This window comes from Phocoena sinus, chromosome 7, assembly GCF_008692025.1.
Source record: "Phocoena sinus isolate mPhoSin1 chromosome 7, mPhoSin1.pri, whole genome shotgun sequence".
NCBI classification, from domain to species: Eukaryota; Metazoa; Chordata; class Mammalia; order Artiodactyla; family Phocoenidae; genus Phocoena; species Phocoena sinus.
The window spans coordinates 103,668,841-103,813,019 of record NC_045769.1 but is presented as its reverse complement, the minus strand read 5'-3'; the positions used below and the strand labels follow the sequence as shown (position 1 = coordinate 103,813,019).

Below are 144,179 nucleotides of genomic sequence, written 5' to 3'. Positions count from 1 at the left end.
ATTTCAATAACTTACTATCAGCAATAAGTAGACCATCCAGACAGAAAGCCAGCAGGGATACTTTGGAATTGAACCACACTTTAGAATAAATGAACTTAACAGATATATTTACATAACATTCCATCCCAAAGCAGCAGAATACACATTCTTCTCAAGCGCACAAGGAATATTATACAAGATTATCTTATCTATACAAGATAGATCATGTTATAGGCCACAAAACAAATCTTAGCAAATTTAAGAAGATTGAAAGCATACCAAATACCTTTTCTGATCACAATTGTATGAAACTAGAAATCAGCAAAAGAGAAGTGAGATGATGAACAAGTATGTGCAAATTAAACAAAACACTTCTAAACAAACAATGGCTCAAAGAAGAAATCAAAAGGGAAACAGAATATCTCAAAACAAATGAGAATGGAAACAACATTTCAAATCTTGTGGGATGGAACAACTGCAGTTCTGAGAGGAAGGTTTATAGCAATAATTGAATATATTAAGAAATTATAAAGATCTCAATTAAGCAGCTCAATTTCACTTCTCAAGGACATGAAAATTAAGCACAAGTTTAGCAGGAGGAAGGAAATAATAAAGATCAGAGCAGAAGGAGATAGAGACAAGAAAAACAAGAGAAGGGATCAATAGAACGAATATCTGTTTCCTCAAAAAGATAAACAAAATTAACAGTTCTTCAGCTAGACTAAGAAAAAAAGAGAGAAGACCCCAATTCAAAATGAAAGAGGAGCTATTACAATCAATACTACAGAAATATATAGGATCATAAGACATTGCTATGAACAATTTTATACCAACAAATTACACAACCTAGAAGAAATGGATACATTTCTAGAAATACACACCCTACCAACACTGAATCAGGAAGAAAGAGAAAATCTGGGCACACCAGTAATGAGTAAAAAGAATGAATCAGTATTCAAAAAACTCCTAACACAGAAGACTCCAGAACCAGATGACTTCACTGGAGAATTCTACAAAGAAGAATTAACAAGGATCCTTCTCAAACTCTTCCAAAATATTGAGGGGGAAGGAATATTTCCAAGCTAGTTCTATAAAACCAGAATTACCTGGATACCAAAACCAGATAAGGCTACCACAAGAAATGAAAACTATAGACCAATATCACTGATAAATATAGACTCAAAATTTCTCAACAAAATATTAACACACTGAATTCAAGTACACCTTAAAAGGATTGTACACATTGACAAAGTGGGATTTATCCCTGGGATACAAGAATGGTTCAACATATTCAAATCAATACATGTAATACATCTTATCAATAATGGAAGGATAAAAATCACATAATCATCACAATAAGTGAAGAAAAAGCATTTGACAAAGTACAACACCCTTTCACAATAAAATCTCTTAACAGATTAAGGAACATACCTCAACTTAATAAAGGCAACATACAGCCAACCCACAGCTAACATTATACTCATGCAGAAGAATTGAAAATGATTCCTCTAAGATTAGGAACAAAACAAATATGCCTCCTCTCATCACTTCTATTTGATATAGTACTGGAAGACCTAGCTAGAGCAATTAGGCAAGACAGAGAAATAAAAGGTATCCAAATCAGAAAGAAAGAAATAAAATTGTCCCTGTTTGCTGATGGTATGATTTTATATATAAAAAATCCCAGTGAGTTGATCAGAACACTGTTGGAATTAATCAATGATTTCAGTAAAGTGACAGGATACAAAAATTAACATACAGAAATCAGATGTATTCTTTTACACCAATGATAAAGCAGCTGCAAAAGAAATAAAAAAACACTGTCATTCACGATAACAACAAAACAAAGCAAAACAAAACATCAAATACTTAGGAATAAATTTAACCAAGGAAGTGAAAGATTTGTACAATAAAAACTACAGCCTTGCTGAGAGATACAAATAGAAAGATATTTTACGTTCATGGGTTGAGAGAATTAATATTAAAATGGCCATAATATCCATGGCAATCTACAGATTCAATGCAATCCCAATCAAGATACAAAAGGTGTCCTTCACAGAAATAAAAGAAATATTAAAAATTTTAAAAATATTTTATAGATATTTTTAATATTAAAAAATATTTTTAAAAAATTGTGTGGAACTACAAAAGACCCTGAATAACCACAGCAATCCTGAGAAATAAAGGAAGCATGGAAGTAGCATGCTTTCTGATTTCAAACTATACTATAAAGCCACAGTAATAAAAACATAAAGGTACTGGAACAAAAACAGACACATAGACCAATAGAATAGAAGAGAGAGCCCAGAATTAAATCCAGGTATACATGGTCAACTAATATTAGACAAGAAAGCCAAAAATACCCAATAGGGAAAGGCAGTGTCTTGAAAGGTGTTGGGAAAAACTAGAGGAATACACACAGAAAAGTAAAAGTGAACCCCTGTCTCACATCATTCACAAAAATGAACTCAAAATGGATCAAAGACTTAAACTTAAGAACCGATATCATACAACTTCTGGAAGAGCACATGCTAAAGAAGCTCATTTATATTGTCTTAGCAATGACTTTTTGACAAAAGCAAATAACACAAACAACAAAAGCAAAAATCTACAAATGGGACCACATCAAATTCAAAAGTTTCTGTACAGCAAAAGAACAATTAACAAAACAAAATGACAACCTACAACGTTGGAGAAAATTTTTGCAAACCATATATTTAATAAGGGGGTAATATCCAAAATATATCAAGAACTTATGCAATATAATCATAACAACAGCAATCTAATTTAAAAATGGGCAGAAGACATCAAAAAGTTTACGAATAAGAAATGCCGGCGAGGGTGTGGAGAAAAGGGAACCCTCTTACACTGTTAGTGGAAACGTAACTTGGTGCAGCCACTATGGAGAACAGTATGGAGGTTCCTTAAAAAACCAAAAATAGAGTTGCCATATGATCCAGCAATCCTACTCCTGGGAATATATCTGGAGAAAACCCTAACTAGAAAAGATACATGCACCCAATGTTCATTGCAGTACTATTTAGAATAACCAAGACATAAAAGCAACGTAAGGTCCATAAACAGATGAATGGATAAAGAAGTGATACATATATACAATGGAATATTAGCCACAAAAATAAACGAAATGATGCCATTTGCAGCAAGGATGGAGCTAGAGATTATCATATTAAGTGAAGTAAGTCAGACAGAGAAAGACAAATATCATATGATATCACTTATTTGTGGACTCTAAAGAAAAGGTACAAATGAATTTATTCACAAAACAGAAATAGACTCATAGACATAGAAAACAAACTATAACTGCAAAATTGGCCTTCAATAATCAGGGAGAGGTAAAAAAAAAAACCCCAAAAAACAGGTCCAGAATGTTTATGGATGAATTCTACAAATCATTCAAAAAAGAATTACTACTAATCTTTTTAAAATTTTCCAAAAGTCAAAAGTAGACAGAATACCACCAAACACGTTGTACAAACTTAGAATCACTCTGATTACCAAAGCCAGACAGGACACTACAAGAAAAGGGAACTACAGGCCTGTATCTCTGAGATGCATACATTCAAAAGTCCTCAGTAAAATATTAACAAAGCATGGGCTTCCCTGGTGGCGCAGTGGTTGAGAGTCCGCCTGCCGATTCAGGGGACACGGGTTCGTTACCCGGTCCGGGAAGATCCCACATGCCGCCGCTGAGTGGCTGGGCCCGTGAGCCATGGCCGCTGAGCCTGCGCGTCCGGAGCCTGTGCTCTGCAATGGGAGAGGCCACAACAGTGAGAGGCCTGCGTACCGCAAAAAAAAAAAAAAATTAGCAAAGCAAACTCAACAATATATCAAAAAGATTATATACATGATCAAGTGATATTTTTTACCTGGGACACAAAGTTTGTTGAACATAGGCAAATCAGTCAGTGTGATAAACCACATTAACAGAATGAGATAAAAACCACATGACTATCTCAATAGATGCAAGCAATTCATTTCACAAAGTTCAACATCAATTCATGATCAAAATGAATGAATGAACAAAATAGGTATAGGAGAACTACCTGAACACATTAAAGGCTCTTTATGAAATCCCAAGGTCACATTTTCAACAAGGAGAGAAAACCGGACGCTTTTCTTCTAAGTTCTAGTAGAAGGTAAGGATGCCCACTCTTCACCACTCCTATTCAAAATAGGAAGTCAAAGTCAAAGCAAATTAAGCAAGAAAAAAATAATAAAATGCAACCAAATCATAAAGGAAGAAATGAAATTGTCTCTGTCTGTAAATGAAATGATCCTATATTGTAGGAAACCCTAAAGACTCCATCCATTAAAAAAAAAAACTGTTACTACTAATAGACAAATACAATAAAGTTTCAGAATACATAATTAACACATAAAAATCAGTTGTTTTCTTACAACAAAAAAGCTCTATCCCAAAAGTAAATCAAGAAAATAATCCCTTTAACAGTAGCATTAAAAACAATAACAGACCTACTAGAGAATGGACTTGAGGACATGGGGAGGGGGAAGGGTAAGCTGGGACAAAGTGAGAGAGTGGCATGGACTTATATACACTGCCAAACGTAAGGTAGATAGCTAGTGGGAAGCAGTCGCATAGCACAGGGAGATCAGCTCCGTGCTTTGTGACCAGCTAGAAGGGTGGGATAGGGAGGGTGGGAGGGAGGGAGATGCAAGAGGGAAGAGATAAGGGAACATACGTATACGTATAACTGATTCACTTTGTTATAAAGCAGAAACTAACACACCATTGTAAAGCAATTATACTCCAATTAAAACGTTAAAAAAATAAAAATAAAATAAAAAAATAAAAACAATAACATACCTAGCAGTATATTTACCCGAGACAGTGAAAGTTCTGTACACTGAAATCTATACAACATTGATAAAATAAATTGAAGAAGATACAAATAAACGTAAAGATATTAGTTGTTCATGGTTTGGAAGAATTCATATTGTTAATGTCTACACTACTCAAAGTGATATGCAGAGCCAATGCACTCCCTGTCAAAATTCCAACGGCATTATTCAAAGAAATATAAAAAATATATATAACATTTTTATGGAACCACAAAAGACCTCAAATCATTAAAGCAATTCTGAGATAAAAGAACAAAGCAGGAGGGATCACACCTCCTGACTTCAAATTATAATAGCTATCATCATCAAAACACCATGTTACTGGCGAAAAGACAGAGAAGTGGACCAATGGAATAGAGTAGAAAGCTCAGATATATATCCAAGAATATACAGACAACTAATTTTTGACAAGGGCATCAAGAATACATAATGGGAAAAGGATAGACTCTTCAATACATAATGTTGGATAAAGTGGATATACACATGCAAGAGGAGAAATTTGGACCCTTATTTATACCACACACAAAAATCAACCCCAAATGGATTAAAGACTTAAACATAAGAACTGAAACTATGAATCCTCTAGAAGGAAACATGAAAAAAGCACCTTGACCTTGGACATAGCAACTATTTTTTGAAAGTGACACAAAAATATCTGGCAATAGAAGCAAAGAGAAACAAGTGGGACTACATCAAATGAAAAATCTTCTTCACAGCAAAAAGAAAAACAAAATAAAAAGGCAACCTATTGATTATGAGAAAATACTTGAAAATCCTATACCTGATAAGCTGTTATTATCCAAAATATATAAAGAATACCATGGAACTCAATAGTAATAAAACCAATAATCACTTCAGGCAAAAAACCTGAACAGACATTTTCCCCCAAAACACATACAAATGGCCAACAAGTATATGAAAAGGTGCCCAACATCATCATCAGGGAAATGCAGATCAATGCTGTTTAAATGGTTATTACAAAAAGATAACAGATAGCAAATGTGGAAAAAATTGAAACTCTAGTACACAGTTGGGAATGTAAGTTGGTGCAACTATATCTAAAACAGTGGTGTTTTCTCAAAAGTTAGAAATTGAACTATTGTATGATCCAACAATTCTTCTGGATATAAATCCAAAGGGAAGGAAATCAGTACTGGAAGAGATATCTTCTCTCCCATACTCTCTGCAGCAGTATTCACAGTGGCCAAGATATGGAAATAACCTAAGTGCCTGTCAATGGATGAATGGATAAGAAATTTATAACGGTATATCTATATCCACATTTATATAATATATTAAGGAATATTAATCACCCTTAAAAAAGAAGGAGGTAAGGGAATCCTACCTTTTGTGACAACATGGATGAACCTGGAGGACATTATGCTAAGTGAAATAAGCCAGAAACAGAAAGAGAAATACTGTATTTTCTCACTTATAAGTGGAATCTAACAAAGTTGAATTTGCAGAAGCAGAGAATAGAATGGTGGTTACCAAGTGCAAGGAGGTGTGGGAAATGGGGAGATGTTAGTCAAAGGGTATAAAGTTGTAACTATATAGGATGCACAATTTCAAGAAATCTAATGTACAGCATGATGGCTATAGTTAATAATACTATATCATATACTGAAACTTGCTAAATGAATAGATTTCAGCTGTTCTCATCCCCACCCCCAAGAAAGATAACTACACGAAGAGATGGATATGGTAATTAGTTTGGCCATGGTAATCATTTAGCTGTGCATGTATATCAAAATATCATGTTGTACACCTTAAATATATACAATTATATAAAAAAATAAATATACAATTTAGTGCTTTTTGGTGTACTCACTGTCTTGTGCCACCATCACCATTGTCAAGTTTCAGAACAATTTCAGCACCCCAAAAAGTAACCCAAAATCCATTAAGCAGTCATTTCCCATTGTCCCAGCTTCCAGCCCCTAGCAGTCATGAATCCACTTTCTGTCTCTATGAACTTGCCTATTCTGTATATTTCACACAAATAAAATCAAACATTATGTGACCTTTCCATTTGGCTTTTTTCATTGAGCAATGTTTTCAGTGTTCACCCATGTTGTAGCATATATCAGTACTTCATTCCTTTTTTGATGGTAGAGTATTATTCCATTGTGTGTATATGCCACATTTTGTTTATCTATTCACCCATTGATGAACATTTAAATTGTTTCCACTTTTTTGGCTATTATGAGTAGTGCTGCTATAAACATGCATATCCATGCAACACATATATAGTTGTATTTTTCATTTATGTTGGGTATATACATAGGGGTGAAACTGTTAAGCTAAAAATTAACTTTTTCTGGAACTGATAAAATGTTTTCCAAAGTGACTGCATCATTTTATAATCCACCTGGACTGGAGGGGAGGGTTGCAATTTTTCCATTCTCACTCATACTCATTATCTCTCTTCTTCAATGTAGACAACCTAGCGGGAGTGAAGTCCTATCTCTTTTCAGTTGATTTGCATTTCCCTAATGGATAAAGTTGTTGGACATCTTTTAATATACTCATTGGCTATTTGAATTATTTATTCCTATATCCTGATGTGTTATCATCACTAATAACTGAAATGTTCTCTGATAGAGTATTTTTTCTAAAGTACTCTACTGATAACATTTTTTCAAAGGTATAAAATGATTTACTCAATGAGTATGATCATCTAATTTAATTTTCATTATGTTGGTTCATATGAGTTGCTTCTTATTGGTATGTCCTCTAATTTTGAAATAAACCCTTCTCTCTCACTTTGTATATGCCCAATTCATAACTTACATTGACTTAGTTTTAAAATTTTATTATAATGTATGTAATAGCCACACAAAAGCTTTCCATGGTTTTTCCCCCCCTGCTTTATACAATATATTTGAAGGAATGCTTACATCTTAAAAATATGGGTAAAGGGTTCTTTAACACAATTAGAAATTTTGTTCAATACTTCCAAATACTAGAATTTATGTTTTTCCAATTTCCCATTCTTCTTAATTAAATTTTGGTATGCTAGATTTAGTAGATATAATGTATTCCTCTCAGTTACCAGTTTATTAGTATAAGGTTGTTTGTATTAGTCTCTACAGGTTTAAAAAAATCTCTATCAATAGTTTTACTTCCTGTTTATTCTTAATATTGTTTAAGAATATCTTTTCACATTTTTCTCAACATTGCACTAACCCCACTTTAATACTGATTTTATTTTTATTACATTACATGTAGTGCCTATTACTAATATTATACTTTATTATTACACAGTAGCTGTATTGATTTTATGCTTATTTTTTATAAATTACAGAGTTTGACATCTAGCACACATATTGTCAGACGCTTCTCTGCTGGTATAAGAATTTGTAACAATCTCTCCCCCCTAACTACTCTTGAATCAAATACTGTGCACACTTTGATACGGAACATTTCCCATGGTCATTCAGTCTAACAAAATTCTGTTTATTCATTAAAAACACTGCTCAGTTTTTAAAGTATTTAATATTTTAAAGTTCCTTAATGTACTGTTTTTTATTACTTAATGAGTAGCAAATTTAATCACTGATTAAAATATTTCATATTTGTTAAAACTTTCTTTAAAATCAACTTATTTCAATTCTTCCATACGTGCTGAAAAATGTGACATAAGTCCAGGTTCAACATATATCCATTCGGTCAAGCTTGTTCATTGTATTATGAAAATTTTTGCATCCTTAATAAATTTTATCTGCTTTATTAACAATCATCACAAAAGATCTGTTGACATTTGCCACTATATTCAAAGAATTTCTTAGTTGATTTCAAAATTTGGTCCGATTTGCTCCCTTGGATATTTCAAACAGCAGTAACTCCTCCCTCTTGAAAAAAATGAACCTTAACCTTCGCCCCTCGATGCCATTTCCTCAGGTCCTCCGTGGACAGTGAACAATTGTACCAGAGAATCATTTCCCAAAGGTATATGTGGTGCATTGTTATGCCTCTTTCTCCTCAACAGGCCAATCGGGATCATTGCTTAATACTGAATATTTTACTTTTGAAGAGTTTCCAACCCAGTTGGTTTCCTTTAAGACTCTCATATTTATTAGCTGCAAATTTAATTCTTATTAAATCCTCTTAATATACTTCTTGTGCTCACCTTGCCTCACAAAGGTCATTCTATTTTAACCTGAAAATATTTGAAATGTGCCACTCACCTGCTCACCAAAATCACATATTTCAGGGGCTAACTTTCTTCTTAGGATATAAGGCAACATGACAAAACCTGCTCCTAGACATCCTGCAGTGTCTGATGACCTTTTTTCCCTCCAGCTCCATCCCAGGCCACTTGCTGGGAGTCACTGTTTTTCCTCCTCACTTTTCTTGATCATCACGCAAGGTTTTCCATTTCATTAAACTCTTCTTACACTTCTGTACCCAGAAGTTCAATTCAAGGTCAATTTTAATTAATTGATTTAAAGTTACATACCTGTGTAAGCTTTCTATAGTGTTCAAATTATTAGAGGCCTTCTTTTTTAAATGAATTCTTCTAAATTCTCCATTGCAACATTTAATAAAATGTAAAGTAAAAAGTACTTTGCAGAACATTTTGTCTGTACCTGCTATTCCTACCACATAAGGTAGACATCAGAGACTGGATGTATCCTTCATATTCTATTATGTGACTGCTCACTGTGCTGCTTAAGACTCTGAGACGGGGTGCACGAACCTGGCTCTGGGCAGGGAAATGCACCAAGCAGAACGGCCTGACCTCTGTGAATGGCTGCACCCTTGTGAACTCAGGCCAAGACTTACTTTCCAGCAGAAGCAGAGGGGCCAGTGGGAATGTGGACAGGACTGCAGGGACATTTCAGGCTCAGGGGCCTGGCATGCTCCAGCCCAGTGCCTTGGGCAGGGCTGCAGTAGTCTCAGCAGCCCAGGGAAGCCACTCCTTCACTGGGCTGTGGGGACAGTGACATGGAAAGCCCACGCTGTGCAGTTTCCCTTCTGCATCCCCAACAGCAGCAGTGGCCCCTATGGCTTCCAGGACTCAGTCCGCAGCAGCTCCAAGGTCAGGGCAGCTGCAGGACCAACCAGCAAGAAGCACTGGTGGGCCAAGCCTTGTGATTGGATTCTTACTAGCTCACCTTATTTTTTATTTATTTTCTTTTTGCGGTGCGCGGGCCTCTCACTGTTGTGGCCTCTTCCGTTGCGAAGCACAGGCTCCGGTCGCGCAGGCTCAGCGGCCATGGCTCACTGGCCCAGCCGCTCCGCGGCACGTGGGATCTTCCCGGACCGGGGCACAAACCCGCGTCCCCTGCATCGGCAGGCGGATTCTCAACCACTGCGCCACCAGGGAAGCCCCCTAGCTCACCTTTTGGCTCAAATGTTTGGAGGATTTAAATGCCCTGTATGCTCAGAGTTTGCACCCTCAGATAAAATGGATTTGCCTCTTGTGATGTGTTTAAGAAAATCAAGGACAACCTATCACGAGGATATACTAAGTAAGGATGCAGAAGAACATGCAATATGCCTTGATGGTCTATGCATATATCATAAAGACTGCAGAGGTGAATGGTTTGAAGTAAACAGATCTTGCTCTGAGCACCCAACAGAAAAGCATCAGTTTCCTGGTTTACAGTTTTTCTTGTCTTTTCAAGATGCTTGAAAAACCAAGAGGATATGAGGATTTGTCTCTGGAGAAACAAAAACAAAAACGAAGGTATTCTCAGCCAGAAATTTGAGTTCTGTGAGACTTGGTAATGCAGAGATGCACAGAGAAGAAAAAATATCCTGCTGAAGAGAGGACCATTAACACAGAATTCAGTGTGCTGAGCGTGCATATAAAGGGCACACAGGTGTTTGAAAATGCTGTTCATCTCTTAACTGTTATCTATTGTACATTGGTAATACCGACAAACAGTTTGTATTCAGATGCCAAAATTAACTGATTTAAAAGTTCATTTACTTTTTATATGTTCAATATCACTAATTACTAGAGAAATGCAAATCAAAACTACCGTGAGGTATCACCTCACACGGGTCAGAATGGCCATCATCAAAAAATCTACCAACAATAAATGCCGGAGAGGGTGTGGAGAAAAGGGAACCCCCTTGCACTGTTGGTGGGAATGTAAATTGATACAGTCACTATGGAGAACAGTATGGAGGTTCCTTAAAAAACTAAAAATAGAACTACCATATGACCCAGCAATCCCACTCCTGGGTATATACCTGGAGTAAACCATAATTTGAAAAGATACATGCACCCCAGTGTTCACTGCAGCACAATTTACAATAGCCAGGACATGGAAACAAATGTCCGTCGACAGAGGAATTGATGAAGAAGATGTGGTGCATATATACAATGGAATATTACTCAGCCATAAAAAAGATTGAAATAATGCCATTTGCAGTAACATGGATGGACCTAGAGATTATCATACTGAGTGATGTAAGTCAGAAAGAGAAAGACAAAGATTGTATGATATTGCTTATATGTAGAATCTAACAAAATGGTACAAATGAACATTTACAAAACATAAATAGAGTTACAGGTGTAGAAAACAATCTTATGGTTACTGGGGGGGAAAGGGGAGAGGAATAAATGGGAGATTGGGATTGACATACACACTACAATATATAAAATAGATAACTAATAAGGACCTACTGTATAGCACGGGGAACTCTATTCATTACTCTGTAATGACCTATATGGGACAAGATTCTAAAAAAGACTGGATATATGTATATGTATACCTGACTCACTTTGCTGTACAACAGAAAGTAACACAACACTGTAAATCATCTGTACTCCAATAAAAATTAAAAATAAAATTCTCTAGAGCTGCACAACTGGTTGTGTTTTGACTGTTCTGGTTTTCAGTTTGGAGTCTCTTTATTACCCCCAACTTGATGTTTCTGCCTTTATCTAGTTTTTAATCAAAGACCACATAAGTTACTTCTTATAAATAAAAAAGTCTAAAATGTGAAACCAAGAAACATGATTAAGCAGTAAAACACTCTCGGAATGTAGAACATGATCTCAGATTCTTCTGCTTTTCCCCCCAAGAGTGGAAAATAAAGTTCTACATAGGTAAACTATAATATGTGCATGTTTTTAAATTAAAGGCCTAACAGTATCCGAATGCAATCCAAAAAGTAAATCAAGATACACAATACAGTTTAATCAATTAAATCTAGGATTGTCTAATGAATTGTAATTTATTAAATATACTGTTTCCTCATAAATAAAACTGCTCAACAGTTAATCAGCCGTGAATCATCTTGCAGCTATGTAGCTTAAAAAAAAAAACAATTTTAATGCTGTCAGATACAATACCTTTTTTTTAATAGTTACTTTCTTTTTGTTCTTTTCATGTAATTATTTTACTGTGCTTTGCATCTCCAGGCAGTTTTCCCACACTTGGGTAAAATGGTAAGCAGGTTGTAAACTTAAAAACTTATGAAAAGGGGGCTTCCCTGGTGGTGCAGTGGTTGAGAGTCCGCCTGCCGATGCAGGGGACACGGGTTCGTGCCCCGGTCCGGGAGGATCCCAAATGCCGCGGAACGGCTGGGTCGGTGAGCCATGGCCTCTGAGCCTGCGCGTCCGGAGCCTGTGCTCCGCGACGGGAGAAAACTTATGAAAAGGGTAAAATAAAATTTTCTTAAGTGAAACTTGGATAATTTGAGGAAACATTTGTATACTTTTAAAAGTCGGACTTTAATTGGAATGCCAGGTTCATAGCAATTTACATCTTTATTTTTCCAGATAATCTGGAGATTAGCATTCAATAAATGATTTTTAAATAAAATATGAAGATTTGTTCATTTGTAATTTATTACTGCATTATTATTGTAATTGAAAATGTATAGAGAATTTTAAATTTAGTCCTATGTGGAAAGAAATGTATTAAGCAAAATTATGTGAATAAATATTACACACACACAAACACACACGCAAAAGAAAACCTCTGAGAGGAAAGAATAAATGACTGCACATTGTAAACAATAAGACAATAAACATAAATTGTAGAGCCCTCTGACCACCTTAGGGAACCGTGTGTTTTTTCCACAACAGGCAGGGCTGAGCCTGGATATCCTTGGGTCACGACTATTGAGAACAAAGGGGCTGACTGTGGGAAAACAAGCAGTGATTAGTGCAGAGCTGATCACCAGCCACTAACTGAGATTATGAGAAATGGTCAAATACAATGGAAATATGGAGGAGAGGGCGTAAAAGGATGCAAAGCTGCTCACTAAGACAAGGATGCTTTGGGTGACTATAGGCTCAGGGGAAGATCTGGGAGAGAGGTGATTGTTTATGAGTATCCTGGACCGACTTCTTGTGCCTCCACAGGATGAAAACCGTGGAGCCACTGGCCTGGATCATGAGTCTCAAACACACAACATCATAGGATGGCAACGATGCCACATATAATGATGACATGATTATGGTAGTAACTACCCCAGAACAATATCCCAAGTCCTTTACCTTTGTGACACTTTTGCTGTTCCACATGTCAGTCACATACAAAGAAAAATAGTAGTTACCAGGCTGTTCAGGATCCAGCACAGAACGGTGGAAAGCCTGAGATATCTGGGAGCTTATAGGTTCAGCTCTGACCACTTGGAGCTCCTGGGGTTGACATCATTATGCCTGGAAGATACTGAACAGGCAGATGGTACTAATACACCCACTCTGCCCACTCTGTGAAAGTCAAAAACAAGCCTGCATCCAGTATCACTCAGGAAATGTTTCCATCCCAAAGTGGCCATTGTCTGTGGGATCCCTTTAGAGAGGATGACCAAGGAGTTGGCTACAGTCAGACACTGGAGTATCTAATCTGACCTTGATGTGCATTTGGCAGAATAAAGGAAGCTATAATGATAAAGAAGAAAGAAATTCACCCGAAGTGCAACTATGGCCTGAGATACGAAGATTATTCCTATCACCAAATTTGTGGAGGCCCTGTATCATTTACCACTGACTGATATTCCCATTCATAGGCCCGTTTTATTGTGGTAACTGAAACCCACTAGTGTCTACTGACCATTGTTTCTGACACACACACATTCCTTTTAAAACTCATTTTTTATTCTCTAGATTTTTTGCTATGAAAAGAAATAACCTGTATATCCCTAGTGTGAGAGTTTTTATTATTAGTTTTTTACATATAACTTTTAGAATTCTGTGAAGCATTTTGTTATTCCCACTTTAGAGGTGAGGAGATCTGAGGCCCGGGAAGCCTAAATGACATCTCTTTGTAAGGGGCAGGGTCAGGAGTTGACAATGTACTTAATTCACCATGATGCCTTCTCAACTTTGGACACAGTTATGTTTGTCTAGTAAACTGCATATATTCCTAGGATTTATGTGTATCTTGTCATTTTTTTATAGACGGTTGTACATTTTTGAAAAATTGTGATTATAGGAATTTTTAATTTAGATCTAATTATTTATTCTACAGGCAAATATCACCTATAATTATTCAGAGATCCAGGTAGAATATGGACACCCTGATATTAGTACAATCCTAAAAGAATAACCATATAAGACTAAATGAAATTTATTGAATTCACGAGTGTTACCAAGCTGGAATTAAAAGAGGAGACTCTTTTCATCTTAACCAAAATGGACATAAGACCAAACACCTTCCTTCTGGCATGGCACTGGGCTCAATGTGATGGTTATGACAGCCCATGAGGGTCCTCATGTCCCCACAAAACTGCCATTATCTGTTCCCCTGTAGTGTCAATGACAGTAGAGATTTGGGAAGTTGAGAACATCTTTCCAAAACTTTGTCTCAGCTACCAGTTAGCACAAACGGCCACAATTTTCTAGTGAGCATCTCCAGAGACACTGATTAGAGTATTTGGAAAAGACTTTTCTTTTCCATGGTCCCTGGAAGCAAAAAAGGGCTCAAAGGGACACAGCAGAGAATGCTGAGGTCTAAGACATGAGGACTGACAGCAAAGCACGGGCGCCTTACTGGAGTCCGTGCTTCCCTGACATGATGTTCTGCTGAAATCTAATTTCCTGTTAATCGACAGATTCCTGAACCGAGCTATCATTTAATTATGAATAGAGAAATGGAATCACACAAAAAACTTGGTTAGAGCACAGGAAGAACTGGAAGTCAAATACTGATATTAGAATATAGAGAGAAATGTATACAACTCAATGCAAATTAACGTACAAGTGCACATGATATATATCCTAGGAATGTATATTTTATCACTATTTATCCTCATGAAGATAGGGATTCTAAACAATATCTATAAATGAAACAGACATTTGTGAAGCGTTCCCTCACACACATAAAGGCACCAAGTTTTTATAGTCGAGGGAAATTCTACCAGTGAAGAGCTAATTGATAAACCAATGTTACCCAAACTATTCAAGAGTTATAAAGTAGTCAATCTTCTGAATAATTTTTAGGATGGTAAATATGTGTGATACCGGAATTTTGCCTAGATTGAGTCATAGAAAATACTGCAGACAAATAAGATATGTGAATATGAAAGTAAAAATATTAAATATTAGAAATAATTACATCAATACATTAAAGCATTATACTGGGATCAAGCACCTTGTGCAGTGAGTGGGAAAGTGTGTTTCAGTATCAATAAAATTAATTACATGGGTATTAACTAACAGGAGAGATCCATTAATACAATTAATCACATTAATAGAAATAATGAAAATGCCATGTGATTATGTTCAGAGATGTAAAAAAGAGATTGACAGAATTCTAGAGAAAATTATACTTTAAAAATCCAATCAAATGGAGTTGGGGTGAGATATTTCTGAAAACTATCAAAAAAGATCTGTACAAATCAAAAATAACATTGCTAGTTTAGGTAGGAAGATTTAACAATATCAAGAAACCAACAAGCCTTTAATCAATTTATAAATTGAGTTTGACTTCTATATTGATACCATTTGATTGTGTCGTGTAGGTAGAAATTTTATTGACAAGAAGAATAAACAAATAATATTTGCGAAAAATCTGAAAAAAGAGAGTGATGTACCCTAACATGTATTATAAGAACTGGATGGGGCTTCCCTGGTGGCGCAGTGGTTAAGAATCCGCCTGCCAATGCAGGGGGACACGGTTTTGAGCCCTGGTCCGGGAGGATCCCACATGCCGCGGAGCAACTAAGCCCGTGCGCCACAACTACTGAGGCTGTATGCCACAACTCTTGAAGCCCGCGCGCCTAGAGCCCGTGCTCCACAATAAGAGAAGCTACCACAACGAGAAGCCCGTGCACCACAACGAAGAGTAGCCCCCGCTCGCTGCAACTAAAAGAAAGCCCGCGTGCCCAATGCAGCCAAAAATAAATAGATAGATAAATTTTATTTATTTATTTATTTATTTTTTTGCGGTACGCAGGCCTCTCACCGTTGTGACCTCTCCCGCTGCGGAGCACAGGCTCCGGACGCCCAGGCTCAGCGGCCATGGCCCACGGGACCAGCCGCTCCGCGGCACGTGGGATCCTCCCGAACCGGGGCACAAACCCGTGTCCCCTACATCGGAAGGCAGACTCCCAACCACTGCGCCACCAGGGAAGCCCGATAAATTTATTTTTAAAAAAAGAACTGGAAATTAAAATAGTTTTGTGTTGATTCATGGATAGAGTGAGAGACTAATGGAATACAAAATTCAAAAGAAAAGTAAATGTATATGGAAATTTAATATAAATTAAAATACATAACTTTATGGATAATGTCAGGAGGCACACACAAAACAGCAAAAGCAGAAGACACCAACTCTTTAAAAGAAAAAAAAGCATGTAGAAATAAGAAACATCCTTGATTATGAGAAACAGACCACCTTCTTCAGAGCATATGCTAGCACAAAAACTGCTGTTGAGGAAAATAATCAATAGACAATCAGTAATAAGAATAGAAAAGAGTTTTATTTGAGCTAAACTGAGGACTAGCCCAGAAGCCAGCTTCCAGTTGCTCTGAGAAGTTGCTCCAGAGAAGCATGGTTTCCAGCACAGTTTTATACCTTGTCAGAACAAAGAACATTAACAAGTCAGGGATACATTTCTTCAAAGTAAAAAAAAACAGACCAGTATGTACACAGTGAATCAATATGGCCTTGGCACCTGGGAAGGGAGTCTTATCATTAAAGAAGTACCAGCATTGGCTTCCCAGAAAGAGAGGCATTTAATCTTTATTTTTAACATGGACATTCTTTATTTCTGGTCAGTGTGCCCTTTTCTTTAATAATTAAAGCGTATTTACAATGTATGTTTGATAGGCCACAAAGAGGCTATTTTAGTTAGCATAAAATTCAAGTGAACTCATGTATAAGCCAGAATGACTTCCCTATATCTTTTTCTCTCTCTCTCTTTTTTTTTTTTTTTTTTTTTTTTGCGGTACGCGGGCCTCTCACTGCTGTGGCCTCTCCCATTGCGGAGCACAGGCTCCGGATGCGCAGGCTCAGCGGCCATGGCTCACGGGCCCAGCCGCTCCGCGGCATGTAGGATCTTCCCGGACCGGGGCACGAACCCGTGTCCCCTAGCATCGGCAGGCGGACTCTCAACCACTGCGCCATCAGGGAAGCCCAACTACCCTATATCTTAATATGAAAAAAATTCTTTTATTACTGCCTACGCAGAAACTTTTCTTTGTGAGAAATTTTTCTCCGAGAAAGTAGAAGACCTTTCTGGCTAATGTCAAGAGGCACACACCCAAAGACAAAACCAGAACAGGGCTGAAGAAGGACAGAGCACCAGGGTCCTTGGCACCAGCATATGGCTGGGCTGACAGAAGTCCTGCAGGGGATGGAAGGGGGTGCCTGCTACACATGAGGATCCTTGAATTTCACACTTTTCTTGGGGTGTCTGTATCTTTCTGTGACCCTCTTGTCTATGATCAGACATTTCTGTTCCTCAGAGGTAGGTTGTTGGCTTCAGGTTGGGACACTCATCACTGCCTTTGCTCCAGTAGCAAGGAGTCCTGTAGTCCCAGAAATGCTCACCTCTGGGCTCTCTGGGTCTGGAGCTCCCCGTTGATGTGACTCCCCTCCCAAGTGTACAGTCCATGCCTCAGGCCATTTTTTCTCTAAGATTAGGCCAAGGGCTGTCAGGCTCTCCAAAGTTCCCCCGTCTCTACTGTGGGTGAAGGTAGTTCCATTTTAGGTGGGTTTGGACTCTGTCAGAGGATGACACTGACATGGGTTTTTACAAGAGATCCAGCTACCCTTACAAACCTCTCTGTGAGACCCCAAATCCTTTTCCTTTCTGATGTTTTTGTTGCTTCACTTTCCAGTCACATACATAGGAAAATAATGTTAAGAAACCTTTTGCCTTAAGCTCTGTCCACTTGGAGATCCTGGAGCTGATTGAGAGAGCCTGAAAAGACTTAAGAGTCAGGAGGTACAAATAGATATGACCTCTGCCTACTCTGTGGTCACAGAAATCAAGTTTGCATCCAGAAATGAGTGAAAAAACGTTTCAACCCCACATTTGTGCTTTACCAGAGGATTCCTTTAGGGAGGAGGAACAAGGAGTTGTCTAAAGTCAGATGCCTGAGAATCAAATCTGTGGGCCCTAGTGTGCATCCAGTATAATAAAAGAATATACAATAGTAAAGAACAGTGAGATTCTCCAGGGTTCCAACTGTGGTCTGGGATAAGACGCTCCTGTTTTACGTTTCTGAAGGGCATTTTGTCATTCCCAGAGATTGGTATCCAAGTTCTGAGGCAGATGATCCTTCATGGAGACATGCTTGAGCTACATTTATCATGTGAACCGACAGAAAATTCTCCAATTACCTTTGTGTGACATGTTGAGATATTTAAAGTTTTTTTCTAAGAATCTTTGAAGAGTTTTGATACCGACCAGGGGTCTTGGCTTTCCCCAGTCAATAGAAACTGACTAGAGGCCAGACAAGAAATTCAGGCAAGGCTTCACTGGGGCCCCTGAAGTGGCTGCAGGAGGGAGCGAGAACAAGTGACAGGTTCCCTTGCTCACTCGCTATGGGTGGGGGGGTCACACGAGCTGGTTCCTTATAGGGGGTGAGGGTAGGGGTGTGTCAGGGGTTGGGCGGGAGGTGGCTTAGGTAGGTTGCCCACCCCTTTGGGGTGTTGAGTGAGGATGCTGGGGGGCATGCGCAGTATGGGGCTATTGCTCCCAACACCAAGTTTTTGCTCCAGGCTCTGCAGAAATGGCAGTTGGGTTTTGTTTTTTTTTTTTGCCTTTTGTATCTTTTGGGTCCAGAATTTGCCCCCACTGGGCATGCACACAGTTATTTTTAGTCCCATGTAGTTTCTCTGTATTTTGTAGCTCCAGGAGAGGTGTGTCCAGGTGCAAGCTTTGCAGCAGGACAGCAAAGGGTCCCAGGTTCCGGGCCTGTCTCAATTTGAGTGCATAATCTGTAAAGAGCAATTACAATGCATTAATCAGTGCTATGCAGGCAATCACGTGTGTTAATTTCCTTGTCCTTCACAAATCTGTGACTCAGGCACTGCTATTTATTGCATAGTAAACACAAAGAAAATGTAGGCTTGTCTAGATTTCACCCTCTGGTTAGGAGAGGGGACTTGAACCCAACTGTTCTGGTGGGCTGGGCTGGTAATAAAGGCAGTGCAGTTAACTACTATGCTATACTAACACATGTAGTTACCTGTGTGCTTCAAATAATCCACGTCTATAATTAGATTTATTTTTATACCTAGTCATTTTATTTTATATTGAGGTATTATAAGTTTTGAGTTGTGGCAATTCTCCATTTCTGTGTAAAGAGTTATTTTGTAGGCCAATAACGATTATGAGTAAAGCTTTAGAGGTCCTAATAAAATGTAGAGGCATAGATTGTAGTATGACACTACAGGAAACTACCTCATGAAAAGTTGCATTTAATAAACACAGGAATGACTCAAGATTAGGATGGCAATAGAGAAACTCAGTTGCTTTTATGCTTGGTAATCCAGGATATTTATGGGAAGAGACAGATTATATCAAGGATTTTATAAAGACTTTGTTCTTTATCCTGAGTATCTAATATTCCAAGCATCCCACATCCAGTCTACTAGGTACCCCACGTAAAGAAATAAAATCACCATTTACACAATTTTAATGTTTCCTAATTTACATATGTATTACTTTAGAACTCTAACCAAATTACGCAAACTGAAACATTTTCAAAGCTTTACTATAGATACTATTCAGATTCTATTCCAAGTAAGGAAAAACAGGAAATCACTATTGAGGCATTCTTCAGCCAACACCATCCTACTGTTCTGTGAAAAGGATTGTAGTTGTGAAATATCCAATGGTATTTTAATAGCAGATTATAATGTAACTATCACTATAATGACTCAATGACTTTAGAACATAAGACACCTCAATTAAACTTTTCCAAAAAAGCAAATGGACTTCAAAAGCTTCTCTATATTGATACTAGATATGTTGAACTGATTATATATGTTTAAAATTATTATATCTAATGTCATGTTTTGCTGTAAACCACTTGAAATAATTCTATCTTTATTTCATGTTATATATTCAACAAATAAGGTGATTGGTTCAGTCTTTCAGTGTTCTCATTTTATTTAATTATGCACATATAAAATATTTGTGAATCTCAGCAGTCAAAATTATATTAAAATATACACTCAGAGAGTTTCTACAGTTCTGCATTATCTCTTCCCTGTGGCCGATAGGTAGACACTTGTATTCTTTTTTTTTTTAGATGTTGGGGGTAGGAGTTTATTAATTAATTTATTTTGGCTGTGTTGGGTCTTCGTTTCTGTATGAGGGCTTTCTCTAGTTGTGGCAAGCAGGGGCCACTCTTCATCGCGGTGCGCGGGCCTCTCACTATTGCAGCCTCTCTTGTTGCGGAGCACAGGCTCCAGATGCGCAGGCTCAGTAGTTGTGGCTCATGGGTCTCGTTGCTCCGCGGCATGTGGGATTCTCCCAGATCAGGTCTTGAACCCGTGTCCCCTGCATTAGCAGGCAGACTCTCAACCACTGCGCCACCAGGGAAGCCCTTATATTCTTTTTGATTTTATTTCCCATTTCTACACCAAAAAGCAGGCTATATCATATTTTCCACATACAGTGGAGATCACTCCATATTAGAATAACAGTCTTTCTCTGATGTTTTTTAGCTGTACCTTATGTAATCATGTGTTCTCCCCTCATCTCCCAGGCCCCTTTCATCAAGGCAAGTCCATATGACAAATTCTGCCTAATAGGGTAAGAGTAGAATTGATGCCTCACTTCTGGGCCAATCATGTTAGAGCCAATGTGTGACCTGCTTTCTCTCTCTTCCTTTGCAATCATGATCAGAGAGTCCCAGTTGTGGGATGGGAGTAACTGCATTCCTGAGTAACCCGTGGTAGTCAACACACCTAGAGGGTCAACCACCCAGAGCAACTGAAAGATAATAATAAGCCTTTTATGTATTAAGCCTCCTGAATTTTTGTTTTTTGGTCTCAGACACCGTAACACATGTGGAACTTCATTACATCTGTCACGGAAGCTTCTTAAAGCAAAGACTTATTATTCCACTTTAACACACCTATGAAACATCTTTCAAATATCTGTAGTTGGCCATGGAAAAATCTCAGGTAGTTGTAAAATTTATTTATCGAAGAGACCACAGTTTCCTATCACAATAGAATCAAAATAAAAGTAGTCAGATAGTAAAAGTAATACTAAAGTATAAAAAAGAGTTTAATCACTTAGAATGTGATTAAAGCAAAAGCTATATATAAATATGTAACAACTAGGGTAAACTGAAAACAAAATGGCATTAATAATTATTGTCACTATCATCAAGAAAAATGGTAAGTGATAAAATTATATGAGACCAAAGTAGTAGGTTTTAAAAAATTAGTAGAAAACAAAATTGTGTAAAAATAAATGAATTAAATGTTCAACTTTCTAAGCTAAAAGGAGTGAAACACAAACCAAAGTGAATTAGAAGGTTCAAATCACTTCAAATAAGGTAGATATTAATAAAAGTTTAAAGAAATAATGAGGAATTAACAAAATGAAGAAAGATTATTGTATCAATATTAATCGAAAAAAGCAAAATTTTACAGGGAAATAAAGAAATAAAAAAGAACACATGCAGACTTTTGATTTCTGGTTCAGCATGTGAAAAGTATAGAAGCTGTCACCCCATATAACAAGTATAAAACTGAGCAAACTGAAAATAACTCTTCTTAGATCCATAAGAGAATTGAGGTCACAGGGCAAACTGCTGCCTTCAAAATGGGAGAGACAGACAGGTGGATACAAAGAATCTCATTTACAGAGCAGAAACTCACAAGGAGAAACCTCCACAGGAACCAGGGTAGGAAAATTTAAACTGCAATCTGCAAGTTGCTAGAGGCTTATTGTGGGCAAGTCTGAGAGTTAAAAACTTGGATTGAGTACTCACTCATAGAAGGAGTCCCCCACTTTTGTGCGTCTAACCTACAGAGTTCATCCCTAACAAGTTTTCACACTGAAAATTAGAGAAAATGTGCTCCACTTTCAGCAGAAGCCGGGTGGTAGGGGTGGAGTACCAATTTTGAAATAGGCCAGAACATTCTGTTCTTTTTCGAAAGGCAAATATTCCTAGACATTAAACCTAAGTATTTCTGGAGAGGAGCTGAAAGGAAGGGGGGAAATCCAGAAAATAGAGACAAGGAGGGAGTGTCTGCAAAAGGTGGGTTCTGCTCCCATCCTGGGGGAGAAGCTCACAGGTGAGAGGCTCTGAGCAGATTTCGCTTTTGAAATGAATGGTGCTGTCCCAGGATGTCCCAAAGTACGGCCACGTGGGGAGACAGACCTTCCAGAGTCACTTTCAAAGGCAGTGGTGCTAACACGTCTTTGTGTGTAGGGGTATGAAAATCTCCAGGGTGGAATGGCACATATTTAGAAACCACATTCAAATTATAATAACTCACTTTTAGAAGAGGGAAAAAAAACCCTACCTCATTGCAACACAGCCTACAAAAGTAAGGCCTGACACAAAGCGTTCGTGAAACTGACATGAGCTTCCAAGGAGGAGGAATATGCTTCCGAGGCGGGGACGTGGTTCACGGGTTTCAATGAGGCTGGCGAGTCGAGGCTTCAGCGCGCCCTCTAGAGGCCAAGGATCCAAAGTACAGCGCGAAATCGCCCCGCCCCTAGCGGAGCCGCCAGCCTCGCAAAGGGCCAGTTCAGCAGGGAGGCTACAAGCAAAAGCACTGGGCGGGCGAGGCAGGGGTCCCTCCAAATGTGCGTGTGCCTCTTCTTGTTCTGCCTCCGGTCCGCTGAGGGTAGGAACTGAGTAATAGGGGAAGGGGAGAAGTAAGGGGTGGGAGCGGAGGAAGCATATGCTTGGTTTATGGGGACTCTTTTTTTTTTTTTTGCGGTACGCGGGCCTCTCACCGTTGCGGCCTCTCCCGCCGCGGAGCGCAGGCTCCGGACGCGCAGGCTCAGCGGCCATGGCTCACGGGCCCAGCCGCTCCGCAGGATATGGGATCCTCCCGGACCGGGGCACGAACCCGCCTTCCCTGCATCGGCAGGCGGACTCCCAACCACTGCGCCTCCAGGGAAGCCCTGGGGTAGTTTACTCTTACGGGACTTGGTCCCCTCCCTCCATATTCAGCTAGAGGAGGGAGGGGTAAGAGAAGACCCTCCGGGATCACCTCCTGTCCTTCTCTCCCTCTCCTGGAGTGAAAACACCCCTTAGGTCAAATTCTGCATCCTCTTTATATTGTAATTGACCAACAGTCTGTTCTCAGCCCCCCAAGTTTTGCTTTTGATAAGTAGTGGGAAGCTTTTGGAAATAAGAAAAACTTTTTGTCTCTGTGAAGTCAAGTTTTCAAGATTGCTGTCTTCCTAGCATTAAAAAAAGAATCATTTTGAAAGGTGAGCAATGACACGTTCAAAAGACATTTCTTCTCCGGGTCTATAACTTCAAAAATGACAGCAGAAGATTACTATTATTTTGCCTAATTCTAAGTACCCAGGTTTTGTATTCTCATATAATTCTACATTAAAGGGAGTCAGGACTCCGCTAGAAGGTAACTGATTCCATGTCCAGGGAGTAGCAAAAGGTGAGGAGGGGCCTGGTGTATCTTGCTGTTGGCCTCAAACAGCAGGATAGTTGTAGTTGTTAAGAGCAATTTTAGTGTAAAAAGACATGAGACTATAATGCTACCTAGAAAGGGAAAACTTTATGTAATGTGTACAAAAAGATAGTATTTTAAATAAACTTCAATAATACGGACGGTGTTGATAATGTATGGATCTCTTATTTCTTGAGGCTCTGTTTATAAAACTGCATCCGTCCAACATATTCTCTGTGTTTGCAAGTGGAAACAAGTGAGCACAGGCAATGTGAGCAAGGGAGAGATGAGCAGGGAGAGTAGCAAGGACCTAGCAGCACTGATGGCCACACAAAGTCACAAAGTAGAAAGAGCCCGGGAGTGTGCTGCAAGATGATGGATTAGGCAAGACTCTTTTAAGAGAAGAGAACTGCCTAGACTGCATTTCCTGAGTTCTGGGAGATAAAACCTCTAGTTGTCCTAGTTAATTAAAAATGAGTCCCCAGGGCTTCCCTGGTGGCGCAGTGGTTGAAGTCCGCCTGCCGATGCAGGGGACGCGGGTTCGTGCCCCGGTCTGGGAGGATCCCACCTGCCGATGCAGGGGACGCTGGTTCGTGCCCCGGTCCGGGAGGATCCCACCTGCCGCAGAGCGGCTGGGCCCGTGAGCCATGGCCACTGAGCCTGCGCGTCCGGAGCCTGTGCTCCGCAACGGGAGGGGCCACAACAGTGAGAGGCCCGCGTACCGCAAAAAAAAAAAAAAAAAAAAAAAGAGTCCCCATAAAGCAAGCATATGCCTCCTCCTCTCCCTCCCCTTCCTTCCCTTCTCCTTCCTTTTCAGGTCTTTTTACTGTATTCCTAGAAGTTATCAGAATAAACCCCACCATAATCCCACAAAGGTAAAAAACAGCTAAAAGGGTGATGATTATAAGATGTATCCCATGGTGTATTTGTGGATATTTTCTTTCAGTCTACATCTTTTTCTTAAAGGGCCAGATACTTAATATTTTAGGCTTTGCAGGCCATGTGGACTCTTCTGCAGCTACTCAGCTCTGCTGTTGTAGTGCAAAAGCAGCCATAGACAACCTCTGAATGAAGGGCACGGCTGGGGGCTGATAAAACTTTATTTACAAAAGCAGACGGTGAACCATAATTTGCTGACTCTTGAACGAGAGTATGTGAAGCTTCAAATAATCAGTCGTGATAAGACTCTAATTTTAGTTTAACTTGTTGAGGAAATTTATTGAATTAAGTCTGTAATCAGTGTTCAAATATTTATGAAAAACTGTTCTCTAAATGTGGTTTATTAAAATTGTGTTGTGTTTAATAAAGGCTGCATTCATTTCCATACAAGTGGTAGGAATTATTCCTCTCTAATCATAAAAGCCCTTCTGATATTAAAATAGTCTACCCACGTAAAGGGCAGAGCTGAATCTAAACTCCCTCATTTTTCAATTGGTAAAATAATGAATTCCCATTCATTCATGTGTGACAGAGACTGGTGGGCTACCAAGCAAATCCATTTCCTCTTCTCTCGGGCACACACAACCAGACCACATTTCCTGGTTCCCTTACAGTCTGGGTGCTGCCATGTGACTGAATCCTAGCCAGTGTGCTATCAGCACAAGTGATACATGTCAGTTCCAGACCTGGCCCGTAAAAACCTCCACTTTCTTTCCCAGTCTGCAGGCTGAATACAGAGAACTCCAAGGCTGTAGGGGAAGGCAGAGCCAGGGCCCTGGAAAGAGCCATCCACTGAGTGGGAAATCGGTTTTGGGCTTCCCATGAGTGAACAATTAAATTCTATTGTAAGAGTGTCTGAGATTTTTGGCGTAGCTCTTATAGCAAAAAAAATTATTGTAATTATGGTAATGGTGGATTGCAATGAAGATTTATTAATATAATTTATTGTGAAATATCTTTGAAGGGGGTAAGGTGGAGTACGGCAAGAAGTAGATGGAATTTTGACATCCAGCCACCCAACCATTTAACAAATATTTATTGAGGATTTATGTGGCTAAGCTCTGAGGATACAGAGATGGAGAAGACACATTCCCTGTCTTCAAGGACCTCACCAGGAGGGAGCAGGTAGTTGTGTTAACAAATAATTGTAATACAGCACCCAGAGTCCCAGGATAGAATTGTATCCATGGGCGTGGGTGGGATAGAGGAAGGAGTTACCAGTTGGGGGAAAGGAGGGAACAGCTTCTTTCAAGAACGCACAACAGTGCCACAGCCTGAGGTCAACTGGATCTGTAGTTGTTGGGGGAGGGGAGAAGTACCAGGAGGTAAGCCAGAGAAGCAGACACCCCTCAGGTCCCACCAGGCAGGTGGCAAGAGGCAGGCAGTGGGGTCCAGGATTGAGCTCTGCATAAAAAGCTCAGGATTCAGCAGAAGTCTGCTCTCACAGTGCTCTTTCCAGCCACCACAAGAAGAGGCTGTACAGTGAGCTAGGCAACAGGACCTGTGTAAGCTTGCTGGGACCCCTACAGTGACGGCACCATCAGAGTTCTTCCCTTGGCTTCCTACAAAGGTCTGTGCTTCCTACTAAGGTTCAGTCTCTCAGTAGGCCCTGAATGTCTACTGTGTATCCAGTACAGCTCCAATTCCATTGTCTGGTAGGTGGTGGGGACCACAGACACATAAGCAGATCATTTAAATTCCGTGAATGTGATCAGTCTGCCAAGAGACATACTTGCAGGATATCATAGGAACTCAGTGAAGGGGTTTGGCTATACGTATATAATAGGTAGGGACTTCTTGACCTCATCTTCTGGAATTTGTACACAAAGTCTTTGTTCCCTCCTCACAATAAAAACTGCTGTACTTACTGAGTAGATGCTGGGTGCCAGGCGCTTTATGCATCTGAATACATTTGATTTCATCTAGTCCTCGTAACAACCCCCCTTCCAGATGAGTAAATGGCGTCTCAGAGAGGTTAGTAATAAGTGGCAGAGCCAGGATTTGAATCCAGGCCTGCTGGCACTGAAGTGGGTCCCATACTTTAAGCACTCTGCCCTAGGGCTGACTCCCTGGGGGCTTCACACTCTGCTCATCAGGCCCTCAGGCCTTCCTTCTTCCAGACCTGGGCCCACTCCATCCAGGGAGCAATTATGCCATCTCTGCATATCCCTCTGAGAACCATAGCTGGCTCTCTCTGGACTGTCTCCAGCCCTGTTCTGTCTTCCTACATAATTGTGGGTAGGTCCCCATCCTCCTTCCAGGGCCCTGGGCTGTCAGGCCTACATGTGACAGCCCAGTCTTCTCCTACACAGATATTTCATGGCCACTGTCACCTGCACAGCTTTAGACTTGGGGTTTCTCCACCTGCAATGCCTTCTGCCTCTCACACAAATTCTACTGCCTGTGATGTCTGCCTCAAATTCTGCCTTCTCCAGGATAACTTCCTGGCACTCCAGGACCTCTGCCTTTGAATTACCTATTATTTTCATTGCTAGAACATGAACTTAATTGTTTTCCCGAGACATCTCTCTTCTATAGTACTTGTTTCTAGTATAGTTTTCACATATGTGACAGACTTTCTTTCTCTGGCAAGACTGGAAGTGTATCCAAATTTTATCAGACTTAAAATGTAAGGTGTAATTAAAATACAACTTAATTTGTGTCTCTAATGGTGCTTTTTTTGTTACTTTAAAAAACATTAATTTTACTGAGGTATAATTGAATACAATAAAATGCACTCATTTTAAATATACATTTTGATGAGTTTTGATAAATTTATATATTCATGTAGACCGCCACAATCAAGATAGAAGACATTTATATCACTCAAAAGAATTCCCTTGTATTCCTTCTCAAACAATTCTGCACTTCCATTCTGGCCCCAGGCAATCACTGATCTGGTTTTTGACACTGTAGATTAGATTTGTCTTTTCTAGAGTTTCATGTAAGTGAAATATAAAATAATGTACTCTTGTGTCTGACTTCTTTCACTCAGGCTAATGTTTTGGATATCCATTCGTGTCTCAGTAGTTCCATGTTACTGCTGAGTAGTAATTCCGTTGTATGAGTACACAACAATTTTCTTTTCCATTCTCCTGTATGGATATTGGAATTGTTTCTTGGCCATTGAGAATAAAGTTGCTATGAACATTTGGGTATTAGGTTTTGAGTGGACATGTGTTTTCATTTGTCTTTCGTCAACACTAAAGAGAGGAATTGCTCGGTCATAGGGTAAAGGTCTGTTTAACTTCATAAGAAACTACCAAACTGGGAAGTGGTACCATTTTACACCATTTTACATTCCCATTAGCAATATATAGTTGCTCCACATCTTCTTCAACACTTAGTAGTGTCAGTCTTTTTAATCTGAGACATTTTAGTGTATATGTAATGGTATCTCACTGTGGTTTTAACTTGCATCTCCCTGATGACTAATGATGCTAAGTATCTTCCCTTGGGCTTATTACCCTTTGTATACCTTCTTTTTTGAAGTGACTTAGAATCTCTTACCAATTTTTAGAAATTGGATTCTTTATCTTCTTTTTATTATTGAGTTGTAAGAACTCTTTATGTATTCTAGATACAATTTCTTTGTCAGGTAAATGTATTGCTAATATCTTTCCCCCAGTTTGGCCTTGCTCTTTCATTTTCATTTTCTTAATTACATCTTTGAAGAGTAAATGTTTTATGATGAAATGCAGTTTGTCAATTTTTTTCTTTATGGTTTGTGCTTTGTGTTTTTTGTGTCCTATCTAAGAAATCTTTGCTTACCCCAAGGTTTCAAATATTTTCTTATGTTTTCCTCTAGTAGTTTTATAGTTTTACCTTTTATATTTAGGTCTATGATCCATTTTGAGTTAATTTTTTATATACGGTATGAAAAAAGGGACAGCTTTAATTTTTTTTCCGTATGGATTACAGCTGTTTTAGCTCCATCTGTCAAAAAGTCTATCCCGTTCCCCACTGAATCATTTTGGAACCATTGTCAAAAATCAGTTGACTAATAAAGCTACAGTCATCAAGGCAGTGTGGTATTAGGTACTAGAATAGACAAGGAGAATAATGGAACAGAAAACAGTCAATTGATCTTTGACAAAGGAGCAAAGGATAGTCTTTTCAACAAATGGTGTTGGAATTACTGCATATCCACTTGTAATAAAAAATTATTCTAGACATTAACCTTACATGTTTCACAAAAATTAACTCAAAATGGGTCATAGACTTAAATGTAAAATACAAAATTATAAAACTCCTAGAAGATGAAGATAACATAAGACAAAATCTAGGAGATCTTAGATTTGGTGATGACTTTTTAGATAAAATACCAAAAGCATGATCCATGAAAGAAAATTTAAAACTTCTGCTTTTTGAGAGACACTGTGAAGAGAATGAAAAGACAAGCCACAAACTGGCGGAAAATATTTTCAAAACACATATCTGATAAATTGAAAGTTAGTAGAAGAGTAGCTCTTGCATCCTGTGATATTGCTAAACTCTGTTATTAGTTGCAGCTTTTTTGTAGACTCCTTGAGTTTTTCTTTCGATGTAATCATATTATCTCTGAATAAAGATAGGTTTACTTCTTTCTTTCCAACCTAGATATTTCTTTTTCTTACCACAGTGCCTTGTTAGACCCTCCAGTACACAGTTGAATAGAAGTGAGAGTGGTCATTTGTACTTGTCCCTAATCTTAGAGGGAAAGCATTCAGTCTTTCACCATTAGGTATGATGTTAGCTGTAGTTGTATTGTTTATACGCTTCATCAAGTTGAAAAAGGTTCCTTGTGATCTTAGTTTGTTGAGCGTTTCTGTCATGAATGGGGAGATGACGTTTGTCAAGTGCTTTTCCTCCATCTTTTGAAGTAATCATATTTTGTTTCTTTAGTCTTTTAGTATGAATTAAAGCCATTAGTTTCTGAATGTTAGGCCAAACTTGTATTGCTGAAATAAATCTCACTTTATCCTTTATATCACTGGATTTGATTTGCTAATATTTTGTTAAGCAGTTTGATATCTATGCTATCTTTTGTCTTTTTTTCACTCACTGTAATATTATGAGATTTGTCCATATTGTTGCATGAGGCTGTAGTTTGTCCAGTTATTATGCCACTGTGTGAACATTATTTATCTATACTCCTGTTGATGGGCATTTGGGTTGTTTCCAGGTTTTGGCTATTGTGAATATTGTTATGAACGTTTTTGTACATGTCTTTTTGTGAACGTGTGTATGCATCTCACTTGTGTGTATACCCAGGAATTGAATTACTGGGCCATAGGGTTATGCATGTTTAGCTTTAGTAGGTATTGCCACACAGTTGTAAAAAAAAATATTTGAGCTGAAATATTTGTGCTGATGAGAGTTCTGGTTGCTCTACATCCTTGCCAACTCTTGATTTTTTTTTCTTTCTCCTTTTTGCCATTCTGTTGGCTGTGTACTTGTCTCACATCATGGTTTTACATTTCCCTGATGACTAGTGAGACTGAGCAACTTTTCATGTGTTTTTTGGCTACTTGGATAGCCTCCTTGAGAAGTTCAAGTCTTTTATTCATTTTTCCATTGGGTTATCTGTCTTTTTGTTATTGATCTGTAAGAATTCTTTGTATATTCTGGATATAGGTATTTTGTAGGATAGACATATAGCAAGCATATTTTCCCACTCTGTGGCTTGTCTTTGTACTCTCTTAATGGTGTTTCCCACTGTGGTTTTAAATGAAATTCTATTTAACAAAAAGTTTTTCCCTCGTCTCAAATAAAAACTGGGTTTCTGGCTGGCCCTATAGTTTGATAGTTTTCTCGTACATAATAAAGTGTCCTTAGATGGAGTGAAAGAAGCCTCCCACAAAGGATACAAATGTATGATTTCACCCATATGAAGTTGCAGAACAGGCAAAACTAATTTATGGTAGAAAAAAATGAGAGCAATGTTTGCCTCTGAGAGCATGATGACAGATAGTGGCTAGGAAGGGACATGAAGGAACTTCCCGGATCGACGGTTGTGTTCTATATTTTCATAGGGATCTGGGTTGTACAGGTACATGCACTTGTTAAAACTTATCAGTTGGTACATTTAAGATTTTTGCATTTTTTGTGAATAAATTTTACCCCAAAGAAATAAAAAAACTGTAAGCAAATGTTGAACTCTACTTAATAATATATATGCTTAAGTATTCAGGGAGAAGCATACTAACGTCTGCAACTTACTTTGAACTGCATGCAATAAATCATTCAGGTCGCTGGATACAGTAGTGGATGGATTGCTATATGATAAAACAACTAGAGTAAAATGCTGTGGTAAAAATGGAGTTAGGGGATACTCGGGTGATCACTGTAAAAAAAAAAAGAGTCTTCACTTTTCTGTAGGTTTGTAACGTTTCATAACTAAATGGACAGAAATAAGTTGAAAGTCCTTAAAAAGTCCTTCAAAGTTCGGTGTGGCTAAAAGAAGGCCAGTTTTTCCTGCTCTGCATCACCTGCTTCTGCAGACCCTCCCTCAATCTGTGTGTCCCTCTGTTCTGGCCTGGGCCACCCCTGCAGGAAAGCGGCTTCCTCCCTCCCAGCCAGGAACACCATTCCTTCCGCCCATCCAAGAGCTCAGGATCCTGTGCAAGCATGTGCGTCTTGACTGTTTGCGTGGTACAGGAGGATTGCGTCCTCACATTCAGCCCGCAGAGACTCCAGGAAAGGCTAGGCGTTTGATGTCCCCCTGCCTGTGGCATCCGGCCAGCGCAGCCTAGGGGATGTGCCTCTGCCCCACGCGGTTTTCCTGGGTGCAGTCCAACTGGGAACTCCTGCCGCCTCCAGGGGCTTCCTGGTTAACCATTTAACACACGTGACCTCGGTTAATGGAAAACATCTGGCCTTATGCTCCCAGGCAGATTGAGACTTTGGAGAGAAGAGCTGGAACTGAGAAAGAAACGTCTGCTCCAAACAAACGAGCTGAAACTGTGCAAAAGATGGCAGAGAGATTGAGACAGAGGGAGGGAGAGTCTGGAGGAGCAGAGGCCACTAGAGGTAGGAACCTGGAGAAGACATCAAACCTTCTCACTTTCAAGGGAGTCTCAAACTGCAAAACACCATTTTTTACCTGCCAAATTGTAAAAACAAAATGACTTTTAAGTGATAATACTCAGTGCTGGCAAGGATGTGATAGTGAACGAGCACTTTTGTACATTACCAGTAAGAACTTTTTATGGAAATAATTTAAAAATATGTATAAAAGATCATACATTTTGAATCAATAAATTACATTCTAAGGGTGAAGAATCAACATGTTTTCAAAGACCTGGATATAAAATTGTTTAACAAAGTATTATAATAATAGCAAAATTGGATATTGTCCATCAGGGTACTAATTAAATTACAGTCCAACAATGTAATGCAAATATTATGCAGACATGTTTCACGATATGCTTTTAGAAGAGAAAAATCAGGTTACAGAATTTTATATACAGTGTGATTCCCATTATATGCTATACGATTATGAGAAGTAACTTGTTCTCTTTTTCATATTTCCGGTATTTCCCAAGTTTTCTGCAATGCATGCACATTGTTTTTCAAATCAGAGAAAATTTTTTTTTAAAAGCAGCATAGTCTGGGACTGGGGTATGAAAGTGATGTCTGTCTAGGGATTTGGGATATAATGTAAAGAAACTGTATCTTAAAAGGCTTGTTTATAAACTCGTAAAAAAATCAATTTGCAAAATCTTTTGCTCATAATATGAAGTCAGTGAAGGTTCCAGCTTGGGATCATATTGATGGAAATGTTAAATCGGTGGGTAGAAGGAACAAAGATTACAGCTTAAGAGCAGAGTTCTGTCTGTATTGGGCTGGAGCAAATGTACTACAGAATTCCTGACTGTAGTTGTAAGCACGTGATATGAACTGTTCATGGTGGTAAAGGTTACTGCTACTGCTGTCTTGCAACATAGATGGCATTAGTTGCAAATTCTCACTAGCCACAGGGGAAATGAGGAGTCACTGGAAGGGAAGGATCAGGGGGGAAGGGAACTTCCACTTACGGAGCTCCTATAGTTTGCATTGTGCTGTGAGTTTTGCAAGCATTATCAATCATCTAATCCTTAGAGCAGCCCTGTGAGATGTGCGTTATATTGTATCCAGGAAGTGACAGAAGCCCATGTCAAACTAGCTTAAGCAAAAAGAGGATGTAGTGGTTCAGTTATCTGGAAAGGACCGTTTGGTGGAGGCCACATGCAATATGCCCATAAATCTCTTGGCAGGTTATGTCTAACCCAGAATAGCTGCCACAGTGTCTCCCATCCCACAGGCCTTTCCTACATTGTGATTATGATACTCTTCACATCAAGAATGGGGTCCATGTTCTTCCTCCTTGAATTTGGGTGGGCTACGACTATGGCAGAGGTGATACCATGTGACTTTTGAGGCTAGGTTATAAAAGGCAGTACAGATTCTACCTGGGTCCCTTGGCACACTCACTCTAGGAGCTCAGCCACCATGCTGTGAGGAAGCCCAAGCCATATGGAGAACTGTGTGTAGGTGCTCTGGCTGACAGCCAGCATTAACCACTAGACATGTGAGTGAGGAAGCTCTGAGGTGACCTCATCCCCACCACCATCTAGCTGCAACCACATGAGCCATCCTGAACAAGAGCCACGCAACTGAGCCTAGTCAAGCCCAGAACCAAGAAAATGATAATGAAATTATAGTTGTTATTTTAAGCCACTAATTTGGGGGGTGGCTTGTTATACAGCAACAGATAAAGTGTCCAAATAAAATCTCAGGTGAGAGGTTTTATTGACATCATTCTTTGCTATGGCAAACAGCTTCTTCCATGCTTCTGGGAAAGATGGCAGCAAGCAGCTCCCACTTATCATGTCCCTACAAGTAGAGATTTTGGAGGATGGGCAAACTTTCCACTGAGGCCTGGCCACTTAAGGTGTTCTATGCCGCTGGCCATGAGATCATTCAAAGAGGGTCAAAAGACCCAGACAATCATTCTTCTCTAGGATTTTCATGCTGGGACCTTCAGGAAAAATGATCCCTCCTATACTCTAGGACCTTGATGGGCTAATTCCCCAGGAATAGGGGAGGGGGAATTATACCTCAAAAGCAGGGGTGCTGGTCCAAGCACACATGAGCACAAAGGATATACAGTTTAATATTGGGGAAGAGTCTTGGCTACCTCAACCAGAACCTCTCAGATCTTAAAACCATAAAAAGATTAACTCATGGGCTTCCCTGGTGGTGCAGTGGTTGAGAGTCCGCCTGCCGATGCAGGGGACGCGGGTTTGTGCCCCGGTCCTGGAAGATCCCACATGCCGCGGAGCGGCTGGGCCCGTGAGCCATGGCCACTGAACCTGCGCGTCCGGAGCCTGTGCTCCGCAATGGGAGAGGCCACAGCAGTGAGAGGCCCGCGTACCGCAAAAAAAAAAAAAAAAAAAAGATTAATTCATTCAAAACACTTTTGTTGATTAATAATAGCTATCATGTATTCATTTTTCTTTTGTGTATTAGGCATTTATTAAATCTTCACTCAATTCTGCACCATATAGATTATCCCTATTTTATAGACAAGAAAAAAAAAAATCTGAGGCTCAGAGAAAATAAGAAACTTACTCAAGGTCAGAAAGAATAAGCGTGGCCACTTTGTGATTCAAATTATATGGCCTGGTGAACTGGCAACGTTCCTCAGGGCCACACTTAGGCAAAACTGTGTGAAGGGCTGAGATAATGAGTCCCTCCAATCCCCTCCCACTTTGCAGTCTCCCCTTTCTTTTGGCAAATCTCCTACCAGATGCTCATGCCCTGGTGCCGGTGGGTGATTTCTAAGTATGGTCACCTTGGCAGCAACCTGAGCCCTAGCTTTTTCATGATTTCCACCAGAACTGTGCTCACTCCCATGCCTTTAAGGCCCCTGATTTCTAACAGAGGTGAGCCCAATCAAGTATTCACAAGAGAGCCCTCCACATAATGGTGTCTCATTTGTACTTGACCAAGACATTCAGGGTCTTCTAAAGAAGGGCTACTGGTGTAAGAGACCAGCCCATGAGCGGCCACATGGGGATCAGTGGGCATATCACTTTCCTAGGGCTCCTGTGACAAATCACATAAACTGGGTAACTAAAAAAGACCAGAAATTTATTCTCCCACAATTCTGGATGCCAGAAGTCCAGATGCAAGGTATGGGCAGGGTTGGTTCCTTCTGGGGAGTCAGAGAAAACCCATTCCACGCTTCTCTCTTGTCTCCTGGTGTTGCCGGCAGCCCTTGGCATTCCTTGGCTCCTAGATATGTAACTCCAACCTGTGTCCCCGTATTCACGTTGTCCTCCTCTTTGTGCATGTCTTGGTCTCAAATTTCCCTTTCCTTCCTCTTATAAGAACAACAGTCATTGCACTAGGACCCAGCCTTAATCCAGGATGATCTTGTCTTGAGATCCTTGTTTCAATTACAATTGCAAAGACCCTCTTTCCAAATAAGGTCACATCCACAGGTATTGGGGTGTGTGAGTGTGTGTGTGTGTGTGTGGAGTTAGGACTTGGATGTATCTCCTGGGGGAACACAATCTAACCCACTCTAACAGGGCATTTTGGGGCCCTACAAGTCACACACTTAGGCTACCCTGCACCAAGTGCAGAGTTCTGTGCTGTTTTTGATATCTCGCTGATTTCTCTGGAAAGCCTTTGTGGGGCTATCTTTACAGCTACATAAAAAGGAAAATATTTTCAGTCTAGACTTACACTAGTTCATTGATTACTTAGCAAGAATACTTATCAAAAAAATCACGGAATGGGACTTCCCTGGTGGCGCAGTGGTTAAGAATCCGCCTGCCAATGCAGGGGACACGGGTTAGAGCCCTGGTCCGGGAAGATCCCACATGCCGCAGAGCAACTAAGCCCGTGCGCCACAACTACTGGGCCTGCGCTCTAGAGCTCGTGAGCCACAACTACTGAGCCCACGTGTTACAACTACTGAAGCCCGCGCGCCTAGAGCCTGTGCTCTGCAACAAGAGAAGCCGCCGCAACGAGAAGTCCGCACACTGCAACGAAGAGTAGACCCTGCTCGACGCAACTAGAGAAAGCCCGCGCGCAGCAACGAAGACCCAATGCAGCCAAAAATAAATAAATAAAATAAATAAATTAAAAAAAATCACAAAATAAGAAAAAAGCTGTAGGTCGACTAATTCCTGGTCCTCCAAGGGTTGAGTTGTATTCAAGGCAGGTGGGTGTTGCGAAGCAAGGGGGATTCTCTGTTTGGAGGTGTACAGAGAGGGCAACCAAGGGCACTTCTGTTGCAGTTTCTGGTTTACAGCTCTTTCAGAACAAGGAGGGCATCTGAGTTATCCTTAGACCTAGGATCCTGATGGGGCTTTGCTCATTTTGGGGGTCTGTTCTTAGCTACCTCAAGCCCTTTCAAAAGAAAGGGCTATTTGTGTGTGCAATCACACAAATAAATAAATAAATAAGGGAAGAAACATTTTGACCGTCTCTTCCCTGGGAGCTGCTGAGGGCAGAGGTGCTGTCCTGTCCTGAGCCAGTGCAAAGCCACAGCCCCTTAAAGCCTGCCTCCGCTGGTTATTTCTCTGGGCTCATCCTCAACTCCGAATACCTGTAATTTATTTAATTTAACATCTTTATTCGAGTATAATTGCTTTACGATGGTGTGTTAGTTTCTGCTTTATAACAAAGTGAATCAGTTATACATACACACATGTTCCCATATTTCCTCCCTCTTGCATCTCCCTCCCTCCCACCCTCCCTATCCCACCCCTCTAGGTGGTCACAAAGCACCAAGCTGATCTCCCTGTGCTATGTGGCTGCTTCCCACCAGCTATCCACTTCACACACTTAGTGTATATATGTCCATGCCACTCTCTCACTTCGTCCCAGCTTCCCCTTCCCCCTCCCCGTGTCCTCAAGTCCATTCTCCACGTCTGCGTCTTTATTCCCGTCTTGCCCCTAGGTTCTTCAGACCACCCTTTTTCCTTTTTGTAGATTCCATATATATGTGTTGGCATACGGTATTTGTTTTTCTCTTTCTTATTTCACTCTGTATGACAGGCTCTAGGTCCATCCACCTCACTACAAATGACTCAATTTCGTTTCCTTTTATGGCTGAGTAATATTCCATTGTATACATGTGCCACACCTTCTTTATCCATTCATCTGTTGATGGACACTTAGGTTGCTTCCATGTCCTGGCTATTGTAAATAGAGCGCTGCAATGAACACTGTGGTACATGACTCTTTTTGAATTACGGTTTTCTCAGGGTATATGCCCAGTAGTGGGATTGCTGGGTCGTATGGTAGCTCTATTTTTAGTTTTTGAAGGGACGTCCATACTGTTCTCCATAGTGGCTGTATCAATTTACATTCCCACCAAGAGTGCAAGAGGGTTCCCTTTTCTCCACACCCTCTCCAGCATTTATTGTTTGTAGACTGTTTCATGATGGCCATTCTGACCCGTGTGAGGTGATACCTCATTGTAGTTTTGATTTGCATTTCTCTAACGATTAGTGATGCTGAGCATCCTTTCACGTCCAATACCTGTAATGTAATTTTACACACCTTTATTCATCTGGCTGTTTAAACCGCCCCCTCACAACTTCCCAGCCTGATTCCTGTCAAGCCGGCCATCCCTGGGGCCTTCTTGTTCCCCACCTCTGGCTCTCCTTCCTGTCTACGCTGGACACATGACCTTCTGCTCAGCCCCATTTTATTGAAGAAACTGAGGCTTACAGAGGTGACGTAACTTGCCCTATGTCCATGTGACTAGGGTAATGGCTGAGCCAAGGTCCCCAGGTGGCAATCCAGTGGCCTTTCCATGTCCCCCAAGATGCCCGGTCCCTGATCCATAGCAGCAGTTCCCAGGCTTTTGGATCTTGGAACTACTTTGGAATAGGGAGGACATCCTAGGCCATGGCTGACCCCCAATTATTGAAGCACCGCTAAGAGGGGAGCAGCAGTTTGTGTCCTCGGGCCAAGGCTTGTCCACACAGTTGGGGAGGGAAGTACTGAGGGTGAGGATAAGGGAAACCCTCCAGGCTGCTAGCAAGTTGCTGTTTGCTGGACATCATGCGAGACACTTTACCCATTTTATCGGCTCATTGTCCAGATGAAGGAAGTGTGGCTCTAAGAAGATAGCTGATTCAGCACCTGAGAGCCTGAAGTGGGATTCACATGTACGTCTGTCACCAAAGTCAGACTGGAGGTAAGATGTCCCACCCAAGTGCGGGGTGTACCTGAGGAGGGGGTGAAGACTGGTGTCCTGCCTGCTCCCCACTGCCTATCGCATTTTTTCCCCAGACCTGTGAGCCCTCCCTGGGCTGTACATAGACTCCTGCAGAGGCTACGACAGCAGGCACAGCCCCCAAGGCTACTGGTGACATGTTCTCAGAATGCCAGACCAACATTGCTTTCGGAGAAACCGGTACCACTACTTGATAGTGAGTGGGGAGGGCCTCTCCTAAACCTGGCAGAGCCTCGGAATCACCCGAGGTGCTTAAAAAGTACAGCTCGCCTGGACCCCACTGCAGCCTTGGAGAGGTGACCTGCTTTTCGAAGCCACTCTTCAGGAAGGAGCTGCCAGCGGGTGTGGGATTCTGCAGCGTCTTACGCTGGCCCAGCGAGATAGGGGTCACCACCGTCATCGGACAGACGAAGGAGGTGCAAAGGGAGGGGTAGCCAGCGGTCACGAGAGGCAACGTGATGGAAGGGGATGAGAAAGGCCTTCCCCGGCCAGGGGTCTCTGGGTTTGGATCTACTCATCACCTGAGTCTTCATTTCCTCCTTTGAATAATGGACACGGTAACCCCCATTACACAGCTAGGAGGTGTAGTCCCCACCTCAAGGCACCATGGATGACATTCAGAACTGAAGCAAAGAGACTGAGAGGGAGCCTGGCACTGCAGGTCTCCGCAAAGGACGGCCACCCATCAGAGGCCAAGCCAGTGGTGGGCAGAGGGGCCTTGGGTCTGCCTTTTCACTCCAGTGTTTCTCTGCAATCGGCATCCGCTGGAGAAGGGATACGAGTCATCACAGTACAATCTTAGCGGAGTGTAACTAACTGCAGGGGGCCGGACTGTGCTATCTTTATCAGGGCTTCCTTAAGCTCAGGCCCACTCTTCTGGGATCCTGGCTGGCAGCGAGGCAGTGACACGGAGCCTGAGCACAGGCTGCCTTTCACAAGCTGGAAATAGGGCAGGATACTAGGCAGGTGCTTTTCTTATCCACACCCTCTCCAGTGTTACCAAAGGAGTGATAATTTGCTCTTGCGCTAGGTCCCTGACTCTGATAGATATTGCAAGGGATGTTGCCAGGGACAAAAATTGGTTTGAAGGAGGGTGAGAGAGAAACTCCTGATAAAGTGCTACACACCGGGGCACCTACTGTATGCCAGGAGCTTCTCACAACCCCGGGGTGGGTGTGCTAGGCCCGACCCTGGATCAGGTCTGTTTGGACAAGCACCATACCTTGGCCTCTATGTAAGACTGTTCGTCCTTTGGTTTACTCCTGAAACAGCCAATAACCGAGCAAAGATGATCCAAATATGGGTACAGGTGAGTGGCTATGACTCCTTATTGCCTCCCTTGGGGCTCACAGATGCCCATGAGTTGGGTGGTCTTGGCAGCCTGGGTGGAGTGAAGCCAGGTGGGAGAGGACGGTGGGCTCCCTGCCTCACATGTCCTCAGTCACATCCGTGCCCAGGAACTGGCGCTGCACAAGTGACACTGCTATTCAGGATGTCACCTCCCCCGGGCCGCGTGTCTGTGTTTTCGACCTTGACCTTACTCCTTTTTTGGGGTGACCTTACCATCTACATCTGAGCTGTGGGGCTTAGAGCTTTCCTTGGGCAGCCTGGGCTGGAACAGGACGATTAGCTACTCTCAATAATTACTGATACAGTCAGACTGACCGTCTGGATGCCTTTGACCATGTCGACTCCCCAGCAGCTCCCCATCACCTACGGCCAAATTCTGTACTTTTGGGGCTTCCCTGGTGGCGCAGCGGTTGAGAGTCCGCCTGCCGATGCAGGGGACACGGGTTCGTGCCCCGGTCTGGGAGGATCCCACATGCTGCGGAGCGGCTGGGCCTGTGAGCCTGCCGTCCGCCAGCCCCACCAGATGCCTGTCCTCCCTGCTGCTCCTGTGTCTCCCATCACAATGCTGCTCAAGCCTGTGAGGCCACCTTGGATGGTACAGGTATCCGGACCAGGGAGATCTGCACCTGAACGCTGGTTCTGAGTTTCTTTACCAGCTGAGTGGCCCTGGCCAAGTCACTGTAATGCTCAGGTTTCACTGTCAAGCAAGGCTGAACTATGTCTAAAACCAGGGTACAGGCTCAGGAGGGGAGAACTAAGCTTCCTGGCCTCAGAGAGCCTCTCCTGAATTCCTTTTGGCCTTAGCATCCTCACCTGCAAAATGGAAATACGAGTGCTTCCCCTGTAGGACTGTGGAAGTGACTGACGGGGAACATGGGGCAGGGAGGGTCTGACAGCTGTCTCCTTTTCTTCCTTTTTACTATGCAACCGCCTGCATCCTCCAAAGTCAAGCTCCAGCCTTTCTTCTCTGCAACCTTAACCCCTTGCCCTTCCTAGGTCCTGATGGCCCTTCTCCCTGCTAAGCCCTCGCTTTCCCCACTTGTTTTTTGCCTGCCCAGCTGCCTGTGGCCAAGCTTCCACACGGACTCTGGGAATGCTCCCTGCAGATGCACATTTCACCCTGACTGGGGCTTCCACCCTTGCTGGTTTGCTCTGCAACCATGGACTGGTTGGACCTCAGACACTCATCAACCCTGCCTTCGTCAGAGCTTGCGGCCAGCAATGTTCCTGACAGAGGGTTGGCAGTAGCTGCAAACTGACATCTCAGCCTGCCTGACCAGTGTGGCTGGAGTTGAGGGAAGGAGGTGGGAAAGGCCACTTCTATAATCCTTTTCCTCCACACGAGAGGGGAGCACATGCCAGGTCTCAACAGGTGGGAGTGCCTGCCCACCCTCCAAGAGGAGGGTGAGAAGGGTAAGCTCAAACACTTCCAGATGAAATTGTTAGAAAAAGTGAGGAAGAGAGATCGCAACAGAGTACATTATTTCAAGAACCCAGGTTATCAAAGACTTAAAGTAACAAACATACTTTTAATCGATCTATTGATAAAAACTACTCAGCAAGGATCAGTAACCATTTCAGCCCCTACTCTGTTAGTGTCATATCCTGGGCTATTTTGAGCAACTGGGTTAACTAGTCATTTACTAACTTCATCCACAGTATTAGAAAAACAAGGTATTAGATCAGTTTAGGTGAAATGTGTGGCTGGCAGCCAAACCCAGTCCCTTATATTCCATATTTTTTCTTTAGTTCTTCTACTTTGTCGACATAAGCTTTCATGGCATCTTCCCTGGAAGTCCCTGTAAGGCATCAACAAGAGTGTTTGTCACAGAGGCAGCATGGTAGAAAGTTAGCAGACTTTAGAGCCCTGGTTTAATGCTCTGAGGCTCAATTTCTCACCTGTGAAGTGGGTGGTGGTTCTACTACCTACACCTCACAGACCTGGCCAGGATTTGACTTGAAGTCCTCAAGGAGCCTGGTCCACAGGCAATGCTCCATAAAACACTGAGCCCATAATGTGTGTGCAGCTGTCCAGGGCCTGTCACTGGCCTGCTGGCCATGTGAGTCCCCCTACTGTCATGTCAAGCCTAACATGGGGAGCTGCAGTGACTACTGGTCCTGCTGACTTTCACAGTTGGCCTTGACCTATCACCTATTTCTCTGTCGGGCTCTTATCTCCCAGAGCTGTTAAGCTGCCAGGGAAAAAACAAAGCCAGGCACCCTCTACTCCCCAGAGAGAAGCTATGAGAAAAGTTCTGAGAACTCTGAGCACAGCAGCTGGCTCTCGGAGGGGAATATAGGGGACACTGGAGATACCCCTCAGAGACAGTGATGCCCAGAGTCCTGGATTCTACGGTGAAGGAGAGATACTCACTGAGAATCAGAGTGTGTTCTGGAGCCAGGGCAAGTACATGGGGCCTGGGAATGGTATGGAAATGCCCAATAAGGATGGACAGTCAGACGGGCATTCCTCTTCCAGTTACTTGCAAATCCTAGGAGTATATTTTTTGTATTCTGGCCCCTTTTGAATTCAAGTGTTTCTCATTTGCAGGAAGACAGAGGGCTTATTCAGAAACAAGCTAGCTAGGGCACAAAAGCTGGCAGGCACTTTAGTGCCAACTTTTGGGTCTTACGGCTGCAGGTGGCACGTGATTAAGTCAGAGCTGCCTGGTGTTGCTTAGCACATAATAGCTCCATTCACCAAGGCTACGATGTGCCAGCAGCTTGCCACGCATTAGTTCATTCCTTTTTTTAAGGTGCCTTTCTGGCTGGAAGGGAACCGGGGAGGGCTGCTTGGGCTAGCGGGTCACCGCCTGGCCTTGTGGGGGAGAGGGAGGTTTGGACAGGAAACCACCCCTTATTCTAAATACATATAAAGGCCAAGCCAACTCTTATCACCTCCCAGTCTGTTAGTGGCCTGGTCCCCAGCCCCTCCTCTCTCCAGATGATACCATGACTCAGAGATGGTGTTTTTGGAAAAGGCATAAATGGTATTAGAAGAATAAGTAGGCCGCCCAGTTTTTTTTCCATTCTGGCCCCGGTCAAACTGGTTCCCCAGCATGTGCCTCATCCACTGTGTTCTCTCTCCTCACCCCTTATACTCCTTAATGAAGAGTATTTCATTACTGGGCTTCCCAAATGAGGGAAACATATTAGAACAATTACCTTTCAGCTCATTCCAGGCATCCCACTTGGCCTTGCCTTTGAGGTCCAACATTCCAGGCCGTTCTTAAACAAGAGAGGGAAAGACATGAGACCTGCTGCAAGTTCTAATAAGGAACTTTATCAATCTTCTTGCCATGAAAGCTATATTTTATTACACTATTCCTTCTAGGCTCTGCTACGGAGTTAAATGGGTCTAGTACGGTGGGTTCTGCCTTCAGAAACCCACATGTACAGAAATCCAAATTCAAAATCTAGAGAAAGTAGGAGGGAAACTGTTCTCATTACTAGAGAGTCCTTGTCTTATAAATTAAATAACTCCAAAATTTCTTTTAAAAACCGTACTTTAATTTTTTTTCTTTTTTTTTTTAAACAAGTACTACAGTCCATTCATCTGGTTTAAAATTCAAACACCACAAGGGGAATACTATAAAGTTTCCTCCCACCTTTCCCACCCAATTTCTCTCCCACATTATTATCAGTTTTCTGGGTGTCCTTTTCTGTGAACTGTCTGTTCATATCCTTGCCCCATTCTGCTACCAAACTGTTAGCCTATTTCTTGTTGTTTTGTGGGAATTCTGTTCGTGAGGGCAAGATTCCTTTAAGTTATACCATGGTTTTACCCATATAGACCTGTTATCAGTTGCACTTGGAAAACACACTTACTACTTCCCTGCTGACCTCGTTCACTGCCACACTGAGAAGAACGCCAAGGGGAGCAATCGCAGTGCCCATAGCCTGGACCACCGTGTCTGAGAAACATCAAGTCTCCCCCCAAGTGCCTGCCAGGAAGCATTCCCAGGGATACCTGAGCGAAACTGCACCTGCAGGATCATCAGCAGGATCCTAGAACTGCACATCCTAACAGCCATTTCGTGATGACGGAAAGGCTGTACATTTGCATTGTCCAACTCAGGGGCCACCTGCCACTTATGGCAGCTGAGCACCTGGAATGCGGCTTGTGTGACTGGGGACTGGACTGTTGATTTTATTTAAGTATTTGCCATTTAAATTTAGATAGCTGCATGTGGCTAGTGGCTACCGTATTGGACAGTGCAGCCCTAGAGTGAGCTAATCAGGAAGTGATGAGATTCCCAAGCCAGTCTACCTATACTTATGTGAAAGCAGGGCAGAGGCCAGTCTCTGTGAAAATTGCGTTGGTCAGAAAAGCTTCTCAGCCATTCTGGTCACCCCCATTTCATCTCTCCTGCCTCCCTAGGAAGATGCAGAGTTTATAAACCCAGGGTGAAACTCACCTTCACCACAAGACCTTTCGGAACTAAGCCCACCCTGTAATCTTTGATTTGGCACTGCCCAGGATCCTTAGCAGCCAGCCCACCAGCTCCACCTTCTACCCCAACTGCAGTGGAATTGGGGGCTACACTTGCCCTCCTGAACAGGGGCGGGGTGACCTCCTTCTACGCTACTATGGCCACCACCTCTGAATCCTTTCATAGACTGCATCGTGCTGTTGCCATATACTCCTGAGTTTCAGGAACTTATGGGCAGAATGAAAACTGTCCAAGGCAGAAAAGACAGGATTACAGAATATGGTTGTCCAAACCAAGGCCTCAAAATCCGTACCAAGATTTTTTGACAGGGGCCAAATGGTCATCTGGAACTGCTATCAGCAAAAACGCTTCTGACCTGCCGCAGGAAGCCAGCTGCTTCTCTGCTCCTGCCATCAGGCTTGGCCTAGCTGCCAAGTGCTCTGACTGATCCTGCCCATCTGGGGTGGAAGCAGTATGGTTCAACAGAACTACTACTGATCTGAGAGCTTGGAGCAAATTTCTCCCAAGCTGGGATCTTTGCTTCCTCCCAAATAGATGGAAAATGCTGGAATGAATAAAGTTCTTCCCAAACTAGGATTTGAATACTGCTATATGAGCCACCAAGAAACCAAGAACAGTGCAGGGTCTGTGAACCCCATCCAGGAACATGATCTCTGGGGAACCTCTCCCAGCTTAAACCTCAGGAATCCCATGAACTGCCTTAAGAGTAGGGCAGTTGGGCTGTGGGTGGTTTTGAGAGTGAGGTTCCCACCCAGGGATTAAGAGTTCCAGCACCAACCAAGGCTGCTGAGCCTGCTTTGATGAGTCTCGGCCCTCACTCATTTGATGAACCTCAGCATACCTGTATTTATGTCACCCATAGTCGCTTGTTTGTAGCGGCTGTAGATGAACAGCATCTCATCGTCTGCTGGCTTGGTCTTGAGGTGCTTAACTTCCTCAGCAGCTTTCTCAAACTCAGCCTAAAGTCGAGGGAGAGAAGAGGCCTGAATAGAGCACAGTAGTGGGGATGAGGGGGCTGGAAAGGCAGCACTCCTCTTGCAGTGCAGGTGAGGAAAAGCAGTCTTTCCTCAACTCAACAGCACGGCTAGAAAGATTCAGCAAAACCAGGAGGGAAGCACATCGGTTCACTCATTTGATGAACTATGCATTGGGCTCTCTCGCTATACTAGGTATCAGGTACTGGAAACAGAGGTGAAGGAGACAGCCTAGGACTGCCTGCAGTGGGCATACACTTCACAGAAAAGGCAGCGTGGCCAACTCCCTGGCCAGAACAGGGTCCCAGGACAGCCCTGACTTGCGGATAGGGCTGGCACTGCGTGACTGAAATAGCTGAGAAAGGAACAGGGCATGAGCGCAGCGGTGTCAGCGACCAGAGCCCGCTGGCCCCCTCCCCCTGAGAGAGGGCATCCAGCGCCGACCTCTGACCCAGTGCCTGACTGGAGGGAGGGTAGAGGAGCCAAAGGTCGCCCCACACTGCTAGGTCCCAGAAAAGCGTCTACAGTCGAAGGAGGGAAAGACCTCTAGGTCACCCCTTCTCACGCCGGACACTCAGCCCCTACTTTCCCTGACCTCCAAGCTCTCAACCACAGCCTCCTTGCTTCTCCACTCTGTATGGCGCCCCTACTCCTGCCGTGTCCTTCCGAATGGGGCACACGGTCCCCTTACTCTTTTGATCCATGTAACCCACTACATCCTATCTGTCTTCCTAGGACCCTCGCCTCCAACCCCAATTCCTGCTTCACTGCGAAGTCCTTCCCATGGGCAGCTTGCCAGCAGTTGCAGGCTAAGTAGCGGTGTTGTGAGTCCAAACACGGAAAGTTCCGCTTACAGGGCTCTCTGTCCAAAGAGTGCGCTGGGCATGGGTCCAGGAAGAACAGCAGAGCCGGAAGTTAAAGACCTTGCAGGGTTGTGTCTGCGGGATGATCCCCGCGCCAGCCTCCCCCCCCGTGGCACCTTCGCAGCTAGGCTGGGCACGAGTTATACCTGAGACATGCCGGCGGCGTTGCAACGATTCCAGGAAGCCCGCGAAGACGGCGAGGAGCAGTAAGCAGCCGCACAAGAGTCAACCGCCAGCGCCTTTAGAGGCGCAGCCGCAGGCCTCCCCAACAGCGCTCAGGAGAGCAAGAGGCAGCCAATCAGGAGCCAGCCGTACGCTGGGGGCGTGCCCAGCCTCGGCTCAACGGCCTGCCTCTCCGCAACGCAGGAAGGTTTGCTCGCGCATGCGCACCAGGGAGGAGCCGCAGGGGACGCCGGGAGCAGGTGGGGACTGCGGAAGTAGGGCGCTTTCCATTGTGAGGGCGGTCAGGCCGTGGTGAGGATTCGGTCGCGGGCCACTGAAGGGGGCGACCTGCGAGGCAGAGGAGGCGGGGTGGAAGCTGAAGGGCGGAGGTTTTAAAATTTGTTTTATTAAATCTTGTGTCCGGCCGGAAGTTGCACCGTTGGACAAGTAACCTCTCGGGCTTGGGGAGGGCGAGGGTCCCCACCCCTCTCAGGGGGCCAGAAGAGGCCCTCTGGGGATGGTCCCTGGAGAATCTCGCGAGGGTGGGAAGCTGGACTGTGTTCCCGAAGGGCAAAGCCGAGACCTTTTCCTTTGAATTTTTGGCACGTTCTGTGGCTTGCTGGTGGCCGTAGTTTGCAGTCCTGTTTTGTTTGTGTGCAGTAATCCATCTGGTGCGTCAAAGTCAGGGACAGTGTCTTATTTGTCTGGGCTTAACAAACTTGACCCGGACTAGGTGCTCAGCAGATATCTGTTAAGTAAATGATTCCTTCATTCATGAATGCGTACTGAATGGTCGGGTATCTTGCGCAGTTCTAGACCTTGGGTATACAGCAGTGAATAAAACAGATAAATCCCTGCATTCCTGGAACTTACATTGGGGATAGTAGTGAATAACATCAGTTAAACAGAGAGTTTGCTAGGGGAATAGGGAGTTGGAAGTTTGCAGTTTTACATGGGGGGGGGGAGGGGGGAGGGTTAAGGGAAGGTAACATCTGAGAAAGCCCCTCAAGGAGAGGAGGGAGCATTCCAGGCAGAAAGTTAGTGTAAATGTGTGAGCAGGGAGTGAGGGAAAGATAGGAGATGAGGCTGGAGAGTTAAGGAGGTGGCAGGCTGGCTACATGATGCAGAACTTTTACTTTTATTCTGAGTGAAATGGGAAGTTAGAGGCTTCTGAGCAGAGAATGAGGAGACTGAGGGGGGCAGCTTTGCAAGGTTGTTACAGAGGCCGATGTTCTCCATGGGAGAACGGAACAGCACAGGTGGATGGGAGAGTTTGAGGGTGATGCCTAAGAGACCCAAAGGGGGAATTTTGTGGCAGCGGTTACAAAGGAGCTGGGTGCAAGGAGGGAATTGATGGAAAATAATTCTCTGGAGATCTTTTAAAAAAGAGAGACCATTCCTCTCCAATTCCTAATTTGTAACGAGATGAGTGGAGTACAAATCCACGCCCCCAGCCCCCCTCTCCCCCGTGCCGTTAATTTATAGCTGAGGTGTTTAGACTAAAGAAAGTCTAGGTAGAAGCTTTCAGATATAAGTTCCTAACTTAATAGAGGTCAGGCTTTGTGAAAAGGGAAGAAGTGGAGATGCAATAGCAGGGAACACATCTAGTCTTCAAGTCTATGAATAATCTTGTTTTGAGAAAGCAAAGCCAAACTAACAAAAATTTTGGAATTAACTTTGGGGAAATTACATTTGAATTGTAAGAGATGTGAGTGTCTTCCAAAATGACAGTTCAGAACTGTCTTCACTCCTAGGCTCAGGTGGAGCTTGGATTCACTTTTGCTCCATCATCTGGTACTTACAGCCTTCTTGATGGAAATTCAGATCATTCCCTGTGTGGGTCAGATTTGCAGTCAAATATATCTTCCAGTCAGTAGGTTTTAACACGAGGTTATTGTGTTTGGCACATCTGAAAAGGTTAGGTACCTCTGATAATGTAATTTTGTTTATATTCCTCCAAGGTTGGCTGGTGTGATTGAGTTTTGAATGGAGCTAAACATTGCAGAGAGCACGGCTAGTGTTTTAAATTAACTTGGCAGTATCCAGTTTAAGTGGGGTTGATTTGTTGGTTCCTTTTTTGGGAAGATACTCCACTTTCCTTAAAAACCAACCTTGCACATGGTGGTTTTGTGCCCAGGTTAGTCTACAAAAGTTGCTTAAAGCAACTAAAGTATGGAACTAGTAGGGATTGTGGATCCCAGGGAGCAGGGTGCTATGTGATCTTGACAAGGAGGAGAAGAGTGTTTTTCCTTGTTAGAGGGCCCACCCTAGGCCAAGTTTTGAAATAGCTGAAGGCATGCTTTTTGTCTTACTGCTTCCTTCCCTCGCTTCTCAGTGACCTATTTTTTGTAACCTCCATCTGTGGAAATACTGCCTTATGCCCTGCATTACCATCTCTAGTCTAGGGATTTGAAATGCCATTCAGCTTTTAGCATAGAGGGTAACAAGTCAGCAGCTGGGATTTAATTTTTAAAAGTAAATTTTAGAGTGTATTTGGGGTTAATAAATTGTATGAATTTTTAAATTCTATGTTTTGACAGTACTGGAAAGGAAATTGCTCTTCATATCCTGTGAAAAGACAAGTTCCTTGGCTCTGTTTATATCCTTTTAGCAACAATCACAGTTTGTAATTATTTAATTATTTTTTGTAATTATTTTCTTTACATTTATATTTATTTTAGTTTACTCTTCTACTGTCTGAGCCCCCTTGCCTACGTAAGCCAGGGATCACTGTGTATAAATCAACGCTCCGTCTCCAAGTGCCTGGCACTTGTTAGGCACTTAAATTTTGGGTGAATGAACAGAGTGCTTTTTTCTCTATGAAACATATTCCTTCTGATTAGCCATGAACTTAGAAACTAAGTTTATGAGAACTGAATGTGAAACTGTGGGTTAAAGTAGATGAACTCTTGTGCAAGGACCGTGTAGTCTCTTTGTTACACCCCCAGCCTTGGAAACAGAACACCTGATATGTTAAGGGAAGATGGGAACCTGATGAGCCAGCTCGTTAGCCTGATTGACCGTCCTAGTTAGTGGAGAGGCCATTATCATTATTGCAGCTTGCCCTCACATCCTTGGGTTGCCAGTTTTGACTACTCACAGACTTCACTTGCTGGGTCTCAGTGGAAAGCCAGATGGGCAAGTTATATTAACAGGTGAAAGCAGTTCTTGCCCGGTAGCTGTGGCTAATAGTTTAATATTTCTTGGTATAAACTAAACCTCTAATTTCTAAGAGTAACCTAACCATTAAAATGTGAAAATCAATAAAAAGCTTTACAGTAAAGTTTCACTAGAAGGCAGGGGTTAGAGTATTCACAAATGATGGATTATATTCATTTAGTATTTGTTTTCCAGTTTCTTGGAATGTGACTCCTGAGGCATGGCTCCACCAAAGCTGGGAGGAGAACAGTGTGTTTTAAAGGGAAAGAGGTGTTATTGAACCCAACTGGGGTCTGCTCGCCCGATGGGCGGCAAAGCCAGTCTACTAACACGGGCTTGTGGTGAAGGAATGCACAGCGTTTACTGTACAGCAGGGCACCAAGCAAGGGAGTGGGAGAAGCCTCCTAGCCACTCCAACTTGATCTTTGAGTTAGGGGGGTTTTTAAAAGGGGAAAAACAAAGAGGCTGGGATTAATCATTGTTTTGTGACATTTCTTAATTGTAGTTTCTAGTTTTGGGAGTCAAGATGTCTCTGGTTTACCATTCTCTGGCCAGGTGGTCCATGGCTTGGGGATCTGTTAGCTCATCTTGCCCTGGAGAACCAACCTGAGTTTGTACGTTAATGATGATGTCTATAATAGCAATTTTAGTACGCTAAAGATGTTATCGACAACAGCAATTGTAGTCATCTGACTCTGGTTGATTAGTGCTCAGCACAGGTTTGGGGTCTGAGGGGACAAGAAAGGGAATAAAATTTTGGGTAAAGATGTTAATCATAAACTTGGTAAGGGAACTCAGTTTTAGGGGGACTCGGGTTCAGAGGCACTTGCGAAATGCTTCTGGGACAGGAGTGGAGAGAGCTGGGCAGAGTTGGGCGCCTTTGTTTTGTGAAGAGTGGGGAGGTGACAGCTGAGGGGATGGCGTAAAAACGTGCCATAGCTTTTCTTTCCTTTCGTCTTTTTTTTTTTTATTCCTTTTCCCCTCTTATGTGTCTTTTCCTTTTCTGATGATGTAACTGGTGAGGCGAGGCCTGGCAGCTGGAGGTCTCAACCAGCCCTTCCCCTTTGCCATTCTTTTCTTCCTTTGGGTGTTCGTATTCAGAGAAGTTGCAGCAAGTTGGGTGAGAGGAGAATGGGTGTGTGTGTGTGGTTCTCACCTTTCCCCTCTTCTGATTTTGCCCAGCCAGCATGGCTCGGGGTCGGGGTTGGTTTGGGCTTAGTTGAGACATGGAGACCAGGGCTTGGATGAGGGTCAGGGTTCCTGGCGGAAAGTGTCCTACACTGGCCGGGAGTAAGGAAGGAAGGAAGGGAAGACTTTAGAGTTACTTATATGTAAGTTGGTCATGCAGTGGTCAAGTATTCTGTTTAGAAATGCTTATGACTATGGGCAGGAATAATGAAGTGTTTTATGAAGTTATCTTGTGCTCAGTACTGTAGTTCTTGTTCAGCTTCATTAGAAGTATAAACTCTTCTAAATCTACATTGTCTTCCTCATCTTTGCCTATTAACCTAACTCCTAGTTGCACATGACAAGCACTTGGTAAATGCTTTGAAACTAGGTTGTTAGAGATGATTTTTCTAGTGAGCTCTTTTATTGCCCGTCAACAAAAAAAATTAGAAATATTAAAATCTGATGACAAATGATTTGGCTGATAATTCTTTTGGAGATAATGCCATTTTAAAAAACTTTGTTTTGAGATAATGCCATTAAAAAAAACAACCTTATTTTTATTTTGAGATAATTGTAGATTTATGTGCTCCCCAGCTCCCCCAGCATGAGGGATCTTAGTTCCCCGACCAGGGATCGAACCTGTGCCCTCTTCAGTGGAAGCACTGGACCGCCAGGGAAGTCCCTATGGGCTCTTATTGTTAAACAACACAGAGATCCTTTGTACGCTTTACCCATTTATCCCAGTGGTAATGGCTTGTACAACTATAGTACATGCCACAAACAATACATTGACATTGATATGTTGAGGATACAGAACATTTCCATCATCATCCTTATGTTGCCCTGTGATAGCCACAGCTGCTTCCCTCCTGCCCCTCCCCCTCCCCTGCTCCTGGCAGCCAGGAATGTGTTGTCTCTATTGCTATAATTTGTCATTTCAAGAATGCTCTATAAGTGAAATCATGTCGTTTGTAATCTTTTGGGATTGGCTTTTTTACTCAGCACAACTCTCCGGTGGTTCATCCAGATTGTTGTGTGTACCAATAGTTCTTTCTTATTGCTGAGTGTATTCCATCATATGGATGAACCAGTTTGTTTAACCATTCACCTGTTGAAGGACAAAGCTGCTGCTAGTACAGAATCTGTACTCATGTACAGGGTTTTCTGTGAACATGTTTTCATTTTTCTGGGATAAATGCCCAGGAGTGCAAATCTGGGCCATATGGCCGTTCCATGTTTGGTTTTGTAAGAAACCGCTGTTGTGGCTACACCCTTATACATTCCTACCTTATACATTCCTACCAGCAGTGAATGAGAGATCCAGTTTCTCCATATCTTTGCCAGCATTTGGTGTTATCACTTTTTTATTTTAGGCATTCTGATAGGTGTGTAGTGGTATCTCATTATGGTTTAGATTTGCATTCCCTAATGACTAATGATGTTGAACATATTTTCATGTGTTTATTTGTGCAATCTGTATATCCTGTGAAATTTCTCTGTGTCTTTTGCACGTGTTTAAATTGGATTTTTTTTAATGTTGAATTTTGGGAGTTCTTAATATAGTCCAGATACTATTCCTTTGTTGGATATGTGGTTTGCAAATGTTTTCTTCCAGTTTTTATTTTGTTTTTTCATCCTCTTAACAGTCTTTCACAGAGCATAAGTTGAAATCCAGTTCTTCCAATATTTTCTTTTGTGGATTACACTTTTGGTGTCAAGTCTAATAAATATTTGCTTAGCCCTAGATCCTGAAGATTTTCTCCTATTTTTTGTAAAAGTTTTATAGTTTTGCATTTTAAAATTAACATAATGAGGTTTGAGTTAATTTTTGTATAAGGTGTAAGATTTAGGTTGAGGTTCTGCCCCCCCACTCCCCTGCCCCCTTGGATGTCTAATTGCTGCAGCACCATTTGTTGAAAAGATATCTTTCCTCTATTGAACTGGTTTTGCACATTTGTCAGTAATCTATTGGGCATATTTATGTGGTCTTTTCTGGGTTCTGTTGATCTATGTATCTATTCCTCCACCAGTACCACACAGTCCTGATTATTGTAGCTGTATAATAAGTCTTGAAATTGGGTAAAGCAATTCTTCCTACTTTATTCTTTTTCAAAATTGTTTTAGCTATTCTAGTTATTTTCCCAATCCATATGAATTTTAGAATAATCTTGTCCGTGTCTACAAAAGAAAAAATCTTGCTGTGATTTTGAACAGAAATTATGTTAAACTTGCATATCAATTTGGAGAGAATTGATATTTTTACCATGTCTATGAACACAGCATGTTTCTCCATTTATTTTGATCTTTGTTTCTTTCATCAGTAGTTTGTAGTTTTCAGTGTAAGTCCTGTGCATGTTTTGGTAGATTTATACCTGAACATTTAATTGTTTTTGAGTGATTGCAAATGGTATTATACTTTTAATTGTGTCCATGTGTTCATTACTAGTATATAGAAATACGATTGTTTTTTTGTATTTGTACAATTGTTTATCTTGTATCCTGTGACTTTGCTGAATTCACTTATTCTAGAAGTGGTTTTTTTTTTGTTTGTTTTGTGTTTGTTAGATTCCTGTTCCTTGACATTTTCTATGTAGTTTCATTTGCATATAGGGACAGTTTAATTTCTGACGTATGTGCCTTTTATTTCCTTTTCTTGCCTTATTGCACTGACTAGAACTTCCAGCCCTGTGTTGAATAAGAGTGTTGAGAGTGGATATCCTTGCCTTGTTCCTGATCTTCGGGGGAGGGCATTAAGTCTTTTACCATTAAGTGTAATGTTAGCTGTAGGTTATTTTGTAGGTGCCCTTTATCAAGTTGAGGAAGTTCCCCTCTCTTTCTGAGAATTCTCATTATGAATGAATGTTGAAATTTGTCAGATACTTTTTCTGCATCAATTGATATGATTTTGTGATTTTTTTTTTCTTTAGTTTGTTAATGTGGTAGATTACATTGCTTGCTTTTTGAATATTGAACTAGACTTGCTTCCCTGGAAGAAACCCCACTTGGTCATGGTGTATAATTCTTTGTATATATTGTTGAATTCTATTTGCTAATATTTTAAGGATGTTTATGTCTGTATTCATAAGGGATATTGGTCTGTGGTTTCCTTTTTTATAATGTCTTTTTCTGGTGTGTTATCCTGTAACTATTAGCTTCATAAAATGAATTAGGAAATGTTCCCTCCTCTTCTGTTTTCTAGAAGTGATTGTGTAGAATTGATGTTAATTCTTTAAGCGTTTTGTAGAATTCTCCAGTGAAACCTTCTGGGCCTGGTGATTTTTCTTGTGGGAGTTTCAAAATTATGAATTCAGTTTCCTTAATAGTTCCCATTCAGATTATCTGTTTCATATTGGATTAGCAGTAGTAGTTTGTGTTTTTCAAGAAATTGACCCATTTTATCTAAGTTGTGAAATGCACATATGTAGATTTGTTCATAGTATTCCCTTATTACCCTCATGGTGTATGCAGACTCTTTGATGATATTCTCTGTTTTGTTTCTGATATTGGTCATTTACATCTTCTCTCTTTTTTTTGCCAGTCTTGCACAGGATTTGTCAATTTTTTTGATCTTTCTAAAGAACTAGCTCTTTTTTCATTGACTTTCTCTTTACCATTTTTCTATTTTCAACTTTATTGATTTCTGTTCTTTATTTTTTCTTTCCTTCTGCCTACTTTGGGTTGTTTTGCTTTTCTTTTTCTAGGTTCTTGAGGTGAGAGCTTCCTGACTCTCCACCGGGCCCCCTCTGACACTACCTGCTTTGTTAAATTAACATTTGTTAAGTGGAGCACAGATTGCTGGATGGTGAGCTGTGGCCAGCAGAGGACCATAGAGAAATTGAAATAGAGAATTTTATTACTCACAGGTCCTGGAGGGAGTACATGGCACTCCTCGAGGGGCCAGATGGCGAGGTCAAGACTGGGTGCAGAGAGAGAGAGAGAGCAACAGGGCCTGGAGCACATGGCTTTATTAGGGTCTATGGGTGGAATGTTTTGGGGTTCCCAGGCTAAGGCCAGATTGGTCAATTCAGATGGGAAGTACAGGGTTCTAGTAAGCTCCATGGGGGTTTTATCTAAGGGGTGTGTAAGGGGCAGGCCCTGGGAGGCAGGGGAAACTGGTGATCACAGGGGCTGTTGGAGAAGTCGTATCAGGAGCTTGTATTTACTTGTGACTCTGAGGGCTGCTATCTAGGGCACATGCTTGCATGAGGGGGCAAGTTTCAGTTTAAGGTCCCTATGGGCCACACAGCCAGCAAAATGGATGCCGAGGCAGCAATACTGTGGAGTAGCTTTGCTAAACTCTCCACAGCACCCCAGTGTGGAAGGGGAAGTCTGAGCTCTGCGGTGGTCTCCACTGACTCTGAGATGCAGGGAGTCAAGCTCATTATTGTCCAGCTCCCTACTCAGCCTTCTCTGATGTGACCCTGGCAGGGGCTGGGGCTCCTCATTAAAGCCTGGGAAGGGTAGACATCTAGGCTCTAGCTCTGCCTTTGCTCGTGGCGGTGGGGCTGCAGTTTTTTATGTGATTTCTGGCTGGATTCGAGGGCTCATTTGTCTAAAAGTTTTCTGTCTTGGCTAGGCTGTCCCTTTCCTGGTCCTTTGGCTAGAGAGAGCAGGCTTTGTTCAAGCTTTTTTTTTTTTTTTTCCCTGCACCTGTTCGTGTTTCTGGGTTGCTGACTTCTTCAGCTCTGTGTCTGAGACATATGAAAACCCAGGGACCACTCCACCATGTTGTTCCTCAGGTCTACAGGTCCCTGGCCAGTCTGCCACCCTCCCTCCACTTTTTTGATCCTCTTATGTTTGTTTTATAGATAATGTCCAGGATTTTTAGTTGTACTTTAGCAGGAAGCATAGGTAAAAGTACATCTACTCCATCTTCCCAGAAGCAGAAGTATAGAACAGTACCGCTTAAAGTTCATTAGTATTATTTTCTCTGTGAATTACACTAGATTCTGAATTTGTAACTTAAGTTCTGGCTATTAAAGTTGAATACAGACTCATTGTTCTCCATTCTTTTCAGGAGAGCATTAGTTCTGTTTTGGCTATGTGAAAGCTGTTACATGTGGTTAAGCTTAAAACTTACCAAATTCAATAGCAGGGTATTTTTCTTCTGAAGAAGCCAAGTGGTAGGGGAATATAGTCAATATTTTATAATAACTATAAATGGAGTAGAACCTTTAAAAAATGTACAGCAGTAACTTATATAATATTGTATAGCAACTATACTTAAATGAAACAAAAAAAAAAAACAAAGCCAACTGGTCAGATACTTATTGGTTTGCCATTAAAAGTGAGTTTCAGTAAGGCCAAATTCAACTTTAGCTAGTGCTTGTATAATGTACATTTTAAAATATTACCTTAGAAACAGTTTATTTTAAAAAGCATCCTTCCTGGGATGAGTGATACAAAAAGTAAGTTTTGAATTTATCTTAACAGTACTTTCTGATTAAGTGTGAAAGTAATGGGAACGTTGCTCCAGTGAAACTGGTTGTTCTGTATTAGAGTCTGCCAAATACATTATTTGTGTGATATAATAGGTAGCTCTTGATGGAAGTCACAAGACGTTATGTTCTGGTCTTGGCTCTGCTACTGAATTAGCAGCATTGTTCTTGACTCACACATCCTTTGTTTCCTCATCTGTAAAATGGGGACACTTGGACCTGCTTTGCTGATAGGTAATTGAGGGTTATTAATGATGTTTCTAAAGCATTTAACACAATGTTTGACACATGCTGAGTAGCTATTATTATCATCATTAATGCTGTTTATTAAAGCAGAACCTTGAAGCAAATTCATAACAAAATTAGAGGTTAAAGAACTTGCTCCTATCCTCATTATAAGGTCGTAGAGTTGAGACTGAGGAGTCTGTGGCTTTTCTTCATTGACTCCATTATAATTTTTCAGGAACTGTTTGCAGTACCATTTAATATGGATTGGTGTAATAATAGACAGTTTTGTTTTTTTTTTTGGGCCTGTTTGAGTTGGGTTCCTGGACCCAGTTCCAATGTGTGTGTGTGGAGACTTCCCCACATCAACAATCAATTCTTGGATGCTAGCAGGTATACAAAAGTTCAACTCATTTCTGACACTGTCTGCCCAGAGATAGAATCAGATTCCATAGACAAAGGGCTCAGTCCCACAAGACCTCCCTCCACTTCAGAAACCAGTCACAAGTTGTTACCTGTGCTTTTGACCAGCCACAGATTGGAGGTTCTGATGATTCCTCCAATTCAGGATGCCAATTGCAAGTCCAGGTTGTAACCTATACTTCTGATTAACTGGCCGTAAATCAGAGGTTCCCACGACTCCCTCTTGGGGTTCAATTAGTTTGTTAGAAGGGCTCCCAGAACTCAGGGAAACCTGTTTACTCACTAGATTATTGATTTATTATAAAAGGATATAAATCAACAGCCAGATGAGATACAAAGGTCAAGGTCCTGAACAAAGGGGCTTCTGTCCTCATGATGGATGGGCCAAGCATGGGGGCATGTGGAAGTGTTCTGGTTTCCCAATGTGGAAGCTCTCTGAAAAGGTCCAAAAAGCTGTCCTTTTGGGTTTTTTATGGAGGCTTTGTTACGTAGTCATGATTGACTAAATCACTGGCCAGTGGTGATTGACTCAACTTCCGGCAGGGGGTGGGACTGAAAGTTGGTTCTCCTGACAACCAGCCCCCACCTTTGGGTGGGATCCCAAAAGTCACCTTCCCTGAAGTGTTTTCAGGAACTGAGGACAAGAGACCAAATATCATCCCATCGTTCAGGAAATTCCAAGAGTTTTGGGAGCTGTGAGCCAGGAACTGTGGATGAAGACCAAATATATATTGTTCCTACAAATCACAATAATGCAGTGGTAGTGAGGCTTCACTGTAACTCTAGTTCATGTTTCAATAATTAGGTTACTTTTGAAAGTGAAAGTTTTAGTTTAAGCAAGCATAATGTTAAAACAGTCACTTTTGCCCCTTTACCCACCACCTCCCTCTGTGAGAACACCTTTCCCTTCTATATATGTCTTTGCAATTTGGCATTTGTATTAGTCTCTTGGGGTTGCTATAACAAAGTATCACAAATTGGGTGGCTTCAAACAACAGATATTTATTGTCCCACAGTTCTGGAGGCTAGAAGTCCAAAATCAGTGAGCAGGGTTGATTCCTTCTGAGGGCCGTGAGGGTGAATCTGTTCCATGCCTCTCTCTTAGCTTCTGGTAGCCCCAGGCATTCCTTGGCTTGTAGATGCATCACTTCAGTCCACCATCTTCGCATGGTGTTTTCCTGTGTTTCTGTCTTCACAAGGCCCTCTTCTTTTATAAGGACACTGGTCATATTGGATATGAGGCCCAGCCTACTCCAGTATGATCTCACCTTAATGAGTTACGTCTTCAACAACTGTATTTACAAATAAGGTCACATTCTGAGGTCCTGGGTGGGAGTTAGGACTTCAACATGTTTTTTTAGGGGGGACACAGTACAACCCGCAACAGCATTCATCTAGAAATCAGAAATAAGCAAATTGGTACTAAAAACACAGCCCTTTTTGCCTCATGCATTATTGTGTCACAGTGGGGGGAAAACTGAGAGCAAAGGAGGACTAAGTGGGGTTGAGTCAGTCAGGAAAGGTCCTTCTGATGAGGTGACATTTACATTGAGAACAGAAGGACAGGGAAGATCCAGTAAAGCAAGCATGTTTCAAGCTAGGGAACAACCTGTGTAAAGACCAGAAATAGCTCGATGTGTTGGAAGAAGTGAAAGAGGGGCCAGTGTCACTGTTGTGTGGTGGCCTGGGGGAGATGGGGTCTGGGGCCAAATCATGCAGGGACTTGCTGGCCATGGTGATGAGTTCAATTCTTTACTTTAGGGGTTCTGGGGAGCCTTTGAAGAATTTTAAGCAGGGGAGACATACTCAGGTTTACATATTTAGAAGATCACTCCCGCTGCTGTATGCCACATGGATTGAGGGGACCACACTGGTGGTGGAAAGACCAATTGGGGAGCTTTTCTATTTTTCCAATAGAGACAAAGACAGTGGAGGCTTGGACTAGTGTAGCAGTAAGGGAGATGGAGAGAAATGGGGGAAATTCAAGGTACGTTTTGGGGAAAGAGCTGAGAAGATTTGCTGATGGGTTAGCTAGAGAGTAGGGAAAGGAGGAATCCTTTGCTGATGGCTTGAGTAACTCAGTGAATGATTGTACAATCGACTGAGATGGGGAAATCAGGGTTGGGGGTAGGTGTGAGATTTAAACTGCCAAGTTCAGCTTGGGGTATGTTAAATGTTAAATGCCTGGTGATATCTAAGTAGAGAAGTTAAGTAGCCAACCCAGTTTTGACCTCAGGGCTGGAAATGGTAGGAGCACTAACATTTCAAGTTCTTAAAGAGGAGAGGAGCCTGGAAGAGATCTAGAAAAGGAGCAGTGCAGTAAGAGACAGCTGGAGAAAGTGGTGTCACAGAGGCAGAGAAGGATGAGCAAGTTCTTCAGCCGTGTTGAGTGCTTCTGAGAAATTGAGTGTGATCTTCCTTCACTGGCATCAAAGTGATATGAAGATAAGGACAGAGACATGTTCAGTGGATCTGACCCTGTGCTGTTTTAACTGAGAGGTGAGTGCAAAGTCTTGTTTAGAATGGATTGAAGGGAGAATGGGAGGTGGGGAACAGTGGCCCTCTGCTGGGGGCAGACACTGTCCTCCAAGGCTGTAGGCTATACAGACATCCTGGGAAAAGATAGCCCAGAACAAAGGCCACTAGTGCCTCAGCTTATAAGATACTCATGGAAAATTGTCTTCCACTCATTTCTACACCATATTCTGGTGAATTTTCCTATGGGTGTGCCACTTTCTCAGCCACTCTGGTTAATCTGACTGACAGGGGCTGGGACTAAGTCAATTCCGTTTGTCTCAGACAGCATTTAATTAGGGCTACTCTCAGTAAGACTCCAAGCAGCAGGACTAGGCCAACCTGCAGTATTGACCTTCGCCATGCCCCCAGGGTCCTGAACAAATCTCAGGAACCACTCGTGAGCCTTAGAAAACGAGGGACCTTTCTCTAGGTTTCTATGTTGACCTTCCCACTTGGTCTGAGGCATCAGTCCAGGTGCAGCAGCTTGTGCTAGCTTTGGCACAGACCACCCTGGGCAAAAGTCAGAAGTTTAGAGTCTGCCATCCATAATGACACTGGCAGTGAGGGCGAGGTGGTGTTACTTATCACTTTAGCTAAGGCTGGGGACAGATTTCATACCACCCTTTCTAATTGGATGACTCATTGTGGGGAAAACTGCCCATAGGGTGCACTTAATCCTCCTGGAAGCTTTCCTGAGTAACCAAGGGCTGTTTTGGAGAGATTGCCACCGTTGATCTAGTCGATGGTCATGTGAGAGCTTACTCATGTTGTTTTCTGAAACACCTGCAGGTCTAAGATGCAAATTACAGCATTGTGGGGAGAGAGGCAAGTTAATACTGGAGCCCCCCCCTCGCCACACACACACAAAGACACAAAATCACAGGCCTGGAAGTGCTGGTGTGACCCTGGAAAGAAATTTCTTTACAATTTACAATTGGGACCCACAAGGTTCAGAGCACACAGGTTGTCAGGGCCTCCAGTGTGACCCTTAGCCTGATAGTAGGCACAGGCTCCGGACGCGCAGGCCCAGCGGCCATGGCTCACAGGCCCAGCCGCTCCGTGGCATGTGGGATCTTCCCGGACCGGGACACGAACCCACGTCCCCTGCATCGGCAGGCGGACCCTCAACCACTGCGCCACCAGGGAAGCACTTGATAGGTGTTTTGTAGGAGAGGTACAGGAGCTGGGACAGATGTTCTGATACACTTGTTGGTGATGGTTATCGTTGTGGTCAGAGCCATCTGTCAGGGGTGGCAAATTCAGGAGTCAGTTAAATTTAAGGTGCTTATACCAGTTTGGGGGAACCTTGTCAGGGTATTCTGCTTCATGAGAACTGCTCTGGGGCAATTCTGAAAGATAAAAGATAGTTAACGAATGATCCTTCCCACCCCTATCTCCTGGGGCACAAGTTGTTCTCTCCCCAGCTGGTGAGGTTATTTCCCTCCCTCTACCTCCACAAAAATGTGTGTGTCCCATTCCAGAAGCTATAACTTCACCTTTTTTCTAATCAACTCCTATTCCCTGAAGGGAGTTTTTATAAAACTTACGGAGACTCATTAGGTCCCCCACTCTGGCCTGAAGCGTACTCCACCGATGTGATCTACATCACTGTTAGTCCAAGAGAATCCAGGAAGCTGAACCAGAGTTATGTTCAAATCCCCTAAGCCCCCTTTTGGCCACCTTGCCACATGGAAGATGTACCAGTCAGGCTGGCTGGGGGTACCTGAAGGGGAGAGAAAGAAGCATTATGCCCAGAAACGGTCTGGGTGGAATCCCAGGATTTCACACTGGTCTCTATAACTGCCCCTCCGCTCTCTTCCTCTTTGTCCTGATCATTTCCCAGGAAACCAGAGAGAGGATGATCCCTTTCTGGGGATAGCTGTGTTCAGTGAACAAACTGCCATTCTAGGGTGTGTTCTAGGAGGAGATGAGGGAGGTAGAGTGAGAATTCTTTTTTAGTTGATTTCTTAGGCGGTGGTTTCAGTGCTTAACAGTCCCAAGTAGCTGTGGGTGTTAGGGAGGTTTGGGAGGTCTACTGTGTTGGGAAGAAAGAAATTTTCTTCTACTCTTCGAGGATTGTTTCCACGATTCACAGCCCTTTAGAGAAGTGTCTTTGATCTGCCACTCTGTGGTTTTCTAAGAGGTAGATCAAATAGCTGGGCCTTTGGCAACAGCTCAAGAGTAAGTAAAACCTAAGATTCACCTATGGGAATATTAGCCAGAGCTATGGGAACAGCCTTCAGTTCTGCCACTGAGCAGAGTGAACGTGTCTGGTTTTGGTTTTTCACAGCTGGAGCTCGGCTGAACATTCACAGTAGGCCAGTGGACACTGCTGGGTTTCAGCTTAGCCAAACCATCTGTGAACTAGGCCCAGGCATTTAGGGGAACCTTGCTGTGAGCAGAGGGTCCTGTTGAGTCAGTAACTGCTTCGGGTGGTGGAGTGAAGAAGAAAGTTTTCCCCAAAGGGAAAGCTGCCACTTTTCCAAATCAGACTGATACGCACATAGGGCTCAACTTGCTAAGTTGTTAAACATATCCTTTCCATTTGATAAGGGAACCTGTTTGGTTCTTCCCATCTTAGTCATTGAGCTGGAGTTGACTCACTCCCGAATGGGAATATTAGGCTGAAGAATCGCAAGCTGTGTCAGGGGGGTGAGGAGCCCAAGACCAAAAGGGGCCTCTGGGTGGAGGCTGACTTCCCTTTGCTAGAGGCTCCAGTTCGCAAAATCATCAGCCACAGTGACTGGTGGTACCTCAAAGGGGTTGTCGGGGTGTAGGGCCCAAAGGTAGAGATGTACCACAGCTTGCTAGACCACTTTCAATGCAGCTGATTGGTTTGGGCTCCACTCAGGATGCTGCCTTGTAGGTTAAAAGACCATGTAGAGTGTCCAAGTGAGGACTTTATCAATCAGGGTTCAACTGGAGAAGCAGCAGAGCCAGTAGAAGACAAAATACAGAACACACACACACATACCACACACATATCACACGAGGAACTGGCTTACTCCATGGTGGGGACTGGCTAAGTAGGTTAGACGTTCAGAGGCCGGTAGTCAGGAAGGGCCCATGAGGAGCAGACTGGACCCCACAAACACCAGCTGAGGCTCATGATCTCAAGCAGCGCTCAGGAGGGAGGGCCCCGGGGAAGGGAGAGCAAGTGCAGACCCCGCTGTGATTTAGAGTCTCTGAGCTCAGGGATGCCTAAGTCCTCCGAAAGGGCTTCTAACAGATTAAGTCAGGCCCGCCCAGGAGAATCTGCCTTTTGATTAATTTAAGGTAAGCTGATTATGGACTTTAATTACATCTACAAAATGTGTATGCTACAAAGTACATACAAAATATGCTTCTTCCTCTAACATACAGGAGAAAATATTGCTTGTGGCTCAGAGTAACCAGAAGCATGCCGGCAAGGGCTTTCTGGGGACTGTGGCTCCACCTGGCCACACTGACACATCACAGAGCCATCCCAGGCACACACTGTCTCCAGTACCCAAAGAGACCAACGAGGTGCTAGGGTTCTTTTTTGGTGGTAGGAGGCTGAGGAGACAGCTGTTGTTGCTTGATGGCCAAAGGAATTGGGCATTATGAATCCACCCACATAATCCCAAGAAACTTTACTTGTTGAGTAGAGCCCTGGATTTAGCTGGTGGAGGTGTGATAACAGCACAGGACCATTGAGACTGAGGTCTCTGATTTGCCAACCAACAGGACATTATTATTACTATTATTACTTTTTGCGGTACGCGGGCCTCTCACTGTTGTGGCCTCTCCTGTTGCAGAGCACAGGCTCCAGACGTGCAGGCTCAGCAGCCATGGCTCACGGGCCCAGCTGCTCCGCGGCATGTGGGATCTTCCCGGACCGGGGCACGAACCCGCATCCCCTGCATCGGCAGGCGGACTCTCAACCACTGCGCCACCAGGGAAGCCCGATATTTTTTATATGTTGAAAACTTTGAACATCAGTGGGTAGGGCTATTGTATGACGTCCCAACCCACCCACTGATGACAAATGGCAGGGGAGCTTCTCCCACTAGCGTTTCTCTACCTATAGCTCTTCCTGATGGGGGAGAATCTCCTTTGGCCTGTAGACAGGGAAGTATAAGGATATATATACATCTTTGTACAATCAGATGTAGAAACAACAACTGTACTTTGAATTGGCCTGAAGCATCCCATCTACTCCCTCATGTTAGTTTCCTTTCCCCGCTGTGAATCGTGTCCAGATCCCACTAGCTGAATCTGAGTGCCTCCTCCTGCACAGGGCCAGGTAGGACGGACAGACGTGGGTGCCTGTATCCACAGAGCCATAAACATTTGAGTCCCTCCTTTCCCTGAAGTTCCTCAGTATGCTTGGGTGCATAAGGCCTTCAGTCTCTCTTGGGGACAGAGAGACCTCAGGCCACCCCTAATGCTCCTCCTTAAAGCAGATGTCAGGGTAGGGGGCAAGGGGAGGGATCAGGGTTACAGAGGGGGAGAGGAGCTCTGTGCCAGTTAGCAAGGCACACATATGTTTAGTTTCATATGACCCAGTGGCTATTCATGGCTCAACTTAATGAATTTTTCAGTTACCCAAAAGCTCTAGATCCCCATTGATGACATAATTTGTTTCAGCTCTGGGGACTCTACTTAACAGCTACAGCCTCATTGCCTCTCATCTGGGGCCACAGGGCTTGCGCCTCATTGCCATGGTTGCATCCCTTCCCCTCCCACCCCAAGGAGGGTGATCAACAACCAAAGGGCCGTTGGGCAGTTTGTTTCAATCCTCCTTTTTGCTGCTCATCCTCTAAAGGTTAATTAACCCTTACAACCCCACACCCACCACTTGGACAAGAACATTTGCTTCTGGATCCCAGGGAATCTTCTTATACGCCCTAAACCCGTGGGACCTTTGTCTTTTCTGTTCCAGAAAGCCATGTTTCTGCCAGCATCCCATCCTTGTCACACACTGTCAAGAACTGTGAAGAGTCTTGGGATTTTATCCTACTCAGAAGCTGACAGATCAGCCTGTCACAGTTTACTGGTCGCTGGCAGAAGACATGGAACTCCTGGGTCTGAGACAAAGGACTGCATTACAGCACAGCCAATAGCATGAGCTCCCTGTTTGTGTCATTTCCTCTTGCCCCGTGAGTCCACAGCTGTAGAACTCTGAGTTTAGCTAATCCAAATATTTTATGAAGACTTTATAAATAAAGTCCCTGCAAGCAGGGACTCCCCTGGTGGCCCAGTGGTTAAGACTCCATTGCAGGGGGCACGGGTTCGATCCCTGCTTGGGGAGCTAAGATCCCGCATGCCACATGGTGCAGTCAGTAAATAAATAAATAAATGTACTGATGAAAAGATAACGTAGCAACACTTAAAAAAAAAAAAAAAAAACTGCAAGCGAACCTGCCCAAACAGCCCAGAGAGAGACGTTATTTTTATTATAGTGGATAACAAACCAACCTGCCCTCTATTCTGGAGGGAGAGAATATCTCTGTCTTCCTGGGTTGTTTGCCATACACATATCCTTGAAAAGATATCTGAGAGCTAGAGCAGCCAACGCGCGTCTGCTTGCAACACGTGCAGAAGCGTGAGGGCGCTATGGAGAATCGTCTCCCACACACACTGTACAAGGATTAACATTCTCACTGATGATTGTGTATCAGGAAAAATCGAATTTATGTTCAGTGTACCTTGTTTAAAACAAGAAGGAAAGTGCGTGAAATATTCTTTCCAAATGGTTAAGTCTCAAACCCTTTGGAAAACTCAACTGCCCAGAATAGTTAGTTCTCTGAGAGTCTTACCTGCTGTGAGCAGAGAAAACAGATTATGATTTTGTGTATTCTCCCCAAATTGAAGGTCACAAAGGCAGGTCTGTGGAATTGTAGGTGTTAATTTGTCAGTGGGTGGTGTACTCAGGGTGAACAGCAAGGGTTTATTTACTAGAATTGATTGACTGACGCTTCCTCAGGAAAGGCCAGCTGCTAATGTCATCTTGCAGTAAAGCAGTTATAGCATGGAGAAGTATTTGTGTGGTCGTCTGATTTAACTAATATTTGTTTTGCACCTCCTATGTTATCTTAAGCACCTAAGGTGTGAGACTTTATTTTTTTAACCTATCTTAAAAATGGCTGAGGTCAAGGACTTTAAATCTTTCATAAGTTAATACATTGAAAATCTCTTTCTCAAAAGTTTCACATCAGTGAAAGATGAATAAACTGATTTTTCTAATATAATAGGGTTTTTTTATAATTAAAAATATATTTATTTATTTATTTGGCCATGTTGGGTCTTCGTTGCTGCACGCAGGCTTTCTCTAGTTGCGGCGAGCAGGGGCTACTCTTCGTTGCAGTGCACGGGCTTCTCATTGCGGTGGCTTCTTTCGTTACAGAGCATGGGCTCTAGGCACGCAGGCTTCTGTAGTTGTGGCATGTGGGCTCAGTAGTTGTGGTTCGCGGGCTCTAGAGCGCAGGCTCAGTAGTTGTGGTGCACGGGCTTTGTTGCTCCGCGGCATGTGGGATCCTCCTGGACCAGGGCTTGAACCCATGTCCCCTGCATTGGCAGGCAGATTCTTAACCACTGCATCATGAGGGAAGTCCCTATAGTAGGGTTTTAATATGAATTATACAACTAAACATCTGGAAGAAAAAGACCAAGAGGTTTTCAAATGTTTATTTGATCCTCACGTGGTCCTACTCTATAAATGTATAGTTTCATTTCTTAAAAATTATGCTTTTGAAAATTTTTAAAGCAAATTTCTGTTAACTTTTTTCTTTTTATTATAATGACAAGCTTTTGGTATTTCATTGTTACCAAGATCTATTTTTAGAATAAAATTTTGTTTTCCATTTAAAAGTTTTAAAAAAATTATGCTTTTGAAGTAGGCCAGAATAGATTAAAATGGAATTAACATTTTAGGCATAGTCTTAAATGTGACTTGATTATAATTTGTCATTCTTATGAACTTTAGTTACTAATTTGCCAAGGTTGTATTCTCTTTAAAAGGTGAACATTTCTCATTCACCTACTTAGCAGTGTGCTAGGTGCTCAGTATTTTTAAGAAGAGTAATAAAGAGAATGTAGGGTTTTTTCCTCTCCCTTTCTGGAGGTTTTTTTCCCTCTCCCTTAAACAACTTTTTAAGGGGTAAAATGACATACTTGGATGATATTTAGTAGTACATATGTTTATTTACTCCAAAATCATTGTCACAATCATTTACATATTGAGTAATGATGAATCTTAGCAGAACTCTTCTTTTTCCTGCTTTTATACCTGACCATCTATGCCAGTTTAGTTTCCTCATGTAAAAGAACAATAAACTGTATTTCTTCTTTTTATTGATTTGTTTCAAAAGGAAGGCAAATAGACTCTTTGCCCTGTAATATTAGTTCCTAAATCTAGAGGAAAATTAAGCATTTAGTGTGAGTAATATACATATATATTTTTGTATGTGGTTAGAACATTAGTTTTTTGAAAGTTGTACCTTTTTCATATGGGTAAGACAAGGTTTAAAGCAAACTTCATGTATGACAATTTTGATTTTACAGTACTTAAATTTAGGGAGTAGATATAACTTTACAAAATATTGTAGTTTTTCAAAAGGTTTCACCTTAGGAGTCTGTTAATTTTCAAGTCGCGTACACCCTTCTCCTGCCTGTTGGGGAAAGGAAAGTCAGCCAGTGCACTCTTTTGCCTGGTGGTTGTAAAGTCGTCTCCATGCTAACTGCCCGAGTGCTGAGTGCTTTTCTACACTTAAAGCTTCTAACTCTTAAGGACATTTTGGATTGTCTTCCATTCTCGGACAGAAAGGTCAAGAGCATGCTTTCTTCAAATACTGGAAAGCACTTTTTTTCTTTTTGGTAATATAGTCAGTCCTCATTATTCACAGATTGTGTATTTGTGAATTCGCCTACTCACTAAAATTTACTTGTGAGTAAAAGCAATACTCAGGCACTTTCTTGGTCATTCCCCGATGCGCATTCTCCAATGACACATTTGAGTCAACAAAATTCATGTTACCAGCTGAGGTCAAACCAGGCAACTTGCTGCTGTCTTGTTTCAGCTCATATTGTAAACAGTTGTCTGCATTGTGCTTTATTTAGTGCCATGCTTTTCACATTTTTATGCTTGTTGTTGGTGATGTCACTGTTTAAAATGGCCCCCAAACGTAGTGCCATCTAGTGTTCCTAAGTGCAAGAGGGCTGTGTGTGCCTTACAGAGAAAATCCGTGCATTAGGTAAGCTTTGTTCAGGCATGACTTGTAATACTGTTGGCTGTGAGTTCAGCGTTTATGAATCAACAATATGTGTCAAATAAGGTGTCTTTAAACAGAAATGCACATAAAACAAGGTTATGTATTTATTGGCTGATGAAAATGTTGTGGCTAGAGGAACCAGAGGCTCCCCAGAACCTGGCCCTGTATTTCCCTAGGAGCAGTGGTTCGGTATTCACGAATTCAGTGTTCACGAACACTTTACAGACATTATCCACTGGGAGTAACCAGAATTGGCTGTAGTTACTTTTTATCCACTGCGAGTAACCAGAATTGGCTGTAGTTACTTTTTTTGTTGTTTTTAGCTGAGAGAGGTCATCAATGGAGTACTTTATGCATTTGCATGTTTTGTGCTTATCATGATGCTGGGCTCTGAGCTTTTTGTTCAGCTCAGGAGCCACCCCCCACCAAGGTGGTTTACAGCTCTTTAGCTCAGAACTTTGGCTAGGGGAGAGGAGCCAGCTGAGAGCTGAGAGGTGTTAGGCTGTTAGGGAACCTGGCTTGCAGCTTGTCTGGACTTTCCCTGACCATTCCATGCTGAATTTCCACCTTCCCTGCTCACGCTGCTGGATCCTGGGCCATAAAAAGCAGCTTCAACCTGACCTGTAAGGCTGGTCCAGGAGGGGAGGGTGCTGGACTACATCTATTCTTGGCTCTGATGATGCAGTGGTTGCCTGTCAGGGACGTGGGAGCTCCATGTGAGGTCATTCCTGCATGGGTTTTGTGTTTGCTTTGCTTGTTTTTAAGAGTTTTGCTTTGCTTTGGTTATGGGTTTTTCTTCATTATCTCAAACCAGCTGGGTAAGGTACCAGCCAGAACAGGTTTTTTTAGGCAGGGAAGTTTAAAGACCTTCCTAAGCCCTAGGCACTGTTACTTTTAAGATCTCCACCCTACATCGTAAAAAATGGACCTATATCCTGTATTAAATCTAACATATAATTATAAGTAGGGTTGAGTTGCTGTTGAAATGTTATGTGTTATAGGTAGTTACTTAAATGTTAATTTTGATTTTTAAAGGTTTTCATATTCTGGAGCAATAAGGTTTTTCTTCAGGTCTCAAACATTTTCATGACCCTGGAAAAGCTCATAGGCGCTGGGTAGTATGTCTGTAATGCAGGACTGATGTGTCAGGAGGAATTCCAGTGTTCCTCAGCCCTGCAGTTATCCAGACATTGATGGGGGCTCTAATGTGCCTCATGACACACATGTTGCTGGGTTTACAAAAATAAACCATGAACAGATGACTGCAGTATGACATGGTCAGGTGCTGTGAGAGGACCGAGGGGTCTTTAGCTGAGCTGGGGCAGAGGAGGAGCTGACTGTGATGCTGTCCTGGAGCAGGTGGTCCCAGGCCGGGTTTTGGGGGCTGCCTGTGTGGTAAGGTGAAGAGGCGAGGGGCACAGGGAGTTTGGGGAAAAGCTGGCGGTGGAAAGGTGTAGAAGAGGCTTGGAACAGCCTGGTACATGGGGAAATCATGGGCAGTTGTTGCTGCTGGGGTGACATGCGCAAAGTGGGTTGTGGTGGTGACGAATACCATCACAGGGGTGGGGAGGGGCTGAGTATGGAAGGCCTTTTGTGCACCTTGGACAGGTGTAGACTCATCCTGGGCACGTGACCTGCTCCCCGTGCCCCTCACTGCTGAATACTTTTCGGGTTTAGTTGACGTCCCTCAGTACGTATCAGTAGTGTAACTAAGTTTCTGACCCTCTCTGTTCTGTATAGTGTTTGATAAGTTTTCTTTTGTTTGCTTTGTTCAGTTAGCTCTTTTTTCTTAAAGGAAGTAGAAATACTTTAGCTTTAAAAGTAACTTTTTGTTGCTGTATACCACATACATCAGGAAAGTGCAAATGTAAGTATACAGGGAAATTAGCCTAATTTCAAAACACATAATCATTATGAAAACAGCAAGCAATATTAAAGATATATAAAACAAGTAACAGGCAAGAGCTAATATTCACTAATACGTCATAGCCATCTTTTAAAGTTAGTATCCCTGGATCCATTTCACCCTTTAATCTCTGCAAGGGGATTTTATTTTATGGTGTGACGTATTTACTTAACTAGGTCTTCACTGATGAACATTTAGATGGATTTTTATTTTTGTAAACTATTAGAAACACGTCAGTGAAAAATATCTTCCTTGAAAGTACATCTTTGTGCACTTATCTTCTCTTAAAATGATTTTACTATGAAAAATTTTAAGCATATAAAAAATTGAGTAGTATGATAAGGTCCCACATATACCCAGCTTCAGCAGTTACCAATGTTCTACAACTTTTTAAATAATCTACACATCCATAGTTGTTTTTCCTCTGTCAGAGTATTTGAAAACAAGTACCGGTCATAATACCATTTCACCTATATACCTCAGTCTTTTAAGTTAAAGACTCAGAAGCATAATAATATTAAATAAACAGAGTTGATATTAATTCCTAATATCATCTAATATTATGCAAATAAGGATCCGTGCAAGGTCTAAACATTGGTTGATACAGCTCTTTTAAGTCTCTTGGTTTATAACCTTCCTTTCCTTCTATATCTCTCATGCTAATTATTTGTTGAAGAAAACAAGTCATTTATTCAGTAGAATTTTCCACAGTCTGAACTTGGCTAATGACCTCCTTATGGTGTTATTTAACTTGTTCTTCCAGACACCATCATAGCCCATAAACCAGGATTTAGATCCGGAGGCTTGATTCATTTGTTAAGTTTGATTACTAAGTTCCAAGTGTTGTCAGCCCCTGCAGTATACATTCTAAAGTTTCCCATCCATCTTTTACCTAATGGTTTTGACACCCTTTTATGATCATTGCCTACATTCATTATATCATTAGGGTTTTCAAAGTGATGGCTTTTAGCAACTTTTGAGGTAATTGTGGATTCACATGCAGTTGTAAGAAGTAATACAGAGTGATCCCGTATGCCCTTCATCCAGTTTTCCCCAAAGGTAACATCCTGCTTCAGTGTAGTCTGGTATCACATCCAGGGAATTGATGTTGATACAATCCATGGACCAGATTTAGATTTCACTGGTTTTACATCTTCTTATGTATGCATGTATGCACGTGCATGTGCATTTAGTTTTATGCAGTTTTATCACATATGTAGATAAATGTGGATAACACCATGGTCAAGAATCCGTTCCATCACAAGGATCTCTCATGTTACCCTTTTATAGCCATAGCCACCTCCTCCCCTCCCCGCTGACCTGCGGAACACTGTTCTCCATTTCTATAATTTTGTCATTACAAGAGTGACATATAAATGGAACTACGCAGTATGTAATGTTCTGAGATTGGTGGGTTTTTTTCAGTTTAAATTCCCTTAAGATCCATCAAAATTGTTATGTGTATAACAGTTTATTCCTTTTTATTACTCAGTGTTTCATGATATGAATATACCACAGTTGGTTTAACCATTCACATGTTGAAGGACATTTGGGTTTCCAGTTTTGGGGTATTACACGTGAATATGCTATGAGCATTCGTGTATAGGTTTTTGTGTGAACGTAAGCTTTCATTTCTCTGGCATAAATACTCAAGAGTGTATTTGCTAGGTCTATGATAAGCACATGTTTAGTTGTGTAAGAAACTGCCATTCTTTTCCAGAGTGGCTATACGGTTTTACATTCCCATCAGCAATGAATGAAAGATCTAGTTTCTCTGCACCCTCACCAGCATTTGATATTATCACTGTTTTATTTTAGCCATTTTGATAAATTTGTAAATCATGATTTTTAAATTCTATCATTCCTTCAGTGCTTTTTAGCTGTAATTCTTCTATAAAGAAGAACTTTTTCATCAGCCATTTGGTAACCTTGAAATACAGTCTGTATAAGAATTTGATTATTTTTCTTATTTTCAATGCCCACCTCCCCACCTTGGTAAGCCAGTTTTCAGAAAAACAAATAAATGCCCTTTTAGCTTCCAGAGTGACTAATTGGCTTTTTAAACCATATCATTATAAACACATGGATTTTTAAAATATTTGATGTGATTATCTTCCAGGTAAATTAGTAGAAGAGAAATTGCCACGTCAAAGGGTAGGCAAATTTAAAATTTTGATATAGATTACCCCACTTCTCTCCAGAAAGGCTGTATCATTTTATGTTCTTAGCAAGAGTATATAAAATATTTATTTTTCTATACTCTTGCCAACACCGGTGTGGCCAGTTTTTAATTTAAAAATATTTTACCAATCTGATGGCAACTTGATATCTTAGTATTTCTATTTTCAGTTCTTTAGTTACTAGAAAAGTTGATCATCTTTTCATGTTATTGACTTCTTAACAATTCAGCCAATTGCCTATTAATTACCTTTACCCATGTTTCTATTAAGGTACTGATTTTTAAACATTTTTTTGTTGTTTTATCTGTCATCCTTATCTTTGATGGTTGCTGATTTTTATTTGTTTAGAAAGGTCTTTCCTTAAGATTATAAAATTTTATACCCATTTTTTGATGCCTTCCTGTGCTTTTACAGTTTAGTTTAAATATTTGTTCCACATATGGTTTATTTTGTATAAGGTATGAAGTAAGAATCCAGCATTACCTGTTTCCAAATGTCTGACCAGTTTAATACAGATTGGAAAAGAAAAAGTAAAACTGTCACTGTTTGCAGATGACATGATACTATATGTAGAAAATCCTAAAGATGCCACCAGAAAACTACTAGAACTAATCAATGAATTTGGTAATGTTGCAGGGTACAAAATTAATGCATAGAAATCTCTGGCATTCCTATACACTAACAATGAAAAATCAGAGAAATTAAGGAAAAAATCCCATTTACCAATGCAACAAAAAGAATAAAACACCTAGGAATAAACCTACCTAAGGAGGTGAAAGACTTGTACTCAGAAAACTATAAAACACTGATGAAAGAAATCAAAGAAGACATAAACAGATGGACAAATATACCATGTTCTTGGATTGGAAGAATCAATATTGTGAAAATGACTATACTACCCAACACAATCTACAGATTCAGTGCAATCCCCGTCAAACTACCAATGACATTCTTCACAGAATTAGAACAAAACATTTAACAATTCGTATGGAAACAGAAAAGACCCCAAATAGCCAAAGCAATCTTGAGAAAGAAAAATGGAGCTGGAGGAATCAGGCTCCCCAACTTCAAACTATACTACAAACTACAGTAGTCAAGACAGTATGGTGCTGGTGCAGAAACAGAAATATAGGTCAGTGGTACAGGATAGAAAGCCCAGAGATAAACCCGTGCACATATAGTCACCTAATTTCCAACAAAGGAGGCAAGAACATACAATGGAGAAAAGACAGCCTCTGCAATAAGTGGTGCTGGGAAAATTGGACAGCTACATGTAAAAGAATGAAATTAAAACACTACCTAAACTGTATACGAAAATAAACTCCAAATAGATTAAAGACCTAACTGTAAGACCGGACACTATAAAACTCTTAGAGGAAAACGTAGGAAAATCATGCTTAGACATAAACCAGAGCAAGATCTTTTTTGACTCACCTCCTGGAGTAATGAAAATAAAAACAAAAATAAACAAATGGGACCTAATAAAACTTAAAAGCTTTTGCGCAGCAAAGGAAACCATAAACAAGATGAAACGACAACCCTCAGCATGGGAGAAAATATTTGCAAATGAAACAACGGACAAAAGGATTAATCTCCAAAATATACAAACAACTAATGGAGCTCATTATCCAAAAAACAAACAACCCAGTTGAAAAATGGGCAGAAGACCTAAACAGACATTTCACCAAAGAAGACATACAGATGGTCAAGAGGCACATGAAAAGATGCTGAACATCACTAATTATTAGAGAAATGCAAATCAAAAATACAATGAGGTATCACCTCACACCGGTCAGAGTGGCCATTATCAAAAGATCTAGAAACAATAAATGCTGGAGAGGGTGTGGTGAAAAGGGAACCCTCCTCCACTGTTGATGGGAATGTAAATTGATAACAGCCGCTATGGAGAACAGTATGGAGGGTCCTTAAAAAACTAAAAATAAAACTACCATATGACCCAGCAATCCCACTACTGGGCATATCCTCTGAGAAAACCATAATTCAGAAAGAGACACGTACCACAATGTTCATTGCAGCACTATTTACAGTACCCATGGAAGCAACCTAAGTGTCCATTGACAGGTGAGTGGATAGAGATGTGACACATATGTACAATGGAATATTACTCAGCCATAAAAAGAAACGAAATTGAGTTATTTGTAGTGAGGTGGATGGACCTAGAGTCTGTCTAATGTAGAGTGAAGTAAGTCAGAAAGAGAAAAACACCATATGCTACCACACATATATGGACTCTAAAAAAAAGGTACTGATGAACCTAGGGGCAGGGCAGGAATAAAGACGCAGACATAGAGGACATGAACTTGAGGACACAGGGGTGGGGAGGAAAGCTGGGGTGAAGTGAGAGTAGCAATGACATATATACACTACCAAATGTAAGATAGCTAGTGGGAAGCAGCCGCATAGCACAGGGAGATCAGCTTGATGCTTTGTGATGACCTAGAGGGGTGGGATAGGGAGGTTGGGAGGGAGGCTCAAGAGGGAGGGGATGTGGGGATATATGTATGCATATGGCTGATTCACTTTGTTGTACAACAGAAACTAGCACTTATACTCCAGTAAAGCAATTATACTCCAGGAAAGATGTATTAAAAAAAATTAAAAATGTCTGACCAGTTTTCCCAATGCCATTGATTAAATAAACTATCTTTTCCCCACAAATGTGAAATGCCATTTTTTTTTTTTTTTTTTTTGCGGTACGAGGCCCTCTCACTGTTGTGGCCTCTCCCGATGCGGAGCACAGGCTCTGGACGCGCAGGCTCAGCGGCCATGGCTCACGGGCCCAGCCGCTCCGCGGCACGTGGGATCTTCCCGGACCGGGGCACGAACCCGTGTCCCCTGCATCGGCAGGCGGACTCTCAACCACTGCGCCACCAGGGAAGCCCTGAAATGCCATTTTTATGCTAAATTATTGAATCTTGAGTCTATTTCTGAGTTTTCTATTGTGTTCTATTGATTTGTCAGTCTTCAGTGTCACAGCTTAAATTACCTTAGATTGATTGTCCTTTAACATTTCTGTTATTGCATTTTGTAAATATATGAACATCATACTAGCTTGTTCATGTATTACTATTATATATCTGACTGTTGTTACTTTGTAGTGTGTTTTAATAATTGGTGCTGCTGATCTCTTTTTTTCTTTTATGACTTTGCTAAGTTCACAAGCATTTTCATCCAGATTAGAAGTATTTGTGATAAATCCAGACCACCATTTTATATTTTGATTGGGATTTTATTTAATTTATATTTTAATTTAGGGAGAATTGATTTCTTTACAACTTTGAGCTTTCATCGTTAAGAACATGGTCTGTCATTTCATTTATTCAGATCTTTTTTCATGTCCTTGAATATTTTTTGTTAATTTACCCCTAAATTATTGCTTTTGGTTTCTCTGTCCCTTCATTTGAGGAATGCGTTTTAAACTTGATCAGATTCATTTTTTTAAAGTAGGTCAAGCCTTCTGGGAAAATGTCACATTTATAGTTTGTAATACTGGCTTTCCAAGCTGTCTCTACAGTATGTCTGGCTCCCTAAACTAACAAGCTGTGTTTCCAACAGTCCTTGAGGCAAATTAAATAATGGCTTCATTCTGATAGTAGCTAATATGGTTTAGTTACTGAGTATAAATTACAACAAATTTCTGATGAAGATGACCATATGTTGTTGACCAAAATTAGATATTAATGCAAATTTGGAGTTTTAAATTGAAAACTTCAGCTATTTAAGTACAATATATGGGCAGCTTTTTATTAAGTGAAAAAAACAAACCTACAATTAGAAACGTTTCATAAGGCATGCATGTGCTAGCTTGCCCAGCCTCCTTGGTTAGACCATTTGTATCATTTATTTCATTGTACCTGGGAATCTTGTATCTTTATCTGCTGCCTACATGAGCTGTCTTTATGCCCAAACCTATTTAATCCCAAGTAGACTGTTGATAAAAGAAGCTACTATTTATTGAGATCCAGCTGTGTGAGATCCAACTATGTGTTGGGGCTAAGAGGTAGACTCAATAATTAAGTTAGCTCCGTCCAGCTCTAAGCTCTTTGGGAACTTGGACTGCATTATAGGCTTCCCAGCATGTTTGGATGTATGTGTGTGGTGTGCTTTGGAGGACTTCTTTGTTGTTCTGGGGACTTGGTGAGGGGAGGAAGAAGTTGGTCATAATTTTCACAAACCCTGTTAACACTGCTTCTAAAATATGGAATCTTTGATAATATCCCTTTCTTGAGAGAGATTCTTTATTAAGTACCTCAGTATATTTTAAATTGTAAATGTCTTGCTGAACCGCCATTATTTGGTAGATTTTAGGGTCAGAATTTTTGGGAAGCACTGTAAAACCAGATTTCATAAAAAATAATGTATTTTTTGGGAAATTTTTATGTTCATATCTTTGTCCACTTTTCTGACATGTTTTACATTTTCATTGTTGGTTTGTAAGAGATTTTTGTTTTGTTTGTTTTTCGGTCATGTTTAACCACACTAAAGAATGCAAATAAATAAAAGGATAATTGTACCTATTGATGTGGATAAAAGTAATAATAATTTTTCTATTATAATACCTAGTATTTGCAAGGAATACACTGTTCATGGGAAAACTGATGTGCCTCTCTGCAGAGCAATTTGGCAGTATCAAAAAATCTAACAAATACGCTTATTCATCTTGAGCCCAGGTTTTCTACTTCTCATGAGTCATTTCTCATGTGTGTATATTTGAAAATAAGCTAAATGTCCAATAATAAGATGTTGGAGGTAAGAAGTATGGAATGTTGTACAAACCTTAAAATCATTGAAGAAAAATATTTAATGCATGGGAAAATGTGCATAAGAAGTTAATTTAAAAGGCAACTTATAAAGAGCTTGTACTGTATGTTCCTAATTTAAAAACTTTTGTATATATAAGTGAAATAAAGTATGTAGACTTTGGATTCTAAATCAAACACGCTAACTGTAAAAAGACATTTTGGAGACAGAGAAAATCAAACAGGGACTAAGTATTAGATGAAACTGAGTATTTGCTATTAGTTTTGTTAGGTATGATAATGACATTTTAGTTTTTTTAAGCGTTCAGTGTTAGAGACACATACTGAAGTGTTATAGGGTGAAATTATATGAAATCTGGAATTGCTGCACAATAGTCAAAACTAAAGGAATTAGATAAAACAACAACAAATAGTGTAGTAGCTAATAATGGAATTATCAAAAGATTTAATTTAGAGGGAAAATATTATTTTTAGTTCCTTAAAAACCACTTGTTGAATTATACACAGTATACCAATTATAATTGCAAATTATTTTATGCATTAAAACAGCTGAACCTTTGCTTTTCATGCATAATATGCTGTATATTCTCTCAAACTTAGTAAAATATTTGTGTAAGCATTCTATGATTCAGAGAGACTTTCTAGGCCACATTAGTGTGGCTTATTTGTGTATATTATGAAGTATTTCGGACACACTAAAAGGCTTAAAGAATAGTCATTTATACTATCCCTATACCTAACATCCTACTTAAGATATAAAATGCAACCAGCATAATTGAAACACCGGTTTTACTTCTCCCTAATTGCATAATCCTTTCTCTGCCTCAGAAAGAACAATTAATCATCTCCTTTTAAACATAATAAAGGCTATGCTTTTGAACTTTATGTAAATGGTAGTGTATTCTGATGCTTTTGCGGCTTGATTTTTTTCCATTCACCTTACTCTTTCTGAGATTTCATCTGTGTTAATGTGCATAGTTCAGGTTCATTCATTTTCACTGCTTGAACTAATTTCATTGTATGAAAATGTCACAATTATCTATCCTCCTGCTGATGAACATTTAGCCGTTTCCAGTTTTTGCGATTAACAAATGATGTTACTATTAATGTTCTTTTACAGTTCTTCTTGGGCCGTGTGTGAGAGAGTCCCCAGGACACCTACCTACGAATGAAATTGCTGGATTGAAAGGTATGTGAATCTTCCGCCTTACTAAATATTGCCAAATTGTCTCCAAAAGTAGAACCTGTTTGGATGCCAGCCTTAACTGGTTCTGCACCCTTGCCAACACTAGGTATTGTCAGACTTTTTCGTTTGTCAGTTTGATGAGTAATATATCTCATTGCTATTTTGAATTTCACTGATTACTGGTGAGGTTGGACATCTTATGTTATTAGTATTACAGGGTTTTTTTCTTTTGGAATTTTATTTTTAATATAGTAAGTTCTTATTAGTTATCTATTTTATACATATTAGTGTATATATGTCAATCCCAATCTCCCAGTTCATCCCACCACCACCACCACCACCCCCCCCCCCACCCCCTGCTCCCTGCTTTCCCCTCATTACAGGTATTTTTTTTAGTACTTGCATATTATGGCTGTAAGTTGTATGCAAAGTTGAAAGCATGAAGTAGTTGCTACTAGTTAGAAATATACCATAATTTTATTTTTAAAACATTGGCAACTTTGCAGATTTTTTGGAGGAGATAGTTTGGGATGATTTTTCGAACAGTGCATTAGAGAGCGCATGGGATTTGGAATTAAATTGGTGCTTGAATCCTGGCTTCATTTTTTATCAGCTATATGACCTTGGGCAATTAGTGCAATCTCTCTTGAGTCTTTCCTCATCCTTAAATGAGTATAATACCTTCTGGTTTGATGATAGAATTAAATCTGTAACAGTTTTTGCCTAGTCATCAAAGAAACACATGGTCTTGTGTTACCCTGATGGCAGATTATGTGTTTTCTGTTGACTAATTCTGGACGCTTTTCGTCGAGTGCTGCTTTCAGTTGGTCTAATTGGGAGCAGTACTTGTTGGAATTAAGTGTTTGGTTTTCCAGAAGGAGCTCAAAATAGAGGACTCCCTTCCAATCCCACCATATACACAACATCACCTTTTTTGGATGAAGACCTGCCTTTGGTGTGGTCAGTGGTGGTTCATTTTGCCTGCCTCACGATCTGTTCCACATTATTGTACAGTATCCATTTTTTCATCACCTGTCACAATTTGTGTTAAAAATGGAACGTTTTCATTATGTTTAAGTAGAGAATCGCATGCAGGAATATGGTCAAGAAGGTTTTTTTTACTTAACTTATGTGGAACCCAAACATCAAAGCAATGAACATAACCAAGCTGGTGCAAATAATTTTCAACGCTTGATTTGGATATTTTGAGTATGTCGGCTATCTCCCATGTGGTATAATGTTGATTCTTCTCAATTAATGTCTTGGTTTGATTGCTACCAACTTCAGCTAGTCTCCCCGACCATGGAGCATCATCCAGTGAGAAATCTCCAGCACAAAACTTTGCAAACCACTTTTGACACGTTCAATCAGTCACAGCACCTTCTCCATACACTGCACAAATCTAGTTTTTTGCATTTTGGTTTCGTTTTTACCTTTCTTGAAATAATAAAGCATAATATGCTGAAAATGTTGCTTTCTTTCTTCCATCTTCAATGTTAAAGTGGCTACACAAAAATTCACCAATTTTTTTTTAAATCAATTTATTTATTTTTGCTGTGTTGGGTCTTCGTTTCTGTGCGAGGGCTTTCTCTAGTTGTGTCAAGTGGGGGCCACTCTTCATCGCGGTGCGCGGGCTTCTCTATCGCGGCCTCTCTTGTTGCGGAGCACAGCTCCAGACGTGCAGGCTCAGTAGTTGTGGCTCACGGGCCTAGTTGCTCCGCGGCATGTGGGATCTTCCCAGACCAGGGCTCGAACCCGTGTCCCCTGCATTGGCAGGCAGATTCCCAACCACTGTGCCACCAGGGAAGCCCCGATAATTCTGTTTTTTAAATGCACTCTGATATGACAGCTGTCACAATACAATCTAACATAATTGTTTTGAATGAAGTTAAAGACAACCAAGTGCTACTAGAGTCATCTTACAGAAAAAACCGAAAGAACCTTTTGGCCAACCCAATACATAGTTTTAGAATGAAATAAACATATTCAAATAATAGTGTGGAAGGTGGATGATACCGTGGCACATGATTAAATCCTTCCTGAAATCTGGCAACATTTGTGAAATTTAAATGCAGCCTGGGGCTTCCGTGGTGGCACAGTGGTTAAGAATCCACCTGTCAATTCAGGAGACACAGGTTCGAGCCCCAGTCTAGGAAGATCCCACATGCCGCAGAGCAACTAAGCCCATGCGCCACTACTGAGCCTGTGCTCTAGAGCCCGTGAGCCACAACTACTGAGCCCGCATGCCACAACTACTGAAGCCCGTGTGTCTAGAGCCCGTGCTCCACAACAAGAGAAGCCACTGCAATGAGAAGCCTGCGCACCGCAACGAAGAGTAACCCCTGCTCCCCGCAACTAGAGAAAGCCGGTGCGCAGCAACGAAGACCCAACGCAGCCAAAACAAAAAGAACAAAACAAAACAAAATGTAGCCTGATAGTTGATGCTAATATAAGTGTACTTCATCTCAGGGCCAAATGAGGAGATCACTGGTGTACCAAACCAGAGTGGTCACATGTTTAGTGCAACCCACTTCTCCCCATACATGCACACCCACACTCTTGAGTCAATTGTGTTCATCTTCTGTGCCCTGTCAGTTTTTGACCAGTCAGAACATCAGTGACTGTGATGAAGCTGTCCAGGATCGCAGTGGGTAGGTGGGAGTGACCTTGGGACCCTTTGGTTGTCCCGGAATCTGGCGTGGGTGTGGGGACTGTGTTGCTAACTGTGCAGTGTGGGAGAGATGGGCTGGGTGCCCAAGAGCTGATGGAGGAAGTACAGGCTTGTAGATAATTATGAGTTGATGTTATTGTCCCCTTGCCACAGGAATTTCTTCACATGGCTTCCGAAGATGTGACCATTACGGTTCGCCTCATTCGTTCATTTGAGCATCGCAATTTCAGACCTGTAGTGTATTATGGAGTTCATTTGGACCAAACTGTAAAGGAATTTATAGTATTTCTAAAGCAAGGTATGAGACATCTCAGCCACTTTGTTTTGTTAGTGTTTTGAAAAATATTGTTGACTATTAGAATGATAGTAATCTTTAAAAAACACTTGGAAAGATATTAACCTGTGTTCTAAGCCAGGTGTGAGGCTGGCTCCTGCTCTGGGCCTTGGCATCAGTGGCAGTGTTTCCCTGAGGCTTATTTAGCAACATGTTTGCCCTCATCAGAGATTGTCACTATCATGTTTGGCTTCTCCCTTTTTTAATTAAAAAAAAAATTAAGGTCTGTGTTTGCTTGTAACATACGGGTTTATGTATTTGGAGACTGGTTAGTAAGAGAATGTAGTGTTACCCGGCTGAGCACAAGAGGGCCTTCTGGGGAGTGTGACAGGAAGGTGGCAGGCCTCTGTACGGCCAGGAAATCATGAGAGCTGCTGGTCATTGTGGGCACAGAAGTGACAGGCAGCCTCACTGGTGCTACTATATCATTTCAAGCTTAACATACAGCAGGCTTGAATTTAGTCTTCATTTTGATCGGTCCTTTGTGGGTTTCTAATCTCTGTTTTCAATTACTGAAGTGTTCCAATCATCAACATTTGATGAAACATCTAGAATAAGCTTTTATTATTATCTTATGGTATAATGTACAGATCTTTGTGTACTGTTCTATGAGTTTTGACAGATGTAGTACTTTATATCCAACTTAATTTTTAAAAACTGACATAATTTCAGACACAGAAAAGTTGCAGAAACTCCTGGATGCTCTTCACATATTCCCCAAATGTCAACATTTTGTTAACATTTGTTTTTCTCTCGCCTCCACCTTCCCCCTTCCTCTCTTACTCTCCCACTTCATTCTTTTCTCTGAACCTTTTAGAAGTATGTTGCAGACATGATTCCCTTTTACCTCTAAATATTTAAGTGTGTATTTTCTAAAAACAAGGAATTCACTTATATAAACATAGTACAGTGATGAAAATCAGGAACTTAACGTTGAAACAATGCTATTATCTACTTTACAGACCTTATTGAGATTAATTAATTCCTTTAATCTGAGTTAATTTCTTTATCCTGGAGTCTTTTTTTTTTTTTTTTTTTTGCTGTACGCAGGCCTCTCACCGTTGTGGCCTCTCCCGTTGCGGAGCACAGGCTCCAGACGCGCAGGCTCAGCGGCCGTGGCTCACGGGCCCAGCTGCTTCGCGGCATGTGGGGTCTTCCCGGACAGGGGCACGAACCCGCGTCCCCTGCATCGGCAGGCGGACTCTCAACCACTGCGCCACCAGGGAAGCCCTATCCTGGAGTCTTTTATTGTATTTCATCACATTGGCAATTTTGAATAGTACAGTCCAGTTATTTTGTAGAACGCAGGTGGGTTTTTCCAGTGTTTTCTCATTATTAGATTTAGGTTATGCTTTTTCTCCCCTCCACAGTTTCCCCTATTATTAACATCTTACATTAGTATGCTGCATTTGTTGCAATTAATGAAACAATATTGATGCATCATTAATTACAGTCCATAGTTTATTCAGGTTTCCTTAGTTTTCAATTTCAAATCATTGAAACAATGCTGACTTCTCAGTGCATTTACACCAGGATGCACATGCTGTCGACTGCCCCCATTAGTGGCAATGGTGACTTTAATCAGTTGGTTAAGGTGATATCTGCCAGGTTTCTCCACTGTACATTTTTATTGTCATTGAAAATTAACTTGTAGGGGTATATTCTGAGACTATGTGAATGTCCTGTTGCTTCTCAAACTTTCATCCACTAGTTCAGCATCCTTTGATGATTCTTGCTTGAGTCAGTTATTATGATGATGATTGGCAAATGGTGATTTTTCTTATTCCATCATTCCTTTTAGATACATTAGTTGTTTTTCTACAGTAAGGAAGAGCTTTTTACCCTACCCACCCATTCTCACCCCCCGCCCCATTTATTTAATCTTTTGTTTATATCACTGTGGACTCAAGGATTCTTACTTTATTCAAAGGATTATAATTCTTTACTATGATTATTTTATTTTGATGCTCTAATCATCCCCATTTTGGCTGGTGGTAGCCCCTTCAGTCTGGGTCCATGTCCTTTTAACATGTCCCCAATCCTTCTTAGAGCACTTCCTTACTTTTTGGTCTAAGATGTTCCAGACATGTCCTGTTCTTTCTCTGCCCCAGCCCTGGGATCAACCATTTCTCAGAGGAGCTCTGATTCTATTACTGGAGAATGTTATTGGGAGACCAAGATCTTGTTTTATGTGTGTGGAATGTAAGTGTGTATAGCTAACTTTAAGAAATGTAGTTAATTCTTGACATTTTATTTCCTGATTGACTTTGTAAAATTTCTAAACTCTTCTCCCTTACTTTTTTTTTTTCTTTTGGTCTAATTTTGAGTGGTTTCACTGCTCAGTATTACTTGCTTAAGAAAGTGAGGTATATAAACCCATAGGGAAAACGAACTAGTCAGTCTACTTGTTATGGAGAGATTGAGAGCTGGTACTGAGATACTGCCAATTACAGAGGGTCCTGCTTTTGAAAAGATACCGCCAAAAGCATAGTCAGGTTTTGAAATAAAAACAAATCCCTACATTTTTTATTTTAAAATCTTTGTGTGTGTTATGGGTTACCGTGTTTCTTACTGTTAATACAGTGAGTGCTGTGGTGTTCTTGGCACAGTGCAGAATAGGTTCTCTGAAGTCCTTGAGAATAAGATGTAATCTTCAAGCTGCTCCAGTGCCGCCAGGGGCAGATGTATTCTTCCGGGGGTCACTGTGTTCTTTCCTTCCCAAGTACCATAGAATGCTCCCCATTAGAGCAGTGGTGTGGATCACAGCTAGATGCTCAGCCCAGCCTACTCACATCTTTCACCTGTGCTACTAATAGTATATCCACTACTTGTTTCTATCGTGCCTGTGGGAAATGTGTTCCACTGATTAAAAGGTAAACTTTGGGGTTCAGACCTTTTTGGCTTGTGCGCTCTCTGCCTATCTTTGTCATCTGATTTGAGGTACTGTGGAACTCTGCAAAGCTGGTGAATTTACCCTTTATGAATTGTGTACATAACAAAGACCAAATAGCTTATTACTGAGAAATTTTTGAACTAATAATAATAATAGCAAGCATTATTATGTATCAGATACTGTGCTAAGAACTCTAAGTAGGTTATCTCATTTCATCCTCACAGCATCCTTCTACATTAGGAACTGTTATTATCTCCATTTTACAGATGAAGAAACTAAGGAACACAGAGAGAAGTGAAGAAACTTGCCTGAGATTACATGGCTAACACAAGGCAAAGCTACAGCCCAACCCAGGCTGTTCAGCTGTACATCATGCACTCCTAAGCACTACACTAAGTTGCCTCTTTACTTTTGTCTACTGCCTTGCTTGCTTAAGAGGATCCCTGAAGTACATGGATTCACTCAGTGTCAAAAGAGTCTTTGAATTTAGTTCATCTTGCTCTAGTGTTTTTTTAAATTGAAATATAGTTGATTTACAGTGTTTCAGGTGTACAGCAAAGTGATTCAGTTATATATATGTACATATTCTTTTTCAGGTTCTTTTCCATTATAAGTTATTATAAGATATTGAATATAGTTCCCTGTGCTATACAGTAGGTCCTTGTTTACATATTTTATATATAGTAGTGTGTATCTGTTAATCCCAAATTACCAATTTATCCTTCTCACCCCTTACCCTTTGGTAACCATAAGTTTGTTTTCTATGTCTGTGAGTCTTTTTCTGTTTTGTAAATAAGTTCATTTGTATCATTACTCTAGATTCCACAAATAAGTGATATCATATGATATTTGTCTTTATCTGACTTACTTCACTCAGTATGATAATCTCTAGGTCCATCCATGTTGCTGCAAATGGCATTATTTCACTCTTTTTTATGGCTGAGTATATATATGTATATGTATTCCATTATATATGTACCACATCTTCTTTATCCATTCATCTGTCGATGGACGTTTAGGTTGCTTCCATGTCTTCGCTATTGTAAATAGTGCTGCTGTGAACATTGGGGTGCATGTATCTTTTCAAATTAAGAGTTTTCATCTTTTTCAGATATATGCCCCAGAGTGGGAATGCTGGATCATAGGGTAACTCTAGTTTTAGTTCTTTTTTTTTTTTTCTCTTTTTTCGGTACGCGGGCCTCTCACTGTTGTGGCGTCTCCCATTGCGGAGCACAGTCTCCCGACGCGCAGGCTCAGCGGCCACGGCTCACAGGCCCAGCTGCTCCATGGCCTGTGGGATCTTCCCAGACCGGGGCACGAACCCATGTCCCCTGCATCGGCAGGCGGACTCTCAACCACTGCGCCACCAGGGAAGCCCTAGTTTTAGTTCTTTAAGGGACTTCCATACTGTTCTCCATAGTGGCTGCACCAATTTTCATTCCTACCAGCAGTGTAGGAGGGTTCCCTTTTCTCTACGCCCTCTCCAGCATTTATTATTTGTAGACTTTTTGATAATGACCATTCTGACTGGTCTGAGGTCTGGTCTGACTGGTCTGACCTCATTATAGGTTTGATTTGCATTTCTCTAATAATTAGTGATGTTGAGCATCTTTTCATGTGCCTGTTGGCCTTGCTGTAATGTTTTGAACACTTAAAGCTGGAAGGATGTTTGACATTGTGGCATAGCGAATCTTGTACACAGACAGAAATGTTCATTGAATGACCTTGAATGACCTTTTGGGGTTATTTTAGATGCCTTCTTGCCTTTCTAGCTGTTTTCTTCTTATCATAGTCACTTTTTGCCATCCATAGCTTAACCTTGTCTCTTCCCATAATTGTCTGTATTTCTCCCTTAGCCAAGAAACTTTGGTCAAATTTGATCCATTCTGCATTGAGAATCATTGTACCACTACACCATGCCATTAAAATCTAAAGCTGTATAAATATAGTACATAAGTATAGTAAATATAAACTAACACAAATAAGTATAAATATATCAATAATAATACTTAAGATTATATTTATATGTAAGCATATAAATATAACAAAACAAGTAAATCTATTATTAACATATCTGATGTTAATCAGATATTCTGAACACAGAGGTACCGTATACCATAAGGTATATTACCTTATATAGATGACAAATTTTCTAGATTCAGAATAAATAAACCAATTATCTAGATAATATGACATTTTAATTATTCATTGATTTGGAAGCATTTTAGTACTTTGTAATACTTTAAATCTTGATTCTGAATGTAAAATTATTTCATCTGTTAAACAGAGGAAAGCTGTGGAGATTTTATCCAACCTTCCAATTCAGAACTCATTCTTCATACCCTATTACTCCTGGTGATATGTTACTTTGTAGAGCAGTCTATTCTATTGGGTGACTACTAGAATAGTTAGAAAGATTTTCTTTATCTTTTTAATTTTTATATGTTTGTTTATATCTAATTCTCCCCTCCACAGTTTCCCCTATGATTAACATCTTACATTAATATGCTGCATTTGTTGCAATTAATGAACCAATATTGATGCATTATTAATTACAGTCCATAGTTTATTCAGGTTTCCTTAGTTTTTACTGAGGTCCATTTTCTGCTCCAGGATCCCATCCAGGATACCACATTACATTTAGTTGTCATGTCTCCCTAGGCTCTGTGAACTGTGACAATTTCTCAGATTTTCCCAGTTTGATGACTTTGACAGTTTTGGGGAGTACTGATCAGGCCTATCATAACACGCCTCTCTGTTGGAATGTTCCTGATGCTTTTCTCATGATTAGACTGGGGATATGGGTTTTTGAGAGGAAAATCACAAAGATAAAGTGTCACTTTTATCACATCATATCAAGGGCACCTACTTTCTACATGATTTATGACTGTGGATGTTGACCTTGATTGCTTGGCTGAAGTAATGTAGGTTTCCCCACTGTAAGGTTGCTCTGTTGTCTCCCTGTTCATAACATACCCTTTGGAAGGAAGTCACTATGCACAGTACACAGTTGAGGAGTGGGGAGTTAATTTAATTGGAATTCTTTTGCATGGGAGATTTTATTTATTTTGTTACTCAAATTAGTCTAGATTTGGTCGTTGGAAACTCTTTCAGCTGGCTTCTGTGCCCCTTTGACATATGCCATCTGTGTGTAGTTCTGGTACTTTAAGATGTTCCAGGATAATTTTGTATATCCTGAGCCAGTCCTAGAATCAGCCATTTCTCTAGGAGCCCTGGTTGTTTTATTGGAGAATGGTATTAGAAGCCAAGATCTGAGTGCTAGGTATGCTCTTTACTACTGGGGTTTCATTTCTTCTAGGCTCTCTTAACCGGCAGAGCAAAGAAGTATATGAACCTGTATACTTATGCATAGGTGTAAATATTTTCATGTTTACCATCTGAATCTGTATGTTAAACGTGAATTCTTACTGATGTTTCCAACTCTAATCCATTATCACGTGGATCATTCCGGCCTTCTCCCCTTGCTTATCTGTACATCCCCAATCCAACAGTGAGGAACCTGACTCCTAACATCTGCCATCCCTTTACTTACTTGTTTAATTCCAGTATACCGGTATAGCTGTATCAGAGTTGTTAATTGGTACTCTGTGGGAAACAACGTGATATTAACTAGAGTTCAGTGCTTTTGTGCAGTTCCTTTTGCCTTAATCTTACAAAAATCTATTCATTGCCAAAGTTATTTAGGTCAGCGCCATTTTTTCACCCTCTTCAGTAAGATTATTTCATCTATTTGCAGTACAGCTGTATTCTCTTGTCACCCTCTGCATTCTTTCCTGGGATCCCCTGTCCTTCTAAATGTTTTTTTGTTTTTTGCTTTGCATACATTAAGGTTCACTCTTTGTGCTGTTAAGTTCTATGGGTTTTGACAAATGAATTATCATACAGAATAGTTTACATGCCCTAAAAATCCCCCAGGCTTCACCCATTCATCCTCTCTTCAAGCCCCTGGCATCCACTGATCCTTTTACTGTCTCTAGTTTCGCTTTTTCCAGGATATCATGTACTTGGAATCATACAGTATGTAGCCTTTTCAGACTGGCTTCTTTCCCTTAGGAACATGCATTTAAGGCTCTTCGGAGTCTTTTCATGGCGAGTCACATCTTCTTAATCCCCTTCATCTGGAGCAGCCCCCACCTTCATTTATCTGTCATCGCATTGATTTTTTAAAAGGAAAATCCAGGTCTGTGTTTTATAGAATGCCCCACAACATGGATTTGTCTGATTGTTTTCTTATGGTTAGATTCAGGTTAAACATTTTTGGCCGGATTACCATGTAGCTTGCAGATCTACAAGCCACGACCTGTGGGGTCAATCTGACCTGCCACCTGTTTTTATAAACAAAGTTTATTGAAACACAGCCACACCCATTTGTCTACATATTATATGTACTGCTTTTGTGTTTCAGTGGCACTTACACAGTTGTGACAGGCTGTATGGCTCACAAAAAACTAAAATATTTATTACTGGTCTTTACAGAAATAGTTTGCTGATCCCTGATGTTGGTGATTCCTCCTAGTTGCATCTCATCAGGAAGCACTTGGTATTGCTTTGCCCCACTATTGGCGGTATTTATTTATTTATTTATTTATTTAACAAACTGGATCACCAGTTTATTACAAAAGGATAAAACTCAGGAACGGCCAGGTGGAAAATATGCATAGGACAAAGCATGGGGAAAGGGTGCAGAGCTTCCATGCCCTCTCGGAGTGCGCCATTCTCCCTGGTATCTCCGTGCGTTCACCGACCTGGAAGCTCTGGTGATACGTATTTAGGTCATTTGGTTAAGGTGCTGCCTACCAGATTTCTCTGTTGTAAAGGTATCTTTCTAACTAATAAGTAGTGTGTGGAGCGATAAACATTGAGACGATATGCATGTGTTGTTTCCAATAGTTTTAGTGTCTATTGATGATCCTTACCTGAATCACTGGTGGTTGCAGAAATTGGGATTTTTTTCTAACTCTGTGACTACTTCTGCATTTATTATCTGGCATTCTTCTGTAACGAAGCACTCCCTTGGTGCCCCTCCTATTTAGAAAGGAACAGGATAATTTTGTAGTAGCAAATTCGTAGCACATTATCACCTTATCACAAAGGGGCCATTCCTTCAATACAGTGTTGAGGTGATGGTCTCTTGTTTGTAGTAGAAAATGTACTGTAGATTCTTTAGTTTAAATACTTAACTCTATAAATTTGAAACACAAAATAATACTCTATCTTTTGTGGCTATGACAACAGAATGAAAATATAACGACCAAGAAGGTATGCTAACTTAAGGATAATTAGTGCTTACCTCTGGGAAGGGAGGTTAATGGGACTACAGAAGGACATAGAAAAGGTTTCAACTGTATCCATAATGTTTTATTTAATAAAAAAATAGTAAAGATCTGAAGTAGTTATGACAATATGTTAACATTTGTTAAATTTGGTTGATGGGTTAAATGAACTTTTGTTCTATTCTCCATACTTTTTAATGTTTAGATTATTTCATGATTAAAGTAAAAAGCATCTTGATATAGCTTAACTTTGAAGTCTTACTCTAATACCTGATAGAACCCTTCATCAGGGTAGAATGTTGGCACAGTGTTCTGATTAATGTTAGGTCTTTAGTATTCTTGCCTGTACAGATTAGTCATTGAATTAGTCAGTTTCTTTTTTTCCCTTAGGTGTTTGTGCTTTCCTAAAAATCTTTAAACGTAGATCCAGCATCTAATAAAAAATTACAAATTATACCACTTCTATTTTTAGAGCCTTTACTATGAGGTAAAGAATTATTTTGTTGTCCATTGGTACTTTAATAATTTTCCAGACTTTGTTGATTTTTATATTGAAACATGTGTTTTAACATCTCAGACTCCTTTGTGGCATCCTAATTGCCAGCAGTATATTTATCACGTTGCCTTATTTTTCTCATAATTAAGTTTTCTGTGGATGCCTTTTATGGGGACCTGAATGGATGAGTAAAATTACTGGTTGCCTTCTACTGAACTTTCCAATAATGAAATACTAAGTGGGTTTTTGCAGAATTTTGCAATCCTGAACTCTTCTGTAAAAGTTCATTAGATTCCAAAGTTAATAAGTTCAAAGGTGGGAAAACATAAAGTGAAAGAAAAGCTTAGTACAAAGTAGGAAATAATTTTCAGAATATAATAGATATGTTACAGGCTTTTGCTTTCAGCCAAGGTGGAGTAACAGGGACTGAACTTTTTCTTTTAATTGAAATAACTGAAAAACTGTGCAAAATACATCAAACAGTGATGTTCAGATATTGGACATCATATAGCACAAGATGGGATAGCAGAAACAAACAAGGTGGCCCCTATGATTGTGCCATCTTACTGTGGGAGAGAGATGTAGGCCACAGAGAAGGGTGGGGGAATTCAGGTAGAGGCTGGAGAATTCTATGAGTTTATGAGTCACAGCTGGCATCCTGGAGTGGAGTCTGGACAGAGTTCACAGGGCAGAGTACTAGAATGGAACGAGCTGTACAAAGTGAGAGCTCTAAAGATTTGCAGAGCCTGAATCTTCAGTTGAATACGATCAGCATGTGTGTGTAAGGAAGCCAGGTAGAGAATCGCCTGACGGAAGCAGAAGGCAAAATACTCAGAGCTCATGCAGGGCTGGGAACAGTTTGTAGTTACACCAGTCAGGATGGAAAACCTTGTAATTAATAGGGTATTGGGTGGAGTATCTAGAAAGGTATTGCTGCAATAGTAGGGCAAAATTAACCCTTGGCTAAATTCTGATCTTCTCTTACCTAACAAAGCTCAAAAGTAAGACTCAAAAGGATGTTTCCAAGTAATTTCACTGTGTTCCAGAACAAAGCTCAGTATGTTTATAGGAATACAAATATATCCAGTATTCAACAAGATAAAACCCACAATGTCCTGCATCAAATCAGAACTTACCAATCATGCAAAGAAACAAGAAAATATAAATCATAATTAGGAGAGAAGTCAATCATTTGAAACCAAACCAGAAATGCTGTGGATGGTAGAATTAGCAGACAATGACAATTAAAACAGTTATTATGACTATATTGCAAATGTTCAAGAAAGTAAAGGAAAGATTGCGCATGTGACAGATGGAAGATATGAAAAAGAAAAAAAGAAGAAAAGGCCCAGATTGTCCAGATTGAACTGCAGATGAAAAATACCATGTCTGAGATGTATATGCACTGATTAGGGTTAACATGTAGATCAGATGGGCAGAAGAAAAGATAAGGAAACTTGAAAACATAGCAACAAAAACTATCTAAAATAAAGCACAAAGAGATAAAAGACTGAGAGAAAAATAAATAGAGCAGTAGCGGGGTATGGGGTAACTTCCAGTAGCCAAATATACATGTAATTGGAGGCCATGAGGAGAGGAGCTGGGACAGGGGAGGGAAGACCTATTTGAAGAAATAATGATTGAAATTTTACAAGTGAGGTGAAAGCTATAAGTCTACATATCCAAGTAGTTCAACAGATCCCAAGGAAAAGAAACATGAAGAAAGCTATACCATGGCATAGCATAATCAAATTGCTTACATCTGGTAATAAAGGTAAAACATTAAAAACAGCCAGAGTAGAAAGGACACATTACATAAAAGGAATAAAGATGAAAACAACAACAGCCTTCTCATCAGAATCGATGCATGCCAGGAGACAGTGGAGCATCATCTTTAAAGTATTGAAGGAAAAAAAGTCAACCTAGGATTCTGTTCCTGTTTTTCAGAAATGAAGGCTTGTCAGACATACAAAAGCAGAAAGAGTCTAGCACCAGGAGATTGAACTATAAGAAATGCTAAAGGATCTTCTTCCAACTGAAGGAAAATAATACCAGATGGAAATCTGGATGCACACAAAGAAGTAGTACTAAAAATTCATAAATGAAGGTAAACAGAAAATGCTTTTTTTCCTTATTTTAAAAATATTTTAAAAAAGATATTTGATTATTTAAAGAAAAACAATAATGTGCTGTGGGGTTTATGGAAAATATATGGCAGCAATAGCACAAAGGCCAACAAGGGAGAAATGGAAACATGCAGATATAAGATTCTTTTACTATATATGAAGTGTTACAGTATCTCTTGGAGGTAGACTGATAAGTTAAAGATATTTACTAAAAACCTTAAAGCAAATACACACACACACACACACACACACACACACACACACACGAATTAAAGAATTACAGGACAGGTAGGGTCCGGAAGTGGCGACTGCCTCGGTAGTCTAGTTCTTTTCTTTTTTAGCTTTGTAGAACTCCGCAGCGCGCAAATTTATTCCTGCTTGGATTCCACCCCTACGATGTTAATTTTCGAATTTAAGAATTGCAGACCGACGGAGCTGAGGCGTCAGTGCAGCCACTTCACGCCAGGAACTCTGGTTTGAAGGGCCTGGTGCAAGGCCACTGCTTGCAGTTCCCTGTGAGCGAGTGAAACCGGACTCAGCACAGAGAAAAAGAAAACAAAAAGGTCGTATATCCAGTCACCTGCTCTCCACATCCAGATGAGATGTCCTGAAGGAAATTCAAGCTGAGCAAGTCCGAAGTCCCTCCTTTCTTTCCTTCTTTGCTTCTTTCTTCCTTCCTTCCTTTCCTCCTTTCCTTCTTTCTTTCCTCATACTTCTAATAATTCTCTCTACTTTTCCTCCCTTTTATTCTGAGACGTGTGGATGAAAGGCTCTTGGTGCTCCAGCCCAGGAGGCAGGGCTCTGCCTCTGAGGTAGGAGAGCCAACTTCAGGACACTGATCAACAAGAGACCTCCCAGCTCCACATAATATTAAACGGTGGAAATCTCCCAGAGACCTCCATCTTAACACCAGCACCCAGCTTCACTCAACGACCAGCAAGCCACAGTGCTGGACAACCTATGCCAAACAACTAGCAAAACAGGAACACAACCCCACCCATTAGCAGAGAGGCTGCCTAAAATCATAACAAGGCCACAGACACCCCAAAACACACCACCAGACGTGAACCTGCCCACTAGAGAGACAAGATCCAGCCTCATCCAGCACAACACAGGCACTAGTCCCCTCCACCAGGAAGCCTACACAACCCGCTGAAACAACCTTAGCCACTGGAGACAGACATCAAAAACAACGGGAACTACGAACGTGCAGCCTGAAAAAGGAGACCCCAAACACAGTAAGATAAGCAAAATGAGAAGACAGAAAAACACACAGCAGATGAAGGAGCAAGATAAAAACCCACCAGACCTAACAAATGAAGAGGAAATAGGCAATCTACCTGAAAAAGAATTCAGAATAATGATAGTAAGGATGATCCGAAATCTTGGAAGTAGAATGGACAAAATGCAAGAAACAGTTAACAAGGACCTACAAGAACTAAAGATGAAACAAGCAACGATGAACAACGCAATAAATGAAATTAAAAGTACTCTAGATAGGATCAATAGCAGAATAACTGAGGCAGAAGAACGGATAAGTGACCTGGAAGATAAAGTAGTGGAAATAACTACTGCAGAGCAGAATAAAGAAAAAAGAATGAAAAGAACTGAGGACAGTCTCAGAGAGCTCTGGGACAACATTAAACGCACCAACATTCGAATTATAGGGGTTCCAGAAGAAGAAGAAAAAAAGAAAGGGACTGAGAAAATATTTGAAGAGATTATAGTTGAAAACTTCCCTAATATGGGAAAGGAAATAGTTAATCAAGTCCAGGAAGCACAGAGAGTCCCATACAGGATAAATACAAGGAGAAATACGCCAAGACACATATTAATCAAACTATCAAAAATTAAATACAAAGAAAGCATATTAAAAGCAGCAAGGGAAAAACAACAAATAACACACAAGGGAATCCCCATAAGGTTAACAGCTGATCTCTCAGCAGAAACCCTACAAGCCAGAAGGGAGTGGCAGGACATACTGAAAGTGATGAAGGAGAAAAACCTGCAACCAAGACTCCTCTACCCAGCAAGGATCTCATTCAGATTTGATGGAGAAATTAAAACCTTTACAGACAAGCAAAAGCTGAGAGAGTTCAGCACCACCAAACCAGCTTTACAACAAATGCTAAAGGAACTTCTCTAGATAAGAAATGCAAAAGAAGGAAATGACCTATAATAACGAACCCGAAACAATATAGAAAATGGGAATAGGAACATACATATCGATAATTACCTTAAATGTAAATGGACTAAATGCTCCCACCAAAAGACACAGATTGGCTGAATGGATACAAAAACAAGACCCTTATATATGCTGTCTACAAGAGACCCACCTCAGACCTAGAGACACATACAGACTGAAAGTAAGGGGATGGAAAAAGATATTCCATGCAAATGGAAACCAAAAGAAAGCTGGAGTAGCAATTCTCATATCAGACAAAATAGACTTTAAAATAAGGACTATTAAAAGGGATAAAGAAGGACACTACATAATGATCAAGGGATCGATCCAAGAAGAAGATATAACAATTGTAAATATTTATGCACCCAACATAGGAGCACCTCAATACGTAAGGCAAATACTAACAGCCATAAAAGGGGAAATTGACAGTAACACATTCATAGTAGGGGACTTTAACACCCCACTTTCACCCATGGACAGATCATCCAAAATGAAAATAAATAAGGAAACACAAGCTTTAAATGATACATTAAACAAGATGGACTTAATTGATATTTATAGGACACTCCATCCAAAAACAACAGAATACACATTTTTCTCAAGTGCTCATGGAACATTCTCCAGGATAGATCATATCTTGGGTCACAAATCAAGCCTTGGTAAATTTAAGAAAATTGAAATTGTATCAAGTATCTTTTCTGACCACAACGCCATGAGACTAGATATCAATTACAGGAAAAGATCTGTAAAATATACAAACACATGGAGGCTAAACAATACACTACTTAATAATGAAGTGATCACTGAAGAAATCAAAGAGGAAATAAAAAAATACCTAGAAACAAATGACAATGGAGACACAACGACCCAAAACCTATGGGATGCAGCAAAAGCAGTTCTAAGGGGGAAGTTTATAGCAATACAAGCCCACCTTAAGAAGCAGGAAACATCTCGAATAAACAACCTAACCTTGCACCTCAAGCAATTAGAGAAAGAAGAACAAAAAAGCCCCAAAGCTAGCAGAAGGAAAGAAATCATAAAAATCAGATCAGAAATAAATGAAAAAGAAATGAAGGAAACGATAGCAAAGATCAATAAAACTAAAAGCTGGTTCTTTGAGAAGATAAACAAAATAGATAAACCACTAGCCAGACTCATCAAGAAAAAAAGGGAGAAGACTCAAATCAATAGAATTAGAAATGAGAAATAACAACTGACACTGCAGAAATAAAAAAAATCATGAGAGATTACTACAAGCAACTCTATGCCAATAAAATGGACAATCTGGAAGAAATGGACAAATTCTTAGAAATGCACAACCTGCCAAGACTGAATCAGGAAGAAATAGAAAATATGAACAGACCAATCACAAGCACTGAAATTGAAACTGTGATTAAAAATCTTCCAACAAACAAAAGCCCAGGACCAGATGGCTTCACAGGTGAATTCTATCAAACGTTTAGAGAAGAGCTAACACCTATCCTTCTCGAACTCTTCCAAAATATAGCAGAGGGAGGAACACTCCCAAATTCCTTCTACGAGGCCACCATCACCTTGATACCAAAACCAGACAAGGATGTCACAAAGAAAGAAAACTACAGGCCAATATCACTGATGAACATAGATGCAAAAATCCTCTGCAAAATACTAGCAAACAGAATCCAACAGCACATTAAAAGGATCATACACCATGATCAAGTGGGGTTTATTCCAGGAATGCAAGGATTCTTCAATATACGCAAATCTATCAATGTGATAAACCATATTAACAAATTGAAGGAGAAAAACCATATGATCATCTCAATAGATGCAGAGAAAGCTTTTGACAAAATTCAACACCCATTTATGATAAAAACCCTCCAGAAAGTAGGCATAGAGGGAACTTTCCTCAACATAATAAAGGCCATATATGACAAGCCCACAGCAAACATCATCCTCAATGGTGAAAAACTGAAAGCATTTCCACTAAGATCAGGAACAAGACAAGGTTGCCCACTCTCACCACTCTTATTCAACATAGTTTTGGAAGTTTTAGCCACAGCAATCAGAGAAGAAAAGGAAATAAAAGGAATCCACATCGGAAAAGAAGAAGTAAAGCTGTCACTGTTTGCAGATGACATGATACTATACATAGAGAATCCTAAAGATGCTACCAGAAAACTACTAGAGCTAATCAATGAATTTGGTAAAGTAGCAGGATACAAAATTAATGCACAGAAATCTCTGGCATTCCTATATACTAATGATGAAAAATCTGAAAGTGAAATCAAGAAAACACTCCCATTTACCATTGCAACAAAAAGAATAAAATATCTAGGAATAAACCTACCTAAGGATACGAAAGACCTGTATGCAGAAAATTATAAGACACTGATGAAAGAAATTAAAGATGATACAAATAGATGGAGAGATATACCATGTTCTTGGATGGGAAGAATCAACATTGTGAAAATGACTCTACTACCCAAAGCAATCTACAGATTCAATGCAATCCCTATCAAACTACCACTGGCATTTTTCACAGAACTAGAACAAAAAATTTCGCAATTTGTATGGAAACACAAAAGACCCCGAATAGCCAAAGCAATCTTGAGAACGAAAAAAGGAGCTGGAGGAATCAGGCTCCCTGACTTCAGACTATACTACAAAGCAACAGTAATCAAGACAGTATGGTACTGGCACAAAAACAGAAAGATAGATCAGTGGAACAGGATAGAAAGCCCAGAGATAAACCCACGCACATATGGACACCTTATCTTTGATAAAGGAGGCAGGAATGTACAGTGGAGAAAGGACAGCCTCTTCAATAAATGGTGCTGGGAAAACTGGACAGGTACATGTAAAAGTATGAGATTAGATCACTCCCTAACACCATACACAAAAATAAGCTCAAAATGGATTAAAGACCTAAATGTAAGGCCAGAAACTATCAAACTCTTGGAGGAAAACATAGGCAGAGCACTCTGTGACATAAATCACAGCAAGATCCTTTCTGACCCACCTCCTAGAGAAATGGAAATAAAAACAAAAATAAACAAATGGGACCTAATGAAACTTCAAAGCTTTTGCACAGCAAAGGAAACCATAATCAAGACCAAAAGACAACCCTCAGAATGGGAGAAAACATTTGCAAATGAAGCAACTGACAAAGGATTAATCTCCAAAATTTACAAGCAGCTCATGCAGCTCAATAACAAAAAAACAAACAACCCCATCCAAAAATGGGCAGAAGACCTAAACAGACATTTCTCCAAAGAAGATATACAGAATGCCAACAAACACATGAAAGAATGCTCAACATCATTAATCATTAGAGAAATGCAAATCAAAACTACAATGAGATATCATCTCACACCAGTCAGAATGGCCATCATCAAAAAATCTAGAAACAATAAATGCTGGAGAGGGTGTGGAGAAAAGGGGACACTCTTGCACTGCTGGTGGGAATGTGAATTGGTTCAGCCACTATGGAGAACAGTATGGAGGTTCCTTAAAAAACTACAAATAGAATTACCATATGACCCAGCAATCCCACTACTGGGCATATACCCTGAGAAAACCAAAATTCAAAAAGAGTCATGTACCAAAATGTTCATTGCAGCTCTATTTACAATAGCCCGGAGATGGAAAGAACCTAAGCGCCCATCATCGGACGAATGGATAAAGAAGATGTGGCACATATACACAATGGAATATTACTCAGCCTTAAAAAGAAATGAAATTGAGATATTTGTAATGAGATGGATAGACCTAGAGTCTGTCATACAGAGCGAAGTAAGTCAGAAAGACAAAGACAAATACCGTATGCTAACACATATATATGGAATTTAAGGGGAAAAAATGTCATGAAGAACCTAGGGATAAGACAGGAATAGAGGCGCAGACCTACTGGAGAATGGACTTGAGGATATGGGGAGAGGGAAGGGTGAGTTTTGACAGGGCGAGAGAGAGTCATGGACATATACACACTAACAAACGTAGTAAGGTAGATAGTTAGGGGGAAGCAGCCGCAAGGCACAGGGATATAAGCTCGGGGCTTTGGGACAGCCTGGAGGGGTGGGAGGGGGAGAGTGGGAGGGAGGGAGACGCAAGAGGGAAGACACATGGGAGCACATGTATATGTATAGCTGATTCACTTTGTTATAAATCAGAAACTAACACACCATTGTAAAGCAATTATACCCCAATAAAGATGTTAAAAAAAAAAAAAAAATAGAAAATAAAAAAAAAAAAAAAAAAAAAAAGAATTACAGCTAATAAGCCAACAAAAGGGGGATATAGTAGAATCATAAAAAACTGTCAAATAGTCAATTTAAAAGAAGGTAAAAGAAGCAACAAGCATATATTGTACAGCACAGAGAAATATAGGCATTATTTTATAATAACTTTAAATAGAGTATAATCTGTAAAAATATTGAATCACTATGTTGTACACCTGAAACTAATATTGCAAATCAACTATACTTCAAAAAAAGAAAAAAGAAAAGGGAGATGATAGTTCTGTTCTGTTCTAATCTGTCATGGAAACGGTTTGGAAATTCCTCAAAAAACTAAAACTAGAACAACCATATGATCCAGCAGTTCCACTCCGGGGCATATATCCAAAGTAGATGAAAACGCTAATTCAGAAAGATACATGCACCTCAGTGCTCATCGCAGCATTGTTTACAAAAGCCTAGACATGGAAGCACAACCCAAGTGCCTATTATCTGCCTTTTCTTAAAAAGGTAATTCAGTTCATGCATCTTAATTTAAGATTATTCTTGGTTGCTTCATATTGTGTCTATGATCGCTTAAATCCTTAGGTTTTGTTTTTTTATCCTGATTGCTACTGTTAAGCCATGTCTCCCAAATGAAATTTCGGGAGGTAGTTGGGTTTTGGACTTAGGCAAAGGGCATTCTCTTCCTCTCCCAGTCACACTGTCTTTCTCTCGCCTCCTAACTGATTTCTCCTTGGTCTCTCTCCTGTGCTCCAGACTCAGTTTCGCCTGCTAAACTAACAACTTCTTTTGTGTTTCTACTTGGTACCTACAACATCACATTTTGTAATGATTGCTCACCAGCTGTCCATGTGCTCATTTAGATAGAGCTCCTGACCAATATGCTGGAGGAGAAAGTAATAGATGTCAGTTCTAGGACAGAGCATCTAAGATCTGGTGTCTGGTCCTCCTGCTTACCCCTACCCAAGAGACCATGGATGCCTTGTCTTTCAGAAGGTGCAGAAGTTTTGAACACTGTTTACGTGGTTAAATTTCTCATCATTTAAATAGTTTTATGTGTCTATAGTCAAATACCTTAAAATGCTTTATATTGAAAAAATAAAGGAAAGTGGAAGAGGAATTAAAGAATAGATGGACAAGTAAAAAACAAATAGCAAAATGGTAGGTTTAAGCCCAGCTATATCAATAATCACATTAATTGTAAGTGGTTTAAACACACCAACTCAAAAACAGAAACAACAAAAAAACAACAACAACAAAAAAAAAACAAAAAACACACCAACTAAAATGCAGACATATAACAGGAAGTCTCAATTGCAAGTTGCTTGCAAAAAATGTATTTTCTTGTATATAAAGATAAAGATCAGTTAAAGGTAAAGTTATACTATGCTAATACTAATCTAAAGAAAGCTGGAGTGACTGTTAATTTCAGAATAAAGAATATTACAGGGATAAAGGCTCTCAATTTATTATGATAAGGCATTAATTAGTCAAGAGAACATAATTAGCCTAAATGTTTATGCACCTAACAACAGAGCCTCAAAATACATGAAGTCAAAACTGGTAGAACTACAAGGAAAATTAGGTGAAGCTGCAATTATTGTGAGAGATTTCAGCACCCCTCTCTCAGTAATTGATGGAACAAGTAGAAAATTAGTAAGGATATAGAAAACTTGAATACTATCAACCTAAATTGACCAAATTGATATTTTAAAAACACTCTATCCAACAATAGCAGAATATACATTCCTTTCAAGTGCTCAGAGAGCATTTACCAAGAGATCATATTCTGACCCATAAAAACAGATCTTGATAAATTTGAAAGGATTTGAGTCATGCAGTGTTTTCTTTCTTCTGGGTTTTTGTTTTAATATGCATGCTTCTGATGTAACTTTTTTTTAAAATAATGGGTTTATTGAGATGTAATTCACATATGATAAAATTCACATGTTTAAAGTGTACAATTTAGTGGTTTATAGTACATTCACAAAGTTGTGCGATCATTACCACTGTCTAATTCCAGAACATTTTCATCGTGCCAAAAAGAAACCCTGTACCCACTAGCAGTCATTCCCCATTCTCCCCTTTCCCTAGCCTCTGGCAACCACTAATTTACTCTCTGTCTCTGTAGATTTTCCTATTCTGGACTATGTTTAACTTTTTGAAGTGTAAAAAAAGAATTCTTTTTTTTTTTTTTTACCACCCCATCCCGCCGCATTCCCCCCTTGGTGTCCATATGTTTGTTCTCTTACATGTCTGTCTCAATTTCTGCCCTGCAAACTGGTTCATCTGTACCATTTACTAGGTTCCACATATATGCGTTAATATATGATATTTGTTTTTCTCTTTCTGACTTACTTCACTCTGTATGACAGTCTCTAGATCCATCCACGTCTCAACAAATGACTCAATTTTGTTCCTTTTTACGGCCGAGTAATATTCCATTGTATATATGTACCACATCTTATTTATCCATTTGTCTGTTGATGGGCATTTAGGTTGCTTCCATGACCTGGCTATTTTAAATAGTGCTGCAATGAACATTGGGGTGCATGTGTCTTTTTGAATTACGGTTTTCTGTGGGTATATGCCCAGTAGTGGGATTGCTGGATCATATGGTAATTCTATTTTTAGTTTTGAAGGAACCTCCATACTGTTCTCCATAGTGGCTGTATCAATTTACATTCCCACCAACAGTGCAAGAGGGTTCCCTTTTCTCCACACCCTCTCCAGCATTTGTTGTTTGTAGATTTTCTGATGATGCCCATTCTAACTGGTGTGAGGTGATACCTCATTGTAGTTTTGATTTGCATTTCTCTAATAATTAGTGATGTCGAGCAGCTTTTCATGTGCTTCTTGGCTATCTGTATGTCTTCTTTGGAGAACTGTCTATTTAGGTCTTCTGCCCATTTTTGGATTGGAGTGTTTGGTTTTTTTAATATTGAGCTGCATAAACTGTTTATATATCTTGGAGATTAATCCTTTGTCCGTTGATTCGTTTGCAAATATTTTCTCCCATTCTGAGGGTTGTCTTTTCGCCTTGTTTATGGTTTCCTTTGCTGTGCAAAAGCTTTGAAATTTCATTAGGTCCCATTTGTTTATTTTTATTTCTATTACTCTAGGAGGTGGATCAAAAAAGATCTTGCTCTGCGTTATGTCAAGAGTGTTCTTCCTCTAAGAGTTTTATAGTGTCCGGTCTTACATGTAGGTCTCTAATGCATTTTGAGTTTATTTTTGTGTATGGTGTTAGGGAGTGTTCTAATTTCATTCTTTTACATGTAGCTTTCCAGTTTTCCCAGCACCACTTATTGAAGAGACTATCTTTTCTCCATTGTATATGCTTGCCTCCTTTGTCATAGATCAATTGACCATAGGTGCGTGGGCTTATCTCTGGGCTTTCTATCTTGCTCCATTGATCTATATTTCTGTTTTTGTGCCAGTACCATACTGTCTTGATTACTGTGTGGTATACCCTGAAGTCAGGGAGCCTGATTCCTCCAGCTCCATTTTTTTTTCTCAAGATACCTTTGGCTATTAGAGGCCTTTTGTGTCTCCATACAAATTTTAAGATTTTTTTGTTCTAGTTCTGTAAAAAAATGCCATTGGTAATTTGATAGGGATTACATTGAACCTGTAAATTGCTTTGGGTAGTATAGTCATTTTCACAATATTGATTCTTCCAATCCAAGAACATGGTATATCTCTCTATCTGCTGGTATCATCTTTAATTTCTTTCATCAGTGTCTTATAGTTTTCTGTGTACAGGTCTTTTGTCTCCCTAGGTAGGTTTATTCCTAGGTATTTTATTCTTTTTGTGGCAGTGGTCAATGCGAGTGTTTCCTTAATTTCTCTTTCAGATTTTTCATCATTAGTGTATAGGAATGGAAGAGATTTCTGTGCATTTATTTTGTATCCTGCAACTTTACCAAATTCATTGATTAGCTCTAGTAGTTTTCTGGTGGCACCTTTAGGATTCTCTGTGTATGGTATCATGTCATCTGCAAACAGTGACAGTTTTACTTCTTCTTTTCCAATGTGTATTCCTTTTATTTCTTTTTATTCTCTGATTGCCGTGGCTAGGACTTCCAAAACTATGTTGAATAATAGTGGTGAGAGTGGACATCCTTGTCTTGTTCCTGATCTTAGAGGAAATGCTTTCAGTTTTTCACCATTGAGAATGATGTTTGCTGTAGGTTTGTCATATATGGCCTTTATTATGTTGAGGTAGGTTCCCTTTATGCCCACTTTCTGGAGAGCTTTTATCATAAATGGGTGTTGAATTTTGTCAGAAGCTTTTTCTGCATCTGTTGAGATGATCATATGGTTTTTCTTTCCTCAATTTGTTAATATGGTGTATCACATTGATTGATTTGCGTATACTGAAGAATCCTTGCATCCCTGGGATAAATCTCACTTGATCATGGTGTATGATCCTTTTAATGTGCTGTTGGATTCTGTTTGCTAGTATTTTGTTGAGGATTTTTGCATCTATATTCGTCAGTGATATTTGTCTGTAATTTTCTTATTTGTAGTATCGTTGTCTGGTTTTGGTATCAGGGTGATGGTGGCCTCAGAATGAGTTTGGGAGTGTTCCTTCCTCTGCAATTTTTTGGAAGAGTTTGAGAAGGATGGGTGTTAGCTCTTCTCTAAATGTTTGATAGAATTCACCTGTGAAGCCATCTGGTCCTGGACTTTAGTTTGTTGGAAGATTTTTAATCACAGTTTCAATTTCATTATTTGTGATTGGCCTGTTCATATTTTCTGTTTCGTCCTGGTTGAGTCTTGGAAGGTTATACCTTTCTAAGAATTTGTGCATTTCTTCCAGGTTGTTCATTTTATTGGGATAGAGTTGCTTGTAGTAGTCTCTTAAGATGCTTTGTATTTCTGTGGTGTCTCTTGTAACTTCTCCATTTTCACTTCTAATTTTATTGATTTGAGTCCTTTCTTTTTCTTCATGAGTCTGGCTAATGGTTTGTTAATTTTGTTTATCTTCTCAAAGAACCAGCCTTTAGTTTTATTGATCTTTGCTGTTGTTTTCTTTGTTTCTATTGCATCTATTTCTGCTCTGATCTTTATGATTTCTTTCCTTCTGCTAACTTTGGGTTTTGTTTTTTCTTCTTTCTCTAGTTCCTTTAGGTGTAAGGTTAGATTTTTTATTTGAGACTTTTCTTGTTTCTTGAGGTAGGCTTGTATAGCTATAAAATTCTCTCTTAAGACTGCTTTTGCTGCATCCCATAGGTTTTGGATCGTTGTGTTTTCATTGTCATTTGCCTCTAGGTATTTTTTGATTTCCTCTTTGATTTCTTCAGTGATCCCTTGGTTATTTAGTAACATATTGTTTAGCCTCCATGTGTTTGTGTTTTTTACGTTTTTTTTTTTCCCCTGTAATTGATTTCTAATCTCATAGCATTGTGGTCAGAAAAGATGCTTGGTATGATTTCAGTTTTCTTAAATTTACTGAGGCTTGATTTGTGACCCAAGATGGGATCTATCCTGGAGCATGTTTTGTGTGCACTTGAGAAAAAAGTGTAATCTGCTGTTTTTGGATGAAATGTCCTATAAATATCCATTAAATCTGTCTGGTCTGTTGTGTCATTTAATGCTTGTGTTTCCTTATTTATTTTCATTTTGGATGATCTATCCATTGGTGTAAGTGAGGTGTAAAAGTCACCCACTATTATGGTGTTACTGTCGATTTCCTCTTTTATAGCTGTTAGCAGTTGCCTTATGTATTGAGGTGCTCCTATGTTGGGTGCATATTTATTTATAATAGTTATATCTTCTTCTTGGATTGATTCCTTGATCATTATGTAGTGTCCTTCCTTGTCTCTTTTAACTTTCTTTATTTTAAAGTCTCTTTTATCTGATATGAGTATTGCTACTCCAGCTTTCTTTTGATTTCCATTTGCATGGTATATCTCTTTCCATCCCCTCACATTCAGTCCGTATGTGTCCCTAGGTCTGAAGTGGGTCTCTTGTAGACAGCATATATATGGGTCTTGTTTTTGTATCCATTCAGCAAGCCTGTGTCTGTTGGTTGGAGCATTTAATCCATTCACGTTTAAGATAATTATCGATATGTATGTTCCTATGACCATTTTCTTAATTGTTTTGGGTTGTTTTTGTAGGTCTTTTTCTTCTGTTGTGTTTCCCACTTAGAGAAATTCCTTTAGTATTTGTGTAGAGTTGGTTTGGTGGTGCTGAATTCTCTTAGCTTTTGCTTGTCTGTAAAGCTTTTGATTTCTCCATCAAATCTGAATGAGATCCTTGCCAGGTAGAGTAATCTTGGTTGTAGGTTCTTCCCTTTCATCACTTTAAGTATATCATGCCACTCCCTTCTGGCTTGTAGAGTTTCTGCTGAGAAATCAGCTGTTAACCTTATGGGAGTTCCCTTGTATGTTATTTGTCTTTTTCCCTTGCTGCTTTCAATAACTTTTCTTTGTCTTTAATTTTTGCCAGTTTGATTACTATGTGTCTCAGCATGTTTCTTCTTGGGTTTATCCTGTCTGGGACTCTCTGTGCTTCCTGGACTTGGGTGGCTATTTCCTTTCCCATGTTAGGGAAGTTTTCGACTTTAATCTCTTGAAATATTTTCTCTGGTCCTTTCTCTCTCTCTTTTCCTTCTGGGACCCCTATAATGCGAATGTTGTTTCCTTTAATGTTGTCCCTGAGGTCTCTTAGGCTGTCCTCATTTCTTTTCATTCTTCTTTCTTTATTCTGTACCACAGCCGTGAGTTCCACCATTCTGTCTTCCAGGTTACTTATCCATTCTTGTGTGCCTCAGTTATTCTGCTATTGATTCCTTCTAGTGTATTTTTCATTTCAGTTATTGTATTGTTCATCTCTGTTTGTTCTTTAATTCTTGTAGATGTTTGTTAAACATTTCCTGCATCTTCTCGATCTTTGCTTCCATTCTTTTTCTGAAGTCCTGGATCATCTTCACTATCATCATTCTGAATTCTTTTTCTGGAAGGTTGCCTATCTCCAGTTCATTTAATTGTTTTTCTGGGGTTTTATCTTGTTCCTTCATCTGGTACATAGCACTCTACGTTTTCATCTTGTCTCTCTTTCTGTGAATGTGATTTTTGTTCCACAGGCTGCAGGATTGTAGTTTTTCTTGCTTCTGCTGTCTGCCCTCTGGTGGATGAGGCTATCTAAGAGGCTTGTGCAAGTTTCCTGATGGGAGGGACTGGTGGTGGGTAGAGCTGGCTGTTGCTCTGGTGGGCAGAGCTCAGTAAAACTTTAATCCGCTTGTCTGCTGATGGGTGGGGCTGGGTCCCCTCCCTGTTGGTTGTTTGGCCTGAGGCAACTCAACACTGGAGCCTACTCGGGCTCTTTTGTGGGGCTGATGGCCGACTCTGCTAGGGCTCACACCAAGGAGGACTTCCCAGAACTTCTGCTGCCACTGTCCTTGTCCTCACGGTGTGGAAAAGCCACCCCCTGCCTCTGCAGGGGACCGTCCAACACTAGCAGGTAGGTCTAGTTCAGTCTCCTATGGGGCCACTGCTCTTTCCCCTGGGTCCTGATGCACACACTACTTTGTGTGTGCCCTCCAAGAGTGGAGTCTCTGTTTCCCCCAGTCCTGTTGAAGTCCTGCAATCAATTCCCACTAGGCTTCAAAGTCTGATTCTCTAGGAATTCCTCCTCCTGTTGCCGGACCCCCAGGTTGGGAAGCCTGACGTTGGGCTCAGAACCTTCACTCCAGTGGGTGGACTTCTGTGGTATAAGTGTTCTCCTGTTTGTGAGTCACCCACCCAGCATTTATGGGATTTGATTTTATTGTGATTGCGCCCCTCCTACTGTCTCACTGTGGTTTATCCTTTGTCTTTGGATGTGGGGTATCTTTTTTGGTGAGTTCCAGTGTCTTCCTCTGTACTGTTGTTTTCTGACCACAGTGGAATTAGGTTAGAAATCAGTAACAGATATATCTCTGTAAAATCCCCAGGTATTTGGAAACTGAATAACACAGTTCTAAATAACGTATATAAAAGCAGAGAAAAGGGAAACTATTTTGAACTGAATAAAAATATATATACAATTTTTCAAAATTTGTGGGAATCTGGTGAAACAGTACTGGGGAAAATTTATGGTACTAAAAATGCCTAATGTAAAAAAGAGAAGAGGTCTCAAATCAGTGATTTCAGCCCTTATGTTAAGAAACTAGAAAAATAAAAGCAAACTAAACCCAAAGTAAGCAGAATAAAAGAAATAAAAAAAATCATAGCAGAAAATAAAAAAACTATAGGGAAAATCAGTAACAGCCAAAGCTCATCTTTGATATTAATAAAATTGATAAAGTGCTAGCCAGCCTAATCAGGAAATAAATAAGAGAAAGTGAAGACACAGGTTATCAGTATTAGGAGTGAGAGTTGTTATATCACTACAATTCTCTACAGAGTTTGAAAGAATAATACAGGAATATTTTGAACAACTTTGTGCCATAAATATGTTATCCTAGGTACATGGAAAAATTCCTTGAAAGACTCAACCCAAACTACGAAATCTCACTAAACAGGAACAAACAACCTGAATAATTCTGTATTTTAAAATGAACAGTAACTAAAATACATTTTCACAAAGCAAACTCCAGTCCCAGATGGCTTCACTGGTAAATTCTACCATACATTTAAGGAAGAAATAATCTCAATTCTACAGAAACTCTTCCAGAAAATAAAAGAAAAGGAATTATTATCTCATTCTCTGAGGTCATCCTTATCCTGATACCAAAATCAGAGAAAGCAATTAGAAGGAAAAAAAAAAAAGCTGACAACCAATAACTTTCATGCATAAAGATGTAAAAATTCTTAATAAAATTTTAGCAAGTCAAGTCCAACAATATTTAAAAAGGAATAATACATTATGCCCATGTGGGGTTTATCTTAGGAATGCAAGGATGGTTTACCATTCAAAAATCATTCAGTGTAACTCATCATATTATAGATTAAGAAAGGAAAACCATGTGATTATTTCAATAGATGAAGACAAAATGCTGCATCCACTTCTGTTAGAAACTTTCAGTAAAGTAGGAATAGAAGGGAACTTTCTCTACCTGATTAAGGATATTTATGAAAAACTGGCACCCTACATTATACTTAATGGTGAAAAACTGAGGGCTTTTCTCCTAATATAAGGAACCAGGCATGGTGTTTTTTAGAAATCACTTCTATTCAACACTGCATTGGAAGTTCTAGCCAGTTCAGTAAGACAAGAAAGAGAAATAAATGGCATCCAAATTAGAAAGAAAGAAAATGTCATTATTCACTAGTGACATGATTATCTATGTAGAAAATCCTATGGAGTCTATAAAAACAGTACTAGAGCTAGTAAGTTGAGCTTAGCAAGGTTGAAGGATATAAATCAATATACAAAAATTAATTGTGTTATGAGCAATATATAGTTGGAAACTGAAAAAGAGTAATAGCATCAAAAAATATGAAATACTTAGTGTATATTCGATAGAGCTGTAAGAACTTTACACTGGAAACTCCAAAACATCACTGAGAGAAATTTAAAAAGACCTAAGTAAATGGAGACATAGACAGTGTTCATGGATCAGAAAACTCGATATGGTTAAGACACCATGATTCCTCAAAATAATGTGTGGATTCCAATGCCAATGAAAATCTCAGCAGACTTTCTTTTTTCCTTCAGGTAATGTCAAACTTATCCTAAAGTTTATAAACAAGTTATTCTAACTTGTTCAGAAATTATAAGGAAAATAAAAAAGACCTATAATAAATAAATACATAAATAAATATATAAATAAGTCACAAAAAGTTGGAAGACTTAACACTATCTGGTTTCATGACTTATTACTATAATGCTATATCAGGCAAGATAGTGCTTGTGTATTGATATATAGGTGACATATATATCAATGAAAAATAGTCCAGAAATAGTCCTACACGTATATGTTTAATTGGTTTTTGAGCAAGGCGTTTTAGGGGGAAGAGGTCATCTTTCTAAAAAGGTGTTGGAATAACTGGATATCCATATGCAAATAAATGAACTCAACTCTTACCTCCTACCATACACAAAAACAATTTTCGTTCAAGACCTGAATTTGAAAGCTGAAACCATAAGACTTCTGAAAGAAAACATAAGAGAAGATCTTAGGGACTGATTTTGGTAAAATTTCTTAATACAGCACAATAAACAAAAAAGAAAAAAACTTAGGCTTCATCAAAATTAAAAAGTTTTGCTTTTTAAAATACACTTAAGAAAATGAAGAGGCAAACCACAGACTTGGAAAGACTTTGTAAAACATATAAACAAGGGATTTGTATCTAGAATGATAATAACTAGAAAAGAAACCAAGCTGTTACCACTCAGTAATAAGACATACAACCCAATTAAAAATGGGCAAAATATTTGAACACACACTTCATCAAAGAAAATGTATGGATGACAAATAAGCACATTCAGTGATACTCATCATCACTGGTCTTCAGTGAAATGCAAATTAAAACCATAGTGAAAGCATAACACACCCGCTAACATGACTAAAATCAAAAAATTCTAGAAATTAAAAACTAGTTTTCAGCTAGGATGTGGAAGAACTGGAACTCCTTATATGTTGCTAGTGGGAATGTTAAAAAGGTACCACTTTGGAAGATGATTTGGCAAATTCTTAACAAGTTAAACATGCGCCTACCATACAATCCAGCCAGTTCCACTTGTAGGTGAAATGAAAATGTCTGTCCACGTATGAATACTCATAGCCTTATTCGTAGTGGTGCAAAATGGGAAACACCCTTTTTCATAAGGAAGTGGTTGTTCTTTTTCTCCTCCTCTTCAAGCATTTTTGTATGTAAAGCCTTTTTCTCACCATAACGTGTTTAACGTCTAACCTTTTCTTTTGCCACCACGGAAGATACCAGCTTTATCCTACCCTTCTTAGTGCAGCAGATGGGAGTTGGGAGGGCTGGATTCCAGTCCTGGTTCTTGATGCTTTGTGCTGACCACCTGCCTTCCTGAGACCTCAGGGTTCTTACCTGCTGATTAAAGGGATTAAACGATACATATTCACTCATGTATATTTTTGAGCACCTGCCATGTGCCAGGCACTCTTTTAGGTACTGGCAACATGATGAAGAAAATAAGCTGTAGTACTTGCTCTCACTGGAACCAGTATTCATTAACCTGTAATGTGCCAGGCACTGTCATAGGTTTTGGGAAGACAGGCCACTGTGTCTTAATCGCTAGGAATTTATGAATTAATAGGAAAGAGAGACCAAACTAAGTAAACAGACAAAACTATAATTGTAAAAAAATTTATGAAGGGAAGAATATGAGAGAAGACCCCTGTTTTAGTAGGGCTGTCAGGGGAGGCCTCTTTGTGGAGGTGACAGTTGAGCTGAGATCTAAAGAGAGAAAGAGAAAAGGGGCTCCTGTTCGCCTCTGTCATCGTCTCTCCTCTCAGAAATCTAGACCGAACTTAAGGCAGTGATTTGGTGTCTTGACTGTAGACATCTCTAAGTGCAAATAGTTTCGTTGAGCTATCTGTTCTGTACCTCAGTCCTTTCTTCAGGGGTTTTCGCTGTCTAGTTCAGGGAATATAAATGGCAATAAATTAAATTTAGTTCTCCTTTCCGATGTTTAGTCAATACTTCTTTGGCCCAGAATTCATAAGTAAGTGAGAAACAAAAGATAAAATGAAGATCTGTGCTCTGCTAAGCCTAAGACAGACGTTTCAGATGGGGGTCAGGCAGGCAAATTTGGACTTCAGACAGGTTTCCTTTGGCCTACAGTATTTTCAAGTCAGAAAAATTCACCTGATCCCCCAGACTTTAGCGCAACAGATTAGAATGTATGGGCTGCAGCCCCCTTTAACGGGATGCTTGCTCCTACCTCACAGTCCCCTCCTGTTTGCCCGGCCTCATTTACTCCTGTCATCCGGTTGGCCTCCTGTGATTTTGTTTGTCAAAGAATCATCTCAACAGGTTTTTGTCTTGTGTTTAAACATGCCTGGGACTGGCCTGCTGTGAGTCTGATCTACTGGTGCAGCGGGCTGGGTGATTCTGATGTCGGCTGGTGAGACCATAGCCCTGGCTGTGAACATACTGGGTTGGCCAAAGAGTGCCTTTGGTTTTTAAGTAAAAATAAAAGACACATTTTTCAGTTACACCAAGAACTTTATTGAACAACGTATTCACCATTTTGTTCCACTACCTTCTGCCATCTTTCAGGCAACTTCATGATTCCATCTTCCCAAAACTTTTTATCTTTTTGAGCCAAGAACTGTTCCTGGTGCCTTTTACAGTCTTCCAGGGAATTGACATTTTTTCCATTAAGTGAATTTTGTAAAGACTGAAATAAATGGAAATCCGAAGGTGCAATGTCTGGTGAATACGGCAGATGAATCAGAACTTCCCAGCCAAGCTATAACAGTTTTTGCCTGGTCATCAAAGAAAAAACATGCAGTTTTGTGTTACCCTGATGGAAGATTATGCATTTTCTGTTGACTAGTTCTGGACGCTTTCAGTTGGTCTAGTTGGGAGCAGTACTTGTTGGAATTAATCATTTGGTTTCCTGGGAGAAGCTCATAATAGAGGACTCCCTTCTAATCTTACCATATACGCAACATCACCTTCTTTGGATGAAGACCAGCCTTTGGTGTGGTTGGTGGTGGTTCATCTCACTTGCCCCAAGATCTCTTCCATTCCACATTATTGTACAGTATCCACTTTTCATCGCCCGTCACAATTTGTTTTAAAAACGGAACATTTTCTTTACGTTTGAGTAGAGAATCACATGTGGAAATACGGTCAAGAAGGTTTTTTTCGCTTAACTTATGTGGAACCCAAACATCAAAGCTATGACCATAACCAAGCTGGTGCAAATGATTTTCATCGCTTGATTTGGATATTTTGAATATGTTGGCTATCTCCTGTGTGGTATAACATTGATTGTTCTCAGTTTATGTCTCGATTTGATCGCTGTCAACCTCAGCTGGTTTACCCGACCATGGAGCATCATCCAGCGAGAAATCTCCAGCACGAAACTCCTCAAACCACTTCTGACAAGTTCGATCACAGCACCTTCTCCATACACTGCACAAATCTTTTTTTTTGCGTTTCAGTTGCATTTTTACCTTTCTTGAAATAGTAAAGCATAATATGCTGAAAATGTTTTTTTCTTCAATCTTCAATATTAAAATGGTTACACAAAAATTCACCAATTTTGATAAGTTTTTTTAAGAATGCACTCTGATATGACAGCTGTCACAATACAATCTAACAAAATTGTTTTGAATGAAGTTAAAGACAACTAAGTGCTACTAGAGTCATCTTACAGAAAAAACCGAAAGAACCTTTTGGCCAACTCAGTAGTTTTTTACAGGATTCACAGGAAGCATGTGCTCTCAAGAGTGGGGACTTGTCTTGGTAACTTCTTATTTACCCTGTATCTGGAATATTTGGTAGTAGGTAGTTTAAATGCATATAACATAAATGAATAAATTATATTTTAATTTTGGTATGTATTTGACCTTTAAAAGGTAAATGTACTTAAACAGTTTTCCTAGTTCAGATGTGTGGGATTTTTTAGAGTTTTCTTTGTTAACACATTCCTGTGGTTTTAAGATCAAATTGTAAAAAGGAATAGAGTGAGAAGTCTCCTTGCCACTTCTTTTATTTTATTTTTTTAATATTCAGCTATCCTACTTCCTTTTTCTTTCTTTCTTTCTTTATTTATGGCTGTGTTGGGTGTTCGTTTCTGTGCGAGGGCTTTCTCTAGTTGCAGCAAGTGGGGGCCACTCTTCATCGTGGTGCGCGGGCCTCTCACTATCGCGGCTTCTCTTGTTGCGGAGCACAGGCTCCAGACGCGCAGGCTCAGTAATTGTGGCTTACGGGCCTAGTTGCTCCGCGGCATGTGGGATCTTCCCAGATCACGGCTCAAACCCGTGTCCCCTGCATTGGCAGGCAGATTCTCAACCACTGCACCACCAGGGAGACCCCTCTCCTTGCCACTTCTGCTCTCTATCTGACCAGTGCATCATGTTCCCTCCCATGAAAATATAAGCAAATGCAAACATATATTCTTATTTTTACCCCCTTTTACTTAAAAGGTGGCTTACTAAAAATAAGTCTCTGCCTTATGCCTCCTTTACTCTTGACATATCTTGAAGATCTTATCATATTAGTAGAGAGCTTCTTCCTCATCCTTTTTTGTTTTTTACAGTTGACAAATATGTTTAATTGTTTGGGCATATTATAGTTTATTTAGCAAGTACCCCCACTGAAGGATATTTGGATTTTTCCAGGCATTGCGAACAGTGCTACCGTTAGTACCTTTGTATGTATGGTCGTTTCATACACACACGCACAAGAGTGTGCAAAGTATATACCTCTGTGGTAAATTCTCCAGGTGGAATTGCTAGGTCAAAAGGTATATGCATATGTAATTTTGATATATGTTACTTAATTGCCCTCTGTAGGGGTTGTGGTTTAATTATTATTTAAAACTAATTCTAGTATTTGGGACACTGTTTAAAAATTTTTTTTACTTTGTTTTTGTTCTGTTTTCTTTGCTGAGTTAGAGTTGTTACATGGTAGGTTGTCTGAAATTTGGTAAGAGTATTAAGATCGTTCTAGATCATTGATTTCCACTACTAACTTAACCCCCCCAGGGGTTCTCAGATTCATGTGCTAAATGAACATCAACTATATAATAATGTCTCCCACATACATACTGTATATTTCAAATGTATAAGATGCTATTGTATAATAAAATGCTAATTCATTTAATACTATGTCTATTTGAATATTTTATAATAAAAATAATCTTTCTCTTACAGATATCCCTTTGAGGACCAGCCTGCCACCACCATTCAGAAACTATAAATATGGTAACCAATTTTTCTTAGTCTTTTAAGATACATATTAATATAATTTCACATTAGTTTTATATTGATGTGAATTTTAAATTTGGTTTTCAAAAATGAATTTTCTCTGTGTATATAAAAACCACTATGGAAGTTATTTAGAAATCTAGGAATTCTAGTATATCATTAAATTGTAATTGTGTAGGGAAGTGTACGAATTGTATATTCCTCCTATTTGTGAGGAATAGCATGTTTGGCAAACTGTTTAAGATGAATTTCTTTGTCAGGTAATCAGAAAAGAAGAAATGATTAAAGACTAGGAATTATAAGAAGAGGTTTAACATTTTAGGTGCCAGTAACTTGAGCATGTTACATAGTAATTTTATATGTTGCAATTATTGATTTTAAAATGTAGTAATAAGGCAAGAAGCTGGGTTTCATTATTTATTATAAAGATGGTACAGTTATTAACCTTCAGCGTAGTGCCACTCACCAAACTTTGAATTTGAGACTTCACTTGAGAATTACAATGCACCTAATAAATATTTCTGTTAATTGGTGCAGACATTTTTAAAGCATAAATTTTTTATTACCCTAGATCATTTTTGGAGTGGTTTTTAATTCTGCTGCCATTTAGTAGAGCAACTTCTGACCTAAAATACTTTGAAATCACAATCTTCACCGTGTGTATGCATTTTAATATCCAGAGACTAATTGTGAGGTCACAAGGGGTAGTCAAGCAGAAGTTAAAGGCACTGAGTGGAAAGTACTTTGATTTATTGGACTTAAAGAATTTACATACTAAATATTGAATAAGAGAAAGGAATAAAAAGCGTGATTAATTAAATATGAAACTTCTACATTTTCGTCTTTCATGGCTTTCAAAGTATCCTGCCTTGAAATATAACCTTAAACTTGAATCAGCCTGCAGATGCCACTTAAAGTTAGCATAGCTACATATAGTTTCCCTTTTTGCATGGTGTGGGTGTGTATTCAAACTTGTGTTCCATGTAAGTTATTTTAAAAGATCAGTTTTAGATCATGAAATCATCAAAATATCTGACTGTTAATCATCACGGTGGTAAATAATATACTCCTGTCAATTTCTTCCCTTTATGTATGTTAGTATTTGTTTTGTGTTTTTACGTGCTCCTATATTGTGTGCTATATGTTTTTTTAAATTAATTAATTAATTTGGCTGCATCGGCTCTTTGTTGCAGTGCGCAGGCTTCTCTCTCGTGGCGTGCGGGCTCGGTAGGTGGGGTGCAGGCTGTAGAGCACATGGGCTTAGTTGACCCGCAGCATGTGGTATCTTAGTTCCCTAACCAGGGATCGAACCCGCGTCCCTTGCATTGGAAGGCGGATTCTTAACCACTGGACCACCAGGGAAGTCCCGGGTGCATATATGTTAATGAGTGTAATCCTCTTCTTGTATTGAGCCTTTTATCATTATATAGTGTCCTTTCTTTCTTTATGGCCTTTGTTATAAAGTCTATTTTGTCTGATATAAGTTATTTCCACCTCTGCTTTCTTGTCCTTTTCATTTGCCTGAAGTAGCTTTAAAAAAATTTGTTTTTGTTTTATTTATTTTTTAATTGAAGTATAGTTGATTGACAATGTTATGTTAATTTCTGCTGTGCAGCAGAGTGACTCAGTTATACCTATATATACATTCTTTTTTATATTCTTTTCCATTATGGTTTATCCCAGTATATTGAATATAGTTCCCTGTGTTATATAGTAGGACCTTGTTGCCCATCCATTCTATACGTAATAGTTTGCATCTATTAACTCCAAAACTCTTAGTCCATCCCTCCCCCACACTGCTCCCCCTTGGCAACCACAAGTCTGTTCTCTATGTCTGTGAGTCTGTTTCTGCTTTGTAGATAGGGTTCATTTGGATCACATTTTAGATTCCACATATAAGTGATATCATATGGTATTTGTCTTTCTCTTTCTGACTGACTTAGTGTGATAATCTCTAGTTGCATCCATGTTGCTGCAAATGGCATTGTTTCGTTCTTTTTTATGGCCGAGTAGTATCCCATTGTATACATGTACCATGTCTTCTTTATCCATTCCTCTGTCAGTAGATATTTAGGTTGTTTCCATGTCTTGGCTATTGTGAATAGTGCTGCTATGAACATAGGGGTGAATGTATCTTTTTGAATTATAGTTTTGTCCGGATATATGCCCAGGAGTGGGATTGTTGGATCATACGGTAGTTCTATTTTTCAGTTTTTTGAGGAACCTCCATACTGTTTTCCATAGTGGCTGCACCAACTTACATTCCCACCAACAGTGTAGGAGGGTTCTCCTTTCTTCACACCCTCTCCAGCATTTATTTATAGACTTTAATGATGACCATTCTGACCGGTGTGAGGTGGTACTAGTTGTAGTTTTGATTTACATTTCTCTAATAATTAGTGATGTTGAGCATCTTTTCATGTGCCTATTGGCCATCTGTATGTCTTCTTTGGAGAAATGTCTATTTAGGTCTTCTGCCCATTTTTTGATTGGGTTTTTTGGTTTTTTATTGATGAGTTGTATGAGCTGTTTGTATATTTTGGAAATTAAGCCCTTGTTGGTCGCATCATTTGCAAATATTTTCTCCCATTCTGTAGGTTGTCTTTTCATTTTGTTTATGGTTTCCTTTGCTGTGCAAAAGCTTGTAAGTTTGATTAGGTCCCATTTGTTTATTTTTCTATTGCCTATTGCCTTGGGAGACTGACCTAAGAAAACATTGGTATGATTTATGTCAGAGAATGTTTTCTTCTAGGAGTTTTATGGTGTATTGTCTTATGTTTAAGTCTTTAAGCCATTTCGAGTTTATTTTTGTACATGGTGTGAGGGTGTGTTCTAACTTCATTGATTTACGTGCAGCTATCCAACTTTCCCAGCGCCACTTGCTGAAGAGACTTTTTCCCATTTTGTATTCTTGCCTACTTTGCCAATGATTAATTGACTGTAGGTGTGTGGGTTTATTTCTTGGCTCTCTATTTTGTTCCATTGATCCATAGGTCTGTTTTTGTACCAGTATCACACCGTTTTGATTACTGTAGCTTTGTAGTATTGTCTGAAGTCTAGAAGGGTTATGCCTCCTGCTTTGTTCCTTTTCCTCAGGATTGCTTTGGCAGTTCTGGGTCTTTTATGGTTCCATGCATAAAATATCTTTTTCCATCCCCTCACTTTCAATCTATGTGTGTCCTTCACCCTAAAGTGGGTCCCTTGTAGGCAGCATACTGTAGGCTCTTGTTTTATTATCCAGCCTTTCACTCTATGTCGTTTGATTGGAACATTTAGTCCATTGACATTTAAGGTAATTATCGATAGATAGGTATTTATTGCCATTTTAAACATTGTTTTCCAGTTGATTTTGTTTTTCTTCCTTGTTCCTTTTTCTTTTTCCATTGTAGTGGATAATGTACCTCTCATATTATTCTACCTTATTAACATTCTCTTGTCCTGTTATTTCTATACTACTCAGATGAATTGACAGGAAAAATGATACATTTATCTGTGAAGAAATTAGAGAACTGCCATGGCTTTGATAGATTTCAACTGACTGTCTTTATTTGGCTCTTTAACAATCTGCCACTTTGTGTTTGACAAGAAAGGCTGAAGTGTTACTTTCTCACCTGTCCTTGTCCTGCAGTATTGCTACACTCTATGGGATTGAATACACTGGGTGTTGGGGAGTGGAAAGGGCACAGACTCAGATTTCATTTTTGTTAGTTGCCATTTCTGTGCCCTTGGACAAAGGTCCAGTTCTCTCTGCCAGGCCACCAAGAGTCTGAGATTTCTCAGAGCCCTTCCTCCCATTTAATTGGCATCTACATCTATTACTGGCATCTACCCTGGCCAGACAGTGTGTTCATAAAGCACAGGGGATGTTGTTTTATTTCTAAATCCTTATCGTTTAGGCATGGTGCATGTGTGCAGTAAATGTTGATTGTTGTGCAGTGTGGGACTGCTAATCCTGTTTGTTTCTAAGGCTGTGTGAGATTAGATTAAACAATGCACGTGTGAACACATTACATACTCCACAAACATAAGATCTTGTTTTTATTTTTATGAGGTTGCTTTCCTCAAGGAATTTGCATTAAGGAAACAATATCCACAGAAGTTGTTTCTGTTAATAATGAAGATTATTTTTTTAAGAGGGAAAAACAAGTGAAAGAGATGATTTAACAAAGAAAGAGACATTAATACAACATCTTTTGCTAGCTTGTCATTTCTCCTTTCTTACCTTCTTCCCAAGTCTTACCAATTTCTGTTGGAGAGAAAAATCTGGTGAAAATTTCTTAAATTTTCTTCACCACATTTCTTAAATATGTGGCCTCCTTCTTGTGGGGTTCTAGAACCTATCAGAACAAAGATATTTCTAATTTAAAGACTTGTTAGCAAAATATATAGAACATGATTAACATTTGGCAAGGTCAAACTACAGTTTTGCAAGTTGATTGCAAGGTCCTTTTGTTTAAAAAAAAAAACTACTGCTGGCTTCTTTAGTCTCCAGTAACAAACTGATATATATTTGCAGTGAGAAAAAGAGTGTAATAGGTAACTCAGTATAATAGATAATTCACAAGTCACATTTGTTTATTTTCTTGTGTACATTGTAAGCTTATTTTTAGCAGTTGTGGCATATTTACATCCTAGGTGTGTGTATTTTACTTAGGTTAGATTTATTTTTATTTCTTAACAATACATATAGTCCAGGGATTAGGCTGACCTTATATTAAAAATTGCAATAGGTAATTGAAAGTTGACTGTTTAAAATAATGGGTAATTCAGGGTGCTCGTTCTTAACTGAATAGGTACCCTGTTCTTCTGTATTATTAGAACATAGTTAAATCAAGGTTTGTTGTTTTTAAACAGATATTTTTTTTATTCAAACAGAAAGTCACAAAAATTATAATCATCCTCATCAGTTCACTCAGTCCCATGTAATTAATTTTTTTTTATCTTGATCTTTTGTTAGCAGTTTTATGAATTCATCAGTTTTCCATTAGAGTTCTGAAAATGCTTATTCATTCAGTTCAGCGTATAGTCAGTTACCAGAAACCTGTGCTTGTCAGAGTCTTTACCATGAATTCCTTGAAGATGAAACCCTTTTATAGGAACATTTTTGCAAAAGCATCAGAGTACACCCAGAACTGTCTGTAAATGACAAAAGACTTAAAAATGACCACGGTTAAAGATTTGATGAAAGTTCATAATAATGGATTTGACAAAGAAATTTAGTTATTTCTGAGATATACATTTTAAAATAATAACTAGAATTATGACTTATAACATTATACAAGAACATATAATATTTTTAGGAATTTCATGTAATGTCTGAAACATTTATATTAACATATTTCCATACAAATAACCCAAAGAAAGTTTAGTATTAATTGTTTTTTGTTAATTTTTGAATTTTATTTATTTTTTTATACAGCAGGTTCTTATTAGTCATCAGCTTTATACACATCACTGTATACATGTCAATCATAATCACCCAATTCAGCACACCACCATCCCCACCCCCCCTGCCGCTTTCCCACCTTGGTGTCCATACGTTTGTTCTCTACATCTGTATCTCAACTTCTACCCTGCAAACCGGTTCATCTGTACCAGTTTTCTAGGTTCCACATACATGTGTTAATATATGATATTTGTATTATTCTTTCTGACTTACTTCACTCTGTATGACAATCTCTAGGTCCATCCATGTCTCAACAAATGACCCAATTTCATTCCTTTTTATGGCTGAGTAATATTCCATTGTATATATGTACCACAACTTCTATATCCATTCATCTGTCGATGGGCATTTAGGTTGCTTCCATGACCTGGCTATTGTAAATAGTGCTGCAGTGAATATTGGGGTGCATGCGTCTTTTTGAATTATGGTTTCCTGTGGGTATATGCCCAGTAGTGGGATTGCTGGATCATACGGTAATTCTATTTTTAGTTTTGAAGGAACCTCCATACTGTTCTCCGTAGCGGCTGTATCAATTTACATTCCCACCAACAGTGCAAGAAGGTTCCCTTTTCTCCACACCCTCTTCAGCATTTGTTGTTTGTAGATTTTCTGATGATGGCCATTCTGACTGGTGTGAGGTGATACCTCATTGTAGTTTGATTTTCATTTCTCTAATAATTAGTGATGTTGAGCAGCTTTTCATGTGCTTTTGGCCATCTGTATGTCTTCTTTGGAGAAATGTCTACTTAGGTCTTCTGCCCATTTTCAGATTGGGTTGTTTGTTTCTTTAATATTGAGCTGCATGAGCTGTTTATATATTTTGGAGATTAATCCTTTGTCTGTTGAATCGTTTACAAATATTTTATCCCTTTCTGAGGGTTGTTTTTTCGTCTTATTTATGGTTTCATTTGCTGTGCAAAAGCTTTGAAGTTTCATATGGTGCCATTTGTTTATTTTTGTTTTTATTTCCATTACTCTAGGAGGTGGATGAAAAAAGATCTTGCTGTGATTTCTGTCAGAGTGTTCTTCCTATGTTTTCCTCTAAGAGTTTTATAGAGTCCGGTCTAACATGTAGGTTTCGAATCCATTTTGAGTATATTTTTGTGTATGGTGTTATGGAGTGTTCTAATTTCATTCTTTTACCTGTAGCTGTCCAGTTATCCAGCACCACTTATTGAAGAGACTGTCTTTTCTCCATTGTATATCCTTGCCTCCTTTGTCATAGATTACTTGACTATAGGTGCGTGGGTTTATCTCTGGGCTTTCTGTCTTGTTCCATTGATCTATGTTTCTGTTTTTGTGCCAGTACCATATTGTCTTGATTACTGTAGCTTTGTAGTATGGTCTGAAGTCAGGGAGTCCTGATTCCTCCTGCCTCCATTTTTTCCCTCAAGACTGCTTTGGCTATTCGGAGTCTTTGGTGTCTCCATAGAAATTTTAAGATATTTTGTTCTAGTTCTGTAAAAAATGCCATTGGTAATTTGATAGGGATTGCATTGAATCTGTAAATTGCTTTGGGTAGTATAGTCGTTTTCACAATATTGATTCTTCCAATCCAAGAACATGGTATATATCTCCATCTCTGGTATCATCTTTAATTTCTTTCATCAGTGTCTAATAGTTTTCTGCATACAGTTCTTTTGTCTCCCAAGGTAGGTTTAATCCTAGGTATTTTATTCTTTATGTGGCAGTGGTCAATGGGAGTGTTTCCTTAATTTCTCTTTCAGATTTTTCATCATTAGTGTATAGGAATGGAAGAGATTTCTGTGCATTAATTTTGTATCCTGCTACTTTACCAAGTTCATTGATTAGCTCTAGTAGTTTTCTGGTGGCACATTTACGATTCTCTGTGTATAGTATCATGTCACCTGCAGACAGTGACAGTTTTACTTCTTCTTTTCCAATTTGTATTCCTTTTATTTCTTTTTCTTCTCTGATTGCTGTGGCTAGGACTTCCAAAATTATGTTGAATAATAGTGGTGAGAGTGGACATCCTTGTCTCGTTGCCAATCTTAGAGGAAATGCTTTCAGTTTTTCACCATTGAGAATGATGTTTGCTGTAGGTTTGTCATATATTGCCTTTATTATGTTGAGGTAGGTTCCCTTTATGCCCACTTTCTGGAGAGTTTTTATCATAAATGGGTGTTGAATTTTGTCAGAAGCTTTTTCTGCATCTATTGAGATGATCATATGGTTTTTCTTTCCTCAGTTTGTTAATATGGTGTATCACATTGATTGATTTGCGTATACTGAAGAATCCTTGCATCCCTGGGATAAATCTCACTTGATCATGGTGTATGATCCTTTTAATGTGCTGTTGGATTCTGTTTGCTAGTATTTTGTTGAGGATTTTTGCATCTATATTCATCAGGGATATTTGTCTGTAATTTTCTTCTTTTGTAGTATCTTTGTCTGGTTTTGGTATCAGGGTGGCCCCATAGAATGAGTTTGGGAGTGTTCCTTCCTCTGCAATTTTTTGGAAGAGTTTGAGAAGGATGGGTGTTAGCTCTTCTCTAAATGTTTGATAGAATTCACCTGTGAAGCCATCTGGTCCTGGACTTTAGTTTGTTGGAAGATTTTTAATCACAGTTTCAATTTCATTATTTGTGATTGGCCTGTTCATATTTTCTGTTTCGTCCTGGTTGAGTCTTGGAAGGTTATACCTTTCTAAGAATTTGTGCATTTCTTCCAGGTTGTTCATTTTATTGGCATAGAGTTGCTTGTAGTAGTCTCTTAGGATGCTTTGTATTTCTGTGGTGTCTGTTGTAACTTGTCCTTTTTCATTTCTAATTTTATTGATTTGAGTCCTTTCTTTTTCTTCATGAGTCTGGCTAATGGTTTATCAATTTTGTTTATCTTCTCAAAGAACCAGCCTTTAGTTTTATTGATCTTTGCTATTTTCTTTGTTTCTATTTCATTTATTTCTGCTCTGATCTTATGATTTCTTTCCATCTGCTAACTTTGGGTTTTGTTTTTCTTCTTTCTCTAGTTCCTTTAGGTGTAAGGTTAGATTGTTTATTTGAGATTTTTCTTGTTTCTTGAGGTAGGCTTGTATAGCTATAAACTTCCCTCTTAAGACTGCTTTTGCTGCATCCCATAGGTTTAGGATCGTTGTGTTTTCATTGTCATTTGTCTCTAGGTGTTTTTTGATTTCCTCTTTGATTTCTTCAGTAATCCCTTGGTTATTTAGTAACGTATTGTTGAACCTCCCATGTGTTGTGTTTTTTACGTTTTTTTCCCTGTAATTGATTTCTAATCTCATGGCATTGTGGTCAGAAAAGATGCTTGATATGATTTCAGTTTTCTAAATTTACTGAGGCTTGATTGTGACCCAAGATGGGATCTATCCTGGAGAATGTTCCGTGAGCACTTGAGAGAAGGTGTATCTGCTGTTTTTGGAATGAATGTCCTATAAATATCAATTAAATCTATCTCGTCTGTGTGTCATTTAAAGATTCTGTTTCCTTATTTATTTTCATTTTGGATGATCTGTCCATTGGTGTAAGTGAGGTGTTAAAGTCACCCACTATTATTGTTTTACTGTCGATTTTCTCTTTATAGCTGTTAGCAGTTGCCTTATGTATTGAGGTGCTCCTATGTTGGGTGCATATATATTATAATTGTTATATCTTCTTCTTGGATTGATCCATTGATCATTATGTAGTGTCCTTCCTTGTCTCTTGTAACATTCTTTGTTTTAAAGTCTCTTTATCTGATATGAGTATTGCTACTCCAGCTTTCTTTTGATTTCCATTTGCATGGAATATCATTTTCCATCCCCTCACTTTCAGTCCGTACGTGTCCCTAGGTCTGAAGTGGGTCTCTTGTAGACAGCATATATATGGGTCTTGTTTTTGTATCCATTCAGCAAGCCTGTGTCTGTTGGTTGGAGCATTTAATCCATTTACATTTAAGGTAATTATCGATAGGTATGTTCCTATGACCATTTTCTTAATTGTTTTGGGTTTGGTTTTGTAGGTCCTTTTCTTCCCTTGTGTTTCCCACTTAGAGAAGTTCCTTTAGCGTTTGTTGTAGAGCTGGTTTGGTGGTGCTGAATTCTCTTAGCTTTTGCTTGTCTGTAAAGCTTTTGATTTCTCCATCAAATCTGAATGAGATCCTTGCCAGGTAGAGTAATCTTGGTTGTAGGTTCTTCCCTTTCATCACTTTAAGTATATCATGCCACTCCCTTCTGACTTGTAGAGTTTCTGCTGAGAAGTGTGCTATTAACCTTATGGGAGTTCCCTTGTATGTTATTTGTCGTTTTTCCCTCTGCTGCTTTCAATAATTTTTCTTTGTCTTTAATTTTGCCAGTTTGATTACTATGTGTCTTGGCGTGTTTCTCCTTGGGTTTATCCTGTATGGGACTCTCTGTGCTTTCCTGGACTTGGGTGGCTATTTCCTTTCCCATGTTAGGGAAGATTTTTGACTATAATCTCTTGAAATATTTTCTCTTGTCCTTTGTGTCTCTCTTCTCCTTCTGGGACCCCTATAATGCGAATGTTGTTGCGTTTAATGTTGTCCCTGAGGTCTCTTAGGCTGTCTTCATTTCTTTTCTTTCATTTTTCTTTACTCTGTTCCACAGCAGTGAATTCCACCGCTCTGTCTTCCAGGTCACTTATCTGTTCTTCTGCCTCAGTTATTCTGCTATTGATTCCTTCTAGTGTAGTTTTCATTTCAGTTATTGTATGGTTCATCTCTGTTTGTTTGTTCTTTAATTCTTGTAGATGTTTGTTAAATATTTCTTGCATCTTCTCGATCTTTGCCTCCATTCTTTTTTCCAAGGTCCTGGATCATCTTCACTGTCATTATTCTGAATTCTTTTTCTGGAAGGTGCCTATATACACTTCATTTAGTTGTTTTTCTGGGGTTTTATCTTGTTCCTTCATCTGGTACATAGCTGTCTGCCTTTTCATCTTGTCTATCTTTCTGTGAATGTGGTTTTTGTTCCACAGGCTGCAGGATTGTAGTTCTTCTTCTTTCTGCTGTCTGCCCTCTGGTGGATGAGGCTATCTAAGAGGCTTTTGCATGTCTCCTGATGGGAGGGACTGGTGGTGGGTAGAACTGGCTGTTGCTCTGGTGGGCAGAGCTCAGTAAAACTTTAATACACTTGACTGTTGATCAGTGGGGCTGGGTTCCCTCCCTGTTCGTTGTTTGGCCTGAGGCAAGCCAACACTGGAGCCTACGTGGGCTCTTTGGTGGGGCTAATGACAGACTCTGGGAGGGCTCACGCCAAGGAGTACTTCCCAGAACTTCTGCTGTCAGTGTCCTTGTCCCCATGGTGAGCACAGCCCCCCCCCCCTTCCGCCTCTGTAGGGGACTCTCCAACACTAGCAGGCAGGTCTGGTTCAGTCTCCTATGGGGTCACTGCTCTTTCCCCTGGGTCCCAGTGCACACACTACTTTGTGTGTGCCCTCCAAGAGTGGAGTCTCTGTTTCCCCCCAGCCCTGTCGAAGTCCTGCAGTCAATTCCCACTAGGTTCAAAGTCTGATTCTCTAGTAATTCCTCCTCCTGTTGCCAGACCCCCAGGTTGGGAAGCCTGACGTTGGGCTCAGAAACTTCACTCCAGTGAGTGGACTTCTGTGTTATAATTTTTCTCCAGTCTGTGAGTCACCCACCCACCAGTTATGGGATTTGACTTTACTGTGATTGCGACCCCTCCTCCCGTCTCATTTTGGCTTCTCCTTTGTCTTTGGATGTGGGGTATCTTTTTTGGTGAGTTCCAGTGTCTTCTGTCATGACTTGTCTAGCAGCTAGTTGTGATTCTGGTGTTCTCGCAAGAGGGAGTGAGAGCACGTCCTTCTAGGTCGCCATCTTGGTTCCTCCCTTTTTCTGGGGTTTTTATCTTGTTCCTTTTTTATCTTGTTTCATTTCATTTCAGTGAATTCCTTGTTGAATCAAACAGCGTGATTGATAGAAATGAATTTTAGTTTAAGGTTAAGAGTTTATTCAGACATAATAACACATGTAATCATAATACATTAATTAAATGATTAGATAAAACTGAGTGGAGAATTGGATACTTTCTGAATTGAGTAAAGCAGATTAGATGGTGTGAGCCTGTGTAGTATTTCCAAACCAGGAAATAGTAGTAGTCTTTGGGTATTAGCAGCCTTGCTCAGATTACCAGTGATCCTTGATGGTGTTTGAATTCTGAGAGTGGTAACAACTTGTTGGTATGATTTGACCTCCTGTCACTGAATCTATTCTGAGAGATTAATAGATTAGTAATAGTAGTAGTACTAGACATTAACAAAGTCTGTCTTAATTTAAGACAGACTGTTTTTTTTAAACCTTATTTGCTAATCTTAGCATTTAGCGACTCTAACAAACAGGGTAGAATAATGTCATTCACCTGTCTTCTAAGGGAAACTGTGCTGAGTTGACTTCAGGTTATGGTACAAACACTGTTGTGTGTGTCAAAGGCCAGTGCTTTAAAATATCTTTATACAGTGATCTTTAATTTTAATGATATGCAAATGTAATTTTTACTTTACTGTGTACTAGAGGTTTAAGTGAACCTGATCATAAGGCAAAGACTCAGATTTCTCAATTTCATAGCTGCCACCTTCCCCCCATCTCACTTTAATAGTTTGAAATGAAGTTTTAGAATAGTTTTAGTAAAAAGACAACTTGTTCTTTTTTTTCTTTCAGATAAACTAAAGATTGTTCATCAAGCACATAAATCAAAGGTATGTTTTGTATATACAGTATCTGGCACACACATAGCAAGTAATCAATTTTGGTTGACTTAGTGAATAAATGAATGAACACATGTACTTCTAAAATATTTTCCATTATAATAGCATTTTTAATTTTGTAGCTACCCTTTCTATAGCCTTACTTTTCCATTAAAGGAAAAAAAAAGACCTCTAAGTCATATTCCTGTTAGTAGATCCTTTAAAAGAAAGTGTTAATTTAAAAAAAAGCAACGTTATATATCAAGCAAATGTGTAACATAAAATAAGCATAAAACGTGGTAAAATTAATTCAGGTTACATATAAAGGAAGTCAAGTATTATTTGTCAGTCCAATTTCTTTGATTTTCTTAATTCTGTACCAGAAGAAGAGAGCCAAAAGCAGATGAAAATAACGTGTTTTTTTCTGATTTGACTCTTCCGGTATATAAGAGAAGGCCCCGGACTGTGGCTCTCGGGAACAGACCTATTAGTTCCACAGAAGACATGGCCTTCCCCAAAAGAGGACTGATTAGTTATGTGTTTATAGTATATTTCTGTTTCTGTTTTCTTACCTTTTTAGAGAGATGTTTTTATGTTTGCTTCTCATACAGATAGACCAGAGTGATCTTTTTTCTTGAATCTCAGTGACCTTGTGTAGACTTCTCAGTAAAGTAATAACCTCCTCTGTTATACAGACTACTCAAGGACAAGGGACTGTATCTTATTCTTCATATCTCCAATACCTAGCACAATGCCTCATTCATAGGAGTGTTTTCATAACAATTTTTGAAGGAAGTATTTTATGAATTCATTTAATTTCATTCTCTTCTCTAGTCATAGATGCTCTCCATAAACTCAGTCAGCTTTGAAATAAACATATAACAAAAGATCATAAAGAAGTTGGCCTGAGGGTACGTCTGTTGACTATGAATTAGTAACTCAAAAACATTTTTTTTCTGATGGCTTAAAACAACACACATTTATTCTCTTATAGTTCTGGAGGTCAGAAATCTGAAATCAGTTTCCCTGGGCTAAAATCAAGCTGGGTCTTTCCAGTAACTTTATTTTTTTATACCGAGGATTATATATACAAATTTGACAGTATCCATTGTCAAACACTTTAAAATTTAGTGCTTGTGTGTGTCTGGGACTGTGGTGTGGGATCTGTACTTTGTATCGATACTAGAATTGTATCTGTCCACAGACTCCATCCACTTTCTCTTCTCCAAGCCAGGACCGTTTACAACCTTGTCCCTAAAACATGGAGAGTAGGAAGCTTGGTCTGATCGTAGAAGGGAAATATATAAAATGAAGTCAAAATGAAACAGTATGCTCTTTGAAAAGGTTGTCATTCTCCATTTAGTGTTGCATTTTTACATCATGGAGCTCATGTTTCCTAAAAGGAATAATAAGTAAATTATTCCTTTATCCTTAATGAAGACCTAGTTCATAATATTCAAATAATCAGTATTATTACATTTTAAAAAAATCAGGAAATTTTCCTGCTATAGTTGGAAATATCTTAGAATTGTTTCTTATATGTAAAACATATGTTCCATCTTGGCATGTTAGAGTTGAAAAATTTGGACCTATTTTTTAGTTGAACGATGTATTTACTTAAAGAAAGAGTCCCAGAACAAATTAAGTCACTTAGAATGTTTCTGGAATCTGGCTTTATAAACTTTCATCTAAACCATAATCATTCTAGTTAAGTACAGACTATATACCCCAGAGATGGTTCTTCAAATTTCCACTTTAACTTTTGTAAGGAAGAAGTCAATATATTTTCACAGATATGGTTTTAAGACTTAAAAATTTTACCCACACGTCCTCATTTGTGCCTTTTCCAACTACCAGACATTTTTCTCATTTTTCCATGTGCATTCTACTCCTCATTTGCAGGGCCTATAAGCATCACTGGCTCAGACTGTCAGTTTTCCAACCCACCTGTAATTTTAATCTCCTTCCTTAGCCAAAGGGAGAGACTTCCAATAACTCCTGTATCTCAATGAACTTGTTCACGAAAGGCATTTTCCCCATTTCCCAAATTTTCTAGGTCCAAAGACTTTCTTAATTACAATTACCAGGTATACACAGAAATTTCTTGCCATCACTCTGTCCCTATGTGCTTGGAGAATTTTGTATTGTGAGTACGTATTACCTCTTCTAAAATGATGTTTTTAGACTCCGCGCTCCCAATGCAGGAGGCCTGGGTTCAACCCCTGGTCAGGGAACTAGATCCCACATGCTGCAAAACTAAAGACCCCGCAGGCTGCAACGAAGATCCCGCGTGCAGCATGGAGCGTCCTGTGTGCTGCAACTAAGACCTGGTGCATATTTATTAAATAAATATTAATTATTTAATAAATAAATGTTTATTTATTTAATTAATAAATATTAAATCAATTAATTAATGATTTCTTTAGTGAAGTTCTTTTTCCCCCTTTTAATCTGTGTGTTTTGGGGTTTAAGCCCCTGTGCTCTCTAGTGAGTGAAGCTTTGGAGCATGGCTTCTGGGTCAGCTCTTTTGGCTGCTGAGAGGCCTTATTGTTGAGCTTCCCTCTCAGCCATTTTCTAGAAAGAGAATCCGTCACTAAACAGCTGCGTTCTGGTTGACAGGTGGTACTGTGTGCCCCACTAGTGCTCACTACTAGGTGCTGTTTAGGGGCAGATAGCAATCCTCCTGTATTTATGACGTTTAACTGAATTTGTGAATTGCATTGGAGAGCAATCTCATCTACGCCCCACCCCAAATCACATGAGAAATGTTAGTTAACATGACATGGGACCAAGTGTTTGTTAGCAAGGTGTTTAGATATGTGGACTTTCAGCAGAGGCAAATTTGCTTCTCTCAGAAGTCAGACTGTTTTTGTTTTTGCAGAAGCAGAAATATAGATCAATGGAACAGGATAGAAAGCCCAGAGATAAACCCACGCACCTATGGTCAACTAATCTATGACAAAGGAGGCAAGGATATACAATGGAGGAAAGACAGCCGCCTCTTCAATAAGTGGTGCTGGGGAAACTGGACAATTACATGTAAAAGAATGAAATTAGAACACTCCCTAACACCATACACAAAAATATACTCAAAATGGATTAGAGACCTAAATGTAAGACTGGACACTATAAAACTCTTAGAGGAAAACATGGGAAGAACACTCTTTGACAGAAATCACAGCAAGATCTTTTTTCGTCCACCTCTTAGAGTAATGGAAATAAAAACAAAAATAAACAAATGGGACCAAATGAAACTTCAAAGCTTTTGCAATGCAAACTACAAACAAGACGAAAAGACAACCCTCAGAATGGAAGAAAATATTTGCAAACGAATCAACAAAGGATTAATCTCCAAAATATATAAACAGCCCATGCAGCTCAATATTTAAAAAACAAACAACCGAATCAAATAATGGGCAGAAGACCTAAGTAGACATTTCTCTGAAGAAGACATACAGATGGGCAAGAGGCACATGAAAAGCTGCTCAGCATCACTAATTATTAGAGAAATGCAAGTCAAAACTACAATGAGGTATCACCTCACACCAGTCAAAATGGCCATCATCAAAAAATCTACAAACAACAAATGCTGCAGAGGGTGTGGAGAAAAGGGAACCCTCTTGCACTGTTGGTAGGAATGTAAATTGATACAGCTGCTATGGAGAACAGTATGGACGTTCCTTAAAAAACGAAAAATAGAATTACCATATAACCCAGAAATCCCACTACTGAGCATATACCCTGACAAAATAATAATTCAAAAAGACACATGCACCCCAGTATTCATTGCATCACTATTTGCAATAGCCAGGTCATGGAAACAACCTAAATGCCTATCAACAGACAAATGGATAAAGAAGATGTGGTACATATATACAATGGAATATTACTCAGCCATAAAAAGGAATGAAATTGAGTCATTTGTAGAGACGTGGATGAATCTAGAGACTGTCATACAGAGTGAAGTAAGTCAGAAAGAGAAAAACAAATACTGCGTATTAACGAATATATGTGGAATCTAGAAAAATGGTACAGATGAACCAGTTTGCAGGGCAGAAGTTGAGACACAGATGTAGAGAACAAATGTATGGACACCAAGCAGGGAAAGCTGTGGGGGACGGTGGTGGTGTGATGAATTGGGAGATTGGGATTGACATGTATACACTGATGTGTATAAAATGGATGACTAGTAAGAGCCTGCTGTATAAAAAGCTAAATAAAATTAAAAAAAAAAAGACTGGCCAAAGCTGGAACCTCAGCCCCCTGGCTGACTAGCCACATCCTCTGGGCCTATATCTTAACCTCTCTGATTCCTCCTGGATTATTGTGAGGATGTGATGATGATGATGATAACAGAACAGTGACAGCTAACAGTACTCCCTGTGTGGCTGACACTGTCCTGAGGGTTTTATATGCTTCATCTCTTTTCATCCTCTCCACAGGGTAGTAAGAAGATGCATCCCTCCCCCTCCTTTTTTTGTTTTTTAACAGATGAGCACATAAGAGCACCTCTAAGAGAGGTTTGTTTGTTGAGACCTCTAAGAGGTGGTTGTTGAGACCATGCAGCTGGATATTGGTGGAACCTGAATTTTAACCCATCTCCAGCTCCAAAGCTCTGTGTTCTAGCACTGTCTCCCCAGTGCTTTATGGAGTGTGTGCATTTAGCAGGTACTCACTGTGTATCTGTTCACTTCTCTCCCTACAATGATGGGAGCAGAATGTAAATTATTGCTGTGACCCAAAGTAACAATTCGGTTGTCTTTGAGGAATCTTACCAAGTATGAAACACATATAAGTACTGGTAAAATGCAGATTTTCTTTCTGTCTAGACAAATGAACTTGTGTTGAGTTTGGAAGATGATGACAGACTCCTGTTAAAAGAAGACAGCACCCTGAAAGCAGCTGGAATCGGTGAGAAGGAGTGTGTGTGCCATGTAGAGTTGGAGGGGGCCCTGGCTTTCCTGGCCTGGATGGTGATACCTGGCTGATTATATTTGGATAACTTAATGCAATGTAAATGGTACCCTTGGTGCTCTTTACACTACCGTATAATTATTCAGAGGAAAAGGACAAGAATGATGTAGATTCAGATCATTTGACTCAGGGAAGTAGATATCTGTTCTCCAAACATTCAGAATGCAAATAGTTCTTTCCAGAAGGTATGCTCAGAATTCTGCAGAGGGTTACTCACTTAATAACCTACTTACTCATATCAGCATCATTTGAGCAGATAGTTTAAGAGAATAGGGCCTGGTAGAACTCATGTGGAATAATGAAGTGAGATGTTGTTTGTGTAACATGCTGTGTAGTTCCTGTTAGTCATCCAGATCACTCTGGGCCGACCAAGTCATGGAATTTCAAATAGGAGCCTAGTGTGTACAGTTGAAAAATTGCCTGATTTAGCCTTTCAACTTGGAATATGCATGTAGTTTTAGTTTAAAGAAGTGCTGTGTGACATGTTTTATGACCATTAGATGTCACTATAATTCTACTCATGTCTACACTTACAAATGATGTGGCAGTTGGATGAAGTTTGTGAGAGAGATGTGAGCAGTTGAAGGCATTATGCCTCTGACATGCCTTTGTGGTCAGTGACTCTAATGAAACAGCACAAATCATACTCACTTTCTAATTTTTTTATATGCACTGGTTAAGGAGCACTCTAAAGTTCATGAAGTCCATGTTAGGAAGCCTTACATTTTTTTGACAGGTGTTTTATTGAGTTATTTTAGTCACATCTGTCAGGAATTCATTTTTAACTGACACATATGGCTAAAGTGGGTTCCTGACATATCTTGCAATTTAAATATGATTTAAAATACCATGTTGTATAACGTCAGACTTGTTTACTGTGTTTAAGTCTACCCTATTGGCTAGATTCAGTGTCTTTCCTTATTGTGAATACATAAGATTGATTGCTGTTATTTGGAAAAACAATTTTCTGTTTGGCATTTATTTCTTCAATTGCTATTATATTATTATAGCAGGTGGCACTTAACAACTGCTTGTTGTTAAGCATAAAACTATAATTAGTATAATAGACTGGTATTGATATAGGAATTGACAGATAGCTCCATGGAAAAGACTGGAAAATCCAAAAACCAACTAAAAGAAGTTTCACAGTATAACAAAATTTTGACATCTCAGATAAGTGGGGGAAAGAATGAATTAGCCAGAAAACGTTGGGCCCATTGCTAAAACATTTGTGAAAATCAAATTTAAATTCTTAGTCTTCATTCCAAAATAAATTCTCTATAGGTTAAATGTGATAATGTAAAAAAATTTTCTTAAATGTAGGTCAGTAGTTTCATAATCTTGGGGAGAAGGGCATGCCCTTAGAAAGGGCATGCCTTTGAAGCCAGAAGCCATAAAGCCGGGAGAAATGATAGATTTGACCACATAGAGTTAAACGAGAAGCAATAAACTGTGAAAAAATATTTGCAGCATATATGACAAAGAAAAAGTTATTAGCCTGATTTTATAAAGAGGTCTTATAATTAGTATAAAAAGGAGAAATAAATTCTACTGATAGAAGAAATAGCTAACATAAAAAATAGTACAGCCTTATTAGAAATGAGAGAAATGCACATGAAAATAGATACTATTTTTTTTTTTAATAGATACTATTTTATGTAGTTTTCTACTCTAGTGGTTAAGAGTTAGAGGCTGGAGTCAGAGTGCTTGGGTTCACAGCTTGACTCTGCCACTTACTGTCTGGGTGACCTTCAACAAGCAGTGATTATAAGACTAGCAGATGTGAAGAACAGTGGTAGTATCTGAGGGAGTGTTAGGAAATGCATGTTCTCTCGTACTGTTGTTTGGAAGCTGTATTACCTCTAACTTTCTGTAGGTCAGTTTGACCAGTAAGACTTTCTCAAACTTAATTTTCTGTCATATCTATTACCAAGCCAACAGAAGTGCTTCCTCAACTCTGTGACTCCCCCCAGGTTGTGATATGCCTTCTGAGGTGTTATCTCTCACCTTCTCTGTTTGAGATTCATTGATGTAGAACTTTGTTTATTGAATGGAAATAGACTATATTGTGTGATACCATTATTATTTTAAAATGTATGTGTTTACGTGTATGTATATGGAGAAAAGATCATATGCTAAAATTATAGAAATGGTTTCTCTGGGTGGTGGCATTGCCAGTAATTAATCTTTTTCCCTTTATTCTCCACATTATCTAATTGTTCTTGCATTGATAATTTAAACTTTTTTCTACTATTTACATGTATTACTTGTAAAGTGAGGACCCGATTTTAAGGAATAAACTCCTAAATTTGGAGAAAGTTGGTTTGAATGCAGGCTCCACATTTTGCTTGCTTTGTGACCTGGAAGCCATTTAGCCTCTCTGAACTTCTCCTTTGATTTCTGTAAAACAAAACGGAAATAATTAAACCTATTTCAGAGGGTTGTCATGGGTTGAGTAAAAGAATGTATATGAAAGCATCTAGAGCAATGTAAAGGCCCTCAAAAATACTTAGGCCCTCAAAAATACTTAAAGCATCTAGAGCATGTAAAGGCCCTCAAAAATACTTAGTTTATTTGGAAGCCATCTTGGAGAAAGCAATTGGCAAATGTTTTGAATTTGTTAAAACATCAAGTTGTTGGTTTAATTGTTACTAATTTCAGACTTAAGTAACGAACCACCTGTAAAGGTGTAAATCAAATCCCTCTTTTTGTCATTCTTGTTTTAAGGCCATAGATCTTAGATCAGCATCAGATCCTTTTTGTGGGTTCTCCACTGGTTTCAGGGTGGTACTTCAAACTGCTCTCCTGCCATGGCAAGCCTGCAGCCCTGCCTGAGGGTGACTTTGGCCCCTGTGGGGAGTGATCCCCTCTCCTGCATGTTCCCCTTTGTTGCCTAGAGCAGTGCAAAAAATTCTAAGTACAAGTAGATGGTAAAAGTGATACTTGAAGTGTGTGATTTTTCTAGGGAATTTTCCCTCCCCCGGTGCCATGCCTGGTTAGGGTTTTAAGAGGTTTAAGAGAAAAATTCTTAAGTCATCACTCTCTCCCTTTTTACCACTTGATCTTTCTGTAGAGCTGTCACTCTGCTATCATAGCCAATTGCCATGGGAATAATGCCAATGTAACAAATGTATCATTAGGACTTTTCTGTAAAAACCATGAAAGGAAAAGAAAGACTGTGAGGGGGGAAATTAGGGGAACAAACTGGTTTGAAGATTTCTTTTCTCACCGAGAAATTCTCTGGCCTTTTATCTACATTGCAGATCCCAATTGTATATTCTGCCTACGCTTGACGTCAGGGGAGGTTTTTGCTTGTGGATTTAGTTCTAAAATACATAAATAAAAAGATTTGCTTTGTGGAAGGAAGAAGAAGGAAGGCCTTACCTAGAATAGTTATTTATAATTTAAAGATTTTCATCTTGTTATTAACAATTGTGGTTTTATGGACTAATTCCCCTAAGTAATTTGCATGTTAAATATTTTTGGGGTTATATTTTATCTCTTTCATTTCGCTACATTCTACTGCTGCTATCTTTTGACTCTTCTCTGGTTTAGGAAGGAATCTTGGGTAGGGTAACTCTTCTAAAGTCAGTTATGTTTCATTGGAAATATTTTAAAACAAGATACAGGCGGCCAAACCATAAGTGCTCATCTGTGGGAAGAGTTCGCATCAAGCCAGATCTTGTAATAATTCCCAAACTCCCTTGTGGTTTGTTTTCATCTTATGTGTCACTCCTGTTGTCTGCCCACAACCAGAACCCAGTCTTTGTGCCTAGCACCTCTGGGTGATCTTGGATAAGCAGCTCGTATTATAGGATTCCTTGGCTCCCACTTCTTTATCAGGATCATATTTGATTTGTGTTTCCTGAAGGTTTGGGTCCCTTTCCCATTCTCTTTTCGGTAGTAATATCTTGGGGCATACGTGCTTTTCTCCTTTGACAGCGCCTTAAACTGGCTGTTCACGTTAACATCATAACAGTGGTGGTCTGGTACTCGATTAAGTAGGTGGTGGGACCAGGGTATTTGAGATCCCAGAGCAAGAGGGTCAGAAGGAACCTCCCAGACATGTTTCGTCCCTTTTTGCCCTCCCCTCGTTGTTGTGGAAATCACAGTGTCCAGTCTATCAAAGGTCAGATTCATTTTACTATTTGTTTTCTTCAAACTAGTTTGAAATCTTCTCTGCCAGCTTGAAAACAGATGCTCAAGCAGCTACGAAATAAAAGACACAGTAGTTTGGAACTATCTGTTGGATTGTTGACCTCCTTTGGTGAAAAGCTAAAAATATAACTCAGCAGAGAGCATGGTTTTGAATGATTTGTAGATTAGGATTTTGTGAAACTTGCAAGGATGGGGTATAGTCCTGGACCAGGGGAGAGGGTAAAACTTTGTCCTTTTGGTCTCAAATTGCTGCAGAAATCACACCTGGCCCTTCATGGTTTTTTTGTTTCTGTTTTTGTTTTTGCCAATAATCTGCAGTTATTTTCACATTACAGCCCGCCGGATGATAGTCTGCCCCGATCATTAATTATCTGTACTGCAGTCAGGATGCACGTCTCAGTCTCTTTCCTCAGATGACAGTTGCTGTGCTGTGCACAGCTTTGGTACTGACTAGTACAAGCCTAGGGATTTAGAAACTATACACTAAATCCTTGTTGGTAGGCGAGTTTATTGAAATAAGTTAGTTGAGGAGTTTAAGTACATTGCACTTAATTTTTCTTGAGATTTTACATTTCAAATTGTTTTTCTTATATTTAAAAATTTTGAAGTCATTATTTTACTGTTCAAGGTGTATATATGTGTATTTTATAATGGAAACTTTATAAAATTCTTAATTTCATATCCAACATGTGATCTCCTAGCTTGCATTCATTTTATTAAACTTGAAAGTCAGTATTAAAATGAACCACAAATGTATTTGGAGAGTTCTTACTTGATTTCATTTGATAGTAAGACAAAGGGATGAGCTGGAGTGTATTTATTGGATTTGAGAATGCACATTCATTTCAGATTCACACGCCAAAGCACTGTGCACCTGAGTGCCCTGCCGCCTGCAGCACATTTAATTTAAAATCAGGTGCCCTAGGGGACTGGCATGTGGTAGACTTCCCGAGGGTTCTTCTGGAGCCATTTTAAATAGAATTTGGGAAGCAGGAATTTAAGGGATAATGGTGGAAAGGGTGGTATGTAGAGGTCTTGAAAATCATTCGTTATTTGTTTTCATTTTAATTGGCAAGTAAATTTGCAGTCTAAATACGTGAAATCATTCAGACATTTTCAACAGAGTTCTATAGATTTAAAAAAAAACATCATATTCTATTTCTGTTTGAGGACCACATTACTAAAGTTTAAAATCCATTTTATGTCTTTCTTTTGAATGTTCAGAGCAACTAACTCTTAATTTGTGTGTTATTCTCCAATTTGTTAAGGGTGAAAAATTTTATCAGCCTGGACCGTTTGAGTTTTTAACCCATTTGTCAATCTAGTTTTCCTGAAAAAATTCATTCATCTGAAAATAAAATCTTTACCTAGATGATCTCATTTTGAGTCTGTATTATATGTATTATGTAGATAATGGATTGATCTGTAAGTTAATTAGAACGAAGAGAACCTATGTGTCAAAACAGAAATGCTTTGTCAGTTCTTTCTTTTTATCCGCTTAATTCTAAACCTGTTATTGGTGTCCTGAAGAGCCATAACGATATATTAGTTTCTCAGAAGGGGTACAGAGATAAATGTCAACTGCAGTAAGTAAAATTGTAATTACAGTTAGTGTGTATTGAGCAAAGTGCTGTGTGGGCAAAGCACGATGTAAAGTCCTGTATGTAAATAGCACATCATGGATGAAACCTTGCATTGTGATTATTAAGAACAGGGGGCTTTTGCTCATTCTCCATTAGGAGGAGGATATTAGAATCACTTGCAAATTATGTAGTGTACCTTTGGGCTTGCTTCTCTTCAAAAAAGGAAACCCCAGGAGCTTTTTATATGAAGGATAGATCTCAAAATATCTTCTCTTTGAATGTTGAATTTTTTGAAGCCCCTTGATTCCAAGTGTAGAGCTCTTAGCCGTTCTTTTAAATGCTATTTTCTTGTAAAATTTCACTGTACATTAACTTACTGTTTGCCCAGGGCGCATTTGTTTACAGCCCTTCTCATTGATTCCCAGCTTCTTTCTTCTGTGTCTCCCCGTCCCCTACACCCTCCACACACATCCAGGCTTATTGTGACAAGAGCTTGTAATCTGATTTTTATCAAGATTAATCTTCATCTAATCTTGAAGATACAGTAGGACTGGAATGAGGATCTGAGACTATGGGTGATTTTATTTTCCTCTTTCAGTATTTCTATATTTTCTGTAAAGAGCACGGTAATTTAGGTTTGAGAAACCTTAAATTTGGTATTCTTAAAAGCAGCAAAAAGCATTTTTAATGAAATGTCATGCTAAGTTCTTTAATTTCGTTCTTCTGTGATAAATTCTAATGAGATGAGAGCTGTAAACTAGGAGACCAGTTGTAATCCTTGGCATCCTTCCTTATTATCCTATTTATTTGGCTTGAAGAGTTTCACTTGTCAGTTTTAGGAAGATATGTTAATTGTGTGATCAGTATTCCTTACAAATAATCTTGTCTGTTTTCTTGTCAAGATTCTGAAGGCCCTTTTGCTCTTTCTGTAAAAGCTAAGCAGAGTGTATTAACTTCTGGTTTAATTTAAAAAACAAATGTGGAACTTGTTGGCGTGACGCCTTAAAGAATCGCATGTTTAATAATTGGAAGGCTTTCCATCAGGTTTGTCTCCAGTCTGAATTAATAATGTTGCTGACTTATTGTTTCAGAAGACAGAGTCCTTGACCTGTTAAGTTGAAAGAATTGTGACTGCTCTGAACCTTTGTGGGTCCTTTAGCTGTGCCATATCCCCTGTGAATAATTAGAGGTATTTGAAGGTATTGCGGTAGAAGCCAATTTGTGTCTTTCACTTTGCATATTGTTGAAGCCTCATGAATTAGTCATAAGCAGGCAAAAAATTAACTTCTTCAGACACATATTTTGATGGGTCATGAGGGAGAATGTAAAGTGATCTGTAAAATATTCTACTGATCCTCTAAGTATTAAATTATTATACCTACAGGCCAGTTTCAGAGAGGGGGAAAAAAAAGTGTTTTCCTCCTTCTTCAGTAACTGAGTAGCAAATTTGAAAAAAATAAAGGCTTATTATTTCTAGGACTGTTAAGAGGACTATAAATGAGCAATTTTATGATTTCCTGAAAACCAGATTCATGTGTTAATTCTTGTTTTTAATGTTTTTGGTTATTTTTCTTTTAAATCAGTTGAATTCTAGAGTCTTATAACTACAACTTATACTTCTTGTTGATTTTGTGAAATGTGAAATCAAACAAGTAACTCATCTTTCTAACTTTAGGCAACTAAAGCACTGAATCAAAGAAATGGATTTCCATACTTGTTTAAAATCTAGTTTTACATTCCATTTTTTTTCCATTTTCTATTTTTCTTTTTTCTTTCAGCCAATGAAACTGAAATTGCATTCTTCTGTGAAGACGACTATAAGAACTACAAAGCTAATCCCCTTTCATCCTGGTGAAAACTTCACAGGGCTTCCTTTTTGCATACTTGTATTAAGCTCTTTATTCCACTAGTGAGTTTTTTAAATTGACAAATAAACTTAAAAAAATTAATCCCAAGCTCTGCCATTTGAGGTAAAATCTGTGGTGTGTTCTCTCTTCTGCAGGTCTCATTTTTTTCTTTCTTGTTGTAAAATAATATATATATTTATGGGGAAAATGTGATTTTTTTAAGTGAAAGAAATAGTGATTCAAAAATCACCATGGAGTGTTGGTTCTTTAGTTATAATTTGTTTATGAAATTAGAGGTCATTTTGGTGACTTGCATGTTGGATTCTTTAAAAAGATTATAAGACTTAAAGGTCATTCTGTTTATTTTGTGTTTTCTCCATAGTTTCTAATTAGACCCCTGTTACTATCTTTGGCTAGCAGGGATTGTAAGAGTCTCTTATGACCATGAATGCCATCTTTTCACTTACCATGTTACACACCACCACACATGAAATTGAATTGGGTATATTTTAGGGAGGTTTTCTGATGTTAGATGGCTTTTCTTTCTTTTCGTATTAAGCCCACACAAATAACATTGCTGAAATGTTTTTTTCTGAGCTGTGTTTCCTGACTTCAGGAGCAAACTATAATAGAATCAAACTCATTTATTTGGAGAGAGAAGATAGCAGGATGATTGCACTTCTGGAAGAAAATTGTTCGTTGAGAACAAGTCTAAGTCATGGATGATACATTCTTTCAAAATAACATAATACTTTAATGACGGACTACCAGCACCCGAAGAGTAGTGAATTCAAGGGGGCCTTTCAGCCAGCATGCATCTAATCGGAACTCTGAGAGAGGTTAGTTGGCTCTAGAATTATTCCATGAAGCCTTAAAACTGCTAGAAGGGCAAATTGGTTTCATTGTGGTATAGGCCAATTTAAGAAAACATATTCTGCTTAAAAAACCAAACTTGAAAGTCTGGTTAACATAACCAGAAGATGCGTTGCTTTGTTTAAAGACAAAGTACTGGGGGCTTCCCTGGTGGCGCAGTGGTTGAGAGTCCGCCTGCCAATGCAGGGGACGCGGGTTCGTGCCCCGGTCCGGGAGGATCCCGCATGCCGCGGAGCGGCTGGGCCTGTGAGCCATGGCCGCTGAGCCTGCGCGTCCGGAGCCTGTGCTCCGCGGTGGGAGAGGCCACAACAGTGAGAGGCCCGCGTACCGCAAAAAAAAAAAAAAAAAAAAAAAGACAAAGTACTTGGAATAGAGGAAGATAAGGGCAGAAGGTCTGTTGAGCTAGGCCTTATAAGCTATGCTGAGGAGTTGGAAATTTTATCTAGTAGGTAGTTGGGAGCCAGTGAAAAGATTTAAACAGATAAATTACATGATTAGATTTGTATTTTAGAACGTAAGCTTTGACAGCAATGTCCAGATGGCAGAAAGACTAGAGGACAGTTGTTGTAGACCAGAGGAAGTTTGGAAGGACTCCCCTAGGACTTGACAGAAGGGGGGAATGGAGAAGAGGAGACCTTGTTGACATAGTGCTAACATTTGGTCATGCATTAAATGGCAGGCATTGTGTTAGGTACCTACATGTGTTTTTTAATTTTTACCACAACTCTCTAGTCTTGATAGTATCTTATCTATCTATGGCTGAGGAAATTGGGGCCCAGAGAGGTATGGTAACTTACCCAAGGCAATGCAGTAATTTGCACTGGGAGTGGATCCAGGTCTTTCTTAAATTCCCAACCTTGCCCATTTCATCCTGTGGCCTCCCAGGAGAGGTATGAGGTAGGATCTTTGGGACTAGGTGAATGGCTGGTGTGGAAGGTGTAGGAGGAGGAGTGGAGACTTCAATGATTCTTCCTGGAGCGAGTGACTGGATCGATGGTGACAGCATCAACCCAAATAGGGAATTTAGCAAGTAGAAGAACAGGTTAAAGCATACTCCATTTGATTATTTTGCAAACATTCAACTTACACACACTTTGTTTCTTTTTTAAGAAAAATTAAGCATACCTTTACCTGTATGTTTTCTTTTTAACAAATAATGCAAAAATATGTACATATGTCTAATCCTTTGTTTTGGCGTGTATTTATTTTCCTTATTAGAAAGTTACATATAGGCTTTTTTCACTTGTAAACACAGATGTAAAAATCAGAAACTAAAATACATTACGACTAAAAAGGGCTTTTAACCAAGAGTGAAAGATTGGTTCAAAACATAGAAAACTTATCAATGTACATAATTCTTAAAATATATAAAGAAGGGCTTCCCTGGTGGCGCAGTGGTTGAGAGTCTGCCTGCCGATGCAGGGGACACAGGTTCGTGCCCTGGTCCAGGAAGATCCCACATTCCATGGAGCGGCTGGGCCCGTGAGCCATGGCCACTGAACCTGTGTGTCCAGAGCCTGTGCTCCACAACAGGAGAGGCCACAACAGTGAGAGGCCTGCATACTGCAAAGAAATAAAATAAAATAAAATAAAAAATAAATATATATATAAAGAAGAAAGAAATTGTGCTATCTCAGTGTTGCCCCAAAAAAGCATCTGATGATGGGCAACCCATGCGTGAATAGAAATAGAATAGAACAGAATCCCCTTAACCTGATGAAGGTTACTCACAGAAAACCTACTAATGGAGAAGTGCTTAAGCAAACCTATTAAATGAATAGGACAGGGAGGACACTATTACCAGTACTATTCATAATTGTTCTGCCTCTTATTGTAGCCAGTGCAATAAGGAAAGAAAAGTAGTGAGAACCACAGACATTGGAAAGGAGACTACACATTCATTTGCAGACAATATGATTGCAGGGGAATCAACTGACAAGTTATAAGAACTAATAAGAGACTTTATGAGTGCCTGATAATGAACTTAAATTGTGCACAAAAGCTATAAAATGTTAACTAGAGTATATAAAAGATGTAAATAGAGAGATACTACATGTTTATAGATGGAAGCTTTGATATAGTAACGATGTCGATTTATACCTAATCTGTACTTCAGTGCAACCTCAATCAAAATCCCAGGATTTATATTGGGATTTGACAAACTGATTTTAAGGTTCATTTGGAAAAGCAAATGTATAAGAATAGCCAAAATCAATTTGGAAAAACAAAAAGGAGGGGGGATTGCCAGCAGATGTCAAAATGTATTTTAAAGCTGTAGTAATTAAAACATCTTGGTTGTGATACAGAAGTAGACCAAAAAATCAATGAATAGAAATTGACTGCTGTATATGGAAACTTAGTATATAATAAAGGTAGTATTTGTAATCAGTGAAGAAAGATGGATATTTATCCCTTGCCTAGGCATTAAAAAAATGATTAAGGACCCTACCTCCTACCATTCACTAAAATTTCAGGTGGATTAAATAAGCATGAAAAACAAGATGATGAATTTATTAGAAAAAAAATGGATTATTTTTATGACCTTGGGGGTAGAGATGGCCTTCTTAAAACACAAAATGTGCAAATGCCATAATTTTCTGAGTTTGATGTATCTATATGAGAAACTAGATTCCCCCCCCCCCAGAAAAATTATAAATGGGTTGAAAGGCCAGTAAAGACTGGGAAAAACTACTTGCACTTACACGGTAGACAGAGGATTAGTTTCCAGAATATATGAAGAACTCTTACAAGTCAATGAGAAAAGGACAAACCTGCAACAGAAAAATGGACACATTTTGTAAAGAAGAAATTTGTAAAAAAAAAAAAAAAAAAAGGAAACATATATGGCCTATAAAAATGTGAAAAGATGCACATCCTGTTATTCAAGGAAATTAAAACAACAACAGAGTATCATTTCCATTCATCAAGATGGCAAAAAGTAAAGGGTTTGGTAACAAGTATTGGCAGTGATGTGTGCCTACGCTGCCAGTGGGAGTATAACGTCATGTGCAGTCACTTGGTCAAGCAATTTGATGTGCTGTCTATTGAAATAACAAATGTACATCTTCTGTTGACCCCGCAGTTCCACTTCTTAAAATTTGTTCCAGAGAAACCCACTTATGCCTGCAGGAGGAGGTATTTATAAGGGAATTCACTGCAGTGTTATTTATAGTAGAAAAACACTGTAAACAACCTAAATTCTGTGAGTATCTAAATGACGTTTGGTATATCTATACTCTGGGTTACTACTGAATCTAAAACAATGGGGGACATTCATATTACTTACTGACATGGGACAATCTTTGAGACATCTTGATGGATAAAATTGCAGAGAGACTCGTAAACTGATGTCGTTTGTTTAAAAAAGGCACAAAATGATAATATATATATAATACGTGTGTGTATATGAATATATACATTGTATACACATATATACACAAAAGAATATACACCAAATTGATAACATCGATTACCTCTGGGGAGGGGCCTAGAATTGGGAGGTGAAGGTGGTAAAAGCCTGTATCTGTATATTTAAGGAGAATGTATTTGTGTTAAGAATTAGTAAAAACTAATGCATGTGTAGAAATTAAAAGAAGCAGGAAAAAAATCAATCAGGCAATTGCCATTAATATTTCAGCATATTCCATCTAGGTTATTTTTTCTATGTATTTTTTTAATGTTTCTGATCTTTTGAGTGTTTTAAGTTATACAAGTAATATATGCTTGTTAAAAACAACTCAGGTAAAAAGTAAAAATCCCCTTCAAAGGTCACTTTTTTGCATAACTTGGTGTTTATACTTTAGGAGCTTTTTTTCCTGCACACGTATCATTATTTAAATGTGCATTTTAAAGCATTATCATTTGATTATTTTAAAATATCATTCTCTTATATATAGAAGTCTCATTTTCTTTTTGAATCATCATTGTATACCAGATACTGCATGTGTTTTATCCATTATTCAAGTCCTCGAGTTGGGTAGAGCTGTGAGTAGCCCCATCTGTGAAGTGGAGATGATGATGCCCACCTCACAGAGTCTCGGGGATCAAGTGAGACACTGCCTACATGGGACTTAGTAGGCAGGGCCTGGCATGAGGTAAGTGCTCATCAGATGTCTTATGATACTTATTATGAGCAGTGCAGCAGCATCAACTTCAATTTGGAGCCCAAAACCTTGATGCTCTCAGATGTTAAGCCACTTTCTCAAGGCCTAAAATCTGGAAAGTCAAAGAACGTTCTGCCGCTCACTGAAAACAAGGGGTGTCGGGCACTTGGAGAAACATGGTATGAAGGTTGTCAACCACGGGCCGAGAGACTGTGTCCAATTTTTGTTGATTGTCACCCCTTCTCCAAGCATTTTTGCCATTCTCAGTTGAATTTACTTTCTCTTCTTGTGCCAAAGGAACATACAGGCCCTAGCCCCACTTAATAATCACCTAGTTTTATGGGAATCTGAGGAGCTTTTTGCCACAGCAAAGGTGTTTCATTCCCTTGCCTTTCTGTCTGTTCCAGATGCATGCAGGAGAGGTGGTGATGCTCCTGCCTGTGCGGGACACTCAGAGAGATGGCCTGGCCTGGGCCCCTTGGGAAAACTGCTGCTCACTGCTGAGGAGGGCGGGCGAGGGGAGAGTGAGGCTTTCCCACTTCCTGCATGTGGCGGCAGGGGCTGGAGGAGCCTGAGGTTGCTGAGCTACATCTCTAGAGCAGAGAGAAGTCCAAGTATGACGGTGTCCAAGGATCCAGACTCTGGTCCTCTTTTCTTTGCTGTGTGGGCATGCATGTGTGTTGGGGGAGGGGCTCTGATTATTGGTTACAGGTTGCTTCCCTTCATTTTACTCTTAAAAGTTTCTCATGGTTAATCAGATTAGCAAAGGTAACTGAAGTACGTGGCATAGTTTCTTACTTGGATTGAGGTGAACGTTTTGAACTCCACTGTCGTTATGGGGGGGTCTTGGGTATCTGTGGCCCTGGAAAGTACCCATCTTTCATGTTGAACCCCCAGCATGAAGCTCATGGTCACTATCGACCTTTTCCCTCTGTACCTCTAGCATTTATGGGAAGTGAGGACATGGTAGAGGAGAGCACAGCTTTTGTCATTTCCCTTTATCAAAGGAGATGTATTTATTCAATGAATCGGACCTGAGACCAGTCCCCCATCTGCAGGTGTGCATTTTGGGTTATAATACTAACACTGATTTTGGATAATGGCCTTTGGAGACTCATTTTTTGGTTGTTAGTGAGAGGATCATATAATGTATAATGATTTAAAAGAAACATACGGGGCTTCCCTGGTGGTCCAGTGGTTGAGACTCTGTGCTTCCACTGCCGGGGGCACAGGTTCGATCCCTGGTTGGCATAGTTCCTTTTAAAGGAACTTCTCTCGGCAGGAAACACAAGAGAAGAAAAAGACCTACAAAAACAAACCCAAAACAGGGACTTCCCTGTGGAGGTCCAGTGGTTAAGACTTCACCTTCCAATGCAGGGGGTGGGTTCAATCCCTGGTTGGGGAGCTAATATCCCCCATGCCTTGTGGCCAAAAAACATAAAATGGAAACAATACTGTAAGAAGTTCAATAAAGACTTTAAAAATGGTCCACATTAAAAAATCTTAAAAAAAACAAACCCAAAGCAATTAAGAAAGTGGCAGTAGGAACATACATATCGATAGTTACCTTAAATGTAAATGGATTAAATGCTCCAACCAACAGACACAGACTGGCTGAATGGATACAAAAACAAGACCCGTGTATATGCTGTCTACAAGAGATCACTTCAGACTTAGGGACACATACAGTCTAAGAGTGAGGAGATGGAAAAAGATATTCCATACAAATGGAAATCAAAAGAAAGCTGGAGTAGCAATACTCATATCAGACAAAAAAAAATATTAGACTTTAAAGACTGTTCCAAGAGACAAGCACACTACCTGATGATCAATGGATCAATCCAAGAAGAAAACATAACAATTGTAAATAGATATGCACCCAACATAGGTGCATCTCAATATACAAGGTAAATATTAACAGCCATAAAAGGGGAAATTGACAGTAACACAATAATAGTGGGGGACTTGAACACCCCACTTACACCAATGGATAGATCATCCAGACAGAAAATTAATAAGGGAACACAAGCCTTAAATAACACATTAGACCAGATAGACTTAATTGATATTTAATGGACATTCCATCCGAAAGCAGCAGAATACACTTTCTTCTCCAGTGCACGTGGAGCATTCTCCAAGATAGATCACAACTTGGGTCACAAATCAAGCCTCGGTAAATTTAAGAAAATTGAAATCATATCAAGCATCTTTTCCAACCACAACACTACAAGATTAGAGATCAATTACAGGAAAAAAAAACTGTAAAAAACACAAACACATGGAGGCTAAACAATATGTTACGAAATAATCAATGGATCACTGAAAAAATCAAAGAGGAAATTAAGAAATACCTAGAGAAAAG

At 39.7% G+C, this 144,179-nt stretch overlaps 2 protein-coding genes across 12 annotated transcripts; one reads left to right on the top strand and one right to left on the bottom strand.

Annotated features, from left to right (window-relative positions):
- Nucleotides 1-40,923: 40,923 nt before the first annotated feature.
- Nucleotides 40,924-46,008, bottom strand: DBI (diazepam binding inhibitor, acyl-CoA binding protein). The gene is made up of 4 exons (XM_032636803.1): nt 45,852-46,008; nt 44,710-44,827; nt 42,580-42,642; nt 40,924-41,213 (listed from the first exon to the last, which is right to left on the bottom strand). The coding sequence occupies exons 1-4, from the start codon at nt 45,858-45,860 to the stop codon at nt 41,140-41,142; spliced, it is 264 nt and encodes an 87-aa protein (XP_032492694.1). The 5' UTR covers nt 45,861-46,008; the 3' UTR covers nt 40,924-41,139.
- Nucleotides 46,009-46,074: 66 nt separating this feature from the next.
- On the top strand, nt 46,075-137,854 carry C7H2orf76 (chromosome 7 C2orf76 homolog). Of its 11 annotated transcripts, XM_032636793.1 has the most exons (9): nt 46,305-46,538; nt 48,408-48,489; nt 58,718-58,781; nt 77,021-77,089; nt 79,911-80,055; nt 112,103-112,153; nt 124,254-124,291; nt 129,109-129,190; nt 136,773-137,854. In XM_032636793.1, the coding sequence occupies exons 5-9, from the start codon at nt 79,923-79,925 to the stop codon at nt 136,847-136,849; spliced, it is 381 nt and encodes a 126-aa protein (XP_032492684.1). In that variant the 5' UTR covers nt 46,305-46,538; nt 48,408-48,489; nt 58,718-58,781; nt 77,021-77,089; nt 79,911-79,922; the 3' UTR covers nt 136,850-137,854. The 11 variants fall into 11 exon arrangements, with proteins under 11 accessions (XP_032492686.1, XP_032492682.1, XP_032492687.1 ...); XM_032636791.1 differs by lacking the exon at nt 46,305-46,538 and adding an exon at nt 46,121-46,179 and having other exon boundaries at nt 48,408-58,781; XM_032636792.1 differs by lacking the exon at nt 46,305-46,538 and having other exon boundaries at nt 46,930-48,489.
- The last annotated feature ends 6,325 nt before the right edge of the window (nt 137,855-144,179 follow it).

What these genes read in the sequence shown, in the direction of transcription:
- DBI (XM_032636803.1), bottom strand. An exon ending in TATGGGTGACATAAATACAG is followed by an intron (nt 42,643 to 44,709) that starts GTATGCTGAGGT and finishes CTCTTGTTTAAG; the next exon opens with AACGGCCTGGAATGTTGGAC. An exon ending in TGCCTGGAATGAGCTGAAAG is followed by an intron (nt 41,214 to 42,579) that starts GTAATTGTTCTA and finishes GATGCCTTACAG; the next exon opens with GGACTTCCAGGGAAGATGCC.
- C7H2orf76 (XM_032636791.1), top strand. Translation starts at nt 79,923, where the DNA reads ATGGCTTCCGAAGATGTGACCATTACGGTTCGCCTCATTCGTTCATTT. An exon ending in TATAGTATTTCTAAAGCAAG is followed by an intron (nt 80,056 to 112,102) that starts GTATGAGACATC and finishes TTTCTCTTACAG; the next exon opens with ATATCCCTTTGAGGACCAGC. An exon ending in ATCAAGCACATAAATCAAAG is followed by an intron (nt 124,292 to 129,108) that starts GTATGTTTTGTA and finishes CTTTCTGTCTAG; the next exon opens with ACAAATGAACTTGTGTTGAG.